Raw genomic sequence first — 122,878 nt, 5'->3', positions numbered from 1 at the left:
TCAATATCAGAATCTAAAGGATTTCAGATTTAAATAAAAATTAGAGGGGGTTTAGTGAATTTCCATCTAGAACCCCATCTCCGGTTTCAATGTATAAAAAGAAAACATATAGGAATAGGAGATTTTCTCTCTGGTATTTGAGGAAGATTATATAAACAATAGAAAGACCAAGAAACAAACTCTTGGGAAAAAAAACAAAAAAAGCAAAAGTCAATAAAAATAGAGAAAATGACCAAAAAAAAGGTCTTTATTATGATAATGACGTGTCCAGAGGGGAGATTTGAAAATGACTAATATTGAGTGATAGTGACTTGTTTGGGTGTTTTAAGACCAAAGTACCCCTCAGTTGAATTTATTTTTTTACTTTGGGAATGAGTAAAAAGATATTTTGACAAAGATATTTTCACCTCTCTCTCTCTCTCTCTCTGTCGCAATCACCGGCCTCTCTCTCCGGCCTTTCTCTCTCTTTACTCTCTCTCTCTCCGGCACTCTCCGTCGACGGCACGGCACTCTCTCTCTCGACCTCTCGACGGCCCTCTCTCTCGACCTCTCGACGGCCCTCTCTCTCGACGGTACCCTCTCTCTCTCCGGCCCTCTTCGTCGACGGCACGGCACCCTTTCTCTGGACCTCTCGACGGCCCTCTCTCTCGACGGTACCCTCTCTCTCTCCGGCCCTCTTCGTCGACGGCACGGCACCCTCTCTCTCGACCTCTCGACGGCCCTCTCTCTCGACGGTACCCTCTCTCTCGACGGTACCCTCTCTCTCGACGGCCCTCTTCGTCGACGGCACGGCACCCTCTCTCTCGACCTCTCGACGGCCCTCTCTCTCAACGGCACCCTGTCGCTCTCCCTCTCTCATAGGTTGGTACTCTCTCCCTCTCAGTTTTTTTTTGGGATTTTAGGGTTTTGAAAAATTAGGGAAACCAAAAATTAGGATTTTAGGAAAACCAAATTTTTGGAAAACCAAATTTTTAGGATTTTAGGGAAACCAAAAATTAGGGGTTTTGAAAACAAAAATCAGTTTGAAAATCAGTTTTCTGAAAACCCCTAATTTTTAACCCCTAATTTTTTAGTAAACCTATGGTTTAAAGTCCTAAAGGTTGGTTTAAACCCCTAAGTTTTTACTAAATGTATGGTTTAAAGCCCTAAAGGTTGGTTTAAACCCCTAATGTGTTACTAAATCTATGGTTTAAAGCCCTAAAGGTTGGTTTAAACCCCTAATGTTTTACTAAATCTATGGTTTAAAGCCCTAAAGGTTGGTTTAAACCCCTAATTTTGTACTAAATCTTTGGTTTAAACCCCTAAATGTTCGTTTAAACCCCTAATGTTTTACTAAATTTATGGTTTAAAGCCTTAAAGGTTGGTTTAAACCCCTATTTTTTACTAAATGTATGGTTTAAAGCCCTAAAGGTTGGTTTAAACCCCTAATTTTTTACTAAATCTATGGTTTAAAGCCGTAAAGGTTGGTTTAAACCCCTAATTTTGTACTAAATCTATGGTTTAAAGCCCTAAAGGTTGGTTTAAACCCCTAATGTGTTACTAAATCTATGGTTTAAAGCCCTAAATATTGGTTTAAACCCCTAATGTGTTACTAAATCTATGGTTTAAAGTCCTAAAGGTTGGTTTAAACCCCTATTTTTTTACTAAATGTATGGTTTAAAGCCCTAAAGGTTGGTTTAAACCCCTAATTTTTTACTAAATCTATGGTTTAAAGCCGTAAAGGTTGGTTTAAACCCCTAATTTTGTACTAAATCTATGGTTTAAAGCCCTAAAGGTTGGTTTAAACCCCTAATGTGTTACTAAATCTATGGTTTAAAGCCCTAAATATTGGTTTAAACCCCTAATGTGTTACTAAATCTATGGTTTAAAGTCCTAAAGGTTGGTTTAAACCCCTAAGTTTTTACTAAATGTATGGTTTAAAGCCGTAAAGGTTGGTTTAAACCCCTAATTTTTTACTAAATCTATGGTTTAAAGCCGTAAAGGTTGGTTTAAACCCCTAATTTTGTACTAAATCTATGGTTTAAAGCCCTAAAGGTTGGTTTAAACCCCTAATGTGTTACTAAATCTATGGTTTAAAGCCGTAAATGTTGGTTTAAACCCCTAATGTGTTACTAAATCTATGGTTTAAAGTCCTAAAGGTTGGTTTAAACCCCTAAGTTTTTACTAAATGTATGGTTTAAAGCCATAAAGGTTGGTTTAAACCCCTAATTATTTACTAAATCTTTGGTTTAAAGGCCTAAAGGTTTTTTTAAACCCCTAAATGTTCGTTTAAACCCCTAATGTTTTACTAAATTTATGGTTTAAAGCCTTAAAGGTTGGTTTAAACCCCTAAGTTTTTACTAAATGTATGGTTTAAAGCCGTAAAGGTTGGTTTAAACCCCTAATGTGTTACTAAATCTATGGTTTAAAGCCCTAAATGTTGGTTTAAACCCCTAATGTGTTACTAAATCTATGGTTTAAAGTCCTAAAGGTTGGTTTAAACCACTAAGTTTTTACTAAATGTATGGTTTAAAGCCGTAAAGGTTGGTTTAAACCCCTAATTATTTACTAAATCTTTTGTTTAAAGGCCTAAAGGTTGGTTTAAACCCCTAATTTTTTAGTAAATCTATGGTTTAAAGCCCTAAAGGTTGGTTTAAACCCCTAATGTATTACTAAATCTATGGTTTAAAGCCCTAAAGGTTGGTTTAAACCCCTAATGTTTTACTAAATCTATGGTTTAAAGCCCTAAAGGTTGGTTTAAACCCGTAATGTTTTACTAAATCTATGGTTTAAAGCCCTAAAGGTTGGTTTAAACCCCTAATGTTGTACTAAATCTTTGGTTTAAACCCCTAAATGTTGGTTTAAACCCCTAATGTTGTACTAAATCTTTGGTTTAAACCCCTAAATGTTCGTTTAAACCCCTAATATTTTACTAAATTTATTGTTTAAAGTCTTATAGGTTGGTTTAAACCCCTAATTGTTTACTAAATCTATGGTTTAAAGCCCTAAAGGTTGGTTTAAATCCCTAATTTTGTACTAAATCTATGGTTTAAAGCCCTAAAGGTTGGTTTAAACCCCTAATGTGTTACTAAATCTATGGTTTAAAGTCCTAAATGTTGGTTTAAACCCCTAAGTTTTTACTAAATGTATGGTTTAAAGCCCTAAAGGTTGCTTTAAACCCCTAATTATTTACTAAATCTTTGGTTTAAAGGCCTAAAGGTTGGTTTAAACCCCTAAGTTTTTACTAAATGTATGGTTTAAAGCCCTAATGTGTTACTAAATCTATGGTTTAAAGCCCTAAAGGTTGGTTTAAAGCCCTAATGTGTAACTAAATGTATGGTTTAAAGCCCTAAAGGTTGGTTTAAACCCCTAATGTGTTACTAAATCTATGGTTTAAAGCCCTAAAGGTTGGTTTAAACCCCTAATGTGTTACTAAATCTATGGTTTAAAGCCCTAAATGTTGGTTTAAACCCCTAATGTGTTACTAAATCTATGGTTTAAAGTCCTAAAGGTTGGTTTAAACCCCTAATGTATTACTAAATCTATGGTTTAAAGCCCTAAAGGTTGGTTTAAACCCCTAATGTTTTACTAAATCTATGGTTTAAAGCCCTAAAGGTTGGTTTAAACCCCTTAATATTTGAGAAATCAGTTGGTTTAAAGCAGTTGTTAACTTTTTTTCACCACATTCTGTTTCAACAGGTCGAAATCTGATTTAGTGGATTTGATTCCATCTTTTCCCCCTAGTGATCATCTCATCAAACCATGGTAATGCCTCCGTTATTCTTTTAGGCCTTGTATTTTTTAAAATGTTGTATATATCTAATAATGGTTTGTTTTGCAGGCGTCTTATGCTACGTCGAGATGCTGCCCCTCTAAGTTTGACGAATTCTTCAGGTCCCTTGACTTGAGGAAAGCACATACCGATATGCTAGAGCGCGGCCCATTTGGGGCCTTGCTTAATTTGGAAGGTCTGAAATTGCACAAGGCAATTTTGACCGTCCTCGTGCGATGTTGGATACCCAAGTCAAGGGCATTTCAAATAGGTGGCATATTACTCCCCTTTGAGGTAAGGGATTTAGCATTGGCATTGGGCCTAAGCTTGGTAGGAGATAGAATACGAATAGACTGGGATTCGACAGAGGAGGTCGAAGGTTGGAGGTTTTCCGGTGCTTGGGCGAGATTTAGTGAGATTGCAGATGTTATAAGGGCGGAGTCGAGATCGGATGAGATTGCATCCGTCCACGCAACAGTGAGACATTTGTTACTGCTTCTGTGCTGCTGTGTTCTTTTTGCCCGAGCTGACCCTGTGGATCACAGGACAAAATCCTGCCTCTTCCCTTACTTAGGAGCAGAGGCCGTGGGAAGAATTGCTTGGGCATACCCTGTGTACGACTTCCTGGTAGACTCATTGGATTCATATTCGAAAAACGGGAAGACATGATATATCACCGGATGCGCTATTGTGCTACAGGTGAAGAGTACATATATTATATACATGATTACTCTTTTGTAAGTTTGGTTTTTTCTTCTCTAAAGGTTGACTGTCTGTCTTCATTCCAGGTGTGGCTCTTTGAGCATACTACCTTGTGGGCACCTTCAGCACCAGATGCACATCCACGCCTATTAAAGTGGATCACAGGGATCGATACAAGGCGGACTGACCATGCAGCCTTTATCAGACAGATCCGTGATGGGAGGCTAAAGAAGACCCAGGTAAGACCTAGAGCGTCTGTACTCCCCTAGTACTCACTTCTTGTAACCGAGATTAACTATTTGATTTCAGGTTGTGAGGTGCCTACTACCTCTTCCTCGAGAAGAGGGCCTGCTATCTTTCACGGCAGATGAGGCTGATACTGTGATGGGAGAGGTAACGAAAATGACTCTCTTTCTTGCATAGGGTCGTTATATTCAAGTTATCTAAATTTTCTGTATTGTTGATACATTTATAAGAAAGAAGCTTCTGCGACCGCCCCAACAGTTGAGGAATGCCTCCAAGACATTCGGATTTTAGAGGAAGAAACGATAGCGTCTCTGAGTGATATGTTACGTAAGGTACTGAATTTTAAGTCTATATTCAATTACTATATAGTACATTCTCTGAGTGATATGTTAATAATTTTCCATTTCCACTTTTCAGAGGAGCATACCTTTTAAGGGGAGGACAGGGAGAAAAAGACATGTTGATAGGGAAGTGAAGGAAGACCATGTGTCTCATTTTGTTTTTTATTTTTTTTCCCCTAAATCCACCATCCATACTCCCTCCATCCTCGATCCTCTTCTTCCTTACGAAACCCTACATTCCTCTCCTAAACCCTACCCACACCATTTTTCTTGAAACCCTTTCATCTTTCTCTCATTTTTCCATCTTTTAGGTGTCCCTTCCTCTTCTTTTCCCCAATCTCTCCTCTCCATCCTACATGCAACCCGTTTTTCTTCCTTCTCCCCCCTTCTTTCGTCATATTCTTCCATTTAGGGCTTCAAATCCCTCTTTTTCTCTCTTTTCTTTCCTTCTCTTCAAACCCTAATTTTCCAACCATGCCTAGAACGAAAAATCCTAAGTTTGGCCGTTCCTCCGGCGGCCGAGACGATGAAGGACCATCAAGAAAGAGAGCCAAGGCTAAAGCTCCGCTTCGGGAAACTGAGTTTATTTCCGATTCATACTTCTCCTCCGCCCAAGCCAAGAAGACATGGCCAAAACTGGCTAATCGGGGCATCCTCACCGGCCGATTCATTGAGCCCGACGTTCTCCACCATTTCGACCTTCAAGCGCGATTTGATGCCGTTGGGTGGACCCAATTTCTTCATCTCAACGAGCTTGTCTACCCTCGGTTAGTTCGTCTTTTCTATACCAATCTCACTATCACTCCCTCTTACTTCGGAATTGAATCTCGTGTCAAGAACACCCCCATCAAACTCAATATTCATCAACTTGCTGAGATTCTCGCAATTAGTTCCGACGGCTTTGACCATTACTTTTGGCCAAGCAATGGAATCCATTCCCTCCCAGATCTTGATCACGACACTGTGTTTGGCCGAATTACGAAGCACTATCGGCCCAACATGCTTGTGCAAACTTCTCACCTCATACCCGTGGCCAAAATGCTTCATAACTTCATGTTCAACAACTTCACCCCACGCGGTGGCATGACCGATGCCATCCGACCCCTTGAGGCATACATCATATATTGCATCCTTGAGGGTCGCCGGCTTTGTCTACCATACATCATCTTTCGCTTCATGTTCCAGACTCTTTCTCGACATCGCGCCTCATTGCCGTATGGCATGCTCCTTACCTGTGTATTTCGCCACTTCGGTATCACTCTGGAGAGTGAGGCAACCGACACTCCCACCGCTTCTTTTGATGATCGGACCTTCCGGCGCATGGCACTTGCGAATCAAGAAGTTGCCGTTGACCCTGATGAAGAAGTTGCCGTAGACCCTGATGAAGAAGAAGACGAGGACGCTCCGGACACTGAGGCCCCTGCGGCGCCCTATGCCTCTTCGGATTTGTCTCAGGGTTTCGCAGCCATGCAGGAGGCCCTTGAGCGATCTATGACCACACAGTTTGAGCGGCTCACTACCCATGTTGACACAGAGATGTCTACGCGTTTCCAATCGCTCTCGACTCACGTTGACGCCCAGTTCTCTACCCTTTATCAGTACCTCACCGGTGGTCCGTCGAGTAAGCACCCGGGCAATTCCTCTTCTTATCCGCCACCACCTCCTCCAGACCAGTAGATGGATGCAGTTATTTGCTGATGGCTCAATTTTTTTGGTCCGACTCCTTTGCTATATTGTGAGTCTCTTTCTGGATGTTTTGGGCTGTATTAGCTTTATATTTCTACAGCTGCTATATGATGGTTGGATATTTTTGGAGCTTTATATTTCTACAGCTGCTATATGATGGTTGGATATTTTTGGAGCTTTATATAGCTTTATACTTTTTGACAGTGAGTGTGCTTGATCAAGGATACCCATTTTAGGCAGAACAAAACTTGCATTCATAATTGCCCCCATTTGCAAATGGCATGAAAGTAGCATCTAAAATTAAACCTGTGTTGCAAACTTCATTAATCAACCATTTTGTACGTACAAATTGAAGGCTGTACATTATAGGGTATCAAACAGTAAAATTTCTCAAAAATAGACTACACATAATTCTAGGCCATTCCCATATAACTTCATAATCTTCAGATGAATCCAAACTTCTGAATTGCGCAGTGCTTCATTGGTCCTTAGACCAGAAGTTTTCGATAAAGCATTAGATGACGACCCTCCAAACAGTTTCTATCAACGAAATCCAAGTCCCTTCAATTCAAATGATCCGAAAAATAGAACAAAAGAATCCTACTTAAAAGAACGGAGGCGGGCGGGATAGGACGGGCCTGCAATCAAATTTAGTAGAATAGTTTCAAGATGGGGCACGGATTGTATTGAGGATCATAATATAAGAGTAAACAGAAGTTCAAAAATTACATACCAATTTTCCATTGCTGCGGAAGGCCCGATTGTGACCACGTTTGGTTGAGGAGTTACGATGGGCGGATTCTTGCACGATCTCTTATTATGTCCAACTTGACGGCAAATACCGCACTTATGGTGCACTCCTCTTTGCATCCCTCTCTCCGTTCTCACTTTTTTCGGTCGGCCTGGCTGTCGTCTTGATTTTGGCGGCAATACCAACGGCAAAGGATGGGTACACTCCGGCCATTGCGATCGGTCTAACGTGGGATAAATTGCTCCATCGTAAGTCCTTCGATACGTATCGGCATGATACCATTCCCCGCAGTAACTGTATGGGTCTCGTTGGTCCAGTCCCATGGCTGTTATTGCATGGGAGCACGGCATTCCCATCGTTTGAAACAAACGACACGTACATGTTTTCTTTTCTAAGTCCACCTCATCAACGTGGTACTTGGACTTCACCTCATATACGGTCCAACCACACTGGTGCGCCATATAAGCACCTGCTAGAATACATTGTTCGGCCAACCAGTCTTCCGCGTTTGGGGTCAAACGAGTCGTCCACTTCGTACCTGCCTTCTGACGGTACTGAAAGAAGTCAGATAGTTTCCATCTTGTCTGTTCCACAAGTGCTGCAATAGGCAGCTCCCTTGCGCCCTTTAAAAGTGCATTGAAGCTCTCAGCCGCGTTAGTTGTCAGCACGTTATATCTACAACCTTCAAAATAAGAGCTGGCCCAATTTTGTTTAGGAATCTCCGATATCCATTTCTCTGCACTTTTACTCATGGTTTTAATACTCTCCATCGCATCCTTAAAAACACCCTCCCTTAGGGAATATGCAGCATTCATAAAAAGTTTCCGCAGATCTTCACTCTTAAATTTTCCATGGAAGTTGGCACTGAGGTGGTGGATGCAATAGAAATGGTACGACCCTGGGAGAGCTTCCGCTACGGCTCTAGGCAACCCCTTCATCCGGTCAGACCCAATCGTGATGACATCTCGTCCTGCCGAAATGAAATTCTGACGGAACAAATGCAAAAACCATACCCAGCTTTCATACGTCTCGGCCTCGACTACTGCAAGTGCCAGCGGGAATAACCCATTGTTGCCATCTATCGCAGTTGCGGCTAGTAGAGTCCCCATGTACTTCCCCCGCAGATGGGTCCCATCAATTAGGGCGAGGGGCCTAACTGTTCGATTGAACGCACTAATGCTAGGGCCAAATGACCAAAAGAAACGCCCAAATGTATCATCCCCTCTTGGCCGCAGGTCTCGAGTTCGGCACAACTGCACTACTGTGCCAGGATTCCTTCTTACCAACTCATCAGCATATGCAGGCAGGATGCGATATGACGCTTCGGCATTCCCACACATAATTTCCTGTATGATCATCTTTGCCATGTGGGCTTTTCGATAAGACATTGTTATACTCCAGTGGGCCTTGATGTACCGTCTTATCATAGGAGCCCTAACATCTTCTGGGCTTTCGAATAAGGCTAGAGAGCACTCAGCAGCCCACTTTGCTGTGGCCATGGGATGATCGTTCCCTTTCATTGTGCTTGAGCATGTGTGCTGAGGGATAAATGTTTTTACCTTAACATAATATGTATAAGTGGTCCCTGTGATACGCCATGGGCATGTACGATCCTTGCATCTAACGCCGTACTTTGTGGGATTTGTCTCTTGTGGGACAAACACAAACCGATGCCGGATTGCGTACTCTGTGACTTTCTTCTGAAAGACTTTAAGATTTGGGAAGATTGCCCCGACCGTGAAATCCTCAGGTCCCACGATCACATTTACTTCATCACCCCCTACAACCATTTCATCCGCTTCCATCGGCTGCCTTATATTGGTATTTCCCAAAGCATCGCCTACATAATTACTAGGTTCATCCTCCTCCTCATGACCCAATTCATCATCGTGACCGAAGTCCTCTTCATCATAACGGAATTCCTCTTCATCATAACCGAAGTCGTCTTCATCATAACCGAAGTCCTCTTCATCGTCGTCATTACTGCCATCGTTCGGTCGAACCAAATCAATATCATGAATATCACCTCCAAAATCCCTACAGAAGTCCCAATCGTTTATGCCTGGTTGGCTTTTCTCAAAGTCGGTCTCAATCGCGCCGGTCTCATTCAAAGTGGGATCTTCAAAATCCTGATTCAAGTCCACTTCATACCTGCAGATCGGTAGCCAATTAAAGTTAAAGTAATTGATGATCCAATGAAAGGAATGAATATTAATCGCACCCAACGTTCAATACTATAATTTACCGATGTATGGTATGAATACCGCCAAGCGTTCTTTTCTCTTTTCGACCAACGGCCGTTACAATCGGTGATGCAGAAACCACGGGGACAGTACTAATATTCGGCCTCGAAGCCTCTGCAAATGAGGAAGGAATCGTAGGCTCCGGAGAATTGTTCCCTCCGAATCTGAACTCTTTAGTTACATATAGGCTCACAGTGTTAATGACCGTACTATCAAAGAGCATCATTACTAGATCAAGGTCGTTGTCATCTCGAATATCATATAAGATGATATGAGATGAGTCGAAAACATATCGACACTTTATAAATAGAGAAACGTCACTTCTATTGGTCCCAATTTTCCTATGAATTAGATTCTCAAAATCTCTATATTTTGCTCTCCGACCAACAATAAGAGGCAACATCTTGCCGCCCACGTATTCAAATGATAGCACATCCTTTAGAGTGCCGTCGATGTGTAAGACAAAAGAAGCCCTTCGTTCCTCTCTCCTGTAAAGACAAAATTAAACACTTATTAGAAGTTGTTTAATGCAATTTAAATGTGCTAAAAATGGAAATAGAGGAGAATGGAAAGGGAACTACATACCTTTTCATGGAAGGGAGGTTAGTATTGGTGCAATGCAATAGAATGATACTTTGGAGTGAACCAGTCGAATGGTGGTTTATGCCCCTACAAAGGAAGCAATGGAATGGGGTGTAAACAAATAATGTGTGAGGAATTATTGATTTAAACCATTCATATTTGAAAAATGAGGGGTTTTCTCAACTGAGTTCTAAATTATTAGGCGTGTAAACCAATGATATCCCACACATTATTGGTTTAAACAATTGATTGTTCAAACTTTAGGGTTGTAAACCAATAATCTGTGAGAAATTATTGATTTAAACCATTGATATTTGAAAATTTAGAGGTTTTCTCAACTGAGTTATAAAATATTAATGGTTTAAACGAATGATATCTCACACATTATTGGTTTAAACAATTGATTGTTCAAATTTTAGGGTTGTAAACCAACAATCTGTGAGAAATTATTGATTTAAACCATTGATATTTGAAAATTTAGAGGTTTTCTCAACTGTGTTATAAAATATTAGTGGTTTAAACCAATGATATCTCACACATTATTGGTTTAAACAATTGATTGTTCAAACTTTAGGGTTGTAAAGCAATAATCTGTGAGAAATTATTGATTTAAACCATTGATATTTGAAAATTTAGAGGTTTTCTCAACTGTGTTATAAAATATTAGTGGTTTAAACCAATGATATCTCACACATTATTGGTTTAAACAATTGATTGTTCAAATAATCTGTGACAAATTATTTCAAAAATTAGCTGTTTTCTCAACTGAGTTGTAAAATATTAGGTGTTTAAACCAATGATATCTCAACTTTTTACAAACTGTAGGTTTAAACCATTGATTTTGCAGAAATTACGAATTTTCCAATTGATTTTCTACAAAATTGTGGTTTAAACCATGCAGATTATGGGTTTCAAAATATACTTCTGACAAACTATTGCTTTAAACCATCTCTTAAACCATTGATCTTTGAAAAATGAGAAAATATATTAAGGGTTTTTAAAAAACGATTTTTCACAAATATTGATTTAAACCATTTTTTCCAAAACTCTATTGGGTTTTACCTATTGATCTTTGACAAAAGAGAAGGAGAAAGTCACGGTGAGGCCATTTCCGAAAAAAAAAAACCCATCTCAAAAAAATAAACTCACAGTCAGAGGGGTACCAGCCTCTTTTGTGCCGGTGGCGGGGAGAGAGAGGACCGGCGAGAGAGGTAGAGAAGACCGGCGAGAAGACCGCCGGAGAAGACCGCCGGAGAGGGAGAGAGAGGTGGGTGGGTAAAGTGCTTTGCTTTTCTGAAATTGTAATTTTCAACAGCTGAAAGTAATCATCATAGTTCTCAGTTGATTTGATAGGGGAGAGAGAGGGAGAGAGAGAGAGGGAGAGGGAGAGAGAAGAAAAACGTATGTAAGGAAGGGTATTCTCGTCAAAGTCACTCAATATTAGTCATTTTCAAATCTCCCCTCTGGACACGTCATTATCATAATAAAGGCCTTTTTTTTGGTCATTTTCTCATAAAAATATGCATTGAAGATATGAAAACTAGTATTAAAGTCATAAAGCAGGAGAAAACGCAAACCTCAACTCAATGGCTCAAAAGTCCAAGTCATTGGAAAATTGAGTAGTGAAAACGGTAAGGAGGATAGAAGGAGAACGATGGATAGATGAGTTAGGGTTGAGTTTAGTTACTAGCCTTGATGAATTACATTATTCTAAGAAAAATATAGGCCTGCTCGCCGTGGATTTTAAGAATTGATTTTGCATCCAAACTGATTATTGGATTCAAAATCAATTTGCAGAATCCAAATCGATCACAACAGATGGTGTGGGCCCCAACCGATTATTGGCCCAAAATTAAGGCCCTCTTCCTTTCAGATTGGACCATGGGTTTTTAACCTGTTCGTCCCCAGATCTTATTTCCAATATCCCTGTTCGCATTTAGTAAAATTGAAGCCTGGCCATATCTCCCTCTCCTACTAATACACAAGAAAAAGATTGCCAAGACCAACTCCTAGAGAGGGGAGAGAGAATTCTGGATATTCTTCCATTTCTCTCCCTCTCTATGGGAGTAGGGAAATCTTTTTCTTGGGTTCAAGGAGAGGGAGATGTGCAACACTTAAAATCACCGAGCACTTCAAATGCGGATGATGGTATGAAAGTTGCCGTGATTGGGCACACTCAAATGCTGCTAGCATGATCCAAACCATTCACCAAGTAGACCCCACCATGAAGATGTCATGAACCGCAATAAACAGATCCTAACCATTCGATCAATGGCCAACAAACAGATTGTTAGATGAATAGAGTGTTTTCGCCAATCAATTTCTTTTCTAAGTGCCCCAGTCAAATGGTTAGGCATGTTCAATCAGGATGCTAATACCATGTCAAAGGACCCAATCACTGCATCACAAGGGAACTCTTAATACAAGTGAATCTCACAGTATCATTTCCCCATTTTATCCATTGGGTTGGGACGAATGTGAAGTTTAAACATTTCAAATAGTTAATGGTTTTTTTTTTTGTTTTTTTTTTTTTTCTTTTTTCAAATTCCTACCTTGCTTCCTTCTGTCGAAGGAGTTCTATAGATCATTACAATACACTGCAATTCAACCATCTGAATACATGATCCTATATCTTTCAGACAGAGAACAAAATAATCACAACCAGTACCAACTTCTAAAATTACCTAGTACAGCATCTAAAGTCATGTGCAGATGTCTGACCTCTCATCTCAACTGCATATAGCATCTATAAGCAATGGCAACGGACATGCCGGCCGCAACAACAGCAAGGGCGGCATATGTATCTTCGCGTTCCCAGCTCTCTAACCATGTTGGCATAGTGCAGCTTTTGCGTGTGGTAACACCTTTGCTACTGATCATACTTTCATCCTTGCTTTTCTTCCCTGTGATTTTCCCCTCCCCATTAAGGATATGATTCTTTTCTATTTTTTCCTCTGGCAATGGGTTTTGGCAACAATAAGAGTTTCCGCTGCCGTGGCAGCATCCAACGGCATCGGTCTGGATACCATTTTCTGCCACAATCTTGTCAACTGGTTGGTAGGATTCTTTCACAGTTTTCTCCACACCAGTTTCACCATTTTGTTGGAGCCTAAGCTCCTGAGTTTTTTTCTGGGCCTCTTCTGACAAACCCATCTGACCCCTGTGCATAAATAGAAAGTGTTGTCAGATCCTATGAATTTTCACTGGAGAATCCATAATTCGGCTGAGACGTTATGAAAAATGATTCACAACTACTCAAGACAATGAAAAAGGATTCACAATTATATTTGAATCCCACATTTAACAAAAATCCATAGATGGATCTTCTGGTTCAGTCAAAAATAGGATGACAGACATGAATTGTATAGCTTTAAATTGGTTTTATCCCATGGATGGAAAGATGAGGACATGTAATTGCAATTAGCATACTATTATTTGCTTCTCTCCCATTCTGAATCATTGCTAAGAATAAATGTTATGGATCCTACGTTGATTAAAATTTTGATGTGAGATGATTATGCTCAATCTGGGCATTTCAACCTTTTTTTTCCCAAATTTTTTACTACTCTTCAATATTTGTAAGGACTTCCAAAATTAAAAGTAATATGGTTTATAATTCAATCATATCCAGCCCCCTTACAAATTTGCAATCGATTGGTTTCAGAGCATTGAATAGAACCAGTAGAAATGATATGCATGCTTCAAAAAAACACAGAACAAAAACAAAAAAGTAAAGGCAGGCTGCAAAGAGTTACAGACAGACTACACAGTTAGACACAAAGACATGTTAACCACATAATATCCGAAGCGGACCTACCAAATGGGGGCAGAAAAATTACCCAATTTATAGAAATTCCAGTACCTACCATACCTATGCCACCAACAAATGGCACTATGACATGCTAATCGCCGGTGGAAAGGAAAGCCGGAGAAAATTCATCACATGGCAAGGTGAAGTGCCAATTGCATCAAAGTTGAGTTTTGCCCTAGTTGTGATGTCCTCATGTAAAGAATTGATGTGAGATCAGGTCAGGTCAGGGCTTCAAATTTCATTATTACCTATAAAAATGTGTGTGTGTGGGTGGGTGGGTGGCGGGGTGGGTTGGGGGGGGGGGACCACCCACGGACGCCTAACAAAGTTTTGCAATATTGAGACTAAAAAGGAGGAGCTTTGAACAGACCAATCCTAGAAGGTTTCCAAAACTAAAAAACACCAACATGCTTAATGGAACCACCTGGGTACTTGAGGAAAAGAAGGCAGTTACTGTCTTCAACTTGTTTTTGAATGATTCCCAATTTCACTAAAAGAAGACCGAGATGGTCAAGATACAAGAAAAAGATGAGAAAAACAAAGGAGAAAAAAGAAACAAGAACAAGCTAGCAACAAAACATTAGGGTTGAAGAGAATCAAATAGCGCCAACTCCTCCAGGAAGACATCATCTCTTGCTAGAGCAAAGAATCAAGTTACTGTCTGCAACTAGAAGCAAAGACTCAAGTTATAGCGCCAAATTGCAGAAAAAATTGGAAACAAGCTCTGGAAAGCTCAATATTACGTTCGCTCACTCCCTCTATGCTCTCCCCCCTACGCTTTTTGGGCTTCAGGGGGAGAGCTATGAGTACGTTCCCTCACTTCACTAACCTTTGAGAGGATTAGTTCGCTAAAAGGAGAAGCAGGGGTTAAAGAGCTGAAAATGCGCTGTTTGAGGCGTTTCGTTCGGTCCCTAATCGTAGGGACCGAATGAAACTAACCTCTTAGATGTTTAGGTGACATTAGTTCGTTAAAAGAGCGGTCGGCAAAGCCTCCCTTTACGCAAGCAGGGATAGGAGAGGGATTGTTTTCTGACTCCGGAGTGGCCCCTTAGCAGCGGTTGAGTCGTTGCGTTCGGTCCCTCTCTCCAGAGGGCCCTCACTTCACTCGTTCGCATATTACGTAGGTGATCACTGAGCGTGCGTAGCTTGATACCAGGTTGAGAAGGGCCAGTTAAAGAAGTTCTGGGGACTCGAATTCCACCTGTCTTGAGCCATCTCAACCAGGTAGGCTCATGAGTTGACTTGTCCTGAGTCTTGGGCAAGTCTTTCAAGCACACAACCAAGTTCTAGAACTTTGGACAAACTTCTGAAGTGTTCAGCTGAGTCAAGTAAAAAGTGAGTGGCTGGGAAAAACCCAACTCATAGAAAGTTGAGTCTCCAAACACTGTTGGCAAAGAAAAGAGTTTCATGAGGCATGGGGTACAGAATGAAGTTTCACTAACAAGCAAAACAAACCAGTGAGTAATCAATTGCATTTCTGTGTTTTCTTTGAATCATGCCAATCTGAGGCACCTCTTAGTCCTTACAATAGGACATAAAGAAAGAATTACCTCCATTTAAATCTCTGGGTTTGTAGCAAGTTGATTTCCTTTAAAAGATTTTGGAAACCTCTTCCTTTCCCCACATGCAGTATGATCGAGGGATGCATTACTTCGTAGAATGCTCACCCCTCGATGAGAACTGGTGAACCATATACTCATTAGGACAACTCCTTTAAGATACAAGATCCTAAACTTGAACCCATTAAAATTTGAGAGTTGAAATCTCTCTTGGGGATCAACCAGCGGAGATACAAAGATACCCCATTCAACTAAACATTATCTAACCTAAGAATAACTCCAGAAGAGATAGAAGTACCACTTTAAACATCAACATATCAAGCCTCAAAAATAGGTCGATTTGGTCGTGTCATCTAATCAGAGTAGCTTGCTCCTGATGGTCAAATGTGATCTGCAAAGTGCAAACCTTACCCGCTAAGAAAATCAAGCACACGGCATAGATTCCAGATCTCAATTTGAGTACTAAATGTACTGTCCCTATATTTACTGGGTCAAAAATTACAACTGACTTTGAGATACTGCACTGTGTCCCTATTACGGAAAAAAGTATCTATAAACAGATGAATATTTCTTGTTAAAACTTTCTTGCAAAAAAAATATACCTTCAATAAAGAAAAGAAACCGAAAAACGGATCATTAACATTCAAAGATCTGAAGACAAGAACAGTCAATTGGAGAGGAAAACAGTACCTCCACAATCGGTCTACAATTTCTCCTTTCCCAACATGCTGTTCGAGCAAAATAGGGACATCATCCGGGGAAACATAACCGTACCTATGAAAACAAGCACCAAATGACCTAATTAACCATTTATTTTACTTGGAGAAACTTGAAAGAGTACCTTTTTATGGGAAAAAATCCCCCCCAATAGTAAAATCAAGTAATATGAGAAGAAAGCACAAATAAGTCATAGTAATGACATTCATTATTACTCAAAATCAAACGATAGATAGTTTCCAAATTACCAATGACCTGCCACTTCTCCATCGATAATTGGACTAAAAATGATGACATTCCCAGCATATTTGTGGCCCCCAATATGTGAGCAGGGACTAACAGACACTTGACCTTGAAGGCCACGTGCATCTATCTCTTCTTTGAATTTTGTAACCAGAACAGGTCCACAAACACCACATTTCCGATCTCGGCTTCCATGAGAACAAACAAAAACATAAGAACCCTTTAGTATTTCAGGTGTCCCTGGAAGCCATTCAGTGTCCTTCACAAGCACTTCTTCGACAAAAGTGTCAACATCAAAATGTGTCAGTCGCCTGCGCCATTGCACAAATTATGCAATATGTTACACAAATCAGTCGAAAGAAAAATGTTACACAAATCAGTTGAAAGAAAAACAATCTTAAAGAGTTCAATGCAACAACAACAACCAAACTACCAAAGAGTGCACAAATCTTAGCTTGTCATCTGACCTGTATCTAATCATGTCTGGAAAGATCAATACATCTCCATTTGATGTCTCGGTTCCATCATGTCCCTCGCATATGGTTAAACGGGTCTTTCAAAAACGGAAAATGTAATGAGAAGTCAAGCACCGGCCAAGACAGTCTGGACACATTCAGATTATGCAAAACATATGTATGACACTAATTGAGATCTAGTTTTATCCAGGATGGCCAAACTGTATGTCTCCTGAAAATGCCTCACTTTATCTTTGTATTGAGTAACACGGAAGTATCACTACGGGATTCGAAACTTTATTGAATAACTAAAGATTTTCTCGAAATCAACAAAATGAGAAACTATATAAGAAACTGTCAAGATCTGTACAAGAATTCTTCCATTTAGTTAAATAACATTTTTTGCTTAGATAGAACCAACACACTGCAGATATTTGGAATATGAAAGAAAAAACAAGAGAAATCGAACAAAACATTAAATATCATTCATTGAAACCAACCAAAAAAATAATAATAATAATTCATTGAAACCAAGGCCCACCTTCTGTAGTATTCCACAGACAGACAGTTAATAACAATTATCAGATGGCCACAAGCATTTAGGTAGGATAAGCTATACTTTAATTTTATGTATTCATTCATTAGATTGGTTAAGTGGCCACAAGCCTTTGGGCCTCAGTCGTATGTATTATTCCAGTCTGCTGTTGGAACAAAATCAGAGAATCTTAGAACATACAACAATCATCCAAAGGGGCTTGACCCGTCATCGTCAAAATATAGTGGAAAGAAGATCCTTCCAGTGAACGCTCATAATCATTGAGGATCACTCACTCGATGTCATTCAAAGGATGGGAACTAACCCGTGGAGGATAGACAAGTACTTTTACGAGACTCAAAATTCACAAGGTCTTTGAATAGCTAGGTTAACTGGCGAAAGGCATTTGGAATGGTTCACATTTCTCACAAGATAGAGATTTCTAAGTTATATTAAGTCAACTCATTTGAATAAATTCTCCACATTTATTCTGAAATCAGATTGGCACAAAATAATTAGAACACCCATAAGAAAAAAAATAATGCATGATGAAACATCAAAATTATTCGTGCCGGATTTTATTGAAAAAAGGTAGTTATATTTTTTGATAAGTTCATGGTTATCTTGACATAAAAATTATTTTCTAGATTAATAGATTTATTTTCTTGTCCATGCAAACAGAACTAAAGAAAAAAAGAAATAATAAACAGCAAATAGTTGGTCAAACTATTCTTTTGATAACAGAAAATGTGATTAAAATAAGAAAACAAACAAAAGAGATCCAAAATTATTCATTATTGGGCACCAATTATTGGTGGAAAACCAACAAAACGTGAAATATAGTATAGAAAATTCCAAAACACTTCTAAAAAGGGATCCAGTGCTGAAAATAAAGAAGGGGAGACACTTACCGATCGATTTGGCAGTTTTAACGAGATTTTGTGGATTTGTTGGGATATATGTGCTGTTTTTTTTGTTTTTTGCGCATGTGTCACGATAGAGTACCCCGTGCTTTTTACCAGCACGGGATCCCGTTTTCCTAGAAACCCTCATTTCAATATATGGTTCTTACTTCCAAGTTTCAACACAAATTCTAGTAAAAGTAAACTGAAGAAAAAGAGAGGGCAATATGGGACACTCAGAGGATGAAATAATAAACAGCAAAATAGTTGGTCAAATGCAAGAAAATTAGGAGGATCACAGGACATGAGTTATATAATTCTCTCAGTTACGAAATAATAAAAATTAGGAGGATCACAGGATCACAAGAAAATTATGAAATAATAAACAGCAAAAGAAGTGATGGTCTCTGAGTGCTTCGTGAGAATTCACAATAAGGTGGTTTGGCCCCCCTGTTTCAGAAGAAATTTTTTTGATCGAGAATTGCCGGACATCTCTCGATTGCTTCAGCTCATTGAGGGGTGTTATATCAAAAGAAGTGGGGTGGACAAACGGATCTGGATATGGAACTCCTCTGGCCTATTTTCCGTTAAGTCCTTTTATTTTCATTTAATGCCTGTTTGTGGATCATCTAATTTCGCTGTTGTTTGGAGGTTTATGGGTCCCCCATCGGTCGCTTTTTTCAGCTGGGCAGTGTGTAACGGGAGGATTCAGACCATTGATTTTTTAAGAAAACGGGGTATGTGCCTGGTGAATTATTGCTCGCTTTGTATGGAGGATGGGGAATCGATAGATCACCTCTTCATTCACTGCAAAGTATCAAGGGCAATTTGGAATTTGATATTGGTCAAGTTTGGCATATGTTGGGTCTTCCCCAAATCCTTACCTGACATATTTTCGAGTTGGGAGTTTGTGCCTTGGAAGAAAAAAGGTAAGGTGCTCTGGAGGTTATGCTTGATAGCATTGTGGTGGGTCATTTGGAAAGAACGAAACTCGAGAGTCTTCGAACGGCAAAGTCAGTGTATTGGTTATATAACAAACTAATAGCGTTAGTTATTTTTTTGGGTAAAAAGCATCCCTTTGTTTAAATTCGTCTCAGCTTTCGACCTTTGGGAGGGTTGGATCTTTGTGTGCTCTGAAGGGTTGCGAAGAGAGAAGAGAAGTCTGAAATGGGAAGCCCCTTCAGAAGGTTATATTAAATTAAATTTTGATGGGTCCTCTCTTGGGAATCCGGGTCCAGCTGGGATCGGAGGGCTTTGTAGGGATTCCCGAGGGGGAGTTTTGTGGGCTTTTGCAGGTCCCATTGGAATATCTGATTCGTCTGAAGCGGAAGTAAGGGCGGCATATCAGGGGATAAAGCGTTTAAATGTTGATTCTTATGACAGGGCAATTGTGGAAGGAGACTCTTCAAATGTAATCGGTTGGTTTTCGGGGAGAGTGGATCCCCCGTGGAGATTTTTAAGTTTAGTGGAGGAAATTCACGATCTTATTGCAGAATCATCTCTGGTTTGTAAGCATGTTAGGCGCGAAGCAAATGGGGAGGCGGATTCACTCGCTAGATCTGGTGTTCTCAAAGAGGGTTTGGAGTGGTTTGATTTCTTTCCTCCGTGAGATGAGCGTGTTGTCCTTCTGTCTACAGTTCTGTTTTTTGTTTATTTATGTTTTTCTTTGTATCTCTGATGGTCCATCTCGGCCCGTCTTCTTATATATATAATCATTTCAAAAAAAAAAAAATTCTCTCAGTTACATAAATCCTTAAATAACCCTGGACTGATTGACAACTACTGGTGCAATGAGGTGAAACGGAAGGAAGAGAAAGGGGGAGGGTTTCTAGGTTTTGGAAAAGGGAAGGGAAGGATAGGGTGAAAAAGAGAAAAGCAATCTCCAAACGAGAGGAGAAAGGGGGGGAAGGGTTTGATTTGCTCTCCCTACCAAGGATTTTGAAATCTTAGTTGTGAGTTGAAAGTTCAATGCCCGAAAAAGAAAGAAGGGAGAGTTCAATCTCAACCACAGTTCTAAAACTCCCCCGCGTCATCGTGGACTCCCCAGTGTCGACTCCGTTTTCCCTTGGCCGTGTTCCGCATTCTGCCACCGTGTTTCGCGTTTGGCCCTACAAGGTCAATAAAAACTCATTTGACTCTCCCGAGTTATGACCTTGTCAACAGAGTGCTCAGCCGCGTCAATCGATTACTCGACTACATCGTGCCAAGTTGACTAGGATTTTCTTTGACCGCATTTTGACCCACATCCACGTTTTAAAATAGTGATCTCAACTCCTCCTGCCCAATGATGGCCCTTCTCTACCCGCTTGTTTCCTTTATCTTAAAAGTAGAACTGGCAGATGGAAACCTGACTAGTGCGTTATAAATGCAACACTTACCGGCAATTGATTTTCACAAGGGTAGCTGTCCCTAGACACAAAATTCCCCATGACAAATAGGCTCAATAGAAAAAATATTAGATTACACATTAAAAAAGGAATTAATCAAGATAACTTCTAACAATCAAACACACCGATGTCATAAGCCGCAAACTGCTTTAGGCTGTGTTTGGTTGCCCTAAATTTCGGAAGCCGTCGGGATTTTGAAGGAATTTCATATATCATTCCTTGTTTGGTTGCCATTTATAAAACAAAATCCAAGAAGACTCCTTTGCATGTTTCCTAAGTAATTATTGCATGCCCGCTGAGGTGGATTTCTTGTCCCCTACTTATAGCTTTCAAACCCAATTCCTCTAAAAAAGGTGGAATTTTGCTTGAAAAAACTTGGGAATGGTGCTTCTCTCTCTCTCTCTCTCTCTCTCTCTCTCTCTCTCTCTCTCTCTCTCTCTCTCTCTTTCTCTCGTGGTAATGACACCCCCTACTTATTCCCCAACGAGGGGAAGTTTGCTCACTCTTAAGTGGTAGGCAGGTTGACGACAGACTTTAAATGATTAAGAGTTTTCAAACGCCTTAGGATCAACCAATGCAGTTCAACCAGCCTTTGAACACTACTTTATTTATCCTGCCTTTTCCTTCTATTGAAGATCTGCTGGAGCTGCCTCTGAAAGCACGGGATAGAACTAGGAAGTTGCCTTGGAATCGAGATGGAAAGTGGAGGAGGTGCGCAACCAAACACTACTTACCACGATTATCCAACTCTATGTTCGGATGCGTGGCATAGGCTCAAAGTGTAGTGGAATAAGAAGTCAACAGGGAGGAGACAAGCATTGGATTTGTCCGGAATTACCTCAAAGAATAGTAGTAAGTAGTGTTTGGTTGCGCGGCATAGACACGGGGAGTAGGGGAATAAGTAGGGGTGTCATTACCAATATAAAGAGTGGGGAGAGAGAAGAGACCATTCCCAAGATTTTTCAACCAAAATTCTACCCTTTTAGTAGAATTAGGTTTGAAAGGTAGAAGGAGGGGACATGAATGCCACCTCAGTAAACATGCAATAATTACCTAGGAAACATGCCAAAGAGTCTCATGGGAGTTCATCGCAATATTGGCAACTAAAAGAGTAATTACATCTGAAATTCCTTCAAAATTCCGATGGTTGCTGAGAGTTCGTGCAAACAAACACTCCCCAAGGTAATTCCAGGCAAATCCAATGCTTGTCTCCTCCTTGTTGACTTCTTATTCCACTACTCTCCAAGTATATGCTGCACATCCAAACATACCCTTAATGAAGAATGGAGACAAATCATATCTAAGTTCATCAACCAAAAGCCCGGGCAAATCCAATGCTTGTCTCCTCCATGTTGACTTCTTATTCCACTACTTTCCAAGTCTACGCTGCGCATCCAAACATACCCTTAATGAAGAATGGAGACAAATTATCTCTAAGTTCATCACCCAAAAGCTATGTTGACATTTTCAGTTTATTGATCAACTTTAACTGATTTGATAAGAACTAAAACCCTGCAATATGCTTGACAGTGATTATTAATTTGTATGCAGAGCACACATGCTCTTTCTAGAAAATTAGGGAATTGCGACTGCAAATGAATGGAGTTACGTACACACCTAGCAACTAAATACCATCAAACCCCGAGAATCTGTTAAAATATGAAAAAAGTCATCTTAGATGATCAGAAGCATCTACAATACTTAGTCTCAGACACTTTTAATTCCAAACATGAAAAAAACCACAAAAAGATCAACATATCTTCCAAACCCTAACTCCTCATCCTCTGAGTGTCGAACAAACAAATGAATAATTAAAATATCCAAAACCACAAAACGACTTCTTCCCAAAGACAACAAATACCATTTCCTCCCAACATCAAATCCAAACACCATTTCCTCCCAACATCAAATCCAAACACCATTTCCCCCAAACACCAAAACACATCAATCATATCTAGTTATCTTAAACTCAAAAATCAATTCCCTCCAATCCAACCCACATGATCAACAAAATAAAAAAAACCAAACACCATTTCCGCCAATTATCTTTACATTCTCCAAACCCACAAATCTTCTTCCAAGTCCCAAAACCTCCAAAACAATCTTCACAAATGGATGAACAAAGACGGACAAAAAAAAAATCAACATCTTGAAAACCCAAAAACCTAGTCCCTCTAATCATCCCAATAATCTTGGAACCCCAAATCCCAAAACCCCCAAAACAATATTCACAAACGGATGAACAAAGACAGAGAAAAAAAATGGCAACATCTAGAAAACCCAAAACCTAGTCCAACAAATCATAAAAAAGAACAAACAATCACCAAAAATCACGAAACCCTAAATCGCATTGCCCAAAATCCCCACGATAACCAAACTTTACCAATAAAATAATCCATAAATATTAGGTATTACCTGCGTGGGTTCTAGTTCAAAAGTTAAATAACTAAGTTATGACCTAGATTTAGGGCTTCATTGTATACCTTCGGAATTAATTGTTATTTACAGCAAATGAGACACACTAAGTCCTCTATATAAGCCATCAGCTATATGATTTCTAAGTCTTAAAGTTCTTATTCAAATCTCACCCTAAACCCTAAAATCTTATGTTAAAAGAAGAAAAAAGGAAAGAGATCTTACCGTCTTCTTCATCTCTCCTTTCCGAGCCAACAAAGCAGCAGATAAAAGTCTAGGCAATCGATCAAACTCTGCGGCCTCGACGTGCGCAGGCCAAACCTGAGGGTTTTTATAGCAGAGGAACACGTGGCGATCATAGATCTGTACGGTCCCGACGAGAGGGCCCTGCCGGAATTCCGGCCGGAGGAACCCAAACTCTACATCGCTGTTGCTCCCGCTGTCGCCGCCGGCGAGCAATCCATCGTTCTGGAAGCTTCCAGAAGCACTTCCGATCTGAGAATTGGGGTCGAGTAGGAAGCCATCGTTATCTGAGACGAGGATTGGGGAAGAACTAGGGTTTATAAAAGATAGAGGATCGTCTCTACTGCTATTGCTTGCCATTGCAGATTGGATACTGAGAGAGAGAGCGAGAGAGAGAGAGTGTGTGTGTGTGTGTTTTGGTTGTTTTATATTTTCCTAATTTCCGATGCTTTTGGAAGTCTCTCTTTGGTCTCTGCCCTGCCATTTTCATAGTGGGTGCGCTGGACTGAGTAAAGGGCTATTGCCACGTGTTGCGCGCCGTGAGTCGTGAGTCCACTTAACCTCTGTGCTGTTTTCTTTTTCTTTACTTTGTAATTATGGAAGTGCTACTATGACTCGCTTTAGTCGTAATATTTACTGGGTCTCGCAGTCTCCAATCAACAGGCTCGTCTTGATACTTGTAGTAACTCACGCTGTCTTTTATTAATTAACCGAGGAATGATAGATGCAAGGCCCTCTTTATGCCAGGGCGTGAGAAGGGCCCTTGAATAGATCCAGGTCAACCGATTTCAGTTTATCAACCGACTTTTAAAATGACGTGGATCTATTCAGGCCCCTCTCCAACCCTTGCATAAAGAGGATCTTGCATCTATCATTCGTCTATTTAACCACCTGTCAAAAGTTATTACAATTCCCACAAAGCAGTAGAACACAATTAAGGTACATTGAAAATGTAAATGTACAATAAATGATGGGGAGTGATAAATCGACTCATATATCTGAAATCGACCCAATGTGTCTTTATCTCTCCTCTTTCTCTCTAACCCATAGAGAGAAAGAAACATAGGGAGTCAGTTATTAACTGCCCTAAATGGTGCATTGAAAATTTACATGGCTTCTGAGGCTTTTTTTTCTTAAACAATGTGTACATTTATATTTTCAATGCACCCGCCCCGAGCACTCATCAGCAAAACCCATGAAAAAAAGAAGAGACAAAGTGAGATAGTGCAATTATCAAAATCCTAAATACTCATTATATAGTGTCTGTAAGTCTGCCCGGGAGCTCACACGCGCGCGCGCGCACACACACACACACACATATATATATATATATATATATATATATATATGAGAGAACATTTCCTACACACTTGTGTAGGTAAGTTACCTACACACTAGCTTAAAATACAGTGGGGCCCACATTGTTTGGGTGATCCAAACAATTCATTTGAATGGTCTTCACATAGATAGGGTGTCCACAAAAAATCAGATCCATAGGATCATCCCAACCCTACGACTTGTGGAGGTAAAATGGACGTGTATAAACCTTCACAAATTAGTCCATTTTTTGCCAAAAATCAGCTCCAAAAATCAGCTCCATAGGATCATCCTAACCCCTCCATTTTTGTGGAGGACAAAAATGGGCAGATTTGTGGACAAATAATGTCTGTCCATTTTGACTTCCACAAATGGATGGGTTAGGATGATCCTATGGAGCTGATTTTTGGTACACACATCATCTATGTAAGGGCCTTTCAAATGAATGCTTTGGATCATCCTAACAAAGTAGGCCCCAATGTGATTGGGCGCTTAAGCTCACCAACACTTTCCTCATATATATATATGAGAAAACGGTTCCTACATATATGTGTAGATAAGTTATCTACACACTAGCTTAAAATACAGTGGGGGCCACATTATTTGGGTGATCCAAACCATTCATTTTTAAGGCCCTCACATAGATAGGGTGTCCACAAAAAATCAGATCCATAGGATCATCCTAACCATTCGAATTGTGGAGGCAAAAACTGGACTAATTTGTGAAGGTTTAAAGACATCCATTTCTCCACAAATCGTAGGGTTGGGATGATCCTATAGATCTGATTTTTTGTAGACACCCTATCTATGTGAGGGCCTTTAAAATGGATGGCTTGGATCACCCAAACAATGTGGGCCCCCATTGTATTTTAAGCTAGTGTGTAGAGAACTCTCTACACATATGTGTAGGAACCGTTTTCTATCTCTCTCTCTCTCTCTCTCTCTCTCTATATATATATATATATATATATATAGTGTGTGTGTGTGTGGCCTACCTTATTCAAAGATCTCAATGATTCAGATGCCCACGGTTGCTGGGCATCTTGAGATGCCTTTTGGTGAAAGGCATGTTTACATCGGGGTCCAACAAATGAACGGTTTGGATTTTCGAACAGTTTGAACCCAATAAATTTTCTAATAAGAAGAATGCTTGATTCATAGGCGCGTTTGCAAAGGAATGCTAGATTCATAATTGTCATAATTGAAAACTGAACAATGGAGGCGCCCTTCACTCCCTTTGTTTGCAAGGGCGCCTGTGAATCTTGCATTCCTCTTTTCATAAATGAGGAAAAGAAGTGTGCGCTCAACCGTTTGGAAAAAAGGTGCGGTCGAAGAGAGAGAGTGTGTTCTGTTGAGTATACATATATGAGAAAAAAAACCCGTGGTCTGTTGAGTATACATATATGAGAAAAAAACAAGTCTGCTTCGATCGACGAGTACTAAAACAAAACCCAAAAACAAAAGAGAGCAAAACCCTCCTCAAAAAAACTCCTCAACAGCCCTCGTCTCCTTCCTTCGTCGATTGAAGAGGGCAAAACCCAAAATCAACAGACCCTCGTCTCCTTCCTTCGTCGATTGAAGAGGGCAAAACCCAAAATCAACAGACCCTCGTCGTGGATTGGAAAACCCCAACAGACCCTCGTCTCCTTCCTTCGTCGATTGAAGAGGGCAAAACCCAAAAATCAACAGACACGAGCAATACCCTCCTCAACAGACCCTCGTCTTCACTCTCGTCTTCACTCGTCGATTGAAGAGAGCAAAACCCTCCTCAACAGACCCTCGTCTACAGTTGCAAAACCCAAAAATCAACAGACCTAAGGTCAGGTTCTTATAACTTTTCCCTATTTTTCTCTTTTTTTTGGTGAAAATGAGAAGCAAATTTTGTATGCCGTTTGCGTTTCCCCTATTTTGCCCTCATTGTAAGAGGGTTTCATCTAGTTTTTAGTAGGGTTCTCTGTGCATTTTTTAGTAGGGTTTCATCTAGTTTCATTCCTCTGAAAAAAGAAAAGAAAAGAGAAGATGCAGGTAAATGGTGCTTGTTGTTATTATTTTTGTTATTTTTATGAGGAGGGTTTCATCTGAATTTTTTTTTCCCACTTCAAGAGGGTTTTGAGGAGGGTTTCATCATATTTTATACATGTTTGATCTATTTTGATGAGGGCACTCCTCACTTTATTGAAAGTACGGTAAGGCCCGCACCATAGAATGATCCAAATCGTCCATTAGATGGGCCACAGCCAAAATAGGCCGTGCCCAAAAAATCATTTCCATAGGTTGATCCTAACCCCCCGATCTGATTGTTAGAGTGTTGATCTAACACTTTATAGATCGGAGGGTTAGGATTAACCTATGGAAAAAAATTTTGGGCACGACCTATTTAGGTTGTGGCCCATCTAATGGACAGTTTGGATCATCTTATGGTGCCGGCCATACCGTACTTTCAATAAAGTAGGAGTGCCTGATAACATTTCCCAATATTTAATAGCTAAAAGGTGCTTCACATTTATAATGTTCCAAATGACTCTGAGAGCCACTCAATTTTAAAATAGAATTTGTTGGGCAATTCGGTTGAATGCCATTATGTGGCCCACTTTTGCATAATAGTACAGGCGTACATGCTCAATTTTTAGCAATCTGTTGTCCTATTCATTTCATGAATGTTTGTTTGTTTTGCATGTAAGAAAAACCCAAGAAATGGCATCATCTAGTAACTACAGCAGTACCTCACATGGTGTGTGGCCAACCGCCGAGTTTTGTCAGTGTTCTGAACCAGCTGTTAGGAAAATCACCCGCAGTAACAAGAATGGTAACCAAGGACGCCCTTACTACACTTGCGCTCGGAAGAATGTGAGTAATATTCATTATTGCAGTCCTTTTTTTTCAATCTTCTCGAAATTGTAACGTTTAAACATTATGCAGGGCAAGAAGTGCGAGCATTTCTATTGGGCTGGCGATGACTTAGACAGGAACGAGCTAGGCAGTGAGGCAAGGTCGTACAATGGGCGTGAAGTTGGTGGCGGACGTGAAGTCTTTAGCGAATATAGGATGTTGGAGGAGCGCATGAGAGCAGTGGAGATTGATAATGCCATGCTTAAAGTTTTAGTTGTTATAGTTATTTTTCTTCTTATTTTAGCATACATCAGTAATTTTGCAAGCAGATGAGTCCATCAGCTTATTTAATGGTAGATGATGAACTATTTATGTAATGAAGAGTGTTTTAGGACTTATATCTATATTAAAACAACAAGTTTTATATTTGGGATGAAATACATGCGTTCCATATAACAATCAGTAGGAACCTGTTTGGAAACCATGAAAAATTATTTCATGGAATATTCATGGGTCCATCTGTAAAAGAGGAGCTGAGGAGGGAGGCAGGGACTCAAAGGGCAAGGGTGGAGAACATTGGGAGAGCAAGAGAAATCCCTTAAATCAGTGAAAACAAATACTCTTTCTTATGGATTTAAGGTTTTTTTTATCAAAAGAGACAGTGTTTCTCTTCAATGGGTTGAAGACAATGGCATTCATCAATTTAGGGAACACTTCCTCATTTGGATGTAGGTAAAAATTATATAAAAAAAAATCCATGGAAAAAAATCCTGGGTCCAGTAGTAGGGTTGCAATTTTCCGTGGAAAGACTTAATTTAACTTAAATCACAGTGGCTGTTGCCCTTAGAAACAAATTCTTTAAATTATAATATCAAATTAAAGATGACCTGGATCAATCACTTGCAAATCTGCAGACAAATACAGAAGGCCATATTGGAAAACATGGCTTAATTGAGCTGAACGGGTTAGCACTCCCACTTGCTCTTTTTCTTGTAAGTTTCAATATCTTTTTGTCTCTGTATCTCTCTATTTCTCAATATTTGTTACTGTTAATTGTAGTTAGTGATGCAACTTTGTTCTCTGTTATGCATGCTAGCATAGTAAAAATTCTAGCACAGTAACTCGTGCAATTGAAATCCCTTGCACAAATCCAGATTGCATAGATTCTAGTGATAACGAACTAGCGAATAGATACCTGCCTTTGAAATGCATTTAGGAAAAAAAAATTGAAAAATAAAAGCTGGTAAAGCTTGATGCAAGCACATGTTGAGTTTTAGATAGAAAAGTTTAGGACTTGCAAATCAAGATGGATTCCATAGAATCCAGATGCGACCCTTGGGAGCATGATTATAGTTGGCAAAGCTGGCCCAGTTGCTTACAATATCTTCTCTAAATTTCTCAAAATTTTCTTCAGGAGCTTTTGTTTCTAAAAGACAAAGCAGGGGGAGTTTTTCGTTCATGATAAGCCTAGTGATATCCTACTTTTTGGTTTGGGTACCAAGCCCCCCCCAACGTTCCATGCTGCTAGCTTTGACATGGCAAATAGTCCTGGGAGTGTGACTGTCATACTCTCCAGCAAGCTTTGAGGAAGTTTGGACGATGTGGGCCCCACCATGAGAAGCCATTCTGTAAGCTGGACCACATTCCATAACCAAAATATCCTTCTGAAAATAAGCAAACAGTTAACAGATGAAAAAACTCCACTACAATAAAGAGTCAAAGAGAGTAGGGCACTTCTGTCCAAACAGAAATTCTCATGAGGTTATGAGAAAATGTTACAAAACTCCACATTCCATCATTTCCTCTCATTCCTTTGAGGATAGAGTTGTTACAAAACTGAATTTCCCTGTACTCAGCCTTAGTGCCTTGATCGATGGTTCAAAGTTTAGTCCATGAATAGTAATATCCATTTCAGTAATGCACAGAGATGAATATTTGAAACGAGGATTTATTGATAGAACAATTGAAATTATAGAGTCATTCACTATACAAACATAGTAAACAGAATTGAAAAGAGACAAAAGAAGGTGTTCTGGTTAACATCCCATTGAAAATGGGATATGGTGCAAAAAATTTCAGAAGGTGCAATTTTTGAAATATAACATCCCATTCACTTCCACAGTAGATTGTTCAGCAAGTGAAATCCCATTGAAAATGGGATATGGTGCAAAAAATTTCCCCACTTGGATGATCATTACAGTCCAATTGGAGGCATGCAAACTTCTGATCAATGGATAATTGGAAGATAGGCCATCATATGCGTACAAGTTTTCAAGCATTGATATGAAGATAGGCCATAATTGTATTTCAATTGCAGGATAATTGGAAGCGAGATAATGTAAAGAACTGCTAAAAAGTCTAAATATCTGAGAAATGCAAACCATGATGAGCATCAGTCAAGGCATGGACACTATTCATGACTAACATAAAGAATCAGTGACACTAATCCGATATTACAGCTTCAAAAACCAAAGAATCACAGCTGCCATAATCAGAATGAAGCCCAACATGCAGCAAATGCAGGTACAGCCGATATTGATCGCACCAAATGAAAGATCGATAGTGGGTCTACAAAAAAAACAAAAACAAAAAAACACCAAGTTAGTGACAATGGGCAGTGAGAAATGGCACCTTCTAAATGATGTTTTTTTTTTTAAATGACGATTTTAAATTTCTTCTAAATGATGTAAACTTTTTTAAATGAAAATGGGCAATGAGAAAAACACCCATAATCCAAGGGCTCGTGATTTAAACTTATGTAACAAATACTGAAAATGGGCAGTGAGAAATGGCACCTTCATCTAGAAAGCAACTGTCTAACTCTGTTCATCTTACTCATTTCCATTTTGGGTATGGGCATTTTGCTGCTCATTTGCAGCCACCTATTAGCAAGCACAGTAGTAGAGATTTAAATCAATAAGAAAAAAAACGGAGCATAATAAATTGACAAGAGCAATAATAACGTTTCCAAACCTTAGTCCTCTTTTGACAGCTTGTTCTGTAATGTCCATATCCCCCACATTTTGAGCACTGGCGTTGCTGTTTTTGTGCTTGACTGGCCTCTATGCCAGATACATGACGCGTTGCACGCTTTGGCCTGCCCTTCGTCCTTACAACTTCAGGGTCGCGAATTGTAAAGCCAAGTATTTGACTGGAATCAAAGTTTGACAGAGGTATTTGACTGGGACCAATGTTTGACTGAGGTATTTCACTAGGACCAATGTTTGACTGCACTTGGCTACCAACTGCACTCTGCTGATAGACAATCTCCTTCTCCTTATTTTCAACTTCTACAGCAAGCTCTGTACAAAAATCAGTCATCTTCTTGAAGAGAATCTCGTCATTACCAACTTTTTCAATCAGTTGCTGCCATGTTGACATTAGACACCACCTCTTCAGTCCATTCACGCCACTACTATCTCCTTGGGTTACAGATGTTGTGCCCCCAGCTCGATGCCTTGCATCAATTGACCACCTCTTTAATAAATAGCGTTTGGGGATAGTAGGTACTTGCTTTCTATCCATAATGTGAAGGATATGTCTGCATAATATTCCTTCCCTCTCAAACTTAGCACATTGACATGTCGCAGTTACATCGTTGGAACTGTCAAACAGAACCCTAAGGTATTTCTTCTTGTCATCTGTCCTGATTCCTACATTGTATTCCACAACATTGCCGTTCTTTCCCAACTTGTCTTTCCATAAGGCAAAATTACCCATCATCTCATCTTGGAATATGCTGAACATCTTCTTTGTATAGAATTCCCCAGCCTTTCGTTCCAATGGGCTGGTTGTGTTCATTTTGGCAATTGTATTTTTAGACTTAAAATCTTCTTCCAATTCGGCTTTACGCCGCTCAACCAGTGCCTTATCGTATTGACCCAAGAATTCAACTAAGGAGGTGTTCTGGTTAACATAACCATCAAAGAAGGAATTTATGCTTTCACTCCGTTGACTTGATGTCATTCCTGCTGTGAATGTGTCTCTCCAATAGGCGGGAACCCAATGCTCGCGGATATCCCACATTTTTCCCAACCAATGACTTTCACCAATGTCATATTTATCAACCAGAGATTTCCATTCTGTCTCAGAATCCTCTATTTCCCTCCTGTAAAACCAGTGATTGTAATCCTTGTAAAAATCAGTGTCGACATCTCTCATGTCAGCAACATGCTCAAGGAGATGCTTCTTTATGTGCCACGAACAAAACCGATGCCTGGTATGTGGAAATACTTTTCGAATCGCATTTCGCATAGCCCCGTCCATATCAGTTATTATAGCACCTGGAGCTTTACGAAACATACACGTGAGCCACTGCTCAAATAACCAAGTGAAAGTCTCCTCTGTCTCGTCCGCAAGAAGTGCACATCCAAAAAGAGTCGACTGCCTGTGATGGTTAACCCCAGTGAACGGTGCAAAAGGCATTTTAAACCTGTTCGTTTTATAAGTCACATCAAATACGATCACATCACTAAATGTAAGGTATGCTTCTCTCGCCCTGGAATCAGCCCAGAACATCGAACGCAAAGTTCCATTCGCGTCTAACTCCAACTCAAAATAGAAGTTTGGGTCTTCAGACTTTCTCTTTTGGAAATGGTTCGCCACTATCACTGCTTCTTTACCCATATTATTCTCCCTAACTGCTCTCAAATGGGCAATAACTTGATTTGTTGAGACCACGGGAGCATTGGAAGTAGAGTTAATGGCATTCTTTATCTGAGAAGGCTTGAAATTGCTTACACTGAGTTGTTCAATCAAATTCTTACAGCCTTTGTTTTTACGGAACTGACTATGTGAACGATGCATTTGCGTTTTAAGTGGTGAAGTAAGGTCATGAGAATGGATGTCGTCAAATGTTGTAACTTTCCACTCTTTATCTCTCAATTTGATGATCATCCTTGCTTTACAATTCATTCTGGCAAGGCGACGCTCCCTCAAGTCCTTAACATCATCCCTCTTCTCCTTATCCTTTTTCTCTCCCTCTTTATTACATACAAACGTTCTCGATATCACCGTCTTTGTTAAATTTGATATGGTAGTACTAGATTTTCGTAGTCCAAAACCAGTAGCATACGCATAAGCATTGTAGAACTCATATGCAGCTTCCCAAGTTTGAAATATCTGGTCCTCAAACGGCATATTCACAATACTATCCTCACCGACAACCTTGTTGGGAGTAGTAACTGTATGACTACAACCCTCATCTCCGTCTTTACCATCAGTAGCATCCCATTGAAGGTCATCATAATTGAGATTCACCCCATCATTAATGTCAATTATATTCCCATCCCATACTAAATTATCATCGTTGAGATTAAACTCATTGTCACACTCAATTAAACCATTTGCATGTACTTCGTCAATAGATGGGTCCATTTTTTATACCTAAAAATGCAACATATACATGGCCCATCAGCATAATAAGAAATTGTAACATATTACAGATATTTTCTACTGTGTGTCTTAAAGTAGAGTAAGAAATTGTAACAAAAGTTAAAACCGTTACAAAAATAAGAGAAAAACAGAAAGAACAAAAAAGGAGAAACAGAGAAAATCGAAAAAATCTGCACTATTGACGATTTTTGCAGAAAAAATAGAGGAATTTCAACAAAGAGAAAAAGAGAAACAAAGAAAAAAAAAACCACTTTAAACCCTAAATATCTGCAACATTTTCGCAGCAAAATTGAAAAAAACTGCACTATTGAGGATTTTTGCAGCAAAAAAAAGAAGAGGAATTTAAAGAAAGAAGAATACAGTGCCCTCAGACAATACAGTGAAAGCTCGTTTCCCTAAAATCATGAAATTTTCCAAGAATATAGAGGACATGAAACCCTCCTCAAAACCCTCTTGAAGTGGGAAAAAAAAATTCAGATGAAACCCTCCTCATAAAAATAACAAAAATAATAACAACAAGCACCTTTTACCTGCATCTTCTCTTTCTTTCTTTTTTTCAGAGGAATGAAACTAGATGAAACCCTACTAAAAAATGCACAGAGAACCCTACTAAAAAATGCACAGAGAACCCTACTAAAAACTAGATGAAACCCTCTTACAATGAGGGCAAAATAGGGGAAACGCAAACGGCATACAAAATTTGCTTCTCATTTTCACCAAAAAAAAGAGAAAAATAGGGAAAAGTTATAAGAAACTGACCTTAGGTCTGTTGATTTTTGGGTTTTGCAACTGCAGACGAGGGTCTGTTGAGGAGGGTTTTGCTCTCTTCAATCGACGAGTGAAGACGAGAGTGAAGACGAGGGTCTGTTGAGGAGGGTATTGCTCGGGTCTGTTGATTTTTGGATTTTGCCCTCTTCAATCGACGAAGGAAGGAGACGAGGGTCTGTTGGGGTTTTCCAATCCACGACGAGGGTCTGTTGATTTTGGGTTTTGCCCTCTTCAATCGACGAAGGAAGGAGACGAGGGTCTGTTGATTTTGGGTTTTGCCCTCTTCAATCGACGAAGGAAGGAGACGAGGGTCTGTTGGGGTTTTCCAATCCACGACGAGGGTCTGTTGATTTTGGGTTTTGCCCTCTTCAATCGACGAAGGAAGGAGACGAGGGCTGTTGAGGAGTTTTTTTGAGGAGGGTTTTGCTCTCTTTTGTTTTTGGGTTTTGTTTTAGTACTCGTCGATCGAAGCAGACTTGTTTTTTTCTCATATATGTATACTCAACAGACCACGGGTTTTTTTTCTCATATATGTATACTCAACAGAACACACTCTCTCTCTTCGACCGCACCTTTTCTCCAAACGGTTGAGCGCACACTTCTTTTCCTCTTCATAAATACGCATTATATAGGGTGCGCGTATGTTTTTTTAAAATAGAGTGGGGCCCACTTTGTTCAAATATACAGACCATTCGGTTGTTAGGCCCAACATAAGTTGTAAGGCCCAATGTAAACAAACTGTACCCAAAAACCATCACCATACGATGATCCTAATTTCCCGATCAACAGAGTTTTCTAATGATATCCTAATTTTCGAACAAATGGGACTAAGTGATTTTTTTTTTTTAAGTACATACATCGATGTACGATCACCATATAATGGGTATTTATTAGAAAACTTATTGATCCACACCGTTTATTTGTTAAGCTTTCTCCCAAAAAATATCTCTACAGGATGATTCCAACTATTCCATCAGTTATATGGTGTCTTCTGTCTATAGATCGGATGGTTAGGATAGTCCTTTGGAGATGATTTTTACGGAAAAACCTATTTACATAGGGGGGGCTAACAAATGAAAAGATGATGGTTAGCAAAAGTGGTGGAAAATCATGTTCCTCTGGAAAAAAAAGTGAAAAGATGATGGCATTGATCATTTCACACATCCAGATTTTTTTTTTCCACCTAATTCCTGTTACATTCCTCTACATTCTTAATATGGCAAACCAATTTCTACTTCATGTAGATTTGAAACAGCATTGAATTCTAATCATAAAGAGATTTTACAGCCTCTTAACTATACACAAAGAAAGCCTACACAAGTTTTGCCTAACCAGTCACACCTGCAAACATTTGGCTCTTGAAACAGAAATCAAATCGGTTTCTCGCCAGGAAGATAAGATGGTGATCCACCTTCAACTTGGTTTTTCTTCATACGAAAGAAGCCACTGAGGTTGTACAGAAGGCTCTTTTTTGTGATCTCCTTCTTTGTGATCGCCCTTCTATCCATTTTTTGAATTCCTTGCGCCTTATCTGTTGGAACTGTCTTCAGTAGTACTCTGGGCCTCAGCGGTGAGGCCTCTGAAGACATCTCTGTCTCGGCCAGAATCCGGGAGGCGGCCTCGGCCGCCCTCTTCTGCTCTCGCTCACGCCACCTCCTCATCTCTCCTTCCACCACCCTCTTCGCTGCCCCTGCCATTTCCGCCCTCTTTAAGGCTGCCTCAGTCTGTAACTCCATCTCTTTGATCTCCTTTAAAGTGGCTTCTAGTTTCTTCAGAGCTTCGTTCTCACTTGCTTTCACAGCTTCCACCTGAGCCATGGCCGCACCCACCTTCATTTCCACCAACATATTTGATTCCTCAGCTTTTCGACTTAAAGATTCATACTCCACTGTCGAGATTGTGATCTTCGCACCAGATTCTGATGTCGATGCTCGAGCTGCATTTGCTTTCTCTGATAAGATCTTGATCTGATTGAGGGCTTCTGCCTCCGAAACCTTCGCCTCTTCTGCATCTTTCAGGGCAAATTGTAGGTTGTTCTCTGCTTCTTCTAAGCCAATTCGTTTTGCTTCGGCTTCTTTTTTCAGCTCTTCTGCTTTTTTCTTCATTGTTTCAGCTTCCATTCTTGAGTTTTCATATTCTGCTGAGAGCTGTTGGAGAGTGGAGAGCATTTCCTCAGAAGCCCCTCTTGCTTTTGCTTCTCTAGCAAGTGCTTCCTCGAGCTCAGCCTTGCTCTTACAGAGCTTGACGTGCAGGTTTCCAGCAATGGATTCAGCTTCAGCTTCCTTTTCATTCAGTTCCACATTCTCTCTTTTCAGACTCTCAATCTCCTGCTTAAGGGACTCTGTCAAGTTTCTAAGAGAGAGCTCTTCTTCGGCAACTTTCTGCAACGTCGCTTTAGCATAATCAAGCTCCGTGGTAACAGCTTGGATTGAATCTAGATCAGAGGCCCTGGCATTTTCCATTTCTTTCTGCAAACTTGCAATCTCAGCATCCGATTCAGCCAGCTTCTCCTCTAGATTCCTGGCCAATTCAGGATCAAACTCTTTCTTCAAAGATTCCATCTTCTTTCCTGTTTCTTCTAGAGCAACCCTACAGGACTGCCGGCGAGCATCTTTCTCAGAAAGAATATTTGCACGCTCTTGTCGGGCCTGCACAGACGCCAACTGGGTGTGCAAAAGTGACTCCTGAACAGAGGCAATCTCCTGTGAGAGCTCAGTAGTCCTCTCCTTATTTGCCTCTGTGACATGCTCTGCTTCTGCTGCTTGACGGAATGCAGCCAGTTTTGCACCCATGGATGCCTCGAAATCCTGTTGGATTTTCCTGAGTTCCTTTTTTGCAGAATCGAGCTCAGTTATGGAAATTGAGTACTGTTCTATTGCATTGTCTAATTCGTGTTTCCAGGCACCACCATTATCTGTAGGTTCTCCAGAGTTCACTTTTTCAGGTTGCTTGGCCTGATTCTTTGCAGTTTCTGTGGCTTTAATCATTGACTCCTTGGACTCGTTTATCGTTCCAAGCTTGTTTGTTAGATCCTCGACCGTTCTTTTAGCCTTTTCAAGCTCGACAAGTGCTTGGGCCTTCGTGGTTTCAGCATTCTTCCACTGTTCCTTGAACTTGTTAAGCTCTTTTTGAGCCAAGTGGAGTTGTGTCTCCTTCGCCAATATTCTCTGCTGCAAATCAAACAGAAGAGCAGAGATTTACACACTAAGCGTACGTCATTAGAAACTTCATAAAATTCCCGGATCAATCTGCATTGGTAAATACAGCATGAGAAAAATCCAGTTTAAAATGTTTTTTGGTTTTATATTGTTAGAATATGTGAGATCTACACCTAATCCATGTGAAACAACCAGTTACTCCAAAAGCTTAAGCTTTTGGAGAAGTTGGCAAGTTAACATGGTCTCAGAGCCAAAGGTCTCGAGTTCAAACCTCCCAGATAGTAAAAATCCACATGCAATGGTCGGCCCAAAGTGAGACACGTGTTTGCCAAGTGGGCCACATGTGCGAGGGAGTGTTAAAGTATATATAAAAGATAAATAACGCCTTTCTCCAACAGCTTAAGCTTTTGGAGAAGTTGGTAAGTTAACATATATTTTATAGCTTCTATGAAGTTGAAAACTCAAAAGAACAAGCAAACAAGCCAGTTAGGAAACTTGGTTATCTGGTGAAAAAACAGTAACTTGATCATCTGTACGCCAAGTATGTTGTGGAAATATCTGTAAAGTCATTGGTTTTTTTAGCGATATCTAATTAGATGTGATATTAACTGATGTACGGACGCATAACAGTGGCTGAAGTGAAGGAACTATTCAGGGGACATGTACAAGTTTCTAATGGGTTCATATATTTTCAGAGATCAAGGTTGATTTCAGTCTTTCTCATATCAGTGGTAACAAACCCAACTGATTGCTCCATCATTATTGCAAGCACATTTGAAAAACTCCGCAAATCACTCGCCCAAGTCAACTTGGTTTTACCTTGACCAGGTTCTCATTCAACTGCAAGTTTGGCCCTACTGAAGCAATAAAAGACTCCTTTGACTCACGCAAGGACCTTGGCCGAGTCCTTCCCAGTTTTTAAACATTGACTAAAAAGGCCTTGAAAATGTTGCAAGGTTCATCAAATTTCATAGTATAAATAAATACCTCCGCCTGGAAAGGCTTTGGCTTCTTCACAGTAGCTTTCTCAGCAGAATTGGCTCCTTCGCCAAATAAGCTGACAGCATCTTTGACAGATTGAAATGGTGCTCTGGTGTCAATCTCTCCCACCTCTGCTTTTGAAGAATCAGTGGCATTTTGACGAGTTTGTATAACCATATCTGCTATTTTTCTACTAAGCGCATCTGCTAAATGGATCAGAAAATAGCATCTTCAGCTGATATTGGAAAATATAACAATAAATCTGTAATCTAGAAGAAACAATTTCCTTAGTGATGATACAATTTCCTAAGTGAATTCAGATTTTATAACAAAAAAAGGAAATCTAGTCCTGGGAGAAATTGATTCAAGAATGCGACGTAGTTAAAAGCAACCACAAATAATTGTCTTGGAAATTTCTCAGGAAGGGCGTATCTCGTGATATTTTAATTTTTTTGTTAGTTTCGGGTTTATATCAGGAAAAAATGTAAAAATAAATTATTTCAAATATATAAGAATATCAAATTTAAGATCAGAATTAGGACAACAAATAATAATGTCATTTTTTGTGAATTTTTATAATATTTTCGCTAAAAAAATAAAATATGAAGATATCTTGGCGATTTTTCAAAATCTTGGGAAATATTTGGGATTTTATCATTTTATCAAAAATTGCAAAATATCGCGATATTTTAAAAAAATATCAAAGATACGTATGACTCTGGTTAAAAATCAAGGGCAGGTCGCGGGGGTAAATGAGGGATGCCAAGTATTGATGTCCCCTCAATCTAAAATTGTAAACGCGGTACAAATGCACTAGATCCAGATAATTCATTTGGTGAGCCACAATGGATGGGCCATAGCGTAAAAATTACACTGATCATTATATAGTCACCGTCTTTTCTTTCTATCTTTTTTTCCTCTTCTTTTTTTTTTGAATGGCTGAAATAATCAATTACTCCAAAAGCTTAAACTATTGTCACTGTCTAATCTGTTGCCTGAGACTATACATCTAACAAAAATGGACAATGACAGATGCTCATCAGGTAAGAGTCCACCAATTGGACGGTCCAAGATAGTTCTGCACTTCTGCTTCCTCCAGCAAAGTAGTCAGCTTCAATGGGCTAGACCACTGTTGCCTATTTCAAAATTCAGGTTCACAGTTAGAAAATTCCTACTCATCTCATGGAACCAAGAAAGGAATTTACAGTCACAATAACTAGCTAAAAATCTTATTGCTACATATTTGGTAACAATGAGCTCGGCAAAACATGTCTGGCTTACTATAAGGTAATTCCTGGATGGCTACTGATGTTGACACTATCATGTTTTAATAATTGCACAAACTCAGTTGTCTTTTCTTTTTTAAATCCACCTAGTTCAGTTCATGATGTGTTACACTGTAACTTCGACACGGGCATGTGTTTTTGTCTTTAATGTATATGCAGTGTTAGACAAGGGGATCATACAAGTACAGGCACATGTGCCAGTTCATAGCTCTTATGGGAGCAATTTTGGTAAAAAAATGTGCCCTAAATGGCATTTTGATTTCATCTCATGAATATGAGTTATTGACTAGTTGAAGTTTAATTAACCATCCACAAGCAAATCATATAGAAGAGGAGGGAAGAAGAAGAAAGAATTAGAAGAGAAGAAAGAAAAGAGGTCTGGCCAGCAAAAGTGACCATGAACATTCCAGGAAGTGGGGCAAGAAACGGGTGAAAAAATAACACCCCCCCAAAATATCCAAAACTTTAGAAAATTTACAAATTTTTTTAGGGAAGTAGATGTTACCAGTTGCGTCAAAACTTCCTCATTCAAACAAAAAAGAGCTTGGCTGATATTGATTGCTAGGCGAAATCATTTTTTTTTTCTCCTTAGATCTTAGAACCAAGGGTGTGATCACGCATGATTGTCGTGAGTATACCATAAACTGAAGAGATGGGAGATGATCTATACACCGAATGAAGTTTATACTTACACCACTTGGGTGTTTGTAGTGTTACAATCGTTGTGTGTGTGTGTGTGTGTGTGTGTGAGAGAGAGAGAGAGAGAGAGAGAGAGAGAGAGAGAGAGAGAGAGAGAGAGAGAGATTTAGGTGGGTTCATATTAAACTCCAAACTACGATTTTCTAATCTAAAAAATAACAACTATGGCCCTAATATCTCTACTCTAAGATTGCCAATTAACTCTTCTTCTGAACTATTACAATTGTGCTATGTGTGAATAACGCCTCTTAAAAGGCAAAAGATAACACATATAGGCACAAAGAGGCATGTCACAACAAACCAATTCCCTATAAAAAAAAGGACCTCCTCCTCCTCAAGACATAATATCCAGCATGAATTTGCTTTTGACAAGATGGATAAATGGTCACGAACCCAAATAATCACCTCAAGGCAAATCTACACTCTCTTGCACGTATACCTGATAACAACACTACACTTAAGGACCTCCTCCTCTCCTATCCTCCAATTCTATCTCCCAAGGGAGCTTTATTTCATAACCTTAAATTCCAGTGCTAAAATTGTCACTACTTTTAGATTTGCACAGATTCTTGCACTTTATGAGATGCTTAAGGTGTTTACCTTGTTTCATTCGGAAAGAAAATATGTTGAAAATCAAACCCAAGATCTTCGACAGCAACATAAAGTAGGAAATTAGAGTGATGCCTTAAGAAGCATATTTCCTATCGCCAAAAGAAAATTAGCTGTCTCCCAATGTGCAAGGTTCTACTCCACTCACTCGAACACAAGATATAAAGTGACCTTTAAGGAATTTCCAAACCAATTACACCCCATTGAACCAACTAGGTCCGTCAATTCATTCTCCTCAATTCCATTCCCAGAATCATATTTTCACTAAAGCTCACATGGAGTTCAACAACAGTTCAAACCATCTAAGATTGAAAACTTGATCCAAGGAGTCTCCAGAAAAAACATCTTCTGCAAATTGGAGGTCAGAATATGTGGAATTTAAGTATCACCTAAAAACCCTCAATCAAGCTCCTCTCACCCACTCAACAAGACATAGAAGTATAGGGCTTCTCCAACAATTGCAAAGAGAGAGAAAGGAGGGAGGGAGGGAGGGAGGGAGCGGGGATGGCTTTATAGTATACAAACTTTACTATGGGGTTCCCACAAAAGAAAGTCACTGTAAGAAAGTATTTTACAAGCATATTCTTGGTTGAGAGCTTGGGAGAAATATTTTTATACAACTTCCACTAAGCTTTTGTTGGGAACCTCATCCATTTGACAACATAACATGTACAGTAGAAACCGCCAACCAACTCATTGAATCAGCCAAAAAGTCTCATTCTCCAAGAAATTTTTGGACATGCTGCCCAATGCCCAAGTATTATGCATTAGAATAAACCTTCACATTATCCGAAGGAAGATAAGAATATCCTAATTCATGGGACTACCACGGCCTTCTTCTCATTTTCGACCAGTGTCAGGAAAACCCACAATCCCATATACTCTTCGCTCTCGGTGAAGATTAGTGTTGGGAGTTCCAATTTGATGACTGTTTAGAAGCTTTCCATCAACGTCACAAGAAGAAGTTACATTTAAACACATGTCAATGATACTTGCACATTGTTGAAGTTTTCGTAAGATCATTTACGGGTTATTATTAACCTTGCAGAGCTCATAGTGCTGTGTTGTAAAGCTTAATCTGCAACAAAATTTGATATACAAAATAATGAGTACAACATTCTGAGGCATAGTGTCAGCAAGTGAGTTGGAGTTGAACCACAAGATGGGGAATTATACTATTAGATATTCATGACGTACTTCTGAAGTCTCAAGCAAGTTTACCGGAAACGCCCCAAGAAGGTAGAAAGCGTGAAGCACAATTCCAGAAAATCATGTTTCAGAAGCAGGAAACGCGACACTTCCTAAAAACTAGGGAAGCATGTTTCCAGTTCGTGAGAAGAGCATTTCCCAATTTTGGGAAGCAAGTTTCTTTCTTTCTTTCTTTTTTTCATTTTCCTTTTTTAAAAATTTTGCCTTTTCTTTTTGTTTATTTTGTCCCATCATTTTTTTTTAATTTTGGATTTTTTATAGAATCATAAATACTTATTTGTGGCGGTTGTTAATTTCTTAATTGATGAATTATAAGTATTTCCTTCAACCCCTCACGCTTCCTGTTTCCTCCCTTCTAGTGAGCCCTCACGGCTTTTGCTTCTCGCATTGGCAACTATGGTCTCAATTTGGGAGAACTTAATGGTCATGATTAGGACTTGATGGTGAAAGGGTGGAGAACAGGTTAGCGTCATCTGCTCTCACCTGGAAGAAATAAGTTATCAACGTAGATATTACCAGCGTCCTCATTGTTACTTGTTAATTTGTATGATTCTAGAAACAAAAGCGCAGACAAATGAAACAAAGGATTTTGTGATTAAGCTGGGGCCAAAGTCTAATCAAAAGTGTATTTGGTGGCATGGAGGAGGTTTGCAAGTTGAAATTAGAATGAAATGTTTGGTTTATAAGATAAGATCTCATAAACTCACAATTACAGATGATAGATGAATTGAAACTAACAACAAATAGTAGTGGATTCTACATCATGATCGATTTATTAATAAATAATTAAAGCAATAATAACAACAAATTAAGGTGAATTAGCATGGGACATGGCATAAACAACGAATATAAAACATACCTGAAACAATTAATCAAAACCCTAACAAAACATCATAGGAAAGCGAGAAGGGGTTTAAAACACTTAATAACAATCACTAACAATCGAGCTCGCTTAATCAGTTAATCGATTGAAACTGAAATTCTTCCGATGATGATTCTCCGATCCTTCTGTTCATTCAATATCTCCATTTTCCAGATTGAAAATCATCTCTCACGCACGAAACTTGTACAATTTTCGTAAAAGCAACCTTTGATAGAAGTCAAACCCTAGAAATTCCCCAGACCGAAACGAAGGGTGGAAATGGGAAAAACAGAGGGGTTTTAAAAGTTTGAAGTGGTATTTAGGGCGCTTTATATCTGCAAGTCTGAAGGGGGTTTGTTTTTCGAATCCCTCGCTGACCGTTTTCCCTTTTGATAATAGCACTAGCAGGTTTTAATAATTGCGCAAACTCAGGTTGTCTTTTCGTTTTTTAAGGACTTTTAAGTTTTAAGTGCTTTTTTTGGGAACCGTAATCACCGATTTAAATAATAAAAGATAAGAAAAGGTAAGCAGATTTTTGGCAATTATCGAAACATGGTAGTTCCAATATCAAATATCTCGAATAGGGATAGATATCCGCACTACCGTTTGATAATGACAATAGTTGAGCTTTTCTAACTAGCTTTTCACCGCTGTTAAAAGACTAATTTGCTTTGAACATCCAATCAGAAAAGTGAGTAGTGATTTGAAACGTAGCGGGTCCCACCTTAGATTGGACTGAACCGTCCCTCTGAGGGATGGAAATCATGGAACATACACGAGAGCCGTGTGATGATGGGATGAAAAGGGGCTTTCAAGTGGTTGTAGCATTTTTCGATGATAAATTCGCACCCTCTGTAGGATGATTGACGCTTTTTTTATGTCAATTCATGTTAGAGGGGTGCGAATCATCCTACAGGGGATGCGAATTTATATTGCCCTTTCCTTTTGTATATATCAACCAAGAGTCCAAGAAGTCACGTGTTCGATATAAAGCAGGTGGGCCCCGCTTGACTTCACATTATCACGCGTTGATTCTGTCTACTTATTTATTCTTTTAATAAGTTTGTGTCTATCTCGTATCCACAGCCGAATCTATTTGTAGGCCCCGTTTGGATTCATGAAAAACATTTCTGTTGGAAAAAAAATTCCTGGATTTTTTCTTTCCACGGTTTAGACGGAAATGATATTATCGTGGTTTAGTCAGAGGGACACTAACACAAATTGAAGGTCCTGTGAGTAAAAATTGGATAGTTTCTTTTCATGTGACGATTGGGACAAGAAAAACCTTTTGAATGAACAGTTGTCTTAGTTGTGGATAATAGTTATGGGCCCACTGCCATGTTTAAGATGATCGGGTCTGTGAATATTGCTGGCCGTCACAGCTAAAGTCTATTGCCGTTGGTCCCACCCTCATCGGGCGATTGTATACCATTGATCAAGCATGATGAAGATTGAAAAAGCTGCCCAAACCGAATTGCCTAGTCTGACCAGGTTTGCCTAAAAGTACGTGAGATTTTCGTTGGCCGGATAGGCCTTTTGCTAAAAAAAACTGAATTGGAATCAACCCAAACCTGACCCGGTTTTATGGTAAAAGCTCAACCAAAATTCACAAAAATTGACCTGAGTTGCACCCCAACTAGAAACATGATTTTAAATATTGCAACAGATATATCAACACATATCGGAGATGGGTCCAAACAAGAAGCCGACACATTGGGTATATCCATGAATATTTCAGAATATTCCCAAAATGTAGCTTTCGAGACTGATGTGGGGATATATTAGACCTTTCCGCATGCTATAAATTTTCCGATGTGGGGTTATTGCTTTTTGCGAGGAACCCCCGACGCCTCCTTTATTTTCAGCGCGGGATCCCGTTTTGTAAGTGTTTTCCTTTGAGTCGTTCGAAGCAAACAATTATTTGCCAACCCACAGAGTCTACTATATACAGAGCTTAAATAATAAATATATATGAGAATTGGTAAACTAAAGGGCACCCTTGCAAAAACCCAGCTGTATTTATAAGAGCACTGGAAAATGCAAAACCAAATGAATGGTAAATGTGGTTGGGTGACTTGGATCCAATGGGGGGGGGGGGGCACCCTTGAGGCTGGGTAGCCTTCGGTTTAGGATTGATTATTCAATAAAAATATATACGAGCTCTCAATTCTAAATAGCTAACTAAAGCAATAAAATATTGAAAATGATATTTCCAATCAATTTTGTTTGTATTTTCTGAAATTGAAACCATTATGAAAGATGGCAAGGAGGGAGAGGGAGAAGGAGAGACATAAGTTGGAACTTATTTTTCCTCCTGATCCATGAGCAGGCAGGACTAATGGTATTAAATTCCTATTCATCCTCTCCTACTTGGTTGATTGATTGTTGACAATGACATTTACTGCCACCTAATTTTATATGCTACTCGTATAAATTATAATGTACATATTACTCTTGATTCTCTACTAATTGTAGTCAATAATCAATTTTATCAGCCAAATGTGTCTCTGCTGTAAAAATAAATAAATAAATAAGGGGTGACGCCTGTAATGATTGAGCTTTATATCTTGACCACGAGGTCACAGGTTCAACCCGGCTTACCTCTGGGCCTTGGATCATCCAAACAAAGTAGGCTCCTTATGTTCTTAAGCGCCACCTCATATAAGCTATATGAGGTGACATATAAGCTAATGTCACCTCATGTTTTTAAGCGCCACCTCATATAAGTTATATGAGGAACTCTATTCATCTCGCTTAAAAACAAAAAAATTGTAAGATGAATTACTAAATAAGAAAATAAAAATAAAAAATAAAACCAAAATCAAGAAATTTAATTAGAATGGTTGAAAATGCACCCTAATCTCCCCTCTCCGTTTTTCTCGCACGACTTGCCTTATAAATATTTTTATAGAATTTTTTTTTATGATGTGCCACATAAAAAAAGGGCCAGGTCGGGTCGGGTCGGGTTCGGGGTGAGTAAATGGTTGAGTTTCACCCCACGTTCTATACCCGGGCTCGAGTGTTTTCCGGCGTTTGCAATTGTGATCGTAAAAGGCAGTAGTTCACTGAATCAAAAGGGCCTCCTCCCCTTCTTCCTATTTCTTCCAGATCCAAAATCCCTACCAAGGAGATGTTTGGAAGCGTCCGTGCTACATTCCCATATCGGAGACTGTTACATACGTGGCGTCCGAGCGAAGCCCTGAAGAGGAAAATCGCGGAATCAGAGAAGGCGAGGAGAAATAAGAAGAACCCTAAAAAGGACGAAATCCTCGTAGACGTTCCGGAATCCAAAGCATTTCTCGACTCCGCTACCATGCCCATGGTTCTCACCGCAGTCGCAGTTGCGCTCTTTGCTAAGGTTTTGATGATGGTAATTCCAAGACCTCAAAACCCTAGAAGTAAATCTCTCTTTCTTTAACTGTGATTTGTGAATAATAATCTTTATTGCATTCCTCTTTAATTTCAAGGTTCTGATGATGGTAATGCTCCCCTAATTCCAAAACCTCAAAACCCTAGGAGTAAATCCCTCTTTCTTATAACTGTGAAAAATATTCTTTATTGCTTTCCCTTTTAATTCAAGGTTCTGATGATGGTAATGCTCTCCTAATTCCGAAACCTCAAAACCCTAGGGGGCTGCGGATTGTAGAATCCAGGTTTTAGCTTGAAAACAGTATACAAGAGGGTTCATGATCAAGCTGCTGTGTGCTGTCCTGGCAGCATTTCTTGGAGTTTAAGTAAGAAATCCAGGTTTTTGAAATCTATCCCGCATCTTGCGATTTCTAAAACCTGGAAACATGGGATGATTTGCTGCTCTCTTGCTGACGGAAGAAGGGCAAGAAATCAGAAAACGACGGCGGGTCCGCTTCTTCTCTTGTCTCTCATCTACAATTTTGAAGAAATCCCGGATTATAAAATCCGTGTATCAAATGGCCCCTAGAGGGGAATCCGTCTTTTTTCTTTTAATTGTGAAAAAGCTTGTTTTTTTCGGTTTCTTTTTTAAATTTCTGGGTTAATTGGAATTCATTTTGTTTAAGATGGAATTCAGCTTAATATAAACCCACCTCAAACCCTGAAAAGTATAAACCCATCTAAATCTTAGTTAAGATGGAATTCAGCTTTTCTTGTATGATATCTGTTCTAATTTTGAACTGATAAAGTAATCATGATGGTAAATGCTCCTTAAATTCTACAACTCCAAACCCTAAAAGGAATATAACATCGCTTTTTTTTAAAATATATTTTTTAGTTTCTCGACCAACTGAAAGTTCGCTGCTTTTTTTTTGAATTTTTCAGTTGCTTAGTTTCCCATGAAACAGGGCTCCTCAAAATTCCCGAAACCCTGAAAAAGCAATCTCCTGTTTCTTTTTTCCTTTTATTTCTCGATTAAGTAAAATTCAGTTTCTTTTTTATGGCATATTTCTCGATTTTTCAAATCTGTGAGTAGCTAAGGTTCGCATGATGTAATACTCCCCAAATTTGAAAAACTATTTTTTTTTTGCAATTCCTTAACAATTTGATTTTGTTGTTTGTTTGACACCTTATGTTATGATTTGTCAAATGGTTGCTTATGTTCTCTTGAGGTAGTCCTTCCTTCCCAAAACCTTGTAAAAATGGTCCCTTTTTTTTTTAACCTTTATTTGATCAAGTTTTTAGGTTTCAAGCTTTTTTCCTTTCGAGGTGTCAAGCGTTAGTCTCAAGGTGTTCTTGGAGAGCCCCTCTAAGTGTTCCAGTCGGTGGGGCTACACTCGGACGAATTTTCAATGTTCTTGGAGAGCCTGTTGATAATTTAGGTCCTGTAGATACTCGCACAACATCTCCTATTCATAGGTCTGCGCCTGCTTTTATCCAGTTAGATACAAGATTATCTATCTTTGAAACAGGGATTAAAGTGGTGGATCTTTTAGCTCCTTATCGCCGTGGAGGAAAAATCGGACTATTCGGAGGAGCTGGAGTGGGTAAAACAGTACTCATCATGGAATTGATCAACAACATTGCCAAAGCTCATGGAGGTGTATCTGTATTTGGCGGAGTAGGCGAACGTACTCGCGAAGGAAATGATCTTTACATGGAAATGAAAGAATCCGGAGTTATTAATGAAGAAAATATTGCATAATCAAAAGTAGCTCTAGTCCATGGTCAGATGAATGAACCGCCACGTAAAACATATGAATAATCAAATACATAAAGTCACAAGTCACCACACTAAAGGCATTTCACGGATGGTCTGATGCATGTGAGCGCAACCACCTCATTAATGAAGACAAAATCTGCTGAAAAGTGAGCCTAACCCACATGCAACAGACCATCTGCAAAATGCCTTCTGCGATGGACGCTAGCAAATCCCATATAAAAAAGTTCTCTGAATCTATTACTTTTGTATATGTCCATGCAGTATCCTTCTCATCACCTATTTTACATCTTAGGAGATCAAAGCATTCCAATAGACTCATTGTTTGAAGGACTTCCCATTCACATACAATTCCACCCCAATGCATTTTCTTTGATGATAAAAATTCCTCGAAAGTGATGAATTTTGATTCCATTGAATGATTGGGGAGAAATCACCGAAACAAAGGTTTAGGAAAGAAACTCTCTAAAATCTCACATTTTTTCTAAAATCATCAAATAGATGATATTAGGTTATGAAATAGGTCTTATAAGATCATTCAATAGAAATAGGTCTTATAAGACACACCTCAACTAAACTTAGGCACTATTTGTTTTTTTTTTTATTTTGTTTTTTTGATTGGTATGCTGAGATCGAACCTGCGACTTCAAGGTTGAGAAGCACTATTTGGGTTAAGTTAAGAAGATCAAGAAAAAATAAAAAATCTTGGGTTCAAGTCATAAAAATGACACACTATTGTGGTTTACCTGCGAGGCTTATGCCTTTCATAGGAGAAGTGTATGCCTTGACTTGCTTTTTTACACCTTGCCCCTTTTAGAATCCTGGTTTTAGCTTGAAAACAGTGTACAAGAGGGTTCGTGATCAACCTGCTGTGTGCTGTCTTGGCAGCATTTCTTCGATTTTAAGTAAGAAATCCAGGTTTTTGAAATCTATCCCGCATCTTGCGATTTCTAAAACCTGGAAACATGGGGTGATTTGCTGCTCTCCCGCTGACGGAAGAAGGGCAAGAAATCAGAAAACGACGGCTGGTCCGCTTCTTCTCTACTCTCTCATCTACAGTTTTGAAGAAATCCTGGATTCTAAAATTTGTGTATCCAAACGGCCCCGAGAAGGGAATCCCTCTTTTTCTTTTAATCGTGAAAAAGCTTGTTTTTATCGGTTTCTTTTTTTAATTTCTGGGTTAATTGGAATTCATTTTGTTTAAGATGGAATTCAGCTTAATATAAACCCACCTCAAACCCTGAGAAGTATAAACCCATCTAAATCTTAGTTAAGATGGAATTCACCTTTTCTTGTATGATATTTGTTCTAATTTTGAACTGATAAGGTAATCATGATGGTAAATGCTCCTTAAATTCTACAACTCCAAACCCTAAAAAGAATATAACATTGCTTTTTTTAAAATATATTTTTTAGTTTCTCGACCAACTGAAAGTTCGCTGCTTCTTTTTTTTTTTTGAATTTTTGAATTTTTCAGTTGCTTAGTTTCCCATGAAACAGGGCTCCTCAAAATTCCCGAAACCCTGAAAAAGCAATCTCCTGTTTCTTTTTTCCTTTTATTTCTCGATTAAGTAAAATTAAGTTTCTTTTTTATGGCATATTTCTCGATTTTTCAAATCTATGAGTAGCTAAGGTTCGCATGATGTAATACTCCCCAAATTTGAAAAACTATTATTTTTCAATTCCTTAACAGTTTGATTTTGTTGTTTGTTTGACACCTTATGTTATGATTTGTCAAATGGTTGCTTATGTTCTCTTGAGGTAGTCCTTCCTTCCCAAAACGCTGTAAAAAGGGGGTCTCTTTTCTTTTTTCTTTACCTTTATTTGATCAAATTTTTAGGTTTCAAGTTTTTTTCCTTTCAAGGTGTCAAGCATTAGTCTCAAGGTGTAAATCTTATGAATTCTTTTGAAAAAGCCCAAAAATACACCCTGAAAAGCCCATGAACCTAAAGAGCCTATGAACCAAAAAGCCCATGGACTTTTAGCCCATGTGGGAACCACATGTGTGGTTCGGCCACATGGGTTGGGCGTCCAAACATGTGGTCTACACATGTTGGGCATCCAAAATTTAGAGGAGATTTGATTGGATTTGGTTGCTAAAAATAAAAGAAATGGCTAATATTGTCAGGTTAGTAAAACGGCCATAACTTTTATGTACTTATCTAAAAAATTTGTGATTGTACTTGTTAGAAAGATCTACAACTTTCTAGTTTACGACTTTTCTTGATTTTGCCCCTAAATAGGTAAAAAATGAGCTCCAACGTTGGGCAGTCTTTTTTGGACGGGAATCTTTCATAAAAAAGTTTGTTTCCAATAATGAAAACTCTAGAAAAAGAACATGTGCTTCATTTCCAACCAAATATCACCAGCTAACCACCAATACAGTAACAAAATAAAATATCAGTTACATTATCCAACTGTCATTGCTAACTCATCAACAGAATAATGCATAGAAGAGAGATTAACAAGTTTACGTTACATTCCCACATTCCCAATCTCCCATGTAAAACATATGAATAATCAAATACATAAAGTCACAAGTCACCACACTAAAGGCATTTCACGGATGGTCTGATGCATGTGAGCGCAACCACCTCATGAATGAAGACAAAATCTGCTGAAAAGTAAGCCTAACTCACATGCAACAGACCATCCGCGAAATGCCTTCTGCGATGGACGCTAGCAAATCTCATATAAAAGAGTTCTCTGAATCTATTACCTTTGTATATGTCCATGCAGTATCCTTCTTGTCACCTATTTTACATCTTAGGAGATCAAAGCACTCCAATAGACTAATTGTTTGAAGGACTTCCCATTCACATACAGTTCCACCCCAATGCATTTTCTTTGATGATAAAAATTCCACGAAAGTGATGAATTTTGATTCCATTGAATGATTGGGGAGAAATCACTGAAACAAGGTTTAGGAAAGAAACTCTTTAAAATCCCACATTTTTCTAAAATAATCAAATAGATGACATTAGGTTATGAAATAGGTCTTATAAGATCATTCAAAAGAAATAGGTCTTATAAGACACACCTCAACTAAACGTAGGCACTATTTGTTTTTGTTTTTTGTTTGATTGGTATGCTGAGATCGAACCTGCGACCTCAAGGTTGAGAAGCACTATTTGGGTTTAAGTTAAGAAAATCAAGAAAAAATAAAAAAATATTGGGTTCAAGCCATAAAAATGACACACTATTGTGGTTTACCTGCGAGGCTTATGCCTTTCATAGGAGACGTGTATGCCTTGACGTGCTTTTTACACCTTGCCCCTTTTTTTGTGCGCCTTCGCAGTGTTACGTTTTTTCTTTGTGCACCTTGGGGCATCTTTGCTGATATGCTTTCATGTTTAATTCCCGACCTGTCCTTCAATGTTCCAATTATTGTTGTTGCATTCCCATTGGATTAAATGCCAGTTGGTTACCAGTGTTGAAATTCATGTGTTGCTTGTTGTAATTTTTCTGTATCGAACTGTACTGGCAGTATGACGAATCCAAAACCCAAGAGAGGATTGAGCGCAAAATACGGAATGCTCCTGCGGAGCAAGGAACAGTTAGGATGCTTAGTCGCGAAGAATGGGATGAAATTCAAGAAATAAGGCCAAGGACTCCTTTTGAATCCAAGCTTGCTCGCCCAAATGCACGCCTAAGGACTGGAGAACCCTTGCGGGTGGTAAGATACAGATTTTTTTCATCATTGACAATTTCTACATCCTCCTTTTTCTTGTGTTTTGCTGAAGGTAGAATGGGCTAGCTAATTATTATGGACCGATAACTTTCTACTTGTATCAGTTATCTTGTTGTTTTGTATTTGAAAATCTAATGTGGAAGAGGTTTTTTGGTCAATGAACTCTTACTAATTTGGAACCCCATGTTAGACATGAGCTCTGATTTTTTTTTCAGTTACCGAATTACCCTTTGTTTTTTACTGTCTTAATCTTCTTCTTCATGGGATTAATTGCTGTTCTTCTCCTCTTCGTCTTCTTCTTCCCGAGATTAATTCTTTTATCTACGGCATTATGGCTGTTGACCTTATGACCATGGATTTGAGCCTCACAGTGGCATCTGTACACGCTAATTTTTCAGATAAATCCATGGCAACCCATTGGGTCAAACAAATTTGATTTGTTAGTGGAAGTGTACATGAAATTGAACCACTTCTTGTCATAATAAAGCAATTCTTCTGTCGGAAATGCCATTTATGGGCTCTATCTGAGCAGATTGTGGTGCAGCTGACCTGGCCTTGGACTTGTACCTAGCTTCCAGTCTTGACAGCCATTTAGTGTCCTTAAGCCCCCTTGCCAACTTTGGTTTAATAATTCTTCGAAAATATGTGTTCCTTCTGTAATTATTCTCTCCGAAATCCCCATTCTGTGCTGCTTGTTTTGGCGGGATCTTGAAATGGTGCAAAACTTGGGTTCACAGGTTGACTTCCGGGAATTTACTTGCATAAATGAGGTATAGATAAATAACAACAGCAGCATGCACTCCCAAAACAGGTTAAACTAAGCATAATAATCAAATTCAGCTAGGGTATTCATAGAAATTCTAAACTTTAGAGTTCATTCATCAAATAGAAATTAATTTAGCCAATGTAGGTTTCGTATATCAAGTTCATAAGCAAAATAGCCCATTAATGTTAAATAAACAAGCCTATAATAGAGAGGTAACGGAATAATGGTGGATGATGTGGTCAGTGCCGGGTGATGAGGTTAGGGCTAATTATGGAAAATAAACGTGTAAATTTGATGGAAAAGGTTTAGGGGTTGGGAAGATGGGGGTAAGCTGCTCAAATGAATAGCAAACGATTTGTACCTGCGAGTGAGTGACATACTGGCAAGGTTTTAAATTTCGGTTTCGGCTATAATTTCGGGATTCACTGAAACCAAAATTTTAGCCGAATTCCCGAAATTTCGGTCGAAATTCCGTAGATCAAATCGAAACGACGGATCTTTCTCCCGAAATTTCGGGCGAAATTACCTAAATTTCAGCCGAAATTTCGGCTGAAATTCCGTGAAGGAATAAAATAATGATATATTTCCGAAATTTCAACCGAAATTAAATTTCAACCGAAATTTGGTACGTTTCGGAAATTTCGGTTTCGGTGTTGACCGAAATCCGAAATTTCGGTCGAAATTTAAAACCTTTCATGCTGGGCTTTGTACATTTACCATTTGCTGCAGAATGTCTCCGCGAGAGGAAAGAGAGAAAATTAGAGCGAGGGAAAGAATAGCTGATCTCAACGAAGACAAGGAGAAATGAAAGAAAGAATATCCATGATCAAGATCAAGGAATGATCAAGAGCAGGAAGAGAGGGGAAGATCAAAATTGAGACTCAACTCAACTCAACAAAGCCTTTTTCCCAAACTAGTTGGGAAAGATCAAGATTGAGAAAAAGATCAAAATCAAGAGAAGATAAAGATCCAGTTAAGATCAAGATCAAGATTAAGATCCAAGAAAATGGAGAAATAATCTAGGGGGATAAAGATAACAGGCAAAAGGGAAACAATTTATAAATCCAACCAAGAAGCGTGAAATGGAAAGGGGAGAAAAATGAACGTACAAGAGAGGAGAGGAGTAATTGTGTGTGTTTCTTCAAAATACCTTGCGACTAGGAGCTCCTTTAGCTTTCTTCAAAATGTCAAAATTCCTCTCTAGAGCCCTCTTCTTTTGGCTGTTATAAAAATGTCAATTGCCAATTGTTGTATTTACTAAAAATGTCACTAGATGTGGACATCCCCTGCATCTAAGTTAAATAAATGTCACTAAATCTGAAGAAAATTATACATATAAAAAAATAACACATGTCCAATATAAAATAACCGAATCTATGACTAAGACGACTGAATCATATCATGAAGCAACACACGGCTGTTGTTTTTAACACCAATTTCTCGCCCTTATTCGTTTCCTTCCGCATCTATTTGGATGTATCCTTCAAGAAACCTATATTCCTCATTTTATGCGGCTATTTCTTGGAAAAAACTTGCATCTCAAATCTCACGCTTTTAGGTTATTTGGCTTATGGGAAACCTTGTCGCCTCCCTCCAGCTACTTTTATGGGTTGATTGAGAAATGTCTAGTATTCATGTGACCTTTAAGGAACTCTTGGTTCTATGGTTCTACTAATATAATCTCCTGTCATCAGGAAATTTCAATGGTGTGATTCTTGGGAGGTAAGCTTTGGTGGTGAAGCTACACACAGGAGATTCTGGTCAAGATATTGTCGAAATTCACCTTGTAGAAACCAACCTTTTTGGTAGGCTTAGGAATCAGGTAAATCAGAGATAGCCCTGTGCTCGGAGGGTAGTTTCTGCGGCATAGAAGGAGAAAAATCCGCAGTGTGTGGATCCTGACTGGTGCCATTAATGGTTGTCCAAGGTTTCCCTCCTAAAAGGGGTTTACGGTTGTTGCAATAAAAAGAGGTAGACACTAAGAAAGTACTCTGTTAGACGGCCGGTACTCCTTTAGAAGGCAATGGCATTTCCATTGCTTTCAGCCTATGTTTTTTTAAACAAAATAGTGGACCATCCATTGGTCCTACATGGACTAATAACTACACAAACTATAGTTTTGCATATTTGCTTTATTCTTGCTAGCTTCCCTTCAAATATTATTTGCTTCGTATTGTTATTTTTTGAGAGTACAGAACTAATGGACCTGTATTTATAATTACTAATATTCTGCATTTATTTTTTCGTTGTTCTTGTTTAAATGATGATTAGAGCTTAATTTTGTTGATGTTTGATATTTAACATGAATCAACTTATGATCTGCAGGAGGATGTGAAGGATTGGAGCATCGACGTGCTGACAGATGCGCTGACAAGAGTTGAGGAAAGCGTCAACCGTAAGACCAAGTGACTGATTCGGCGTCCTAATAGTTTTTTATTAGCTATCATTTCCTCACTACAGATACCCTAAAAAAACACAATTTTTTCCAGTGGCATGCTTGGCTGCGGCCTTAAATGACTCCATAAATGGAGGTAAGTATGAGAATCTACTTGAATGTTCAAATGTCGGTAGTAGATGGTTGTGAAGAGATTTCTTGGGATACCAATCCTCGAAGCTACAATCTAAAGGTTGAAAGGGAAGACATTTTACCAAGTAAAAAAAAGGGCTGATATATGTTCATTATGAGCTTTTCTATCATTTAAGCCCATTTTACAGCATGTCTATGGGTTATATGGTCATCAAAATATGTACATGCAAGTCTAATTCTGGTGACAGGTTGTCAATCTGTAATTCTTTGTTATTGTATTCACAATTTTAATTGTAACTTTTTATACTAGTGCTTTGGAATTTGTGGCTTTATCGTAGGTTTCAAATGCTAATTGTTCATTATCCCATCCAGAAAATTCAAATGATGGCAAAAGAAAATAGTTGAGACTGAATTCATCAGATCTGTTCAATTTGGGAAAGGACAATGCTAAATGTTCATTATCCCATCCCATTGTGCTTGTTGATTACTATTTATGTTAAACATTGTATTTTATTTTTTTACAGGTCAGAATGGGACCTTGCTGCTGTGAACATGGTTTTAAACTTCGACCGAAATCTGAAATTTCGGTAGAGACCGACACCGAAATCTGAAATGGTATTTTTCCCTGAAATTTCACGCAAAAAACTGTTTTTTTTTTTAAATTAATTTAATATCTTACTGAAATTTCGACCTAAATTTGGAATAAAATAAAATAGTGTTTTTATTGTTTTGCCAGATTTTGGCCGAAATCGAGATTTTGGTTTCGGTGGGGTCTGAAACCGAAATTTAAAACCATGGCTGTGAATTTCCATGGGACTGTGATTCTCAAAGAGAAAGGAGGATAGAACTTTCTAGTGAAAAGTTGTCACCCGATCCCAATCAAAGATCAAACAAGTGCCCATCAGAATCATTCTTGTTTGGACAAGCTACTAAGCTATGGTTAAGGTAGATCCAAATTGGATTTGCCCCAAGACCAAGCAGATTGTCTTACTCTTGGCCTATTATTCTGGGGACGCTGAAGAGAAAATCCAAAAAAGTGGAGTAATGAGAGAAGAAAAAAGACGAGTAAATTTGCAACAAAGTCATTCTGTCCTAGGCAAAGAAAAACCACCTATTTGTTTTGAAAAGGTAACAAATATTATATTGCAAAGGCGCATAAAAAGGCAGATAGGGACAAGATGTCACATTACAGCAAAAGTATCATACCAGAGGAATCAAGATTCCAAATCATTGATTACAGTGGATTCGTAGAATCATCTTCATAAAAAAGAAAAAGAAAAAAGGGTGGACGCACGGTCGACCCCGCCTCAGCCAAATCATCAGCCATACCATTCGCAGATCTTCTCAAATGAACGATTTGAGGACGTAACACCCATCGATTTTGCTAGCAAGCCGCTAGGGCTCACAAATCTTGTTCTTGGCCCAAGCAATTGTGTCGCCTTCCACGATTAGGGGTCCAGGATTATGCCTCCGAAACCAATAATTTTTTTTGCCTTGGCAGATAACCCTCGTGTAATCCTCCTTCGTCTAAATCCATATTGTCTTCATTGCTTCGCAAAATCTTCTTTTATCGCTATAGCTTTCATTGCTAGGCAAATATCCATCACATGACCAGGTTTTTGATAGTGACAACGCTTCCGACTGTGGCGAGATTTTTCCTTCCGAATATGTATATGTTCCAGGTTATCCTCTTCAATAATTTTCCATAGCTTTGCTGGAAAAGTATTGAAAGAAATACTGTCGCTGGAAAATGGTATTTTGCATTTTGATAAGTAGTCCACAGCTCCGTTTGCTTCTCTCAAGATGTGCGTGACTTTCCACTCTTTCAATTGCTTCAGTAATCTTGTGATGCAGACAAGGATCCCCTGCGCGTTTAGAGGATAACTTGATAATCCATTTATGATTTATTGCTTCAGCAGCAAATTTTGAATCTGTTTCAATCCAAAGCTTGTAATATCCTTTGTAGAGAGCAAATTCAATTGCTACTCGAATGACTTCCAATTCTACGAGATGAATAGATCCTGAATCAAGAGGTAGTGAGAATGCCATGCAAGGATAACCATTATTATCCCTGAAAATCTCCCCTATTCCTGCAACATTCTACTCCACAGAACAATCAATAATTCTCTTCACAGAACCATCGGTATTCACTTTCAACCACCCACTTTCAGGTTTTTCCCAATAAGAAACCTTCATGACTCCACTGTAGATGATTTGGGTAAATAATTAGTTCACTTACCCAATACTTTGAAGTTAACATTTTCTCATTTTCTTCTCCGCCTAAGCTTCAATTATTCTCTTGAGATGATTTGGGGAAGGAAGTGAGTTCCGTAACCAGGAAAAACACTTTCTCGTTTTCTTGATGTTAAAGACAAAACAGTAACTAAATGATTTCGGTAGCTTCTGATATATAAAAAAAGATCGGGAAAACTACTTAGAAACCCCCCGGGATAAAATCGTATATACATGAATCCCCCAAAACTTTCTTAATTACCGATCATACCATAAATAACTTTTAATTTTGCCTATTACCCATTTTACCCTTTCTTATATCACCTTCCAAACCCCTAAAATCTCTCCTTGGTGTCTCTCTCAATAAGTATATCTTTTGAACTCTCTCTCTCCCAGGCTCTCTTAATTGACAAATTTTAGCCATGCACGTGCAGCCCAGAAATTAGGGGTGCAACGGTTGCAACTTGGGTCGGGCTCAACTCTTTTTTTGGTTGGGTTTTTCCGCGTCGGGTTGGGATTTTGTAACCCGATTTGCAAATCAAGTCGGATCAGGTTGGGGTATCGGACAACCCGACCTGAATTGTAACCCGGCTTATTTTGTTAAGTTTTTTTTAATCTTTTCAACCTTTTACCTGAGTTTTAGACTGGTAGCTTTGTTAATTGTTAGTTCCTGTTTGTTTTTTATTATGAGAACCGATTGTGAGTCAAAAACTGATTATTGATGACTCACAATTGGTTCTCAAAATCCAAAATAACCCGGCTTGAGGTGGTTAGTGCCATCAAACAAATGACCAATAAACTTCTGCAACCAATAAGGCCATAACTCAACAACTGCTGGTACGATATCAAATTGGGTCAACTCGACCCAACCCGAATTGGAAATTGGGTCGGGTTGGGTTGAGGACATTATAAATCGGTTGGGTCGGGTTGAACCCAACTGGGTTGGAAATCGGGTTGGTTTGGAAAAATGGGTTCCTTGTGTTGGGTCGGGTGGCCTCAACCTAACCCAACACGACCCAAGTTGCACCCCTACCAAAAATGCAGTGGGCCCAAATTATTTTGGTGATCCAAGCCATTCATTTGTTGGTCCTTGACGTGGATAGGAAGTGCCCAAAAAATCTCCTCCGTAGCGTGATCCTAACCCTCCGATTGTTTAGGTTTAAAATTGGGATCGGAGTGTTAGGATGATCCTATGGAGGTCATTTTCTGGACACATTCTATCCACTTCAAGGACCAACAAATGAATGGCTTGGACCACCAAAATAATGTGAGCCCACTGTCTTTTTGGGCTGGACGTGCATGCAGCCAAAAAAAGAATACTGCATGCTGTGCATAACTTGTAATTTTTTAAAAGCCCCTATGATCCAATGAATGAACCGTTTGGATCATAGGGGCTCGGAGTGTACATAACGTGTAATGGGGATCGGAGTGTTAGTATGTTTAGATCATATTGAATTCCAATCCGGAGGAAAATGATTTTCTATGAAAATTTTTCTATAGAAAATGAAATCTCCAGCATTTGGTAAACTCTTTTTCTATGGATTTTTTTTTCCAAAATATAATTTTTTCTCTATTTTTAATCAAAATCGCAACCATGCTAAACCCTGGATTTTTTTTTCTCAATAAATTTTCCCTAAATCCAAACACACACTTTAGGCCTATTTGGATTGAAAGAAAAACATTTCGGATAGAAATTTTTTTCTTAGAAACCTTTTCCTTTTAACAATATATAGGGAAATAATATGATCGTGGTTAATTTAAAGGGATATCATCATAAATTGAAGATCCCTCTAAATAAAAAGTGAATAGGGTCAGTTGAAGTTTTTTTTCCTATTTCAAAAAAAGGAAATTTTAGGAAAAAAAATTCGGGTGTGTTAGGCAAGGCTTCTCATTCTTAGCTAAATAACCAAGTGAGAAACGGATTGATGGGAGCTGGGAAGCGACTCCGAGTCGCTCTGTAGAATCCCATCTTTTTAGGGTGTAAAACGCGCAAAAGTGAAAAAAATAAATAGAAACGGGCTTGTGGTGGGTCGGTGAGCCTAAAAGATTTTTGGTAAGTTAATAGGATATATCACTACCCAAAAAATTACTTTTTTTGGTGATTTTCCTAAACCAAATGACCGGTTTCCCACCTTCCCTAGCATTACTCTTAACAAAAGAACAGTAAAAGAACAAAAATAAGTTGAAAGAATATTCATCTAAGGGCATGCTTGGCTAATGACTTTATTTTTCCGATAATAAACTAGGATTTCGAAGTGTGGGTGGCTAAAAATCAGGGAACTAGTGTCTCCAAGTGGTGAGAAGCGGATAAAATTCCGGGAACAAAAAACTCTACTCAATATAGGATCGACTTTTCATGATTTTTAGCCACTCATCAACCCCATCTCCATCATTCCTTCTCAAATGTCTCTGCTCTCACCAGGACTATGCCTGTGTAACTACTTGCCGACACTTGCCTGTGTAACCACTTGGGTAGGGTCTGGTTGAGCTTTTGCTAAATATGAACTAGAATCGACCGAATCCGACCCGATTTTAAGGTAAAAGCTCAACTCGAATTCTCAAAAACCGAGCCGAGTTGCACTTGGTTGTTTGTTTGAAACCTCCTGAAGTAAAGTCTGAAACTCGTGGCCCGTGCCGCTTCGAGAGTTGAAATACGAGATATCGTCATCCCCCACGTAGATGCTTTCAAACGCTCAATCTCTGTGAGACACGTTTCAGACAAAATGCTCAATTTTAGGCAGAAAACTAGAGATATTTATGCCCCCCATGTTCTTGGCAAATAACGTAACGACACTAAATGCTACGTTTCAACCAAAAACAGCTGATTCCCAAGCTGAGAGTAACTACGAATAAGGGTATTTTCGTATTTTTGATTCGTAACGGGTTTTTTTTCTTCCGTGCTTTCAGGACGCTGGGTACTCCAAATTTACTAGTTCAGACCCAATGGACCATTAGTCGGGACCACATTTAGTGGGACCCATCATTTCCCTCCTAAACTGATGGAGCTGCAGGCTTGCAAAGTTTGATCATCAAAATCATTCGATCATCCATTATTGCTCATATTTTCTTAGCCATCTATTTGCAAGATAGTAATCGGACAGCTGAGATGATTCATGTCAAACCTCCTGTCAATTTATAGGAGGGGCATTTTCGTAGTTTTGAGTCGAAATTGGGGCGTTTTTATTTTCTACACATAATTATTCTCTTCAAATTGCCTCCGATCCAGGGCCACCTTTTCCCATTTTCTTTACACTGCGAGTCTGTAGCAAAGGAAGAGAGAAAAAGACCTCCTCATTTTATCTCCTTTTCTAGAGGTCAAATCCGAATCTCATTTTCTTTTCTCCAGATCGTATTCGAACCTCAGATTTTGACTTTAATTGAGTTCTCTAGACGATCGTTTGCTGTTCTTTCTATCCTGAATCGGTTAAGAAATCTTTATAATTCGTTATTTTTGGAAACTAGGGTTTATTTTACTTGCGGATGATACTTACTAGTGTTTTGAATGGAATTATAGGTTCTATTACTATATTGTTCTGTATTATTTGATGATTTTTGTTTTGGTGTTGTTTATAGATTCTTTTTAATTGTTTAGATTGAAAATTCGTTTTGCTAGATTGCGTGTCTGCTGAAAAGAATCTTGATTGTCTACGATTTATTGCCTATTTATCTGAAATTTAATCAGATAAATATCATTTCAAGTGAAAAAAAATTCACTGATATCATCAATTTAGCTTAGTTCGTGTGGATTTTTTTCTTCTTTTTCGTGTGTATGAATTTAGGTTCCTGCTGTTATCAGTCATATGTATAAAATCTTCAAATTGAAATTTCTGTTCCCCACTGATCTTAGTTTGGTTTCTAGTAGAATATTTAGGGGGTGTTTGATTTTCTTGGAGGTTAGTTTTTGGAAAATTTAACTACGCAGGTCTCATTTTCTGTTAGAATTTATGCCCGTATTGCCCTAGATGGCCATGCCATTTGAGAGATTGGGACTGCCCACCTGATGGCCCCCACTTTGGATTGCCCATGGCCTAAAGCTACTTTAATTGGACGCTCCGAATCATCCAACTAGCATAATTTTGTCCTTTGATGTGGATTGTGGACTGTTGTTTGTGTCTTTTTCTGGCCGGCCATTTGGCTATTGATTGGATTGTTAGGATTGTTCAACTAGAGAGAATTTTGGGCATTAGTAATCTAAGGTTGAGATCACTGTTTAAAAACTCATTGAGTCGAATTCCTTTTACCTTGGCCGTGTTCTTGTCAGAGTCCACGTTTTGCCCTACCAAGTCAATCAGAACTCCTTTCACTTGCCCGCATTATGACCACAACCCCCTTTTTCAACTTATCCAAGTTCTCACTTGAGTCCGATTTCTGAAACACTGGTTGAGACCACCACCGGGTGCACAGTTTTTTTAATGGCATCACCATGTGCACAGCTCAGTTTGATCAGACTTGGCCTATGTTATGCATTACTTCTGCACTTCGTCATAATATGAAGTAGCTGCATCGTAATTCAAATGAACCCGGTTATCTCTCTTCCTAATATTAACTGTGCTTTGGGAAATGTATGCCAGTCGAATTGCATGAATTAACTACAAGATAAAATTCCTTAAGAAATGTATGCCATTGCAAGACCCCGCAATGGCGGGAGCCTCATGCACTGGGCCGCCCTTTTCTAAAATTTGCTAAGAAGTATGCCATTGTAGCAATGTTGTAGGGAATTTCTATTGACAATCCTAAACTTAGGCATTTTTACTGTCAATTTGTCTTGTTTGATCTGCTTTTACTTTTGGTTTGTGTTTTTTTTTTTTACATATAGTAAAAATTGACATGGTTCATGCCTAATTTTAAGGGTGTTTATACCAGACCCTTTTGAAAGTAGGTTCCTATTTTGGTGTATTTTTGTTGCTAAGTGTTAGGGCCTGAATGATTGAAGCTTTGGTCAAAAGATGGGTTGGTTTTAACCTGGACATAGTCCAATTGCACCCCTAACATTTTCTCTTGTTTTTTTCATCTGGTAAATGTCATCTGAAAATTCAGCATGTTATAATAAATTCATATGATGGTCTGTAGTTTGTGGTATCACTGGTATGCATTTTAGTGCATAATATGCAAGTTTCACATGCATTGAACGTATTTAGCTTATAAAAATCACAGCAAGATTGTTATCTTTCGTTCACTTTATGAACTGGGATGTACTTATATTGCTTTCTTTCTTCTCTCATCTTATTAAATTGTTATGAAACATCTAACTTCTTGCTGTTTCCTATGTTTAGCAAAGACGTCTTTTACATTAACAGATTCAACTGGATAGTGCCATAGTGGTTTCAATATTACTTAAAATTTGTCATCTTTTTCTTTTCTGGTGTTTAATATTTTAGATATTTAGTATTTTATATTCATTATTTCATTTATTTGTTTTGAGATTGCTATTCATTCGATGCTTAACAAAATGCAAAGTTGATGACTTAACATAGTATGAACATGTTATACAGTTGACGTTTTTAAATGCAAAATGTATTAATGAAAAAAGAAGCTGCAATTGATTGTTTAACAGTTGATTCTTATGCCTCATTTCTTTGTATGTGAGATAGATCAAAATGTTCCTGAATATATCTAACTTATTTTGGTTTTTCCTCAGAAAATATTGACACGTCAGTTCATGTATTTTATTTCAAGTCACAGTTCACCAATCTGATCATCCCTTTTTTAGGGGCAAGTTTCGGTTGCTGGAAATTATGTCTGCACTCCCTTGTTTTGAAAATGGCACTTCTCTTTGTTTTACATTCCACGAGTGCCATTTGAAAACAAGGGTGTACATTTGCCTTTTGTCAGTTCATTTTCTATTAGTTTGTGGTCATTTTACATTCCACAAGTTGTCCTTGAGACAAGGTCTGGTTTCAATGTATTCAGTATATACACACAAATTGTGTAACCACCATAACTGATAGTGTTGTGGCATTATCGTTTTATTAAAATCCATAGTTGTGGAAACAAAAAAAAATCATTTATCTCTGTTATTCCACAAGAGCAAAAATAAAAAAATAAAAAGGGTCTTTTGAATTTCAAGTATTCAATTTCACATTTAAGATACAGAGACTTACTGCACATTTAGAATTTCACAAGAAGACTATTTATCTCACAAAGGTCCACGAAAAATTCCAGGAAAATGTCAATGGCTGTACAGTTCTCCTTGTTGAAACAGGGACTCATTTTCTAATTTTCGTTAACCCCTCTTTCTCTATGGAGTTACTAGCATTTCAATCATGTAAATGATTTCCGATCTTTGGATTCATAACGTGGCCCATTTCTATAAATTGCATGCTGAAACTCACTCTGTAAGGCTTTTCATAGTGGTACTTTTTCCCTATTGTTTAGATAAATTACGATTCTTGTAACATGTCGAATTTAAATTTAAAACTTCATATCATGAATTCATTTAATGAAGACATCCTGGGTTAGTGGTTCTAATATTTTATTTGTTTGTGTTTGTGTGAATTGGCTTGAAACAGGGACTCATTTATAGTAAATCCTGATTGGTTATTCAGAATTCTATTTGGTGGCCATTTGGAAAGACATGGTCTTTGAGAAACCTTAAATATACACCATGGGAGATGCTGACGGAAGCCATTTGAACTCTCCGTTGCTGCAAAGCTCGGCTGAAGGAAATTACATGTTTTGGGGGAGAGGCCATGGGTTATATGGGATTGTGGGTGCAACTATTCTTGGCCTTATTATACCTTTATTGCTGTCCTCAATATTCATCAGCAAGAAAAAGGTTAAACAAAGAGGAGTTCCAGTAGAGGTTGGTGGTGAGGCAGGTTTTACAATGCGTAACCATAGGTTTCCCACGTTGGTTGAATTTCCTTGGGAAGCGGCTACGACTATCGCTGCCCTTTTTGAGCAATCTTGCAGAAAGTACGCTGAGGATCGTTTTCTTGGATCAAGGAAGCTCATTAGCAGGGAAGTATTGACAGCTAGTGACGGGAGGAAGCTTGAGAAGCTACACCTAGGGGAGTATGAGTGGAAAACTTATGGAGAAATATTTCTTCGTGCTTGCAACTTCATTTCTGGTCTAGTCAAGTTGGGTCATAATGTGGATAGCCGTGTTGCAATTTTTGCTGAAACCAGAGCAGAGTGGTTCACTGCTCTCCAGGTTTCTTGCCAATCTTTTTCTTAGATTGAAAAATACGCATTCTTGTTTATGTTTGGTTCTCTTATATCTGTTTGATAGTTATAAAGATGTTTTTTTTTAAATTTAAGTGATATGCATAGTTATTTGTTTATGGACAGTTATGCCAAACTATTGATTATGTCACTTGATTAGTTTCTGTTGCAAGTTTTTCTCCCTCCTATATTGTTGTCTGCTTTAATGTCAAACTCGGATATATGAAGGATTGATGCCAATCTTATGCTGCACAGAGTCCACTAATTATTTGAGGGTCTGGCGGGTTTATACTGAATGAAACTGCAACTGTATCAATTTTCTCACCCCATATTATAGTGTGATGGATGAATGAGCCCATAGAGGGTTGTATTTCATATTTCTAACTATTATGTTTTGGCTCTGAAACTTTTTTTACTGCTTATTTATGCTTACTGATTACTTTTAATCCACTTGCTAGGGTTAAATATTGGATCGAATTGTTGATTGTTGGTAATCTATGCACAATTCCAATAACTTTCATTTATTTAAATCCCCTCCCCCTCCCCCTAATCTTTGTATTTTAATTAAGAGAAAAGGAAATCTGAGAGGCATGCCTTGCCTCACAGGAGCCTTCAATGCCTGTCCTCACCCCTTCGACTTTCCACACAGGTCTGGAGATGGGAAAGAAAGTGCTTAGTTTCCTCTTGTAGGAAATGAGTAGGAATTTGTGCATTCCAAATTAACACATTTGTGTACTTGTTTTCCTTTTTTGCCCTCTGAAGAAGATAATGATTTACTAAAAAACCTAAAGATTACAGATTTACATCAAATGGCAGAGATTCATTTATATTTGTTTTCTGATGCCAGGGTTGTTTCCGTCAAAATATTACAGTTGTTACAATCTATGCTTCTCTCGGCGAGGATGCTCTCATTCACTCACTTAACGAGGTGGGAACTTTCATCCATGTACAAATTTTATTACTATGTTTCAATTTGGTATGCTATCCTTGAACTGTCGTATTACTTAGGATGGGGGAAGAACCCAGCACTCTTCAATTCAAAACCATAGAAAGCAGTTTTATTTGTAATAATACATACTAATGAATAATAATTAAATAATTAATTAATAATTTAATTGATTAATAATTCACATTTAATGGGAGTTATTTCGGCTCCAATTTGTCTTCGAAAAATTCTCTTACTGTCTTTTGTTAGCACTCTTCAATTCAAAACCATAGAAAGCAGTTTTATTTGTAATTATATCTAAGAATGGAATGGTTGTTCTATATCTCTGTAATATTGACTGCAACTTGTTTTAATAATTTAGTATATGACTCATTTCAAACGATTTTTTTTGGTTTCCTTTGTATTTCTCTATAATAATGCTTGTTAAAGCTCTCCACAGTCCAGTCATTATAGTTTTTATTCCTCTTTTGCACCTGAGAATGCACATTTTTTGGCTGCAAAAAAAGGTCTGTATGTATTCTATGTTTTATCTTATCATGTAATCGAAGACAGCATAACTCTTCTGTATGGATTTCAGCTTGTTTAGTGGTAAGTAAAACATAGACTTAGTAAGGCTGCACATAATCCTGCTAACTGTACCTCTTTATCCTGGTTTTGTGTAAAATATGTTTTTCTGCAAGTGATGTAAATTAGATTTGCTAATTTGATGATTTAATGCATGCAAAGTATGTCATTAGCCTGTTTTTTCCTCAGGTCATGGCTAATCTGATTCATAGCTCTTTTATTTGACAGACACAAGTATCGACATTGATATGTGATTCTAAGCAATTGAAAAGAATAGCTGGAATAAGCTCAAGCTTGGAGACAATTAAGCAGGTTGTTTACTTCGAAGATGATGGAATTACGATTGATCCTGATTTAATTGCCAATATGAGACATTGGCAAGTAGCATCTTTTTCTGAAGTTGAAAAGCTTGGGAAAGGAAATCCTGTTCAACCACGACTACCTGCCAAAGATGATGTTGCTGTCATAATGTATACCAGTGGCAGCACTGGGCTACCTAAGGTCTGCTCCGTTTGTTTCTTCCTTCATCTTTTTACAGATTAATATTGTAGACCGCTAGCACATGGCCCATAAGCTTGACTAGTTACATTTTTAACACTTAAATGAGATAAATATTGACTGAAAAGGAAAAGAAACTAATAATTATCCCAGAAATTTGTACTTAGAGACAATCATGCAATTCAAATTCTCTGCTGGATCTGACCTGGACAAGTGGTCTGCCTCTCAATAGATACTTGAGATCACATGTGCTGCACTTCTCTCTCTCTCTCTCTCTCTCTCTCTCTCTCTCTCTCTCTGTGACACACACACAAGATAAATCAGTATGTAATTATGTATTATTATGCTTAAATATAACTAAGAGAACATACATTCATATATGCACTAAACATGTTCACCTGCTGCTGAATTGAATCCCCCGTGTGTTGTGACCTGAACTGTGGTGCTCTTCTACAACTTCTTCAGCTACATAATAGGGCTCAACTTCCGGAATTGAGTAAGTAAACATTTTCACCTTCACACAATTATAGAATGTCACTTGTGTTACATGATTCTGATCTGAGTAGCTATCTATAATTGCAAGTACATGGTAGGGCACCTTTGTCGGGAGCTGATCCCTCACTGGAAGTGACTGCACTTTATGCATGGTCGAGCAGTAAATAAAGTTATGGGTGCTTTTGTTTTCATCTGCCGCTCTTATGATTGGATGGCCATAACCCTTTAACTTGTTGAATATAAATGGACAATTGAAAATTTAAAAAGCAATAGTACACATTTAAGGGGAAAATTTCATGAACACTGAGATTTAGGATTGTTATATGGGAAATTTTGGGGGCATGGCCTATCCATAGAGGCCCCCAGAAGATTCAAATAGATGGGTGACACCTATTACTGTTGCATGTTGACACTTTTCCAAGGAAAAATGCATGTGGACACCATACAAGGATCACGTGGTGCTTGCATGAGGTCCTTGCCAGGTTGAGTGTTGAACCATATTTGCTTGGATACTATTTAACTGTTGAGTTAGTTGTCCAATACACTTCATTATCAAGATTTCAATTGTTGCATTCTAAATCTTTCAGTTGGAACCATGAATGATGAAACTAGCCTCTAAATAAGGAGAAGGGGGACATGTATGCCTGTTAAACTTATTTTCACTTATGGAATTATGTATTCACACAGAGAGAGATGCACACCATTCATCTGATGTTAATTCACATGTCTTTGCTTATCCCCTTGATACTTTCTGCTTGTTGCTTGTTAACTTTCGACTTTTCATGCTTGTTTATAACTTTGTGCTTTTGCTTGCTTGCCCAAACTCAGACCAAACTCTTTCAAAATCTGCTTGCTTCTTTATGTCTTTCCACTCTTAAAGGTTAAGTATATATCTTTCATGGCTCGAGTAGCATGCTTCCTCCCACTCCCTAATATTGTGCCATGCCTGCAGGGGGTTATTATGACTCATGGAAACATTGTGGCAACTGCAGCTGCGGTTATGACTATCATTCCTGGCTTAGGCAGCAGTGACGTTTACTTGGCATACTTGCCCCTAGCTCATGTTTTAGAACTAGCAGCGGAGGTCATCTTATGTGAACCCTTCTTGTATTAACGTAAAAGCATAACAATCCATTTCTAAATAGATTATGTGAATGAATCTTGTGTGGTTGTCCAGTCTGTTATGTTCTCCGCAGGAGTTGCAATAGGTTATGGTTCACCTATGACTTTATCTGATTCATCAAATAAGATCAAGAAAGGAACCCAAGGAGATGCTCCTGTATTAAAGCCAACCCTTATGGCTGCCGTTCCAGCTATTATGGATCGTGTTCGAGATGGCGTGCTGAAAAAGGTTTGAATTGGGTTTCCATAAAGTGATAAGTCCCACATTTTGTTTTAGTATCTTTCTAAATTGAATATATGGATAACTGTGTAGGGCTGTTATCCATTTGTTCTGTCAGAACTTATTTTACTTAATCCGTAGGTTGAGGAGAAGGGTGGGATATCCAAGAAGCTTTTAAATATTGGATATAAACGCAGACTTGCAGCTATTGAAGGAAGTTGGTTTGGAGCTTGGGGATTAGAAACAACTTTCTGGGATGCATTTGTTTTCAGGAGAATACGCGCTGTTCTCGGGGGACGCATACGTTTCATGCTTAGTGGTGGAGCTCCTTTATCTAGAAACACGCAAAGATTCATCAATATATGGATGGGGTAATTAATTTTTCTATATTTTCCCTGGATACTCATGAACAAACGTTTGACTTTGTTAGATTTTATTATAATAATACTATGTTGGACTGTTTCCGAAGCCAATAAAGCATGTTAAACTGAAAATTTTGGTGTGCGGTGATATCATTTATCCCCATCTAGTCCTTAAATGATATTGACAATGGGCGAAATGCCGAAATGTAGGTTCTAGTAGAATTAACTGACTTGAATTTTTGCCTGATTTTGGTGTGGCAATTCATACTTCAGGGCTCGAATAGGTCAAGGATATGGCTTAACTGAGACATGTGCAGGAGCAGCTTTTTCTGAGTGGGATGACATGACTGTGGGTCGTGTGGGTCCACCTCTTCCTTGTTGCTACATCAAGGTCTCTCTCTCTCTCTTTCTTCTATTTTCTTTTCTTTTTCAGAGGGTATTTATTTTGTTTATTATTAGTATAATAATAATAGTAATAATAATAATAATGTATGCTAGGCCATTGTATATATTGGCCTAGTATGATTGTAATTGATTTATGGCCTATTACTTTAATTGGAACTGTGCACCATACACTATTCCAATACACAGAAGTAGGCAGCATAAGAAGTTGTAATTAGATACTGAGTTACTCCATTACTGAGTCTATTTTCTATAATAAGGCTAATTTTCTCAGTAAAACTATTCGTCGATAGTGCCCGGAAGCAAATTGTGGTTCCATTGTAAACATCAATTTCAGAGTTGCTTTGTATGGTAATGGAGTGTTAGTTTTCTTCTGGGTTATGAATCTTTCTGCATACAACTGTCTTTAGGTATTCCAATACAACTTAGTTAAATGGATTTCTCGCTTCAATTTCTTCAAACTACCAAGTGGATAACTTTATGGAGATAATGAACGTACTCTGTTTTTATAATAATCTTTGTTTACATGTGAACTTACAGCTTGTGTCTTGGGAAGAAGGTGGATACCTGACTTCTGACAAACCAATGCCTCGGGGAGAGATTGTAGTTGGAGGATACAGTGTAACTCCGGGTTATTTTAAAAATGAAGAGAAAACGAATGAGGTGTACAAAGTAAGGCTCTCTACCTTTTAAGTCATAACCTTTATTATGCCATAATTGTCCTTCATTGGTCCGTATATGATATAGGTGGATGAGAGGGGGATTCGGTGGTTTTATACTGGTGACATAGGACAATTTCACCCTGATGGATGTCTTGAAATTGTTGATAGAAAGAAGGATATAGTAAAACTTCAACATGGAGAGTACATTTCACTTGGCAAGGTATATGAAGCTACCCATTACTACTCAATCAAATCTATGTATCTTTTATGGAAATAGTTGAATGGTTCAATCTCCTATGCTGCTACAGATTGAGGCAGCACTGGTGACAAGCAAATACGTGGAGAATATCATGGTCTTTGCAAATCCTTTCCACAGCTATTGTGTGGCCTTGGTTTCCCCTTCACACCAGGTCCTTGAGAACTGGGCTCAAGCTACTGGGGTTGGGTACAAAGATTTTCCAGATCTTTGCCAGAAGGATGAAACAGTTCGTGAAGTCCAGCAGTCTCTTCTGAAGGTTAGTTTGTGCAAGTTTTTTGCTTACATTGCATTTATTACGGGACAATGCTTTTTACATTTTGATATATGAACAGTCTAAGTACAATGAAACTTGCCACATGTTATTCCGCATTCATACCTTGAATTTTTTGGCCACAAAATTTGCTGTTTTGCACTTAACTATATTAGATAATTTCCAGTCATGCATCCAATTTAGAACTGAGCTCCTGGTTTCCTTATGTATGGTAGAGTTTCTTGTTGAAATCACTCCAAGACCACCAGGGGTGGATTAAAAGGCATGATATGTATTTGATTCCTCAAAAATTAATGAGAGCTGCTACGAAGAAGGGAACCCGTTTTCGTGAGGAAAATGGGGATCGATGATAGGGACATGTTTACAAGAGTAATTCGGCTCACAACTGTGATTGGACATCAAATCCTCGTCAACTTTTCCGTCTCTATGTCTATTCACATTTATATCTATACCCTTGATCTAATGTGAAAGTAGTGAAGGAAAAGGCCGAGAGTTTCCTGGTGTTAAGAAAAACTCACTCACCTTTTTAACTGAAACATGTATGGTGTGGAGTTTCTACACGTCTGAAGCTTGTGTTTTTTGTTGTGGTGCAGGCAGGAAAAGAAGCGAAGCTCGACAAGTTTGAAATCCCAGCAAAAATTAAGTTAGTGGCAGATCCATGGACGCCAGAATCGGGATTGGTTACTGCGGCTCTCAAGATAAAGAGGGAGCAGTTGAAGATGAGGTTCAAAGATGAGCTCGAAAAACTCTACCTGTGAGAAGAGGAAGGTTACTGGATTTGCTTCTATTTCACCATTAATCCGGACTGATATAATTTGCTTTTAGAACTTATTAGTCTTTAATATCTGATTGAATATGCTGCTTATTATAATATTCCCATACCATAGGGGGAATGATACCACTGGACTACTTAACATGAGATACCTGATCCAGACCCTTCACTTTTGCCTACGCATGGATCAGTAGCTTTCAAATGGAAGTATGATTTGGCATAATTTTTCAAGGAAAACTATGAGCAGTTAGAACTACATGTATAATGATGTTATCTGTAAATAGAACATCAGGTCCTGTTTGGAAGCCATTAACTACGTTTAGCAAAAATTCCGTTGAACAAACAAATATATCCTTTCCCTAAAATTATATGGAAATAGTTTTTAGAGGTATTTAAAGAAGCTCTTATTTCTCAACAAATAACAAAGATGCCCTATTTTTTGGTATAAATGTTAATGTTAGGGCGAGGGTGCGGCTGAACTAAACAAAAATGTAAAAGCATCCAGATTTTGAACCAGTAACCAAAGTTGGGGGCAACGTTGTGGGACCTACAAATTGCTTTTAATTCGTTTCTGATAAAAAAAAACATAAAATCCTTTAAGCTCTCGACTCTATGATTTTTAAAAAAAATATACATTAGCTTGTTTGATAGATCGTCTAGGAAAGATGACAGTTCATCTGAGCCCTGCTTTGGATCATACAAAAATTGCACCAATAGCATAATCCCTGCCGCCCATTCTGTATTTAAAAAGAATGACTAGGGTTCGTCGCAAATTGTCCATTCTCAACCCCTTGTTTCTTCCCATTTCCCAGCACCAATTTACCCCTCACAGAAATTCAATTCATCAATTCACTTACTTTTTTTTTAATCGATGGCCTAAGGGCATGGCCAAGTCCACATAGGCTTGGCTCTAATCAAATCCTGACTATTCTCTTCCATTCCCTGAGTTACTCCCACCAAAACAACCCTTCCCTATTTACCAACTTGGCTGATTTTCTGTCCCTTCTACCAGTAATCCATGCATGAACAAGCACCATCTTTGAAATGGTGAAAGCGTTTGCTATCCCTAACAACTATGTCTCTCTTATAGATCTGTGCCAAAATTTTCGTCGCCACATGGCAATCTGTACACACTCTTAGGTTCTTCACAATCCGAATTGGGGTCCCAATCTCTGTAGAGATCAATCCGAATGCAATAGCCAGCTTCTCACTATGGAAAGAGAGTTGGACCTCTTTGTCCTCCTCATCCATATCATACAACACATTTCTTGTGTCCACAGAATAACCAGCCATGATAAGTCTCTTACCCATCTCTTCCAATTTCTTGTATATTTCTCTTGTTTGAGGGTGTGTCATATCACCAACCAGAAACTCATGAACTAGACCCCCTACCTCAATTGAACTAGAGCCAGATCGCGATTTAACCCCCCTCTCCTTCATCAATGCCCTCACTTTCCTAGCATCATCCCATCTCCCTGCAGAAGCATATATGTTTGACAAGAGTACGTAGCGCCCTGCATGATTGGGCTCCAATTCTATAAGTTTCTCCCCTATATGGGTGCCTAGTGCCACGTCTTCATGGACCTTACAACCCCCCAAAAGGGCACCCCAGACACAGGCGTCCGGTTCCATGGGCATGGATTGAACGAGCCCAGTGGCCTCTTTTAGGAGCCCGGCTCGCGAGAGAAGATCAACCATGCATGCATAGTGTTCCAACATAGGACCAACCGAGAAAAACTTGCTCATTGCTTCAAAATATATCCTACCCTCATTCACCATACCCCCATGACTAAATGCACCCAAAAGCCCAAGAAAGGTAACCCCATCAGGCTTCAATCCCACCTTTAGCATCTTTGAGAAAAGCCCAAGGGCACCCCTACCATGCCCATATATTGCAAAGCCTCCCATCATAGCATTCCAAGAGAGAATGTTCTTATAAGGAAGCTCTTGGAAAACCTTTACTGAGGCACTTAAAACACCACATTTTGCATACATATCCACCAAAGCAGTCCCTAAATTCACACTCAATTCATGCCCAAACCCCCTTTCAAGATACAGATGGACCCATCTCCCCAAATCCAAAGCCCCCAAATAAGCACAAGCTGAAAGAACACTGACCAACACACTCTCATTAGCTTTCACACCCTCAACTTGCATCTCATTGAAAACATTCAAAGCCTCCTTGAATCTTCTCATCTGAACATACCCCGAGATCATCGCACTCCACGCAATGACATCTTTTTCAGTTATTCCATCAAAGACTCGTCGTGCTGTCTCCAAATCACCGAATTTCGAGTACCCATTTATCAGAGCTGTCCAAATCACCACATTTCGTTGAGGAACTTCATCAAACAGCTTTTGTGCGCATATAATTTCACCAAAACTGGAATACATATGGATCAAAGAGCTTTGTAGAAACTGATCCGAATCAAATCCCATCTTAAAAACATGGCAATGTATCTGGGTTCCTTCCAAAAAGGCGAACAGGCAGGTGCAAGCGCTTATTAGAGAAGGGAATGTAAAGTTATTGGGTTTTTGTCCTTGTACTAACATTCTAACGTAAAATGAGATTGCTAGAGCTGGTGAATTAGACTTGGAATAAACTTGAATCATTGAATTCCAGAGAAATGTGGCTGGGGTTTTTATCTGATTGAAGATTAGAAGAGCATGATCAATATTTGATGCTTGTAAAATCTTTGAAACCAGCAGATTGTCGTGTGAAACACCATTGATGATTGTTTGTGCATGGATTTCTTTTATTTGAGTTGGGTTTTTGCAGTTTTTTACAAGATGCAGAAATGGTAGGATCGGATCCTGGTAGAGAGATACGTCTGGATCGTGAGAATGCGTTTTCGCTTGGCCGCAGAAATAGAAAGAATCCCAGAAGAACCATGTTGCAGGAAACTTGACAGGAAATAGTGACTTTGGGGGACAAAAGCGGTTAGAAGTCCGAACAAATCTCATTTAAGCATTTTCATAGAGAAAGAGAGAGATATACCCACTCTGTTTTGAACTCGTATGTGTAAACTCCCTCTCTGTTTAGTAACTTTTTTTTTTTCCATCTATATGTCGATAACAGTAGACAACAAGTCACTTAAGACTCGTAAATGATATTCACTCTCACTTTTCCCAAACAGCTATATATAGATTTTGGGGCACTGTTATAGCTTTAACAGACAAATAAGCAGCCCAATATCCCTCCCCTCTTACATAAATATCACTTACAAATTAGACAAAAGCATGCCTTAGATGTGCTAGTTCCAACCTTAACCATCCCACAGGAGAAATTTTGCCTGTTAAATGAGTAACTCTGCTCATTTTTCTGCTTTTAACTGTCCATTTGTAGACCACTGATTGGAGAAAAAGACTGTGATGAGATTGATCAGCCCATCCATGGAGGGGCCTGCCGGGACACCAGATAATAGCATGTATCCCATCCATAGATCAAGGACACCAATCTCTTTTAGTAACAATATATTTGTACATGGATGAAAGTTCCCACCTCGTTAAAATTAAAAGATTCCCAGCTCCATACATGGTAAAAGTGGAAAACCCATTTGTTTGGCACCAGAATAAATAGCAGAAAATGATTTGGTCAGTCACTGTCAATTGTGGTTGAGGCAAGAGAGGCAGGTTGTGCTGCAAGAGGCGGCCGCAGGACAAGATACAAAGCAGGTCCCAAAAATGGAATCAGTGACAATGGCAGAAGCCAAGAACCTTTATCAGTCCTGCAAAGAGGATAGATATGAATATATGATAAAGTTCTTATGCAATCCACACACACACACAGGTGTAAAAATCTCCACTCTTTTTCAGATTCAAAGGAGGTCATAACTTAATCTTGCAAAGAAGGCTGATGAAGAGTTCTCACCATTTCCTTGCAGTCATATCATTGTAGACCCAAAAAGGTGCAAATGCTGATAGTAGCGAGAAGTCAAGGCATGTGACATGGATCTGCAATTCAATAAAGATGGGTTAATTGTGAAGAAAATTTGACTTCGCTAAGCTTTTGAAGGTTTCAGAAGTAAAAGCCCCCATAGTTTGACAATACTTCATAAAAATTTCTTCCCTGTTCTATAAAAGAATGCAGAGATTTTACCTGAATTGCCAATATAGCACAATCCAGAAATCCTAATGATTTTATACATATCAAACAAGCATATGTTGATAGTACATAGATGTAGCATATATAGTCAGAAAAATTAGTATTTCTCACGGCCTATGTAGTAAGGACACTACATCTTTACAAAAAAATTGACATGTCAAAAATGTCTGACACACAGTCGAAATACTATCGGGAAGAAACCTTAATTTATACTTTTTATTTTGCTTTCTTGAACTATTTATTTAGTTCCAATGCGTTATATCTATCTAGATATTCTCTTATATATCTTATGGTTTTCTGGACTAATATTTAAAAAATAATAAAATTTTCAAAATTTGCACGCACTGTATGGGTCAATCTGTCAGGTTTTCTTGGATCTGTTTGAAGTTTAAATTAAATTATGTCTTATTATTTGGAGAATGGGTATTATTTTCTCCTTACTAAAACAATACATTGCGCTGTAAACATTTTAGAAAACCACTTACCAAACATGCCCATCATTTTCAGAAGTAATAAGTTATCTAGACTGCAGAAAAAGAACTTCCAAGATTCATAGCACTTACAAACTTGCTTTCTCTGAAGTACTGAAAGAATTCCTTCCATACATCACCATTAGCTAGACCCGCATATGTAATTGTACCTAAACCTGCAGCAATCAATATCTGTTGTGCAATGGAGTTACTCATATTTCTTCTTTCAGGAAAAAAAAATTAAACTATAACTAATCACATACTTCTTACTTTCTTATCATATAAAGATTAAGGAGGGGATAGATTATAAAAACCGAGACGGTGATGAGAAGAATGAATTAGGTGGCTTGGCTAGTTAGATATTTCAATGAATAAGAATAAATAATTGAGGGTAGCTATTCATACCCCTGAGGTTATTTTTGACTCAAGAAAGTTAAGAGGCCGTCTCCCAAGTTCAGCTTCATCAATTGGAGGTGGTGGTGGTCTCCAGAGAACAAAATATGGAATAAGGGCATATGCACCACCAAAGCATGAAAGTATAAGGAATGGCCAAACAGGAATGTTTCCCTCAGAGCTGCATTCATAGTTTAATTGAATTGATCAGATATAGTTTACTTGTTAGTTCATACATAGTCAAAATGCTTTGGAAACCAAACAAGGAGCACATGACCAACAAAACTGTAAAATAAATTAAGAAATAACATTGATAAAAGGTAAAATTGTACCAAAACAACATAAATATCGAGCTACCCTTTAGTTTTCAATTATATTAGAGTGATAATCATATAATTAAATATCGAATGATGTTCTAAGCAACCACTTGAGCAGAGCAGCTTGAGTCCTCGATCACAATGCTCTGGAAGGGCTCTGCACCAAATGGTTTGATCCAGTTCAAGGGTCTAATAAGGTCGTGCAATTTCATTTAGTATATAGATTGCATTCTAATACAACTAAACAATGCAGTCCATTTCCAGCTCATAACTTAGTACTTTAGTAGGGTAGTGAACATGCCTCATATAATGCTTTCCTGCTTTCATAACAGATTGGAGAAACATAGAAGTGTGATTTACAAAGCACTGAGGCAGATATCTAAATAGAAGGTATTAAGAATATGATTTCATAAAATACATTTAGTTAGGCTCCAGTAGTCACCTTCTACCACTTGGAAGTAGCAACATGCTATACACTAGGGGCCATAAACCCATGATGTACCACAGAGAGACAAGCACTTCATTCATTCGGAAGCCATCGTCTCCTTTCAGATTTAGCAGCTTCTCCAAGAAATACATGTCCCTAGACTGGAAAGTCCATAAGTTAAATTAGTATGTAAGCATGTGCAAGATAAATTAAACAATTTCAAAATTCATGACATAGAAAAGAAAATTGTTAATAACAGACAAAAACATGTTAATCCAAAGATGTAAAACTCATGAATGTGGATGCCAATCAATTTGGTATATCAGCACCCAACAGATTTTCACTATTTTTTTCAGACCATCGTTAGTCATAACTTCATAAGTACCCAAAATGAGATACCTAACACAGCAACTCCCAATTTGTGATTAATCCAATATTACAGTGACTAAAGACCACTCAGAGACAAACGGCCAAAAAAATCTAAATGAGTTTCTACAATTTGTTTGTCTTTGAGCTTCCGATTTTAAAAAATTTAATCGATTTCCCCCATTTGTAACCAATGAAAAAAAAAACATAAACAGCAAAATCAACACCATTTACCCTATAACTGAAGAAAAATAGTACAAGTCAATTTAGTAAACTGAAGGCAACTCTAATTACGAAATTAACCAATAAAAAAAACTACTGATATTGGCACTACTATGTTTTAATAACTGCACAAACTCAGCTTGTCTTTTCATTTTTAAATCTTCTGAGAGTTTTGTGGGAACTGTAATAAGTTTTGACAGCTGTTTAAATAATAAAGGACAAGATGTGTTAGTGTAATTATAAGAACATTGTAGTGGCAACATCAGTACCCAAAAATAAAAAATAAAAAATTTGTGAATAAATTGCTCGCGTTCTTTCATCTATTATTACCTAAATTTGTGGGGAAGAAATCAGAAATCATACCGGAGTCTGATTTGGTGTGAGCATGAAAACATAGTATAAGATTGCTGCCCAGAAGGCGAAGAGCAGAATTGAAGTGGTCCAATCCCCTCCATTTCCATTACCAACCTTATTTTCCACATTAGCTCCTTCTTTTGAAACTGGGTCTTCTGAATTTTGTTCGTTTAATGAACTCTGACATACATAAAGCAGAGACCTTCTACTAGACGTGGGGAATGCAGATGGCAGACTGCAGGGTTTGAAAGGAGTTTTGGGGTTTAGGGTTTTGGTTGGGGTGAGGAATGGAATTTTAGGGATTAGGGTTCTGGGCAGGGAGGGGATGGAAGTTGTAGGGTTTAGTGTTTTGGGTGGGGAGGGTAAGGATGGAAAATTGCAGGAGATGAGGTTGGAATTGGTTCTCATGTTGAGAAGAGATAACAAGGAGAATCAGATGGGTTAGCCTTTATAGCCTTGTATGTAATGGCCCCTTTTTATAATCTTGCTTAACATAAGTAAGATTGTTGTAAGACAATTAGGATCATTTTATGAGAATAATTGGTAAGATATATTCGTCCTTAACTTGAGATTTGAGAAGCATCTTTAATGTTATGGCCAAAATATCAGTAAGAACAACATATTTTGCAAAAAGGTAGGCCCACACATAAAAGAAGAAACTTGTATAGAAGCAGTGAGGAAAGACTTGATGGCTATGAATATAACGTAGAACATGACCTTGGATACGAGAGAATAGAAGAAAACAATCCATACAGACAAAACCAACTAGTGATTAGACTTAGTTAATTTGAGCTGGGTAGATTCTTTTACCTTCTTCAGGATAATTCTCTAAAGAATTCATTAGCCGACCCCAACTAGTTTAGGACAAAGGCCAGGTTGAGTTGAGTAGACTGTACGGCCCACACATAAGATGATCCAAACCGTCCATTTGAATGGCCACCGCGATAATTAGATTATGCCCAAAAAATCATTTCGGGATGATGATTTAGCCTCAATTTTTTTACAGGCAAACTAGGGTTTGGCAGACCCCTACTCCTACCGGTTCATTAATTAAGAATGGAATTACAAACGGTTGATCCTTCCCTTCTAATCTACAGAGAAACTCTATAATATGGAAACCTATATAGATCGACGGTTAGGATCATCCTATGAAAATGATTTTGTGGCCACAACATATATTCATATTGTAGCCCATTAAATGGACGGTTTGGATCAACATGTGTTTTAGTATCCGGGGACATACACCTATTAAAATCTCAAATTTGCCATCATCCCTGCGTTTAAACCTCACATTCTCATTCATCAAAGCGATAAGGTTTATCCATGGCTGGAGCTTCTGTAAGCTTCCATGCCTCACTTCTTCCCTACTTTTCACAAAACCCATCTCCCTTTCGAAGAATCTCTACTTCACTAACAATTTCCCGGAAAAATGGAATCAATTGCTCTGTTTCTACAACTTCAAACGATGAGACAAAAACTTTCATGGAAACCCAGAACATTCCTTGGGGCTGCAACGTAGATTCCTTGGAAAATGCATCCAAACTTCAAAAATGGTTATCAGATTCAGGACTCCCACCCCAGAAAATGGCAATTGAGAGGGTCGAGATTGGAGAGAGAGGGCTCGTTGCTTTGAAGAATATCAGGAAAGGAGAGAAATTGCTTTTCGTCCCTCTCTCTCTCGTTATCTCTGCAGATTCAGTAAGATTTTTTCTTGAGAACTAGTGTCATGAGTCTGTTTTATTATAATTATGGGGTGTTCGAGACTAAAATCCTGTAATTGTTTTAAACACAAATTGGGCTTATAAGGTAGTTTAATCTTACAAGACTTATTCAAGTTTAATTTGAACTTCCAAAATAACTATTTCATTTGGACTGATAGGGGTGTCTCTGTGTGTGTGTCATAAATTATTTACTAATATGACTTGAAATGTTGTGGGTAGAACTGCTTGAAGTATCCCAATAATCTTTTCTCCTTTTCTTTTAATAATTGGGTTGCAAATTACAGCTCTTTAATTTGATCCAACATATATCCCCTAGATTTTGAAACCCATGCAAATAATTCACTGAGTTTTTTGTGAGGACCCTTTTAAATTTGATTACATTGGATGCTAGGAGTGGAGCTGTCCAGAAGCAGGTGATGTGTTAAAGAGAAATTTTGTACCAGACTGGCCACTGCTTGCGACTTATTTGATTAGTGAAGCAAGTCTCATGGATTCTTCAAGATGGAGCAACTATATCTCGGCCTTGCCTCGACAACCCTACTCGCTTTTGTACTGGTAAAATTTCTGATTATTTGTTCACACCTTTCTGATGTAGGAGACTGGTTGGATCATCAATAAGTGCTTTCAATATTTCTCCCCTATTTCATAAGGGTCTACTCTCAGACTTTTCCCCTACAGCCTCTATATATCATTGCAGGACACTCTCAGAGATAGAAATGTATCTGGTAGCTTCGCCGATAAGGGAAAGGGCCATTGAGAGAATTACTGATGTAGTTGGAACGTATGCATTCGTTCTCTGTTTAATTCTTCCCCTAATGCTTGGTTCCTTGCTTAAGTCTTTGTGTTGTTCAAGTATAATCCCATGGTTTCTAACCTGGTCTGTAATTTCATCTGCAGATACAATGATTTAAAAGTCAGGATATTTTCCAAATACCCTCATCTATTTCCGGAGGAGGTACTGACTTCATCTTGAACAACCCTTCCCTTCACATCGACATACGCAGACAGAAGGCCTATGTTTTGAGTCATTGAAATCAAAATTCTCACATTATCCCCATTAACTGAATATATAAGAAAATAATTGCATTATAAATGTTATATAGATCTGAAAATATTTAAGGAAATCTGAACGAAGTTAACCTTCTAAAATAGTGTAATATCATGGAATATTTTTTTGTCATTATATCTTTTCATCATTTGAGGGTGATGCATGTGTCATCCTGCTCCAATCCTTTATGGGCCTTTTGGATGGCTGGTGGACTATGCATTTGGGGACAATGTTTTAAATTTCGCTTTCGGTTGTCAAGGAAACCGACACATTTCAGTTTTGGTGTAAATCTTGTAAAATCACAGGTTGTCAAGGAAACCGACACATTTCAGTTTTGGTGTAAATCTTGTAAAATCACAGAATCACATGGAAACATATGCAAATGATGAAAGTTCTTAATCTTTTAAAAAAGCATGTGCAAATGATGAAATTTTAAGATGAAACTTTAGGAAATGCTAGAATATGCACAAATACATACTTAGAAACCATCACATAAGCAACAAAGCCATCCATAATGTCGTAATCGCATCGAACTCCTAGTGACATGTCGTGCATGTCTAGAACAATAAAGTCAATAAAGAAGTACAATGTCTAGAATAGTAAAGTTCAATAGAAATTACAGGGATCATCAACAAAATCATGGATTTATATTTTCTGTGTATCCGTTACTGCAAACATGGTTTTAAATTTCTAACCGAAACTGATATGAAATGGCCGAAATGTTTCCTTTTTCCATCCCCACCGAAACTGAAACTGAAATGACCGAAATGCATCAACCAAAACGGAAGTGTAATAGTCGTATACTATATTAGTATATATTATATAATTATATTTATACGAAGTGAATGCAAAATGTATTGCATGAATTATTTATAAATATTTATATGAATTTCATGTGAAACGTACTAAATTTTTTGACATGCGCGACAGTGCATGGCATTAGGTGTTTGATGTTTTTAAACCGTTATGAATGGTTGTCTTGCTTATATGATGATTTCTAAGTGTGTATTTGTGTTTATTCCAGCCTTTCCTGAAGTTTCATCTTTAAAATGAGCTGCTGATATGTGGGGTCCGAAATTTCCAACCGAATCCGAAACGTTTCCGTTTCTGCGGGGTTCAAAATCAAAACCGAAACCGAAATTTAAAACCCTGACTGCAAATGAGCTGCTGATATGCACGCGTGCATGTGTACTGTTTTTTTTTTTTTTTTTTTTTTTGGGGGGGGATCTTTATTTGGTTTGCAATCTCTGCCCTGTGTAATCTTAGTCTTTCGAAATTATGTTTTTCTTTCTTTGATAAGACCTTATTACCATTTCAAAGAAAAAAAAAATAGAGTGGTGTGTTTAAATATTAGGATTGCTACATTATGTTTTTCTTTCTTTGATAAAACCTGATTACCATTTCAAAGACAAAAAATAGAGGTGTGCTTAAATATTTTGCACTAAACTGTCTTGGATCCCCCTTTTTTTGTTTTCTGTATGAATTCCCATGACCACTTCTTGGTCTTACCTATCATGGATTATTTTTGAACTCACACACTAGTATCTAATTTCAGGTATTCAATATTGAGACATTCAAATGGTCCTTTGGGATTCTCTTCTCACGTTTGGTAAGTAAACTTTATTATTAGTTGGTAATTACCAGCTATCCAAACTATACCGACTCACATCTTTCTCAGTTATATTTTTGATTTGTATATTCCACTTGATCATTGAATCTTTTGAAAGCTTGTATTTTTACAGATCTTTATCTAAAATATAAGTAATGTATTTATGCGAATTTATGGTTTGGACTCAAGCTATTTCCCATATGACAGGTTCGGTTGCCGTCAATGGAAGGAAAGGTTGCATTAGTTCCTTGGGCAGACATGCTTAATCATAGCTCTGAGGTATGATCTTTACTTTACATGTGCACAATGGCCTGTGTTTTGGCAAAAAACTCGTTTTTTGGGAGGTTAATTCATATGCTGGGGAGAAGATAAATGCTTATCTAACACCTATATTTGGCTATGTATTTACCTACTATACCATCTACTCAAAGCTATATCATGCCAACGTAGGAATATTCCTTTCCCCATACTTCTCACTTGAGGTGCTTTTACTTGAATTATCTAGGTGGAGACATATTTGGATTATGATAAATCGTCATCAGGAGTAGTATTTACAACTGATCGGTCATATCAGCCAGGTGAGCAGGTATACAAGTACATCCTCTTACTTTTTACCCCACTTTTCATTTTGCTATTTTCATAGGGTTGGAAAATGGAGGTTTGGATGATTTCTCTAGACAATAGGATGCATTGAGACTTAGTTACAATGTTCGTATATTTGAATAACTGATTTTCAGATGCAAAACTAGAATTGCTTTTCCCTCGTCCCATATTTATCTTTTCTAAAAGCTTTTAGTGTTGCGATCTATGTTTCTGGTCAATCTCCCAACACGAATTCAAAAGAATCACTTTTCCCTTGGCAATCAATCTAATAATATATTAGAAAACTTGTCGAGTGACGGATTCTTTTTATTTTATTTTATAAAGAAGGTTTGTACTTCACTATAATTGAGAATGGGCCTTCTTTTCATCCTTGAAGCAAAAATACATCTTGATATGCAAGTGCTCATAGTAGATATGTACTTGGATGCCTCACTAACTTTGCTTGCATATTTTATGACAGGTTTTCATATCATATGGCAAGAAATCTAATGGAGAACTTTTGCTTTCGTACGGATTTGTTCTCAAGGAGGGAAGCAACCCCAATGATTCAGTTGATCTGTCAATGTCACTTAACAAATCTGACAAATGCTACAAAGAGAAGTTGGAAGTTTTAAGGAAGCATGGTTTGTCAACGTAAGTAATCATAAGATTCGATGAGTGATCCTTTACAGATTTCAGTTTATTTGAAACCTGTTTGTTTGCCCACAATAGTGGCTTTTGTTTGGCTGTCCTTCTTTTCTCATCTCGCATGAAATCGTGGAGAATATTAATGAATATAATATTTTGTAATAGATTTAATTAATTGCAAGCCTTTACTACTTGGTATCATTGAATTTTTAACATAATTCAACAAGCTGAGCTGTAGACTTTGCACCAATAGAAAATCTTAATCGATTTAACTTTCTCTAGCCATTGTGCCAAAGAGCCTCAGCTATAAAAATTTTCATTCCATAGGAAGTCCCAGGTATGCATTCTTACTTGGGAGTGTATCATAGGCTTAGAGTTATTGGATAGTACCCAGGACTTCATTTCTTCTTTTTTGTTTTGTTTTCAGGACCCTTCTCTAGGTTGACAAATGGCTACACATCTTTTTACTCATGTGCAAACTGCGCAATGATACATTTACATTTCTGTCTTTTTTAACCTTATCACCTCATATTCATCTTCTGCTCAGGTGGTACCACTATTTAGTAGTAATGTGCCATTCTAGTATTCATGAATCCATATAATGGTAGATCTTCAATGTTATTCATTATAATCTGGTTAGCTTTGTGCAACATTCAAAAAAAAAAATCTGGTTTTCTTTGTGCAACATGCCAACCTCACTTAGTTGTATGGCTGTTATATTAGTGCTTTTAGGATTTTAGGCATTGTATCATTTTAAATATATAACTAAGAATAGCAACAAGATGAGGCCCATGTAGGGGTGTAAACGAGCCGAGCCGAGCCGAGCTTGGCCAGGCTCGGCTCGGCTCGTTAAGCTCAAAGGCTCGGCTCGGGCTCGGCTCGGCTCGGCTCGGTCAGGCTCGGCCAGGCTCGCGAGCTTTATCGAGCTTGGGTTATAAAGTTTCGCACAGGCAAAGGTCCCTAGCAAAAAGCAAATAAGAAAAAAAAGTAATCATTACAGATAAAAAGTAAAACGGATGAATTTATAAAGTTTAAAATGAAAAATTACCAAGAAAATGTAGTAAGTTATGACAATTAAGAAAAAAATACCAAAAAGTTTAAAAGTTATGACATTTACGGGAAAAAATTAATTTCCACCGTTGATAAGCACCTGCAGTTGATGTTGACATGACATACGCACTTTTTTGCAGTTGATGTTGACATATGACGAGCCTTAACGAGCCGAGCCGGCTCGGCTCGTTAAGGATTCGAGCCGAGCTCGAGCCGAGCTCGAGCGAGCTTCCGAGCCCGAGCCAAAATTGACACCCTTAGGCCCATGTTCACCCCTTTTTGCTTTTAAAAAAAAAATGGTAATGATAGATGTATATTAAAAGTGAAAGGGAATAACCCATCGACCGAGATGGTCGGTACAAGGAAACAATGAAAAGAACATACAATAGTGGCCCTCAAGGGCGAAGAAAATTGAAAATATCCAAACTCGCCCCAGCCGCTTCTGCTTTAGCTAGCCCATCTGCCACACTATTCGGCGATCTTTTTGTATGATGAAAATCCCCCCTTTTTGCTTTAATGTCATTGCAGGTCAACTGGTCAAGTAAATGAAAGATTAGGATTTTGAGATTTCTACAGAGCAAATGAATTCATCATGGCTCACTTTACATGAAATGCTAGCTGACTGCACGTATACTTCAGAATTTGAGATGCTGTAGTTTTCCTTATAAGATAAATAACAACATGAAAGCATCCATGAATCTGTGTTTTTATCTTAAGAGGCATTCATAATAGTGTCAATTTCTTTTAAAACTTTGTATCCTTAATTATGATCTTAATCCATTTTGAGCAGGCCTCAACGATTTCCGTTGCAGATCACTGGTTGGCCAGTGGAATTAATGGCATATGCTTACCTAGCGAGCAGTCCCCCAAATATGAGCCAACACTTTGAAGAGGTATGACTTTTTTAACTTTATTAAATGGTGTGTCCATGTGAATACTCATGCTATATTTTATGATTCACTAAGATTAGTACATCAAGTAGACTTCCATTTGCTAATTTGCAGTGGTACTCGAAATAGTTACACTGACAATTTCCTTCTATCTATTCAGTCGCATTGGATTCACTTCCATTATCAGTCACCGAAACTTGAAATCTTTGTAACTGTCTATTTGTCCATTTTTTTTTCTCTTCTTTGGATAATTTCTAACGTTGCAATCAATCCTCCACACCTATGTAATACTTAGGGAATTTTTTAATGGTTTATACTTGGGAAATTTCTGAATTAAGCTTATTGCATCTACAACAGTTTGAACTCACAACTTCAGCACCTATGCATGAATCATGATTCAACCACACTTAAATGGAGAAAATGAGAGATCAAGTCCACAATTATCTCTTTTTCTTTTTTGAAAAAGTTCACAATTTATCTCTTGTTGTCTTATATATATATATTAAATGTAAGAGTTACATGTACATAAGTACCCGTGGTACAATATAAGCACTGATGTTGTTTATGTGGAACATAAGACACTTATTGTGCAGTAATCTTATACATATTGCCTATATTTTCTGTATGTTAGAAAAGATCATATTCGATTGAAGAAGATTGTCAATTGAAGTAAGCCAACTATATTCTGTCTCTAATTGACTGCAGACATAAATTGTTGTCGGAAAATTACCAGTAATAATAAATCAGAAAAGTCGGTGACACTTTTAATGCCTAATGAGTATATAAAATGTTTAGATATTCAAATAAATAGTTATGCCACATGAGCTTTTTGTTCCCATTTATGTGCTCATTTGGGACAAAAAGGTCCATGATGTGTTCCTCAATCTCTGTTTTCACACATCACCGATTCCAGATTTCAATCAATTCATTCACCGGAATGCTTTCCTGCCATTATTTTCTTATGGTTACTAGAAATGTTACTACAGATGGCTGCTGCAGCATCTAGTAAAACCACTTCTTACAAGGGCAACAAGTATCCAGAAATAGAAGAACAAGCTCTGCAATTCATCTTGGATTGTTGTGAATCGTGCATATCTAAATACAACAAATTCCTGGAGGTAAGAAATTTGTTTCAGTTAAATTCATTTGATAGGTGAAAGTTCCGTTTCAGGGATTATAAAATGGCGATAATTAGTAAAAATAAAAAAGAAATTGTTGTTATAATAACAAAAAGCAGACCCAGTTAGTTCTTCTCATGTGGACATGTCAATCTCCATGATTATTCAAATATTTTATTTCATCTTTCATACAATGAGACATTCACGATTTATCACAGACATTCATTATAATTCAATTTCTTCGTTTTTTTGAAGTTGTAGTTTGTGTATGTCACTGTCAGTAGATAAATTTTAAGCCTATTTCTTAGATCCTTCATCGCTCATGCTCTGATTGTAGTGGTACATGTTTGTGTATGTGCAAGTACGTGCACGAGTATGCATGTGATTGCACTTGCGAGTTTGTAGCCATAAAAATGTAAAGCTGCAAACCCAATTCATTTGCAAACCATGCAAAATGTAGGGTTGGTTGTGTGAATTTAGGGGATGGTTAGATGTGTTCAAGCCAAGAATATGCATGTGCGTGCCTTCTACTTGTTGGGTTTGTTCCTTACATAAATCTGCTTTTAAAAGCTTTAAATGTGTGATGTTTTCTCAATACTGCCAGGGAAGTGGATCAAGTGATTCAGTTGTGACTTCTCCAAAGCAAGCCAATCGGAAAGTGCTATTGAAACAGCTAGCGACTGACCTCTGTACCAGCGAGCGGAGGATCCTATTCCGTACCCAATATGTAAGCAACACAACATCCATGTTATGTTTTGGTTTATTATGTTAGTTGCATTGTACTGAATAATCCCACAGGATCTTCAAAACATAACATGGACAATCCCAAATTTTATGCTGAAATTTATTATGTTAGAGACACTGTAATCTGCTTTGTAATCCATCTCCATTAATTTTCTCTAAAAATGTTAATGTGAATTTTAGATTCTGCGAAGGAGGTTGAGGGATATGAGGACGGGCGAACTGAGAGCTCTTACAATACTGAATGGATTCAGGAAGCTTTTCAAATAGAGGACTGAATGATTTTGTGTCAAGTCTGCTGTTTTCATCTGAGGTGAAAGGCTTCCCTATTTTTGGCAATATATTCTGAAAATTTTAAAATATAAGGTGGTGGAAGCTCAAATGCTCTTATTTGTAACACAATGTGATATAGATCTAGACTGCCCCAAGTGATGCTTCTTCTCTAACTTGTGATTCATGGGCTTATGTTATGACACATTCAATTTCTGAGCCACTTTCACACGTGTGGGTAAACCCGTGCATGAGCTGCATGTTATATACATTGCGAGTAATTGCATGCCATGTGTCGCGTTAGATGTATTTCAGGTGTTGTGTGACAGAATTCTTCTCATTATATGCTATTAAGGAAAAAAAATAAGCGTTGTTCTTTATGGTGGTGAACCTGAGAATGAGGGAGAATCCTACCAAATCTCTTTTGAATCAAAGAAACAGATAGATTGGAATGCAATCGAAGGTAGAAGCACAAACTCAGCTTGTCTTTTCTTTTTTTAATCGGCTTCTGAGCGCTTTTTGGAACCTGTAATGAACTTTGAAGGCTGTTTAAATAATAATAAGATGAATTAGTACAATTATCAAAACATGGTATTGCCATATTGGCACTACCATGTTTTGAAAATAAGACAAACTCACATTGTCTTTTTCTTTTTTTGATCGACTGGTTATGGTTAAATAAGAAAAGACAGGGTGAGCTGATCTCGTAAACAAAACGATATAGTGGGAATATCATTAGTCAAAGTGCACTTTGATTATGTGGATCCAATGTGGTCTCCCTCACTGCTGATTTTTGCAAGGATGCCCTTCAGTTTAGCCTTCCTCTTGAAACTTATATATACGGCCATAAATTATCCATTTAAATTCTTTTATTGAAAACATCTCGTCTTATTTCTAAGTAGAACCATGATTTTCATCAGTTGATTGCAAGAATGCTCTCATTTCCTCCAGGTACTCCCAAAATGGCCCCACCCTTGCTGCTTGACCTTGCAACTCTCAGTACAATGCATTTCAGTTTCACCCCCTGTAGTACGCATTCACCCCCCTGTTAACTGATTTGACATCAGAAAGTGTTAAAGTTGCAAAACCAAGGTAGAGGTGAAAATCTTGTGTACTTCTTACCATTTCTCTTGGTTCGGTAGGAAACGAAAAAAACTGTGACTTGGAAGATTCTTTACAACAAGGAAGGTAGAAATAACAGTGCGGTTGAGAAAGCGGATTTTCTCAACACAGTGCATGGCAACCAAACATAGTTGGGAACGTCATTTTCTTGTCCTTCTCCAGAAACACTAGTTTAGTGGCAACCAAACAGAGGATTTGCTTTCTCTTCCTATCACCAGTACACCACAGCGCGGCCCTCTTGCACCTGTTAATATAAAAAAAGTGTCCTAACCTTGGACACAATTAGGGATTAGGGATTAGGAATGTAAGATGAGAGAGAGAGAGAGAGAGAGAGAGAGAGAGAGAGAGTAAAATGTTACAACTGATATTAGTACTACCATGTTTTAGTAATTGCACAAAGTAGGCTTGTCCTTTCTCTTTTTATTAGGCTTATGAGAGCTTCTTGGGAACTACAATAACCTTTAAAAGCTGTTTAAATAGTAAAAGACAGGATGAGTTAGTGCAATTATCAAAACACGGTAGTGCCAATATGACAGCCAATGTTATTTGTCTTTTTGAGTCGTGGTGTTAAATGTTTCAAAAATGCTCCTCATAAATACAAATGAATAAAAATAAGCTAGTGACATTGGCACAACCAAGTTATAATAATTGCACAAGCTCAACTTGTCTTTTATATATATATATTTTAATTGGCTTATGGGAGCTTTTTAATAACTGAAATAACCTTAGTTATTCAAATGGTAAAAGACAAAATGAGTTAGTGCAATTATCAAAACACGTAACTGCCAATATGACAACCAATGTTATTTGTCTTTTTGATTACTGGTTTTAAATGTTTCAAAAAATACTCCTCTTAAATACAAATGAATAAAAATACTCTAATGACATTTGCACTACCAAGTTTAATAATTGCACAAACTCATCTTGCCTTTTCTTTTACAATTTGGCTTCTGAGTTCTGAGAGCTTTATCATGGTAGTGCCAATATGAGTAGCCTAAAACTCTAATTGGCATTTAATGACGGCTACTAATATTGCCACAACCATGTTTTGGTAATTGCAGTCACTCACTTTGTCTTTTCTTTTCTAATTAGCTTTCAGGAGATTATTAGGAATTGCAATAAACTTTTAACCACTGGTTAATTAATAAAAGACAAGGTGAATTACTGCAATTATTAAAACATAGCAGTGCAAATATCAGCACTGGTATTTTCGTATATTGGTACCCTCCATTCAAATCTAGCACGCTCCATCAGATTTTGTGGATCCCATGGAGCCCACCAAAACTAGTTCCCCATCCTGAATAATTTTGAACGATACGATACGGATCCAATGAATATGATTAGGATGCAGTTGGTGGACCCAAATCTTGGTCCATTAACTTTCGGATCCTTTGATACATGGGACCGTTTTGGTCCATTTCACATTGATTCATGGAATCTAGTTCAATCTTCATCTTGTTTACCTTCCAATTTAGTCTGCAAATTTATATTTTTTCTTTTTAAAAGAACCCCCTTCTTCTCAAATGGTGTGAAGATTTTTTATATCTAGGGTTAGGTTTTTTCAAGAATGGATGGAATTTTGATTAGAACACCACCTAGGGTTTCATTTTCGACCCTTTCTACCCTACAATGTAGACGGGAATTCATGGTTAGGAAGTCAATTCCAGCAAATTTAATGGAGAAACGGCGACAAAAACCTACTCTTTGCTGCATCAGAGCTCAACAGGTCAGTAATTCTCTGCCAATTCTCTGAAGTTCGAGATATACTTTCTGGAAATTAGGGTTTTTTTCTACCTACCAAAAAAAGGTTTTGCCTTTTATCTTTTTTATTGAGAAAATTCTTGTTAGGTTTAGATTGTAACTGAGATGCCGGTTTTCGCGCTTTTTTTTGATCGGATATGGATTTTTAAGCGCGTTGTCTTGCGTGGATTTGATTGCGTTATGCGTTGATTTGGGTCTTGGATTATGTTCTAATTGTTTGGGTGGGGGTGGGGTTTTGGGTTTTTGAGGTTTCTTTTGTTGTTGGAGAACAACGGATATGCTATGAGTTATTTAGAAGTTGGTACATGTAATGATAGAATTTGTAAGGTTTTCTTAGAAAATAGTCGTTAGGTTTGTTGAAATTTGTTTGCTGCTAAAATCAAATTGCTTGTTTTCTTTTAACTGAATATAAATGGCTTTTGAAGAATTCCCTGAAATGGTTGCCTTTATATACAATTTTGAGAAGTTCTTGAGTATTCATCGGTATGTTCACTAGTTCATGATGCCATAAGCCTGGATGGGAAGTACCTTCTATATTGCTGGCATCAAAAAGAAAAATCATAGTAAATATTCTATTCAGATGAAAGATACGATATGAGTGAGTCTTGATGGTATATGGGCAGCTGCAACTCTCTTTGGAGTTTCTACGTTTCTTTATTTTTAATTCCAAAACATAAAAAACAGAATCAAAGCTTGGCTGCACCATGATATTAGTCTACCTGCTATGATTTATACTAGTAACCAAGGTAATCAAGATAGATCATATTAGGGCCCAACGAAATTCTGGAAAAAAATCAGCTTCGAACAAGTGAAAAGAGTACGAAGATATAGCAAACTAAGGTCTGAGCTATAAATAAGAACTTCTGCCTTTTTACATCTCTCAAAAGCCAAATTTTTTTGCTGATATAAAGAGGTTTCTCGCAACATAGATGGTGGAGAATATGCTAAAAAATGAGTAATTAAGTATATCATGCCAGTACTTATAAGATAATGATGATGACTGACATTGCTCAGTTATTGTGACATGTATCAAGGACGGCTCTTCTATAATTTCTCCTTCAAGTGATTCTGATGCAAATTCTATGGAAATCAAGGAGTGGGAATTGGGGAGAATGCAAGAGGAATTAGCTGCTAGCCAGGGTATTAGAATTAGAAGACGTCCCCTGACAGGGCCTCCTTTGCATTACGTTGGCCCTTTTGAGTTCCGCTTACAGAATGAAGGCAACACTCCTCGTAACATTCTTGAGGAAATAATCTGGAACAAGGACACGGAAGTTTCACAGGTACTTTCAACTATAATTTCTCAGCTATATTTTTTTGTTTCCCTTCTGTGATGAAGTTTTCTTTAATACGTCTACTGTTTGTTTTCACATTTTCCAGTTGAAACAGAGAAGGCCTTTGACGATGTTGAAAAAGGCTCTTGAGGATGCTCCTCCTGTTCGAGATTTTGTGGGGTCTTTGAAGGCTTCCTACGGACGAACTGGCATGCCAGCTTTAATAGCCGAAGTGAAAAAGGCTTCTCCAAGTAGAGGAGTGTTGCGAGAGGATTTTGATCCGGTAAATTTGCTACTTCGGCTCTTGTTTGGATTGGTTCTTTTCATGATACTGAACTTTCCAGCGAGAAGTTGGTTTCTAAATGGAAATTTTCCTTGTTAAATGCCCGCCTTTCTTCTTTTCATGACAACATTTTGAAACTGTAAACAAACTCAACGATGTGTTATTTATTATTCTGCTTTTAGTAAATTATCTCTTGTAAAAAGAAATCATACCATGAGATGTAATTTTGAGATATTGTTCTTTCCAGATCAATCCCTCCCAATTTCCTAGGAAGTTAGAACTTAGGCGTTCTATTAAGCCCTTGCATTGAGTTTCCTCGAACTGCTTTACCTCGCAAATGAAACCACATGAAGAACATCTCAGCATTCAGCTACTAGATTTTAAGAGGTGGAGGCTATAGTCTCCAAAAGTTATGTAAGGTGATGGGTATTGCATTCACTCTAGTTGCCCTGATCTCACAAAAGACAGTGATTGCTTCTTTCTATCTTGCTTAAACATTAGCTCATAACATATTTGTTCTTGAATGGCTGGTTTACATGTCTTGCGATGTTGGCAGTTGTCTAGAAGCATCTTAGTTTGTGTGAATCTCCCTTCCGTTTCCTATGATCCCTCCTCCTCCTCCTCCTCCTCCTCCTCCTCCTCCTCTCTCTCTCTCTCTCTCTCTCTCTCTACGTAGGAACCGGCAAACAGGTAAATGTGCTGACAAGTAATTTTGTAGTGTTCTGGCCTCTTATCTTCAGAGGAAACAGCTACCATTTGCCTGAAACTGCACTCTTCACTTTCATCTTCCTTCATGCACATAAATCAAAACAATCTTTGATGACAATGCCACAGTAAATTAAAACCTATTTCAATGCATGAACAAGTTATTAAAAGGGGAACCACCTGAAAAACCCTAGAAAATATTTCAAAAAAAAGCATGAACAAGTTGTTGCCAAGAATTGTCCTTTTGAGTTTCCTGCAGTCAGTGGCCCTGCAAGTGATGTTTTCAGGAGCAAGCTTTATTTTTTCACATTACTGTCTTTTTTATTCCTTTCTTTCGTCATGCAATCTTTGGTTTCATTCATGAATTTTCTAATTATAGGTTCAAATTGCTCTAGCTTATGAGAAGGGTGGAGCGTCATGCCTCAGTGTTTTGACAGATGAAAAATATTTCCAGGTAAATGTCCTTTGCTTTGCTTGATTTGATATCTGTATCCGTTTGGTTTTATAATCAATATGTTGATTGGAAGCTGAGCCATTTAGCATAATCATTTTGCTAACCAAATTTATTATCTTACTAATTAAGGGAAGCTTTGACAATCTGGTGGCAATATGCCGTGCGGAAGTAAAGGTGTGCCTGTTTAAATATATTTCTTTGTTGCTTCTCTTATAATCATTATATATGGCTAAAATTTAATGGGCCCATATTTCTTTTCTCATATACCGTGTTTGTTTGCCAGTAAGTTCTTACTTGAGTGAGAAAATGCAGTGCCCTCTTCTTTGCAAAGAATTCATTATTGATGCGTGGCAAATTTACTATGCTCGAACAAAAGGTGCAGATGCAGTTCTGTTAATTGCGGCTGTCTTACCTGATGCTGACATCCAATATATGACTAAGGTCTGCAAAATTCTTGGCCTGGCGGCATTGGTCGAGGTTTGTAACACATTCTCTTGATTCTGCTAGGATAATTATGGGCATGGCTCAACTTTTTAACCTATAATATTTCGTTGATTTTATCACTTCATGAAGTATTGCTATATACCATCTACCAGTTATTTGGGCATAGGAACTCAATCTTCATGAAAAGAAAAAAAAGTCAGAAATTCTGAAATTGACTCCGATCAAACTAGTCCAGAGTCTAGTCCACCTAGTTAAATCCTGAGCTGACTTAGTAATCATTCCCAGAAATATTTGCATTTTATCGTGGTGTTTTTGAGTTTTTGACCGTGTTGATCAATTTTTGACCTAGTTAATGTCATGATTTTAAATTTTCATTGAAGCCAGCACGAAATGACGAATATTTCCTTTTCCATCCCCACGAAACTGGAACACATACCGATCCCAAAATCACAAGTACATTAGTCGTACACTATATCACTATGTGTTACATAATTATATTTATATGGATTGCATGTGAAATATGGTATGTATTATGTATGCATATTTATATGAGTTACATGTGAAATGTGGTATTTATGGGATTATCAGACATGTGCGACAACGAATATTACTAGGCATTATTAAACCATTATGGATGGCTATCTTGCATCCGTTAGGGTTTCTAAGTACATAATTGTGCATATTCTAGCATTTCTTGAAGTTTTATCTTAAAATTCCATCATTTGCATATGTTTTTACCACTATTAGATCCGACCGAAACCAAAATGTTCCCGTTTCCATGGCTATCTAAGCCAAAACTTAAAACCTTGGTTAATGTAGGACTCAGCTAAGTTATGTCTAAAACGTAAGCATAGGAGACTGGTCCGGCCCTCGGATTGTAATGTTTTCACATTGAACATGGCAGTGTTTTATTTAAGCTAAGTGGTCACCTGTTTTCAGAAGATATATGGATTTGAACTAAAGTTTATTTATTTTGTTTCAATTTTTCATTTCTTTAATTTCTCTCTCAATTTGCAATTGTGTTCAATGGACAGTCGTTGCTGTTTCTGATGAAAGAAAAATGTTTCACTGCTGTGAGAAATTAATCAATGTTTTTTATTCTTATCATTTCAAGGTGCATGATGAAAGAGAAATGGACCGTGTTCTTGGAATTGATGGCATCCAACTCATTGGCATCAATAACCGCAACCTTGGTAAGCTGTTGAGCTCAGGCTACTATATGTAAGTTTGTATATTCATCTTGCTTTCCACTTTTGCAGAACTGCTGACTTGGTGAAAACCCATTCTAGCCATCAATTTTTGGAACTTAAAACTGGTGGATTAAGTTAATATTCTTCGTTTTCTACATTAGCCCAGCATGTGACTAGTTGTTCCATGGAATTGTTTGTTTCCCGCTGATGTTAGTTTGTTATTTGCTTTGCAGATACTTGTTGGATACCTTTAATTATTTTCTCTTACTCCAAAATGTTTTAGGTTTTATCGAACTCCTATAAACTGACCAAAGATAGAAAGAACTCCTATAAATTCCAAATTGTTCGTTCTGAAATAAGTTTGATTGCAGTTTTGGTATTGTTATTTGAAACCACCAGATCTTGAAGTATCTGATAAGTGCTATTTGTCCTACTGTCAACTGATTTCAAACACACATGCACACAGGGGACTGATATCCGCATTACTATATTTTCGTAATGGCACTAATCACTTCATTTCACACTTTTCTGAGAGAGCTTTTTGGGAATTGTTATAGCCTTTAACAGCCGGTGAAGAAGTGTAAAATGAAGTGAATAGTGTCATTATCAAAATATGGCATTCGGATATAAACTCTCTATAAATATATTATTCTAGAACTATCAGGGGCAAATGCAGAATCACACCATGCCTGCACCTCGTTTAATTTTTTTGTAGAATCTGATTGGCATTCTAGACAAGTTTTATTCCTTTTTAAAGGCCCATAGGTACCTCCATATTTCACCAGAAAGTGACCATTATGCTCTTAATATAATGGAGTAGACTGCAAAAGGACATTTATATACTGATTTCTGTATTTATCTTTAGCTATTGTAAGTGAGCCACAGCAATAAATCAAAAACTTAATGACATGCATTGGCAGCCCTTGTATATCACACTGAAAATTTGTTTCTCGTGTATCCACAGAAACATTTGAAGTTGATATCAGTAACACAAAGAAGCTTCTTGAGGGAGATCGTGGCCAAGCTATCCGTGAAAGAGACATAATTGTAAGTGGTCTTTTTGCCTCCTCCCACAAAGAAACCATTGCCCACTAAAGCTGAAGTATTTTATGTCAAGTGAAAGTGAATGTTCTTACTGAGATATTGATCATCATGATTATGGCGTAATAAAGTTCATTTTGCATGTACTATTATACTTTGACCCTTCAACTCGTGTTTAACATTGTAGGGGTTTGGCGACCAGCAATTTCATCATTAACTGCATCAAATTTCAATAGATATTGTAGTTCTATCTTCCAGTTAATTAGGAGAAAGTTCCAGCCTTCTGGTCTTAGTTGTTGACTAAAGCATCCGTTGGATCAATGAATCTTTCCTGCTTGCTTGGTACCGAAAAGAAAAAGAGGAAAATCTTGGAATTTAGGTACAAAACCAGTAGGAATATAAGGTTTTATTATCCTTTGACATTTGACATAACCTGCCTAAGTCCTGCTTTGAAGTCATGGTCAGCAGTTTAGGTACTCTTTTCAAGTCACGGTTGACTTTTAGTTTCAGTTAGGCCAGATACGGGAAGGAGGTCTTGCCGTTAGCACTTTAAACTTAGAGAAAGTTACGGGGAGGCTGCTTAGAGATCCCTACTTTCCGGCTTTGGTAAAATAGAATCTTTGCTTGAGGGAAACTGTGCTTCAGAAACCAGCTCAGAAGCATGCAGAAAAAAAAGCATAAGTATTAGTAACATGGGGCCCAAACGTTGTTCTTGAATTGCTGGAGGGCCACCCTGCACCCTTTCTCTGCACCCTCGCTATGGCCTGTAGAATTTTAAACTCTATTATTCACTGAAATTTCGGTTATGTACTGAAAAGTTTCTTGAATAACTCATTCTTAAAATCCCCTCTTTGAAGTCTTCTCTAAGTACTTAGCATATATAGCATGTGTTTAGACTTCAGATTTCATTTCTACGGTTTTCATGAGTAAGAGTTTCTTGCATGTTGTTGTCCTTTTTTCTGGCATTGGTAGCATGCAATTATGCCGTCTCTTTTCTTCTTTGCTTTTCAGGTTGTCGGGGAATCTGGGTTGTTTACTCCTGACGATATTGCTTACGTGCAAGAAGCTGGAGTTAAAGCGGTAAGCTCTGTGATTTCAATTAGCATATCCTGCATAGATCTGTGGCTGTATGTTTTCTTTCAAATGTTATGTATACACACGCACACACATATGCATTCATTTGCATGTGTGTGAATATGCATATACTCATTTCCGTTAATTAGGATTAAAACCATGAGACTCTCATTCAGACTTGATGTGGGCCTTACTTTTTGACTTGGAATTTTGTTTGGTCTTTGATCAAGTTTGTCTTTAAGATGCTAATCTTGTTTTCTAAATTTTCTGACCTTTTCTAGAACCTCATTTTTTTGTTAGTTATAACTTTCTAGTATTAAGTCGATTTTTTCACTTAGTTGAGTTGTCTCATTGTTGCTGAATCCGAGCTAACCCTGTAACTTAACTGATGCCTTGAGCAAGTCCTTGTGCTATTGGACTGCTCAATTTAGGCTTTATACCATAGGTGAACTCTTTTATGTTCTGAGTTTATGATCCGATCACATTTTAATTTTCTAATTAATCGTTTCATCACACTTAATCATTTTAGTTCTCTCTTCATTTAATTTTGATTACAATAATCAGTTTTGGAATCGCAATCAGTTCTCAATTCAAAACAAACAAGGTCTAAATGTAATTTTGAGTACACCAATCAGTTTTGGACTCGCAATCGGTTATCAAAATCCAAACAAACAGGCTCTTAATTATCCAATTAATTGTTTCCATCTTCTACTTAGCCTTCTTTAATTTTATCTTGTTATTTATGTTTCAGATTGCTTATTAACTGCACTGATATTTACTCAAAAGTATGTAATTATGTATCTGCAGGTTTTGGTTGGGGAATCAATCGTAAAACAGACCGATCCCACTAAAGGAATCGCGGGACTTTTTGGTAAAGATATTTCTCTATGATCTTGGCTTTGAATTTTTCTGTTATAAGAATCCCGAAACGAATAATGATAGTGTTTTATTATTACTTTAGATTTTTGAAATTACAGTGCTTTGGTATAAATGAAAAACATTTTCTTCTAAATATAAGTTAGGGACTACCCTAAACAATTGATCGTGTAATTCTTCTTCTTCGTGTATGTGATGTCCATTCACCGTGGGACAAAGGACAATGCCCATTTGGATTGCCTTCACGGTGGTCTACATGATCGACGGTCTCGATTTGCATATGTTTTTTACACATTAAATGTGAACTGTTGGTTATATATTGTTTTTCATCTTTGATGACACATTATTTGATTTTTGAGCCACAAGGGATCCAAAGCAAGGCCTATCAAAATGGACCGTTCTAATTAACGAAAGTCCCAGTGGGGTGCACATTACAATGAGGTCGCGCCCTTATGGATTTAGCATGTTAAGGGGTGCTGCTCGGGTCTACTTTGGGATTTTGGGTTGAGCTTTTACCATAAAATGGGGCCTGGTTCGGGTTGATTCGAATTCATCTTTTAACAAAAATCTCAACCCGACCCTACCCAAGTTCCACCACCACCACAATGTCACGTGCCCACTGAACTTGCAGGTACGTTCATGCTTTTCCTAACAACTGCCTACACCTAAAAGTATTTGTATCTCGATGATTAATACAGGGAAGGCATCTCGCGAGTCAGACCAGCCACCTTGTGAATGAAGACAACAGCTTTTGTCTCCATTCACGAGGTGGCTGGTCTGGCAACAGACCAACTGCGAAATGCCTTTTGCGATGGACGCTAGCAATTCTCTTAAAAAGCCATGATTACAGTCACGTCTTGCCTCTTATTTTGGCTTCTATTTGTGCCTCTTTCATATTTTAAGGCCGTGTTTGGCAACCATGAAATTTTTTCATGTGAGGAGAGGAGGAGATTTGAGAGGGCAGGAAAGAGTAGAGGGTGTGAAAAGCCTGAAAAATAAGGAAACAAAAAAACTAATGGTAAGAAAAGCTTAGGAAACAAAAAAAACTCAAGGGTGAGAAAAGCCTAAAAAACAAGGGAACAGAAGACTCCATTTGGTTTGCTTTTAGGCTTTTCTTACCTTATATTCATCCTTGCCCTCTCAAATCTCTCCTCCCACCTGCCTACCATGAGAAACTAAATTTGTCATAAAAAAATAAAATAATGGTTGCCAAACATGGCATAAAACGACACTGAAACTTGAAAAACTCGACTGAGTTTGCTTGAGTCGGTCTAGCAGAGTTGTGCTTGGGACAAAATTCTATAGAAACTCAAGTTTGATCCTATCACCAGTCTGACTCAAATTTGGATTTGACTTCTTCAGTCAACTCATACTTCAAGTTGGCTCGATGAGTTTTAGCACTGGAGCATCAAACCAGTGGCTCCATCTGGCTCGATGAGTTTTAGCTCTCTCTCTCTCTCTCTCTCTCTCTCTCAGATGAGTAAGCTGGGGTTTGGCAGAACCCTATCAGAATTTAATGCACAAACATAGTACAATTACAATCTCTCATAGAGAACTCCCATATCATATGGAGTTATTCGATACAATGACAATGTCAATGTCAAAGGAAGGGGGAGGGAAGAGCTGGATGGGAATGTGCCAATCCACTTTCTAGTATTAAGTATTATTCCATTTGAGGTTGCTGAGGATAGCTTGGATTCTAATGAGGGTGTCCTCCTTCCACGGGCATTTGAAGGAAGCCCTTATCACATTTACCGCCATCATCGAATCAGATTCGATCCAAACTTGGTTTACCTATTTTTTTCAATAGCTAGGAGAAGGCCTTGAAAAATAGCTTCGATTTCAAGACCATGGATGTTTTCAGGTTGATCTGTGGAGGAAGAAACAATCAATAATTTCTCCATTATTGTCGCGAAGAACCCCTTATCACATTTACCGCCATCTCCCTCTCTATCTGCTGGTGGGACTCTGCTTTCCATCAAACCCATGAGAAGCTCGTTGCTCTCTCTCTCCTAGTGGGAATCTGCTTTCCATCAAACCCATGAGAAGCTAGTCCATGGTCTATGATCATCCTATGGAAAAGATTTTTGGGTCACAGCCTATTTATGTTATGGCCCATCAGATGGACGGTTTGGATCATCCTAATGTTGTAGGCCGTACAAAACTTTTAGAAAAATACCGTACTATAAGGGCTTACACCATATAAAATCTCGGTGCAACAATCCTTACTACTATATTTAAATCAACAATCCAACAAAATCGCTTAATTGCTCAAGTTGTTAGGTGACAAAATCTGCCAAATGCCATTTCTCCCACCCTTTGCATTTAATTCCCATCATGTCCCACAATCTCCTTCCATCTTGACCACTCCTCTTCGTCCCACTATTCTCATCCCCACGATCACTTTCTTTTCCTTATGGGTAATCTCGTCACTTCAATTCTATTTTGCCCTCCAGATTTGCCCAAAACTTGCTGGAGATTTCTCTTGACGGTTTTTTTTTTCCCGATTCCTCTACCATCAACATCTCCAAATCCTCTTCCCCTCTCCTTCTGCCTTCATCTCTCTTCAATCTTATTTAATTCGTGATTTGGATTTGGGATATTCTCTTTGCATTTTAGAGCTTTTAATCAAGACCATCATAAGGTATGATTCCATCATCATCTATTGATTTGATTTCGTTTATTGTGGTGGGTTGGCTAACTCCTAGTATCTGCATGTCACAAATGTACAGATGACGTTTTGCTCATCCAGATTTATTCTTGTTGGAATCTTAGGCCTGCTATCAACTCTGCATTCTGCCTTTGGGATTAGATTCGTGATTGATAGGGAAGAATGTTTCTCCCATTCGGTTCAATATGAAGGGGATACTGTCCATGTGTCCTTTGTCGTGATCAAAGCTGATACACCATGGCACTATACCAGTGATGGTGCGGATCTTGTGGTAATATTACAGGAAATCATATCCAGAATCTTATTGAAGTCATAACATTCGAGTTTAATTTACTGTGCATATTGAATTTTTTTTACTATGGTTTTTGTTTGGAAGATGAAAATGTTTTATCCTAACTAAAACTAAAGGAGTACATTGGTTTTGAATATTTTAATATTTCACTTGAAAGTCTCTTGAGAGGCCATCATTTTACATTAAAGTGGGTGAGAGAGGTTAGTGCAAGGCACATTTAGTTGCATAAAGATTTATAAATATGAAATGTGGCATAAATCCTCTATGTGCATGAAGCTATCAATGATTAATCGAGAAAGACAGGAAGAGTTGTAAGGATTCAGAACATGCGATTAAGAATGTTAACCCTCAATAATGTTGAGCTTCTCAATCAAGGAAAGATGTAAATTCCAGACAAAGCCGTTTGTTATCTGAAAATGTTTACTAGCTAGGTTTTTTTTTTTTTTTTTTTGGAATGATCAAGCAAAAACTTATTGGATCTTTCTCAGTGCAGTCTTTTTCTCATTCCTTGGTGAGAGGGGATCAATCTTCTTTAAGTGGATAAAGATTTGGAGATTGTATACCCCTCCAAATATACCAGGTCTTCTCGTGGATGGTAACACATCAAAAAATCAATCTTCATGACATTCGTAAGCGGAAGAAATTTCAATTGGCAAATCTCAGTGTGCTTGCTTGAAAGCTGAGGAGTCATTTCACTATATATTTCTCCATTGTGATTTTGTGAGAATGGTGTGGTGTGGGCTGTTCGATCATTTTTGTATTCAATGAATCCTTCCTGGTCCTATAAAGATCTTTTGGAGGGTTGGTGGTGTAGCCATCTTAGTGATAAATGCTTAACCCTTTGGGTTTTAACCCCCTTTGTGGTGGCATGTGCATTTTGGATCAAGAGGAATAGAAGAATAGCAGCGATGTGTTCCACAAGATCACTTGATAGAGTTGAGGGAAGTACATCATAGACAGTTGTCTTGCTCTTGTACTTTGTTAGCTTGGTAGTGGTGTGGAAAGTAAATGCGCATGAGAGCTTGCCTTAAATGATAATAAGTATTATAGAACATATTATTGTCATCATCCATGCTTTTTCTGGAAGTAACCAAAGAACTAATTCACAAAAATTGGCTGTGTTCTTCGTTTTCTGATGCAAAATTCAAGCTAGATATTATGTTATTTCACCATAAAATGTCAAATTGGATTTCATTTTAATGCAATAATTATAGTAGGAGAATGCAATCGATTTTGCATCATTATGCCAAAAGGTCTTGGGCTATTTGCATCATGCGTTGCTATCACTGGTGTTTTAAAGGAATCTATATAATTTGTGGACTTCTATATCATGATGTGTCCAATTGGCATGGGTGGCAAGCTTCACTACAAGCCCATTTGACATTAACTCCCATGCAGGATCCAGCATTGTTCTGTTCAGGAAATATGTCTTTAGTGAATTTTCTTTTATTGTATACCTCTACTGATGCTGCTTGTGTGCCCAATATTGATCTCACAAATTTTTGAGATTATCAGGTGAAGGATCCTTCTGGTGATCAAATTCACGAGTCACATGACAAGACAAGCGAGATTTTTGAATTCGTAGTTCGCAAGAAAGGTCTTCACCGCTTTTGCTTCACTAACAAGTCCCCGTATCATGAAACCATAGACTTCGATCTGCATGTTGGCCATTTTCAGTACTTTGATCAGCACGCTAAAGAAGGTTAGGGTCCTGCACTTCTTAATTCATTTCCACCCCTTTGTAGTGTGCACAAAATAAATAAACCTCTTATATAACCTTTGTTAAATATCTGCAGAGCATTTCAACCCTTTGTTAGAACAGATTGAGAGGTTAGAAGAATCTCTTTACAATGTGCAGTTTGAGCAGCACTGGCTGGAGGCTCAAACGGATCGCCAAGCACAGGGTATGTCCTAAATTACTAATTTGTTTTTATGCTTGCAAATAATAAACCATTGATTACTATGGGAAGCTGAATTGTATCAACTTACCTGTTAATCAGAAACTAATTTTTTACACAGAAAAAGGAAGTTCCGTGGGTTTTTAGAATGAAATCATTCGATTTATATTTTTTCCTCAAGGATTTGTTAGACAAGTACACTTTTTCAGGCCAAGATGCCATGGTACATTTCTGATCCCTGCAAGTGCATTTTTGGGATAGAATCCTTTAGTATTGAAAATTCCTGAAAACTTGTTTCCAATTAAATGAAGATTTTCTCATTTATTGAATCTTCCTCAATCATGTGATATAGGTCAAGAATAAGAACTTCCTTATTGTTGTACATAATCACAGTTGTTATCTCAATCTCCCAGAAATTAATTTAGTCTGAATTCTCTGAGTTACGATGAAAAATATGTCATTCATGAACCAGTATGATTTGTTAAGAAACGAAATACATACAAGGTTAATGATCAATTACAGATTTAAGATTGTTTTAATCTTATGAATTGAAGAATGATGAAATGGAATCAAAGGTAACATGTTAAACCAACTTTTCCATGTCTGATTGGTCTGAATGATATATACAGTTTGTTACTGTCTTGAAATGCCGTCTAATGTATAGTTGATGAAAATTGGTTGTGGGTGTTAATACAATTATTAATTTGCCTGCCTTTTTTCTTCTACATTTATTACTATCTGGATAATTTTTTTAATTTTATAAAAAATAATAAGAACTTTGGATCCACTGTCTCATTCGTTTCAAATATTCTATGATTTCACGAAGAAAATCAATATTCTGAACGTGGGTTGTAATTTGTAACAAACTCGCTTCCATTTTATTTTTTGTAATATAATTTGTCGTTGCGTTTACAATTCAAGCATCATAAAATATGGTTGCAGTGAACGAAGGGATGAGCAAGAGGGCGATTCACAAGGCACTCTTTGAATCGGCAGCACTTATTGGGGCCAGTCTGCTTCAAGTCTATCTTCTACGCCGTCTTTTTGAGCGAAAGCTTGGGACCTCCCGAGTCTAGATTTCTTATTCTGGGTTAGTTTTAGTGGTGTGAGATACAGAAGCCGAGCCCTTAACATGAGGTATTCATTCACTTTATTCTTTAGAACAATGTAGCTCATGCGCCTCCGCAATGAATTTCTTAACAGGGTATGTAGATGGAATTTTCTGGGATTGATGCTTTCTGTTATAGTTTTCCAATATCTTCACTGTTTGTTCTCTTAGTCCCTGTTTTGATTGCACGTTACTAAACATCTCACGTAAATTTTGTTTCCAAGGACTTTTTCTTTCCCACAATTTAGAGGGATATCATATATGGTCATAGCTTATTTAGGGGGTTATCATAATAAATTGAAGGTCCCTCTCAAACAACTTGTACTGTAGTGGTAAGTTACCTTATTTATTTTTTTCATTTGTAATCAAACCAAAAATTAAGAAATTCTAGAAAAGTTTTTCTTTTCTAAACTTGTAAAGAAAATTCCTGCAATTCAAACACAGCCTAATCTTACTAAATACATGAAAATTTTCTATTCTCTTGGTAAATTTTGCTATGACCTCACGGTACGAAGAAGCGCTTTGAAAACCTCTCACATGTCAATGTATTGTGACGAGATGTCTGAGCTGTGTGAGTGGAATTTGTTAAGAGAGATGATAAATCCAGTACGATTTCAATTCAACTGGCCCTTGTCACGATGGTCGTCTAAGTTAAAATAGATTTGACATCTTAACAGAAAAGATAAACTATACTTGCATCCCCATTTTTAATTCCAGAAAAGACAACCAATTCAATTTTTACTTAAGAGGGACTTTCAGTTTATGACAATATCCCTCTAAATTAACCGTAAACATATTATTTTCCTATAAATATTGGAAAATACATTTTTTCGATCAGATAATTTTTTCTTACAATCCAAACATGTCAAAATAATTATGTGCCGTCAGCAATTGATAACAGAAATTACTCGGTAAAGGATATGATGAAAACACAGACAAGGCACTTCATTTATTCAATACTTAAATACTTCATTTCTTCAAGCCAGGCATGGAGCCATACAAGCAAACAGAGAGGCATAGAGCCATACAAGCAAACACACAGAAACAGACCCACCACCAGGCATGGGGAGATTATAAACAAACAAAAACTAGAAATGTATAAACATACCCACCACTAGAAGGCATGGAGAGATTACAAGCAAACACACATAAACTTGAAACATGAAAACACACCAATCACCTAGAACACTTTCCGGAAAACACACGGAAAGATATATCGGGAAGACCCCTTTGCTAGGCAACTGAGTCGGGTGCTGCTGCCTTAGCAGTGGGAATGGTTGGTGCTCCTTTGGACGAAATGTGAGCGGAGGGACGGGTTGGTGCCGCAATCTTGGAAGCTGGAGTAGGGTTTTGTTCCCCCTTAGCTGGAGCAGCGGAGAAGACGGTTGGTGATGCTCCTTCCTCAGACGAAGCTTCCTCTCCTGTTGGTGGTGCTCCCTTTGATGCCGCAATCTTCAAGGAAATGGAGTCCGGTTCCATTTTTGAAGTCTCGTAAGAAGTAGTGACACCTTTGGGTGGACTACACCGAGGGTTCCAGTGGCAGCATGGTCGCACACGGCTAGTCGGAACGACCATCCTGGCCAGTGAATTTTGACTAGTGAATTTTGATCATTGGTTTTAAAAAGGTCGACTATCTTTTCTTCAATTACCCATTTTCATGCTCTTGATGGAGCATATAGGATCAGACGGTTTTGAGCTGTATGGATCAATCACTCTATGGTTTCATAATTAGATAGACGGTATGGATCAATCAAGTTGATATCTGTTGTGTTGCATATCTGCCTTGCTTCGAGGTAATTAATTAACAAAACAAGTGCAAATTTGTTAGGAAGGTAGGCACGGTTTCCGAACAAGATGGACGGTTTAGATTAATCAGGTTCAAGTTCATTTGTGTTGCACACGGATTGATAGGTACTTCACATTTTCCCAAGGAGATGGACGGATTAGATTAATCGCGTTCATGCTCATTCGTGTTGCATCTGTGGCTTTGTGGTAATAAACAAATAAAGCAACTTTAAGTATGTTCAAAATGTCATTTAGAAGAGGAAATGACATTTGATTTCGAGACAAAAACAAAGAGTTGAGCCTAGCGTGAATAAGGTCATATAACCGTGATCTTTAGAGTGTTGATACTAATAAAAAATTATTTGGATGCCCCGTAGCAAACCAAGCCCAACGGCTATTAACAAGATATAGCTGAAGTAGTTTGATGATTTCCTCGGCATTCATTCTGTTTTTGGATGATCAGTAAGCCAGAAATGAAACATTTATTAGCACAACATGAAATTCTAATAAAGGAGAATTGTCAAAAGTAGGGCTGCAACTCAGGTCGGTTCGGGTCGGGTTTTTTTCCGGAAAACCCACGATTCCCAAACCCGGCCCTACCCATGATAAATCTCGGGTTGGGTCGGGTTTTTTCACGTTGACGCAATTTTTTAAGGAAAACTCTTGTTTGGCAAGACAACTCAACTCATAGAAGCAGAAATTACACTCACATTGCACTTGAATCAAACAATGATATAATTACACTCACATTACACTTGAATCAAACAATGCTGTAATCAAACAATGTTGTAATTACAATCAAACAATGCTGAATCAAACACTTGAATCAACTCAACTCATAGAAGCAGAAATTACACTCACATACTATAACAGTGGGTGCGTGGTTTTTCACTTTTAACTTTTAACTAACAATAGAAAAAAAAAAACTACATACTATAACTTATGTAACTCGGGTCGGGCCCCTTCAAACCCGGCTCGACCCGAGATTCATGCGGGCTTTTGGATGCTCAACCCGGCTCGACCCGAAACCCATGAAACCTGAACCCAACCCAGATTATTTTCGGGCGGGTCGATGTGGGTCGGGTAAAACCCGGCTCGAGTTGCAGCCCTAGTCAAAAGGTTAAAGAAGGATTTCCATTAATACCTTCTCAATGTTTTTACAAATTAAGTAAGAGGGAACCTGAATGGCTAAATTTAATTTTAGGTCTACCTTGTCTAGATGCTTTTGCAGCATAATATCTTAGTAATAGGCCCGGATTAACAATAACATATGCCCCCTAAATAAAAAGGAATTAAATTTTCCCATCAAATTATTACAGTTTTTATACAAGGGAGGGCTGTTCATGCACATGTACCCAAAAAAATAGCGGGCTACAGCCTGATATCGAGCCCCAGAAGTGCACGTCAAGGATATTTGAGTTGACCTAGAGAAGGTCCAGAGGCTTACCCAACTCTGCTATGGTTAGGCATCCATATGAAGTTAGAAACAGTTGCTCTTAGGATGGTTCGGGTAAAAGCACTACAAAAATTATCCATAAATTATGGTAAGCCGGTTTTCTTTCCGAAGAACTAACAAAGACAAATTGGAATATAAGCTAAAAATATTGGACTGTCTACCCATATATCTTGAATAATGATGGTAAACTCAGCAACACATTAAAAATATGGAAAGTAAGAAGCCCGGGAGCTACATAGGATCTCTATACAAAAAAATAAATAAATGAGAGAAGCATATTGAAAAATAAAAATAAAAAAACACTCGCAACACATTAATATAGGAAGAAAAACTCCAGGCTCAAAGAAAACATAAAATGATTTAATGGTAGTAAACAGTCACACCTTATGACTGGTGGAATTGGAAACTGAGGTTGATTGACTACTTCTTGAGGGAATTAAGAAAATGCTCGTAGAATAGGGATTCTAGTGGATCGGTGTAGATATCGTTAGGTCTTCTAGTTGTTAATGCAGTCTTCCTTCTGGCGGTGTCCGGTTTTTTTGTTCTGATCTAGGGTGGTTAGAAGTGGCTTGGGGGGGTGCAGTAGATTAGTTTTTTGTACTGAAAGAATACCAAGGATATTTACTACGATGATTTTGGTGGTTTTCTCTATGATTATTGGATTAATATCCTCTAACCTCTTAAATATTGTGTACGTGGGACTACTGGTCCGCAATCTATGTATTCATATTCTGATTAATGAAAATTGTCAACTTTTTGCAAACAGAGTCTCACAGACTAAGGTATTTGCAAGATGTTTCTTTACTTTGTTGTTTTACAAATCAGGCCACGTCTTTTTGCCTTGGTGTGCAAATCAAATCACGTGGGATGTTCTCCTAGGCTCTGTTCACATGCGTTCCCTGGAAAGCAAATCCCTAGAAAACAACATCTTTTTTCCTTGACAAGACCTTGACAAGATAGAATTCTGGTGTTCACTTGCTTTCCAGTGAAAATAGAATTACACATGTGGAATTTCTACAAAAAGTCAAAAAATGACATGGAAAAGCCCATTCCCCCCCATTTAGGGATTTCATTTCCGACAAAAAACACACGGATTTCGTTTCTCTGAGAAACTAGTGCAAAAAGAAGGGCAAGCAGTTTCCCTGGAAACCTTTTCCTGCGCAAGTGAACAGTCCAGAAACAGTCCAGGAAAACCTTTTCCTGCACAAATTCCCTGAATTTCTTTTCCTAATGCCATGTCAAATTCCCGGGACACATTTTCTTTTCCTTTCCCGGGAAACCAAGTGAACAAAGCCCTATGGAATGAATGTAGCGGACATTTTATAACTACAAAATGACAAAATTAACCTTTGCTTATTAAAAGGCAACAATACCCTTGTTTATTAAAAGACGAAACGACCCTTTATTCTAATTTTTGACAAAATTAATTAAGGAATATAGGATAAAAAATAGGGACTGTTTTGCGTGTGATGGGACCCGGCCCCATATTCTCCCCACATGGTCTGTACTCGAAGATTTATCTCTTCTTCCTGATCGGTGCGGGGTACTTTAGCGTGTCTTCTCAAATAAAAAGTGGATCAAGCTCATCAGTCCTCCCAATCCCATTATACAAGGCGCGGTTTCGGCAATGCCCCAAGGTCAATTGGTTAGGGGTTGAGCCCCATGGCCAATTGGTTAAGGCTTTGGTTTTCAAGGTTGAGCCTCTAGTTCAATTGGCCAAGTCTTTGGTTTTCAACAAAGATGGTTTTTCAGCATTGTTAGTTATACCCTTGACTAGGGGTGTAAACGGATCGAATTCAGAGCGGATATGGCTATATCCGAATTCGATTACAGTATATACTATCCGAATTCGGATTCGGATTCGGATTCAACGGATATTTAATATCTATTACCGAATTCGTATCCGTCAGATATTGTTCGAATTCGGATATTATCCCGTATCCGTTTATCCGGTAAATTCGAACATTTTATTACAACATTTTATCTCTTTTCTCCTACTTACTCGAATGACTTTTCCAAACCCTAAAACTAGACCTCCACATTCTCTTCACAAAATTAACTCTCAAACCCTAAAATATATGAGATCCTCTTCTTCCTTTTAAAACAAAGGCAGAGAGAGAGAGAGAGGGAGGCGATGGGGATGGATGATAGTGTTGGTAATGGTCTTTGGGTTTTTCCTTTTTTTTGTATATGATGGAATGGGTTTGGGTTATGTTGATGGAATGGGTTTGGGCTATTTTTGTTTTTATTTTTATTTTTCTAAAAAGAATATTCACTTTTCTTATAGAAACAAAAGATAGTGTGTCATTACTAAAAATAAATATTAATGATATTATTAATAATAAATAAAAATGATTTACTAGATTCGCATCCGCTAAGAGCCGGATATCTCATAAACGGATTCGGATAATATCCTCTTGAAACGGATTCGGATAATATTCGCTTTAAACGGATTCGGATGCGGACGGTAATCGAATTTCCGAATATCCATTTACACCCCTACCCTTGACTGGTTACGGAAATTCTTTCATTTTCAGTCACTTTTTGGTTTTTCATAAATATTTTTTTTTTCAAAACAAAAAGGGTATTTAGTGATGGTCATGACTACCAGTAAAAATCATCTTTGTTGTAGTGTGGTGCAATGTTTGGGTAAAAACAAGTGGTTGTTGTGAAGGGCTCAGATTAAACTCACTATAACGTCTTTTAATCTCAGCCCTTCACAAGAGGAAGGCCTTTCAGGTCTTGACATATAAAGTAAAATTTCATTTAAGGTATATTTAAACAGCTTTTTTTTATTTTTTATTTTATCGTATAAAACATGGAATTGATTGAAGAGTACACGATAATTGGACTTTACATGCTGGATTAACACTAGTCCCTAAAGCAGTATTAAAGGAACAAAGGGTACTTCAAACAATTTAAGCATGTGAAGGGGTAGATAAGTGGTCCATGACTTGAACTTGAATGGCTTGCTTGGAAGGGGCAGATTGTAAAGCCCTTATCATCGGCTTAACCCTTTCAATTCCCTTTATAATACCCAAAAACATTAGTCTATATAGAACCACCATCCCAGCCAAGATAGCCAGATCAACCCATTTGGAGTAAACCATCTCAACTTGCCAGATATTTCTCAGAATTTCATCACCAGTAATGGTGTGTGGTCCTCCTGCCTGATTGCTAGGGAAAGTAAGTCCCAAGTACTAATTCTTGTAGAATCCTTGGTTAGCATACTTGTGGAAGGCAATGTAGTACATTGGGTATCTCCAAAATGGCTCGGGGAGATTGTTTGGCAATTGGAAGAAGCCACCACTCAGTATCATCAGCCCTTGGATTCCGGCCCCGGTGATTATACCCATGAGAAAGTTCCGTACAATGCTTGCGACCATCATCATCAAGCTCTCGACTAACATCATACGTACAAATAACACCAAAGCAAAGTATGTGAAGTGTTCCACCGATCTCTGAAGGCCGACAAGGTAGTAAGCCATGGCGCCTGGGATCACAGAGACTAGAAACAAGAAGGGAATAGCAGAAAATGTGTTCCCAATAACAAATACACTGACACCGTAATGCCCATTTAGTCTCTCTCGTCCAAAGATCTTCATATCCTCTACAAAAGATGGGAATCCGCCAATCGTCATGAATGTCAAGAATGAAGATATAAATATGAGCATTGACCCTCTCTCCTGAATTGACCCATAACTGTAGCCAATGTTAGTGTATACGGTGTCAATGCACAGAGATATTCCGAAGTAAATTGCAAGACGTAGCCAATAGGAAACTAGCTTGGCTTTCCTTCATCTCCAAAGATCCTCCTTCCATTTTACATATCTCAGCTACCCATCTTGATACTTGTTGATAAGTGATGGATGACTTGTATGACTTCACAAGAATGTCAATTGCTTCAGTAGCCGTTTTGGTCCCTATCCCTTGCTCAATGTCCTGATCGAAGTCTTTGTTGATTGTTCTAAGGTAGTGATCACAAGGGCTCCTCAGTAATGGGCATGGGAAGCCATTCAATGCAAAAAACTCGTTGGCCGCTGCAGCCGGGCCAAAATAAACTGCTCGACCTGAAGAGAGAAGGCAAAGATTATGGAAGAGCTCAAACACCTCACTACAAGGCTGATGGATGGATGCAATGACAGTTCTTCTATGGTGCTGTGCGAGGCCCACAATTTTACTCATGACATGGTATGATGCTGCACTATCGAGCCCACTTGTGGGCTCATCTAAGTAAAGAAGCTTTAAACAGCTTAGAAGTTAGTTGGAAGTTGGAACAAAAACGCATATAGTAATAACTAATAAGCAACAGAACCTTAATTAATACTTTCTTGAATGGATGTATAATAGATTCATTCAAACTGTAAAAGAAAAGGTCAAAGTTTAGACGAGTACCTGATCTTTCTTTTTTCCTGTATTACCTGTTCCATCGACATGAAAGGTCCTGCAAAACATATGTATGTATAAGAAGCAACCCAGGGAAGAGTATTTTTTCACCCCTTGATTTACCCTTGTTCTGATCCCTTCCACCTTCTCTCTTTTGCCCGGTTTGTTTTGGATTATGAGAACCGATTATGAGTAAAATAAACTTTTAAAATATATATATATATATATATATATATATATATATATATATATATATATATATATATATATAGGGTTATCGAAATTTTACCCGAAATTTCTGTAATTTTGTATATTTCGGAAGTTTTCAGTTTCGGTCTCAACCGAAATCCGAAAGTTAAAGCCCCACAACTGATAAATGCCCACCATTTCGGTTTAGTTCATCCTCTGTTTTATTTTTTTCAAGAATAGTTTTTACTGAGGAAGAATGGGGTTTTTATTGCTGCCCTGAAAGGAATGGAAACATGGGTCGGGACTGGCCTGAGTTTTGCGTGGAAAGGAGGGAGTAGTGTGGACAGCAAGAAGGCGATGATCTGGAGGGAGTTTTTTGGGGTGTGAAAAGGACCGTAGCAAGGCAAGGAGCTGATGGAGTTTTGACGTGTTTCTGGGCAGCAAGAGGGGAGCAAGGGTGTGGTGGTTTGTGAAATAAAAAGGGCAGCAAGGGTAGAGATTTGAGCTGTAAAAATGGCAAAACAAGGGTGGTAGAAATGAGGGCTGTAAAAATGGTGATGAAGGTAGTGGTTTGAGGGCAGCCAAGGGACAAGAGAAGAGGGTGAGGTAGTGGAGAGAGGCCGGAGGATGATGGTCGAGATATTTGAGAGTTGCTCCTTTATAGAAAGTGATGAATCCTGGAGTCCACAATTGAGGGTCCCATCATACACAAATTACGCATGAGCTCGCGTAGAATTCGTAAATCATCAAAATGTAGCGCAAGTGGTGGGCCCCAATAGAAACTTGCATTTCATGGTGAAATGATATATGTTCGGCTAGGGCTGGCAATTTCACCCGAAAAAGAGGGGATCCGCCCCGCCCCGTTTGGGGCGGGGATTCCCCGATTTGATAGGGGAAGAGGAATTTAAAAATTCCCCGGTGCGGGGAGGGGAAGGGGAAGGGGATGTAGTTGTCCCCTCCCCTCCCCGCCCCGTTAATCAATTCCATTTTTTTGTATATTTTAAGTGTTTTTTTTTTAGGAAAACTACTAGAAATTCTGTAGATCGGCTACAAGATTCCCCCAAACATAAACTTAGCTTGTCGTTTCCTTTTAATTAGCTTCTGAGAGCATTTTGGGAACTATAATAACCTTTTGACAGATGTTGAAATAATAAAGACAAGCTGAGTGTATGCCATTATAAAAAAATCGTAGTGCCAACATCGGTGGCGAAAATAAAATAATAAATTGCATTTTTATTTTGGTTAGGGACTTAGGGTTTCCTTAATTCCTTCCCACGAAAGAAACATTGCTCAGGTTAGGAACACAGTTCACTTTTTGCATTTTGGTGATTCCCAAGCCTCTGAACATTGCTCAGGCATCTATTTGGGTTTATAACGCCTATTGATGCGACTGCTGCGAGGGCACTCAAGAGTCAAGTCAGTACTTCAAGGGATTTTGCTATCTTCTGAAGAGTAAGAAATATATCTCCTTTGTCTACAAGTATGTTAGTTTATAACATTTTTATATATTGAAATTGCATCAAGTTGATTAGGGACACCCACATCAGTGTATCAATGACTAAAGAGGGGGTGATGTTGTAGTGGGGCGGGGCAGGAATTTTGTCCCCGAAGGATGCGGGGAGGGGAAGGGGATTAGATATTCCCCGCGGGGAGGGGAGGGGGATTCCCCACCATCCCCGCAGAGGGGAGGGGAAGGGGAGGGGGGGAATTCCCCGCAAAGGGGAAGGGGTAGGGGACCCCAACATCCGGCCCCAACCGGCCCCGTTGCCAGCCCTATGTTCGGCCCATCTATTTTCCTAAGCCACCCTCTCTAGTGTAGAGTGAGAGAGACTAAGTGTACTTAGCGGTGATCCAAATACCGTCCAATTGAGGGACCTTAACACAGGTGGGTTGCGCCCGGCAAATCATTTTCATAGGCTGACCCGAGCCATCCAATTAGTAGGCCACAATGTGAATAGGTTATACCCCGAAATTAATTCTATAGGATGATTCAAACCATCCAATTGACGGGCCACAACTTGAATTGGACGTGCCCCCCAAATCATCTCCATAGTATAATCCGGACTGCCCATTTGAAGGGCCACGGCGTAAATTGGTTGCGCCCTCAAACTATGTCTATAAGATTATCCAAATCGTCCAATTAACGGCCCTGATGTAATTTGGCCGTACCCCGCAAAATCAGTTCCATAAGATGATCCAAATCGCCCAATTGATGGGCACAACGGATTTTGTTGCTAATTGGCGAATGTAGGCCCAAGTGAAGTAACATGTTGTGGCCCCTTTTCTTCCCTAAATCAGCCCCCTCTAGGGTATTCGTGCACTATAAGGAAGGTGGTCAAGGAAGAAAAAGGGGTGAACAGATTATGAAGGATATTTTTCTATTAATATGTGGATTGGCCAGAAATGCCCCTCAATTAGGTCTCTCATTAGTGACAATTGTGTTAGAAAAACACATACATACCTTAAATTGGACACATTTCCAAATGATGAGGTGAGTTTAAATCATAATAAAATACACGGACGGATTACAAACATAACTTTCATTCATCATGAACTTACAAAAATGGCCTTCCTCCCGACATAGCGGCAGCTAGAAAGACACCCTCGAGTGAAGTCAGGGTGTACACCAAAAACCTTTTCTATCGTGACACATACCCAGAACAAAAAACAAACAAAAATTACAGTAATGACATTTTTGTGATGAGAATACACTTGACATTAATATATGGGGAAATGATATCTTCGCCGAGGTGTTTCAATAAAGAGGCGCTCCACTTGTTTGTCGTGTAGTATTTAAAGGGATTTGAATGTCGTGTGGTATTTAAAGGGACTTGAGAGGATATTACGGTTCTCTAAAAGCTATCTAAACCCTTTAAATACCGCACGACAAACAATTGGAGCGCCTGCTTATTGAAACACCTTGGCGCAGATATTTCCCTAATAAATGGCAAACATATCCTTATTTTGATAGACTGGCAATATTAAGAGCATTGTTTAAGACACTGTGACAGAGCATGTCCACGAGTCATTTGCTTATAAATCCCTAATTATTAAAGGGTTTCGCTAACCAGAGCCACGTTAGGGTGCATTGGGAATTTTATTTTACAATCATAAAATGGTTTGGCTAACAAATGCCCAAAGGGAACTCGTTAAGCGGCATTTAATTGCCCTAGGGATCTTGATTTTCCAAATATTTTTAGATTTCAACACATCTTTTTAGTTTTTTTTTTATTATCAAAACATGTGTAAAATCATGGTCCCAAGGGCAATTAAATACCCTTCCATGCAACAACGCCCGCGAAATGCCTTCTGCGATGGTCCCTAGCAAATCGCAATAAAAATTTGTATGGATCATCTATTGCTTCTTCAGGTTAATGGTTGTGCAATGTTTTGGAGATTATATAATCTTATCAATATATTTATTCTTGTATTTTCTCGTTTAGAAGAGAATGTATCTGCAAGTTATTTATTCCAATTTGAACTCTTAATTTTGGATCATCAGCCTTTTGGGAAGCTGCATGTCTATTTATTATTTTACTGCAGAGGTAAAACTGTCAGGTTAGCATTAATTTTTAGATGTGGGCCACCTAAGCCCATATCTAAGACCATAAACCATATTTACCTTAACTACAAGACTGTTTTTGCAAATAAAGCAAACAACAAGACTATCCCCCTTGATTTTTGATCCAGGTCAAACCTGCTTTTTTGACTTTTAGGTTGATAAAAAATCAACGTGGTGGATATTTTATCTCTCCGCCCTTTACATATAAAGGGCGGCCACAATATAATTTCTCCAATAAAGGTACTACCCTTGATATTTGATCCAACAACAGCTCCTCAAAGAGTGAGAAGCTGGTGGATCAAATATCAAAGATGGGATGCCGAGTACGTGTTCTAAGTAACCCTCTAACATTCAGATTGGAGGGTTAGGATCATCCTATGGAAATGATTTTTGTAGCATAGCCTATTTAGGCTATGGCCCATCTAATGGACGGTTTGGATCATCTTATGGTGTTGGCCATACCATACTTTTAATAAAGTGAGAGTGCGCTCATAAGAAAACAGAGTGTTGATAACATTTCCTTCTGTTTTTTATTTTATAATAATTTGCTACCAAACTTCTCTGATGGCAACTTCTCGGCATGTGGCCATCTGGGTGCAAAGTTGCGCAATGGCAAATGTTGCTAGCTGCTTAGCGGACAAAAAAAAAGTAATGATTACACAGAAAAAGTAAAATAGCTAAAGTTTATAAAGTTTTAAATGAAAAATTACCTCAAAAGGTTATAAAGTTATAAAATTACAAAAAAATACTAATAAAATATAAAAAGTTATGACAATATACGGTCAAATCAGAGAATTATTACAATATATATTTGCGGGATTTGCGGGTGACCCGCGGGTTGACCCGTACCCGCCCGGGTGGGGTCTGGGTACATGAAATGGCTACCCGTAGAATCGCGGGTATTTTTTACCCGTACCCGCACGGGTCGTACCCGTACCCGCGCGGGTTACCCATTTGCCAGGTCTAGTTCTAAGGCCTTTTATCATATAAATTCTTGATTTAGATAATCCAACCCGACCCAAAATCAGGATTGCGTGGTTTTTCAATTGGGCAGCACTGCAATATTTTGATCATAGTAATGTCGAGGCTGTTGAACCACAGAGCATCATGGTATGTCAGATCAATGAGAGTGATGTTGGCACTTCCATTTTTTATAATGGCACCACTAACTTTGTTCACTTTTCTAATGAAAATTTATAGCATCTTGAGCCTTGTAAGCGATGAAAAGCTTGTTAAAAAGTGTAAAACAAAGTTTGCTGTGTCATTGTGAAATTATGGTAGTGCTGATGTTAGTCCGGTTTAAATTTGATCGACTTCATTATACTCTGTACTCGTTCCAATGGAGACAGAATTGCCTACAGTAGTATAGGCCCTCCAAACAAGTCACCCGAGTCTCATTTGAATTCTTGAAATTTAACTCAACATAAGGTGAATTTAGGCTGAATTTGAGCTGCATTTCATTTCATATTGGGATTCAAGTCATTTCTTGTTTGTACTTCATTTATGGAGAGGTTCTAAATTCCACGAGCAGTCTTTTTCAAGTTTTGATAAAACTTTTGCTTATTTCCAATGCAGCACAAGTTTCAAGTCACCAAGCCTCATTTGATTTCATGAAATTCAACCTACCTGTACATGTGTTTCTTCCATGGGCGCTCCCCTCGGGTATTAATGCCAAGAATCAAAAAAATTCCGGCATAAACGTAGACGGTGAAAACTCTCGAGAACCGAATCTTTTTGAAAGAAGTTTAAAGTGGTCAGTGGAAATAGAAATTGTCCAACTAATAACTCTGTAGAGAAAAAGGCCTTTTGTGCCTCGTTGGTAACGTTTCCCTCTTTCAATTTAATGAATTTTGTATTCTAGCTCGAGTGATTCCAAGCATCACCTGACCCATCAAAGAGTACAATAAAAGTTCACCTGATCTTTACATATCTTTCTACAAAAAATCAAGATGTCACCACGTGGGTGAGGTCACAAAGTATGGGCAAAGAAAGAGGTTTGGTGTTAAAACAAGAAAATTAAATTTGGGGGATCTATGCATAAACCCCTTAAAAACAGGACAAAGTAACAAAATGTCCATGGAGGCCTCTTTCGCAGATTAAAAAAAAAAAATGGGCTTCGGCGATTGTGGGACATGATCCCGCGAGAGGGGCGTGGGGCGAGCCGCCGCGCGCTCTCTCTTGGTCTCTCGTTCCCACGCGATTGGCGTGTGCATTTTATTTGTTGATTTGAATTCGTCTTTCCTGTGGACTTGGGATCACTAAGGCAATCCGAATTCCACACGAAAGAGACTGACAGAGTCGCCACCTAGATGTGGGATCTAGGACCCGTAATTAACCAGAAATCTAGACTCGCTACCTGGTTACGAGAATGGAAGGTATGGGGAGTTATCCGCCACATGCACCATTCCTGCCCGATAATCGGTCTTCGATTCCAAAAGTTAACTCTTTTAAATTTATTTTAAATGGCTCATTCAACTCTATGTTAATGTGCGAACTAAGTGACATGCATCCTAGAATTTAATTTCAATGTGAATCCTAGATGTGTATCTTGATTTATTAATTTGTCTGGATTCATTCTAAGTGAAAGTTCTCCTAGAATTCTAATTTCATGGAAAACCCTAACTGATTTGATTAAGTATTTACAAGAAAATTAATATACAAAACACCACAATTTGTTGTGGTGCCGACTCGCGGGTGGTATGTCGTCAGACATCCAAGCTGCCTACGTACCCAAGCCTCACTGGGATCAGAGTCGACGTAGTTCGGTGCACCTAAGCTAAGCTACTTATGCCTAACTCAACTAGGACACCGACTTAAACGGATTTGACTGTTTCAACAGTTTTAAAAGTAGTTATTTAATTCAAGTTGAGGATTTTATTATCTTAGGATTTCATCTAAGATGCTGTATGATTCTTATCTAAATGCAAGTTGTTTCTTAGACTAATGCAGGTTTGCCTACATCCTAGTTTACTAGGCTTGTCTTAAGGAAAGATTGGGTGACTAGTGTAACTAGACCTATGGTACGGTTGCTATTCATAGCAAGCGTCCGTGATGAGGCTGGGACTCCTAACTCTAGGACTCCCTAAAATTTAGGACACGACACAACACTAGTGTTCCTAAATTGGGCTCTAATGGTTCTTAGATTGGAAACCATAATCCAATGGTTCCGAAAGACTCGAGACAAATCAATTCAAATTCTTGAAGTTAATTAATTTCAGATTTCATGGATTTTCGATTTATGGACACTTGAGGATTACCAATGGTTCTAGGGTTCACCAATTTCGGCCCAGAATAGCATCCAAGGAAGGGAATCGTGCGTTCTTTCCTTGCGCAATTTAATACTTAGGTTATAACATCTTATTGCCTGGCATATCTCAGGATTTCCGTGGACAGTAACCTCGGAGCCAACAACATGCTATAGCTTAAGTATTCAAATTGTCAAAGATCGGTTGCAATTGGGATACGATTATGGATGCACTGGCCATTTTTCCAGGAAAATCTAAAGATCCTAAAATTTCTGTTTCAATGGATTAAGGAGTGAACATGTGACAAAATTTAAGGTTCTTTGGAAATTTTCACAATGATTTTTAATTAATTTCGAATTTTCAATGGATTTTATCAATTTTAAGCATATGAGTGATTTTACAAGTGAAATTATTGCAAACAAATTCGAAATGAGTTGAAATTTCTACAGCAGCAAGATATGATGAAATGTAGCTTACGGGAAGAGTTTTACAGATTTTTACATTAAGCTCATATTTAATTTCGATTTAACAATTGATTGACCAGATTGCACAAATAACACAGAAACCACTAGAAATATGAATCTAAATTCAATGAAATTTCTACAGTAATAAGATATAAGTAAAAATAACATACTGAGAAATGTTCATGAATTTTGGAAACCATTTACTATCAGTTTCAGATTTTTTAATTTTCAGACCAGATTATGAATTAACCCTACATCCCATATGAAAACAGATCCAAATCACTTGAAACTTTTACAGTAACTAGAAATGTGAGATTGAAGACTACTGTAAAAATTTTAAGAATTTTAGTTGTGATCTGATGTCAGTAACAATTCCTTCAAAAGCTGGTAAATTTCAAAGAAAGCATAAAATAATATACCAAACAAATTCTACAAATTCTCAAAATTTCATGGTAGAATGTACTGGTATCATATTAGTTTCCCACGAAATTTCATTAATTTTGGAATTCATTTAGTATATATTTTATTTTCGAAACACTCATGGAGATCATGATTTTGAGCATACATATTTAATTTTCAACTAAATCCAATTAAATACTAAAAATCATGCAAATATACCAAATAATTCTAGAAAAATCTAAAAATTAAGTACCTACCTGTGATCGAAATCCTCGTCGAATCCGAGAGCCGAAAAATTCGAAAATCGCACCGCCGCTTGATCCGCTTCCGCTTTCTTTCTCTTTTTCTTTGTTTTATTTTCTTTTATATTTTTTTTTATATGGAACAAGGGAGAGAGATGGGGAGAAACAAATAAGGAGAGAAAGTAGATAATGATAGTGTGAGAGTGAGAGATATTGAGGGAGGGAGATATTGAGGGAGAGAAAGAGAAAACTATCCAAAAACAATGTGTTGTTTTTCTCCTCCTTTCTTCCTCTCATCACCTCTCTTTATATAGTGAAAAACTTAGTGGAGAGGTGGAAATAAAAAATGAGAATGGTGGGTGTGGTGGAGAATAATGGAATATATAATGGTAATGGTGGGAATGGTGGTGGGAATAATGGAATATATAATGGTAATGGTGGGAATGGTGGTGGGAATAATGGAATATATAATGGTAATGGTGGGAATGGTGGTGGGGATAATGGAATATATAATGGTAATGGTGGGAATGGTGGTGGGGATAATGGAATATATAATGGTAATGGAGATAATGGTGGTGGGGATAATGGAATATATAATGGTAATGGAGATAATGGTGTTATTTTAAAGGGAAAAATGAAGTTAGTGGAAATGGTAGAGAAAGTTAAGTCATGCTAATGGTGAGTCCCACTTTGTGGGTTCCGCACAAGCGGGCCCCACATCAGCGGGCCCTACACAAGCGGGTCCCACATCAGCGGGTCCCACACAAACGGGTCCCACATCAGCGGGTCCCACACAAACGGGTCCCACACTAGCAGGTCCCACACTAGCAGGTCCCACACCAGCGGGTCCCACACAAACGGGTCCCACACCAGCGGGTCCCACATTCTCTTTTGCTCGGATTCTCATGAATAACCCTTCTCAATACTCAACGGAAAAAAAAATCAGAACATTGCAGGAATGACCAGAAAGATTTGAGAAAGCGTAAGGGACGAACACGGGAATGGAAAATACTGAAAAATTGACAGCGAAACCCTAATTTCTTTGTTGATCAAAGCAGAGCAAAATGGGGGTGTCTACAGATGCCCCTCTTTGGTAAAGATGACGTAGTCATCAAATACCAAAGTTAAAATGACAGAACCATTTTGCGTAGCTTTAATCGACAAAAGACTCTACACAAAACGGAACTTAGACGCAAACATTTACTACCTAATGCAAGACCCTAAACGAAGTCCTAGAATTGGAATGCAATAATAATAAAAAACAAAATCCCGCTGCGGTGCCGCTCGACATCACATTTATATGATGTTCAAAGAGAAAAGACCATTTTTGAATGGACTCAGAATGAAATACCATATTTTTACGGTTTCCAAGGAAATGAAACATCACATTTGTATGATGCTCAAAGAGAGTAAGAAACCATAGTTGTATGGATTTGAAGAGAATGGAATACCGTATTTTTACGGAGTTCCAAGCAAATGAGGTATCATATTTGTATGATGCTCAAAGAGAATAAGAGAACGTAGTTGTATGGACTCGAAGAGAATGGAACACCGTATTTTTACGGAGTTCCAAGGAAATGAGGTATCATATTTGTATGATGCTCAAAGGGAATAAGAGAACATTTTTGAATGGACTCAGAATGAAATACCGTATTTTTACGGCTTCAATCTTCGGTTGAGATGAATTAATGAATTTGACAATGAAGAATTTGGAGATTTTTTCATGAATTTGAATTTGACGTAGAATTGGATTTGATGAATTTGGGGAATTTGAATTTGACGTAGAATTGGATTTGATGAATTACGGGATTTTGAATTTTGACGTAGAATTGGACTTGATGAATTTTGGGAATTTGAATTTGACGTAGAATTGGACTTGATGAATTTTGGGAATTTGAATTTAACGTAGAATTGGATTTGATGAATTACGGAATTCCAAGGAAATGAGGTATCATATTTGTATGATGCTCAAAGAGAACATTTTTGAATGGACTCAGAAGGGAATGGAATACCGTATTTTTATGGAGTTCCAAGGAAATGAGGTATCATATTTGTATGATGCTCAAAGAGAATAAGAGAACATTTTTGAATGGACTCAGAAGATAATGGAATACCGTATTTTTACGGAGTTCCAAGGAAATGAGGTATCCTATTTGTATGATGCTCAAAGAGAATAAGAGAACATTTTTGAATGGACTCAGAAGAGAATGGAATACCGTAATTTTACGGAGTTCCAAGGAAATGAGGTATCATATTTGTATGATGCTCAAAGAATAAGAGAACATTTTGGAATGAACTCAGAATGAAATACCGTATTTTTACGGTTCTCGAGGAAATGAGATATCACATTTGTATGATGCTCAAAGAGAATAAGAGGACATTTTTGAATGGACTCAGAATGAATGAAATAACGTATTTATACGGATTTCAAACAAATGAGACACCATATTTATATGATGCTCAAAGTTAACTCAAGGACAATGGACTATCGTATTTATACGAATTCCAAGAAATGAGACATCACATTTATATGATGCTTAAAGAGAAGAGACCATTTTCAAATGAATTCAGAGATAATTTGAGCTTTGACATAGATTATCAGAGAAAAGGAACTGAAATCTCTAATTAACAACTTTGGAAGCAAATGATTCCATACCACCATGCAGCAAAGGTCTTTCAAGGCTTGAACATGAGATGCCACTTCATTAGCAACCTGCCCCAGTTTAAGGCCTTCTAACCTTCTTCTATTCATTGACCGGAGATCATTCTTGCAACGATTTTTCACCATTCATGACAGTCGCACCTTTTCCAAGTTTCTCGGAATCTGTTAATGAACCTGCCTTCAGAGTGATTGCACCCTACAACAATTCTTTAAAATAGCATTTGTAAATTTTTCTAAAAATAGAACCACAGACATTGGTAATAAAAAGACAAAATAAGAAAGATTACTCAAGTGATCTCGTGATGCTTCTGACTTATCAGTATTTTCTTTTGGGTTAGGTTAGCCTCTTTTAAAGAATGTTTCTCCACTGATAAACATCTTAACTTATTTTTTAAGACAGTGATACTTCATATATCCTTCTATCAACTTTCGGATTGTTTTGAAATTAATGCCCTTAGTTTCGGGAATCATTGTTATTTTTGCCTGACCTACTGAGAGTTCAGAGGTCGATGTAATTCTTCTGGCGTGAACCCCATCTTACCACGACCAAGTATTCCTTTTTAGATTTTCAACTTGGCGGACCGTTCAACCTTAACTTTTGCCTGAATCGCCTTTTCAGGTTTTTGACTCAGCAGGCTACCCCCTTAACTTTTGCCTAAGCTGCCTTTTCAGGTTTTCAACTTAGCAGGGGAATGATCCTAAATTTTGCCTAGATCGCCTTTTCAGGTTTTCAATCTAGCGGATCTTCAAGCTCCATTCTCTTTTTTTTTTTTTTTTTTTTTTTACTTGAACACCAAAAGGACTTTACAGGTGAGGTAGAGCTTTTCAAAAAATGGCTTTAGGTTTTGCAAGAGTTTCAACCGAACCTGTGAACAGGTTGCCTACGTATCCCAGTGTAGGAATCAGGTCATGCGTAGTTCAGGGGAATGCCCCTAGTACATTGGGTTTTGAAGGAAAATTTTATGTAGGCTCAAAAGGGTTTGCAAAAGGTTATATATTTTTTGATTTTGGGTTATGAATTTGGGTTTTATTCGGCCAAAAGACGGCCTTCTGGTGTTCAAGCATAGAACCTCTTGAGTTGATCAAGATTTGTTGGTTCCGGCAATATTTCTCCATTTAAATTACGGAGCTTGACGGCTTTTCCAGGTAAGATTTGGTCCACGATGTATGGCCCTGACCAATTAGGCTTGAATTTGCCTCTT

The 122,878-nt window shown here is 38.2% G+C and overlaps 9 protein-coding genes, 1 long non-coding RNA gene and 2 pseudogenes across 14 annotated transcripts; 7 read left to right on the top strand and 5 right to left on the bottom strand.

The window, feature by feature from the left end:
- The first annotated feature begins 4,416 nt into the window (after positions 1-4,416).
- On the top strand, positions 4,417-5,160 carry LOC143878113 (uncharacterized). The gene is made up of 3 exons (XM_077380433.1): positions 4,417-4,692; positions 4,763-4,846; positions 4,930-5,160. Exons 1-3 carry the CDS (start codon positions 4,417-4,419, stop codon positions 5,131-5,133), a joined length of 564 nt encoding a protein of 187 aa, XP_077236548.1. The 3' UTR covers positions 5,134-5,160.
- A 7,687-nt stretch (positions 5,161-12,847) lies between these two features.
- Positions 12,848-24,045, bottom strand: LOC143879243 (Sucrase/ferredoxin-like family protein). Its single transcript, XM_077381515.1, has 5 exons — positions 23,552-24,045; positions 17,100-17,185; positions 16,638-16,943; positions 16,363-16,446; positions 12,848-13,462 (listed from the first exon to the last, which is right to left on the bottom strand). The coding sequence occupies exons 1-5, from the start codon at positions 23,927-23,929 to the stop codon at positions 13,027-13,029; spliced, it is 1,290 nt and encodes a 429-aa protein (XP_077237630.1). The 5' UTR covers positions 23,930-24,045; the 3' UTR covers positions 12,848-13,026.
- Positions 24,046-26,221: 2,176 nt separating this feature from the next.
- On the top strand, positions 26,222-27,832 carry LOC143879245 (uncharacterized). The gene is made up of 3 exons (XR_013251179.1): positions 26,222-26,705; positions 27,568-27,733; positions 27,806-27,832. It is a non-coding gene; the product is annotated as an uncharacterized LOC143879245 (long non-coding RNA).
- Positions 27,833-35,085: 7,253 nt separating this feature from the next.
- On the bottom strand, positions 35,086-42,998 carry LOC143879242 (WEB family protein At5g55860-like). 2 transcript variants are annotated; one of them, XM_077381513.1, is made up of 3 exons: positions 42,679-42,998; positions 38,023-38,222; positions 35,086-37,044 (listed from the first exon to the last, which is right to left on the bottom strand). In XM_077381513.1, exons 2-3 carry the CDS (start codon positions 38,191-38,193, stop codon positions 35,248-35,250), a joined length of 1,968 nt encoding a protein of 655 aa, XP_077237628.1. In that variant the 5' UTR covers positions 38,194-38,222; positions 42,679-42,998; the 3' UTR covers positions 35,086-35,247. The 2 variants fall into 2 exon arrangements, with proteins under 2 accessions (XP_077237628.1, XP_077237629.1); XM_077381514.1 differs by having other exon boundaries at positions 38,023-38,219.
- Positions 42,999-45,635: 2,637 nt separating this feature from the next.
- LOC143878206 (cytoplasmic dynein 2 light intermediate chain) lies at positions 45,636-55,123 on the top strand. Its single transcript, XM_077380504.1, has 3 exons — positions 45,636-46,051; positions 51,297-51,485; positions 54,592-55,123. The coding sequence occupies exons 1-3, from the start codon at positions 45,812-45,814 to the stop codon at positions 54,673-54,675; spliced, it is 513 nt and encodes a 170-aa protein (XP_077236619.1). The 5' UTR covers positions 45,636-45,811; the 3' UTR covers positions 54,676-55,123.
- Positions 55,124-60,197: 5,074 nt separating this feature from the next.
- Positions 60,198-71,071, top strand: LACS8 (AMP-dependent synthetase and ligase family protein). Its single transcript, XM_077381509.1, has 12 exons — positions 60,198-60,339; positions 63,535-64,178; positions 65,037-65,117; positions 65,928-66,200; positions 67,645-67,776; positions 67,870-68,043; positions 68,176-68,405; positions 68,670-68,787; positions 69,339-69,470; positions 69,546-69,680; positions 69,769-69,975; positions 70,584-71,071. Exons 2-12 carry the CDS (start codon positions 63,630-63,632, stop codon positions 70,746-70,748), a joined length of 2,196 nt encoding a protein of 731 aa, XP_077237624.1. The 5' UTR covers positions 60,198-60,339; positions 63,535-63,629; the 3' UTR covers positions 70,749-71,071.
- Positions 71,072-71,265: 194 nt separating this feature from the next.
- Positions 71,266-73,798, bottom strand: LOC143879239 (pentatricopeptide repeat-containing protein At5g66520 pseudogene; annotated as a pseudogene).
- A 449-nt stretch (positions 73,799-74,247) lies between these two features.
- Positions 74,248-77,880, bottom strand: LOC143879241 (uncharacterized). Its single transcript, XM_077381512.1, has 6 exons — positions 77,426-77,880; positions 76,490-76,635; positions 75,743-75,911; positions 75,431-75,529; positions 74,634-74,716; positions 74,248-74,490 (listed from the first exon to the last, which is right to left on the bottom strand). The coding sequence occupies exons 1-6, from the start codon at positions 77,822-77,824 to the stop codon at positions 74,358-74,360; spliced, it is 1,029 nt and encodes a 342-aa protein (XP_077237627.1). The 5' UTR covers positions 77,825-77,880; the 3' UTR covers positions 74,248-74,357.
- An 804-nt stretch (positions 77,881-78,684) lies between these two features.
- LOC143879240 (Rubisco methyltransferase family protein) lies at positions 78,685-87,471 on the top strand. 2 transcript variants are annotated; one of them, XM_077381510.1, is made up of 12 exons: positions 78,685-79,114; positions 79,529-79,692; positions 79,835-79,918; positions 80,035-80,092; positions 81,741-81,794; positions 82,002-82,073; positions 82,300-82,380; positions 82,858-83,030; positions 84,865-84,967; positions 85,951-86,082; positions 86,687-86,809; positions 87,007-87,471. In XM_077381510.1, exons 1-12 carry the CDS (start codon positions 78,740-78,742, stop codon positions 87,091-87,093), a joined length of 1,506 nt encoding a protein of 501 aa, XP_077237625.1. In that variant the 5' UTR covers positions 78,685-78,739; the 3' UTR covers positions 87,094-87,471. The 2 variants fall into 2 exon arrangements, with proteins under 2 accessions (XP_077237625.1, XP_077237626.1); XM_077381511.1 differs by lacking the exon at positions 85,951-86,082.
- Positions 87,472-89,576: 2,105 nt separating this feature from the next.
- LOC143879236 (Aldolase-type TIM barrel family protein) lies at positions 89,577-97,458 on the top strand. Of its 3 annotated transcripts, XM_077381505.1 has the most exons (11): positions 89,577-89,717; positions 89,760-89,941; positions 91,011-91,259; positions 91,357-91,533; positions 92,618-92,692; positions 92,822-92,866; positions 93,005-93,169; positions 94,251-94,329; positions 95,291-95,373; positions 96,379-96,447; positions 97,249-97,458. In XM_077381505.1, exons 2-11 carry the CDS (start codon positions 89,783-89,785, stop codon positions 97,330-97,332), a joined length of 1,185 nt encoding a protein of 394 aa, XP_077237620.1. In that variant the 5' UTR covers positions 89,577-89,717; positions 89,760-89,782; the 3' UTR covers positions 97,333-97,458. The 3 variants fall into 3 exon arrangements, 2 of the variants coding, with proteins under 2 accessions (XP_077237620.1, XP_077237621.1); XR_013251178.1 differs by lacking the exon at positions 97,249-97,458 and having other exon boundaries at positions 94,251-94,357; XM_077381506.1 differs by lacking the exon at positions 89,577-89,717 and having other exon boundaries at positions 89,802-89,941; positions 90,991-91,259.
- Positions 97,459-99,655: 2,197 nt separating this feature from the next.
- LOC143879237 (transmembrane emp24 domain-containing protein p24beta2-like) lies at positions 99,656-103,446 on the top strand. Its single transcript, XM_077381507.1, has 5 exons — positions 99,656-99,961; positions 100,050-100,259; positions 101,796-101,982; positions 102,077-102,184; positions 103,121-103,446. Exons 2-5 carry the CDS (start codon positions 100,050-100,052, stop codon positions 103,252-103,254), a joined length of 639 nt encoding a protein of 212 aa, XP_077237622.1. The 5' UTR covers positions 99,656-99,961; the 3' UTR covers positions 103,255-103,446.
- A 5,859-nt stretch (positions 103,447-109,305) lies between these two features.
- Positions 109,306-110,787, bottom strand: LOC143878205 (ABC transporter G family member 1 pseudogene; annotated as a pseudogene).
- Between the last annotated feature and the right edge of the window lie 12,091 nt (positions 110,788-122,878).

Source organism: Tasmannia lanceolata, unplaced genomic scaffold, assembly GCF_043159265.1.
Source record: "Tasmannia lanceolata isolate RefF3 unplaced genomic scaffold, GAP_Taslan_0.1 ptg000006l, whole genome shotgun sequence".
Classification (NCBI taxonomy): domain Eukaryota; kingdom Viridiplantae; phylum Streptophyta; class Magnoliopsida; order Canellales; family Winteraceae; genus Tasmannia; species Tasmannia lanceolata.
The sequence above is the reverse complement of the archived record's forward strand: the minus strand, read 5'-3'. Positions and strand labels throughout refer to the sequence as shown.

Excerpts from the sequence above, each read along its gene's own strand:
- LOC143878113 (XM_077380433.1), top strand. The coding sequence starts at position 4,417 with ATGATATATCACCGGATGCGCTATTGTGCTACAGGTGAAGAGTACATA. Across the intron at positions 4,693-4,762 it reads GGAGGCTAAAGAAGACCCAG|GTTGTGAGGTGCCTACTACC; the intron begins GTAAGACCTAGA and ends ATTTGATTTCAG. Across the intron at positions 4,847-4,929 it reads CTGATACTGTGATGGGAGAG|AAAGAAGCTTCTGCGACCGC; the intron begins GTAACGAAAATG and ends TACATTTATAAG.
- LOC143879243 (XM_077381515.1), bottom strand. The coding sequence starts at position 23,929 with ATGGCAAGCAATAGCAGTAGAGACGATCCTCTATCTTTTATAAACCCT. Across the intron at positions 17,186-23,551 it reads AAGGAGAGATGAAGAAGACG|ACCCGTTTAACCATATGCGA; the intron begins GTAAGATCTCTT and ends CGTTTTTGAAAG. Across the intron at positions 13,463-16,362 it reads ATTGTAGACCGATTGTGGAG|GGGTCAGATGGGTTTGTCAG; the intron begins GTACTGTTTTCC and ends ATTTATGCACAG.
- LOC143879242 (XM_077381513.1), bottom strand. The coding sequence starts at position 38,193 with ATGGTTATACAAACTCGTCAAAATGCCACTGATTCTTCAAAAGCAGAG. Across the intron at positions 37,045-38,022 it reads CAAAGCCTTTCCAGGCGGAG|AGAATATTGGCGAAGGAGAC; the intron begins GTATTTATTTAT and ends GATTTGCAGCAG.
- LOC143878206 (XM_077380504.1), top strand. The coding sequence starts at position 45,812 with ATGTTTGGAAGCGTCCGTGCTACATTCCCATATCGGAGACTGTTACAT. Across the intron at positions 46,052-51,296 it reads TTGCTAAGGTTTTGATGATG|TATGACGAATCCAAAACCCA; the intron begins GTAATTCCAAGA and ends CTGTACTGGCAG. Across the intron at positions 51,486-54,591 it reads CTGGAGAACCCTTGCGGGTG|GAGGATGTGAAGGATTGGAG; the intron begins GTAAGATACAGA and ends TATGATCTGCAG.
- LACS8 (XM_077381509.1), top strand. The coding sequence starts at position 63,630 with ATGGGAGATGCTGACGGAAGCCATTTGAACTCTCCGTTGCTGCAAAGC. Across the intron at positions 68,044-68,175 it reads GAGATGGCGTGCTGAAAAAG|GTTGAGGAGAAGGGTGGGAT; the intron begins GTTTGAATTGGG and ends CTTAATCCGTAG. Across the intron at positions 69,681-69,768 it reads AGTACATTTCACTTGGCAAG|ATTGAGGCAGCACTGGTGAC; the intron begins GTATATGAAGCT and ends ATGCTGCTACAG.
- LOC143879241 (XM_077381512.1), bottom strand. The coding sequence starts at position 77,824 with ATGAGAACCAATTCCAACCTCATCTCCTGCAATTTTCCATCCTTACCC. Across the intron at positions 75,530-75,742 it reads AGTCAAAAATAACCTCAGGG|ATATTGATTGCTGCAGGTTT; the intron begins GTATGAATAGCT and ends ATTGCACAACAG. Across the intron at positions 74,491-74,633 it reads GATATGACTGCAAGGAAATG|GACTGATAAAGGTTCTTGGC; the intron begins GTGAGAACTCTT and ends TCCTCTTTGCAG.
- LOC143879240 (XM_077381510.1), top strand. The coding sequence starts at position 78,740 with ATGGCTGGAGCTTCTGTAAGCTTCCATGCCTCACTTCTTCCCTACTTT. Across the intron at positions 79,693-79,834 it reads CCCTACTCGCTTTTGTACTG|GACACTCTCAGAGATAGAAA; the intron begins GTAAAATTTCTG and ends ATATCATTGCAG. Across the intron at positions 79,919-80,034 it reads ATTACTGATGTAGTTGGAAC|ATACAATGATTTAAAAGTCA; the intron begins GTATGCATTCGT and ends TTTCATCTGCAG.
- LOC143879236 (XM_077381505.1), top strand. The coding sequence starts at position 89,783 with ATGGATGGAATTTTGATTAGAACACCACCTAGGGTTTCATTTTCGACC. Across the intron at positions 89,942-91,010 it reads GCTGCATCAGAGCTCAACAG|GACGGCTCTTCTATAATTTC; the intron begins GTCAGTAATTCT and ends ACATGTATCAAG. Across the intron at positions 92,693-92,821 it reads CAGATGAAAAATATTTCCAG|GGAAGCTTTGACAATCTGGT; the intron begins GTAAATGTCCTT and ends TTACTAATTAAG.
- LOC143879237 (XM_077381507.1), top strand. The coding sequence starts at position 100,050 with ATGACGTTTTGCTCATCCAGATTTATTCTTGTTGGAATCTTAGGCCTG. Across the intron at positions 100,260-101,795 it reads GTGATGGTGCGGATCTTGTG|GTGAAGGATCCTTCTGGTGA; the intron begins GTAATATTACAG and ends TGAGATTATCAG. Across the intron at positions 102,185-103,120 it reads AACGGATCGCCAAGCACAGG|TGAACGAAGGGATGAGCAAG; the intron begins GTATGTCCTAAA and ends ATATGGTTGCAG.